Source organism: Lynx canadensis, chromosome B1, assembly GCF_007474595.2.
Source record: "Lynx canadensis isolate LIC74 chromosome B1, mLynCan4.pri.v2, whole genome shotgun sequence".
NCBI lineage: Eukaryota > Metazoa > Chordata > Mammalia > Carnivora > Felidae > Lynx > Lynx canadensis.
This window is the reverse complement of record NC_044306.2, coordinates 164,662,240-164,781,238: the sequence shown is the minus strand read 5'-3', so window position 1 is coordinate 164,781,238 and position 118,999 is coordinate 164,662,240. Positions and strand designations below refer to the sequence as shown.

Below are 118,999 nucleotides of genomic sequence, written 5' to 3'. Positions count from 1 at the left end.
CCAACCCATGATAATATTTGGGGTACTCTTCCTTAGTTCCTAGAACTGTTCATGTTGGATGTTACTTGTGCCTGAATGATATGCTTGAGGGCCATATATGGAGCATTGGTGTTATGTCAATGTGATGATAATTGTTTTGCATAATGTATGTTTATACTGTTGGACATAGGTAAATCCAGTCATGTGATAAGGAGTGAGGTCATGCCTAAAGGGTAAGATAATTCATTGTGTCATCAACTAGGCAAGAGACCTTGATCCCAGAATTGGGTGAGAGAAGTGTAAGGGGGTAACAGAATGGGGATCTTTCTTTCTTTTGTGTTTTTAATGTTTATTTATTTTTGAGAGAGAGAGAGAGAGAGAAGGGGCGGGGGGTGGGTAGAGGATCTGAAGCAGACTCTGTGCTGACAGCAGAGAGCCTGATGTGAGGCTCGAACCTGGAACCCAGGAACCCTGAGATCATGACCTGAGCCGAAGTCAGATGCTTAACTGACTGAGCCTTCCAGGTGCCCCAGGGTCTTTCTTTCTCTTGGACGTGATCACTGAGATGTCAAGATGATTATGGAGAGACTTTGAGAAGGATGTCTTTACATGACACCCTCCATGTGGCCACTTTCTGTCTGAGTCCCAGCCCTATCTTATTGTAATTGTCATCTGAGATAGCTATCCTCTGATTCCAAAGGACTGGGACCTCTTCTTTCTCCTGCTTCCTAACCTGTGACCAGGGATTCCCAACTTCATCACTACCGGGTTTTTGGACTGGATAATTCTTTGTTGCAGGGGGCTGTTGTGGGCATTGTAGGAGAGTTAGCAGAATCATACTTGTAGGTACTGAAAGCAGGAAGAAATCGAATGCTCTACTCACTGGATAGCAATAACACCTCCCTGGGTGTGACATAAAAAAAATGTCTCCAGACATTGTCAAATGTCCCCTGGGGAAGCCTGTTTGAGAACCACTGAGTTAGACTGTTTCTTATACTTTTGTACTTACTTCCCTTGTTTGACCTTTGGCATTTTGTAAGGTCTTCCTCAAAATACTGTCCTGTCTCGGCTGTGCTAAGGGGTAAGGAAATGTTCCTTGGATATGCACAAAACAGGTTCTTAAAGGTGGAGCAAGCAGACATTGGAAGCCATGGGGACTGGGGTGGCAGTAGAAATCAAAGCAAAAGAATTCTATGGGGAAATGAAACTCCCTGGTGTCCCACCTGGAGATTCAAAGATTCAATTTCAAGAGTTTATTCAATTTCAAGAGTTCAACGCCTTAAAAAGGGATGGTGGTTTTGCTTATATTGTTTTTCCCATGAATTTTTGGATTTCCTCCCCACCCCCCCCACTGTGAGGCAGGTGCACATTTAAGAAGTTCTGAATAAATGTCATGCCACGTTATTGAAGCCTCATTAGAGCTGAATTTTATAGTTTTTAACTGAGAAGGGAAAATACAAAGGGTAAAAGTTTAACATGGCTGAAAGCCCAAGAAATAAATTTGCAAAGCACTTTATGGCCTTTCCAGCTATATTAGAAATTAAGAGGGGATGACGGTGCTGTTTCCTGATGGCCAAGCATCTGGAAATGTTTTTTCCCTTGTTTTCATGGGCACCATGGCTGACTCACAAGGGACTCTCCCTCTTGGCATCTTTTACGGGGAGTGCTAGTTGCAACTTGTTGGCACAGGTAAGATTTATGGATCTTTCAATTCCCCACAGTTTCTTTTCCTTGCCTGTTGAAACATTCCACCCAGACCCCAAAGTGCAAGCCAATGGAACACAATGGAATAGCTTGCAAAGCAGGCCCAAAGTGTGGGAAAAATTTTAATACAGATATCTCTGGACATATGACAACTCAGTCCATATATGTGCTAGGGCTAATTTGTATTTTTAGACTTGACACACTATGGAATAGGTAGGGGACAGTTTGCATGTGAGATTGATTCCAAGAAACAGTATTTAATGATGCAAGGGATTGGACAAGACACTGGGGAGGGGAGGGGAGGGGAGGATCAGTCAGGCAAGATTGCTGTCAGGAATGTACGCATTTTGTAAGGGAGTGACGTCTAGCTTGAATGTAACTATGATGTATTTTAACACCCTGTGGATGGTCAAAGGCTGTGGGAAAGAAGAGGAGGGAGAGACTATTTGTGGTCCCGAAGGACATGGGGTGGCCTCATGAATGAGAGAGCATTTGAGTTGAGTCCCGAAGCTGTGTATTATTTTGATAGATGGAGATGGCTGGTGGTAGCAGCACTGGGGAGGGATGGAATAGTATGAGCAAAGGAACAAAGATGGGAAGGAGAAGGCCATGTTCTGGGGTTTAAGCGTGGCTGGGGTCTAAGATATGTTAAAGTAGCACTTTTTATCCACTAAAGACAGGAGTGGAAGATAAAGCTGGAAGGACACATTTATGTGTTTGGTAAATAAATACCCATTAGATGAGTACATTAAAGGCAGGCTGTGGTCACATCAGAGAGGCACTGAATGCCAGACTCAAAGAGCTAAGCAGTTTGGCCTTCCTGTTATAGGCAATATGGGGCAGTGGGCATTGAATATTTTTGAGCAGGAAAATAACATCAAATTTGTGTTTTAGGCAGATTAAATTAGCAAATGCATGAGCACGGGCAGCCGCAGAGTTTCCAAAATATGGTAAGTGCACTGTGTGGCTGTGCACAGGATGATTTTAGGTGGGCGGGGCAGGGCGGACACTCAGGTGGTAAGAATCGAAGGAGCTCTGCTGCTTGTTCGTGGCCCCCCTGCTGCTCTGCATTATTAAATGGTCCTTACATGACCCCCTAGGTACACGGACATGGAAAATGTTAATATTTATATTCAACCGTGATTTAAAACTAGCATCTAGGGGCGCCTGGCTGGCGCAGTCGGTTAAGCATCCGACTTTAGCCAGGTCACGATCTCGCGGTCCGTGAGTTCGAGCCCCGCGTCGGGCTCTGGGCTGATGGCTCGGAGCCTGGAGCCTGTTTCCGATTCTGTGTCTCCCTCTCTCTCTGCCCCTCGCCCATTCATGCTCTGTCTCTCTCTGTCCCAAAAATAAATAAACGTTGAAAAAAAAAATTAAAAAAAAAAAAACTAGCATCTAATATAAAATCTTCTCTTAAAATACACTTATTAAGAAGAAGCATGAGTTATTTTAAGAAAAAAAATTAGGGGCGCCTGGGGGGCTCAGTCGGTTAAGTGGCCGACTTCGGCTCAGGTCATGATCTCGCCGTCCGTGAGTTCGAGCCCCGCGTCGGGCTCTGGGCTGACGGCTCAGAGCCTGGAGTCTGTTTCGGATTCTGTGTCTCCCTCTCTCTGACCCTCCCCTGTTCATGCTCTGTCTCTCCCTGTCTCAAAAATAAATAAAACGTTTAAAAAAAAATTAAATAAGAGAACAGGTGGATAAGCCAGCATCCTGAAGATGACACGTGGGATTTGGGAAACACTGGATTAGGACCAGAGGTTAGAGGAAGATGATGGTTCATGGTCACTGAGCCACCTCCTGTGCCATCTGAGTGATGGTGGCTGGTCCATGACCTGTGGCATGATAAGTTTTCAGTATTGAGCTTTTTATCTTAATTGTGCGTGAAGAGCACGATTCCAGTTAAAGGGATTTTAGGCAGCAGGGAGCAACATGGGGAAAACTTGTGGGGCTGGAGGAATCCCAGATTATCAGGCTAGGCTTTTTTTTGTGGGGGAAGGCAAATGTTAAGATCCTTTTACAGAGAATTGTGGGGAGGGGAGGTAGCTAGAAGGAAGTGACCTAAGTCTTTTTTCTCCAGGGGTAATTGCTCACCCAGGGGATCAGCCCAGCCCAGCTAAGGCTGGAGGTCATGCCTCCTGTGCACACACACCAACTCTTTTTTTTTTTTTTTAATGTTTATTTATTTTTGAGAGAGAGAGAGAAAGTGTGAACAGGGGAGGGGCAGAGAGAGAGGGAGACACAGAATCCAAAGCAGGCTCCGGGCTCTGAGCCGTCAGCACAGAGCTCAACGCAGGGGCTCCAACTCACGGACCTCGAGATCATAACCTGAGCCGCAGTCAGATGCTTAACTGACTGAGCCACCCAGGTGCCCCACAAATTTTTGTATTCTTACAAAACAGATCAATAAATATCTCCGTTAAAAACGAACAGACTTGTGAATGAGTCTCTACAGACTTTAAGGATGGTTTCTCAAGGGGAAAGAAAAAAGTCTCCCTAATTTTAAAGTATTAGCATTACAACTGGCTAGATAATTCCTGCTGTTTAGGGTTTGATAAAGGGAAAGGTGGTGAAGGCCTTCGAGGGTGTGGGGGGTGGTGGAGAGAGTCCCTTTGCCTGGATATTAAAGTTCTTACTGTCAAAGATAGTTACTTAAAAAGCACAGTTGTATTGAGATATACTTTACATGCCAAAAAAATCCACCCTCTTAAAATGTACAGCTCAGTGACGTGTTTTTTGTTGTTGTTATTGTTTTTGGTATAGTCACAAAATAACACAACCAAGAATACTCATTCCAAAACGTTTTCACCATCCCCCAACCCCCCCATACCCCTTTAGCAGTTACTCCCCCCTTCCTCCCCTTCCCCCCCAACTGCTAATCTACTTCCTGTCTCTCTGGATTTGCCTATATTGGATATTTCATACCCATAGAATCATATAATGTGTGGCCTATTGTGACTGGCTTCTTTCACTTAGTATAATGTTTTCAAGTTTCATTCATGCTATAGCATACATTAAGAAAGCGTTTTTGAAGAACATTTATCTTTCTTATTAAAAAGAAAAAAAAAAAAAAACCTCTGGGTTCCTGGGTGGCTCATTCGGTTAAGAGGTTAAAAGGCCCTTGGTTTCTGCTCAGATCATGATCTCAGGGTCGCGAGATCTGTGCTGACAGTGGCGCCTGTTTGGGATCCTCTCTCTCTCCCTCTCTCTCTACTCCTCCCTTACTCTCTCTCAATAAATAAATGGACTTAAAAAATTATTTAAAAAACCCAAAACCTTCTCATTAGCTTCTGACGGGCATAACAACACATTCTTCCCAGAAAGGTGGCTCTTTTCCTCTCTTCCTTTCCTTTCCCTTCCTTCTCCTACCCTCTCCCTCCCATGCCCCCTCCTGCTTCCTCTTTCCCTCTCTCTCTCTATCTCTCTCTCTCTCTCTCTCTCTCTCTCTCTCTCCTCCCTTCCTTATTTCCCTCTTTTTTCTATGGAAAATAACCATCTGCCTGCTGGAAGGTCATCAGGTCTTCTTAGCACATCTTAACGATCACATCCTTCACCTCTTTCCCCTTTTCTGCTCCAGTCCCCATTCCTTCCAGGCTTATTTAAAAAAAAAAATAAAAAAAAAAAAAGGAACAATCCCTTTTTTTAGCACATGGCTTTCTCATCTGGGTCTGCTGACTGATCATAGGAAATCTTACCTTATTCTGGGAGTGATGGTGGGAACTTCCTGTCTGGACAATGTTGTATGAAAGGCAGGCAAGCCCTTTTTTGCAGAAAGCCAGAATTTTCTTAAATAACCTAGAAACAGGCATTTGCTCAGTGCACGACACCATACGAGGTGCTCTGTGGAATATAAAGTTGAGAAAACCAAAGACCTGCTTTAGGTAGCTTGTATTCTTCAAAGCTATCTAAAATATTCTTGATGATAATACTTCGTAGTTGTTCATTGGACTGCATTGCACTCCTAGATAGTAAACTCCTCACAGCCTGGAGCCATGTTCTGTTAACCTTCCCAACACCTGCAATGCTCTGCGCAAAGTAGGTCTTGCTTTTGTTAGGATGCCCTAAAGAAAAGGTACATAAAGTGCTGTGGAAAGTCAGATGAGGGGTGGGTTACTTCTAGATGGAGAGATCCCAGAAGGCTTCATGGAGAAAACGGTTTCTGAGGTAAGTAGTGAAGAATGAGCAGGATTCAGGCACATGGAGTGGGAAAGAGAATTCTAGGAAACAAGGAAGTGTACAGAGGTGAAACAGTGGGAGGCATGGAAAGCAGATCATAAGTCAAGTTGATGATGAGTTAACTTTGGAATAGAAAAGAAGGAAGTTGAGCAGATCACAACAGAGATGGCCTAAGCTTTCAAGTAAGGAAAGAAACAAGAGTGTATTCAAAGGAGGAAAGAAATGGCGTGGAATTTGACTCCAAAGGAGTGTGGAAAAGGTTTGGCTGTAGGATATGCGTTGGAAACTCAACTAGACATTAAGACATGAGATCTTCAGGTGTTAATAGGTCATACAAATGGAGAGATCTACAAATATTGGATCACTCTGGCTATAACTCAATGACTTTCTTAAATATGTTGGTGCACATATTTTACATTTTAATAATTTATATTCTATTAAAAATTAAAATAGAATATGCATTCATTATTCATCGTCTGGTCAACAAATATTATTAAGCACTGCTTTAGATTCTGGGGATACAGCAATGAACAAGATAGACATTTTTGAACATGTACATTCCAGTAGGAGAGACAGACAAAAAACAACAACCAAAAAACCTAAGTATCAGAAATGTGTCCAATACTAGCAGAAACAAGTATAGTTAAGCATCATTAATTCAAAACTATTTATTGAAAATAATACACATTAACAATGACCTATTTTCTAATTCATCACGAGCTGTTTTCTAATACAAAAAATAGAAAATCCAAACCCAGTTCAATCAAAGCCTATTTTCTCTAGTCCTTCATATGTCATATTAAGAAGGCTTTATTATATCAAGGCAGGAAGTTATTTGGCACAATATGAAAGGCAGTCTGAAGATGTTGGAGACACTTTAACACGAGTATACTGAGAGTTAATTTCCAGAGAATCATGCTAAGAGTCATAAAGTCTTGGTAGCACCAGGTAACACTGTAATTTTTTCCTCCTGAATATATTGACGTACATATTTAGATGCATCAGATGCAGATACATAGAGCATCCTTCCTGCTTTCAAAAAAGCTCCCAGTTGATAGGGAGAAAGAACCCACCAGAAAACCAACAAGACCCACTGTGTAACACTGGTTCCACGTATTCCCCCAGCCCTCAAGGCAAGGCTCAGCCCTCAGTGAATGTCCCAATGTCACAAACAACTATTGGACTGGCCTTGGAGGATGGTGGAGGGGGGTTCCTGCTCATGTAGAAAGTGCTGCGTTAACAAAAGTAAAGAGGAAGTAGGTATAGAGAGAACGAACTAATGTTTATTGCGTTCTGAATGTAACATTTGGTATGTAGGAGATACTCTAGAAATATTTGTTCAGTGAATAGCCATCCTTGTTAGAAAAGGATCATCACAGCCATTGTGTAGATGAAGAAACTGAGGCACAGAAAGATGAAATAATAGTTTGAAAGTCATGTAACTAGAAGTGATGGAGTTCTATATCGACCCCAGTTAGATATCGACCCACAGTTATATTCTTTGCCAGCTGTGTGGCTAAGTGCCCACGTGTGACTGACACAGAGGGTGCCCAAGTGAGGGAACAGAGCCGGCCCTGGAGCCAGAGCGGGAACCAGCCTGCAGCCGTCGCTAAATGACATACTGGGGAACATACACGGTCCTCAGTGAGAAGCCACCAAAGATCTTCGAGCAGGAGAGTGACTCTGCTGGCAGTGTCTATTTCAGGGAGACGGGGGTGGGGGGGTGGGAAGGGATAGGGTGGCCGGTGGGGGGGGTGGGAAGGGGCAGGATTTGAGGGAAAGGAAGGGAGGCAAGATGGGGCTGGGATCTCCAGCTTGAGTGAGGGACGAGGCCATTAGCTGAAACAGGGTATGAGAGAAGGAATGCAGTTGGTGGGCAGAAGATAATATTGGGGCCCTTGCAGGGGACACATCTAAAGAGACATGTAGGAGGGACCGCAGGAAATAAGAGACAGGAGCAAAGGAGAGCCGCTGGAACCAGGAAGGGCTAGACAGCTCCAGTCTGCATGCGGCAGTGAGGTTAGAAGGATGAGAGGGTCAGGGAGAGGGGTGGAGAGAAAAGTGAAGAGAAGAAAAGGCAGAGGAGGAATCAGCACACAGGGCTAAGGAGGGTAAGGCAGGGCGGTGGGAGGAGGCCCGGAGGGAGACAGGTTACACGAGCCGAGGGAAGAGGCAGGTCCCGGTTTGGGCTGATTGAAGGTTCTCGGGAACCTCAGGAATCTCAGCTTCCCAGGAGTGGATGGGGCGAAGCCGGGTCCAGGAGCAGGGGGTGAGTGGGTGATGAGGCGGCGGGCACGGTGGGACCCGCTTAGGCTATCAGAGGTGCGCAGCTAGGAAAGCAGAGACTCCGGATAACCGGAGGGGAGCACCCCGTGGGGAGAAATCCCAGGGAGATGCCGTGTGGAGTTGCAGACAGAGCTGGCAGCTGGCGGGGGCAGTCACTGCAGAAGAGACGTGAGGCAAGTAGAGTTCTCTCTCTCCCACTTCTGGGCGATGCAGGTTTCTGAGCATGGAGGGGGGGGGGTGGGGATGAGACTGAGCAGCAGCGTCCTCTGTAGCATTGGTAAGAGACGGGAATATGGCAATATTACTGTTTTAGGGGGATGTCCTGCTGACTATTTTACAATGACATTCTCTTTGGAAGGGATACGAATAGGACCGGATTTGTAGCAGAGGCAGTAGCAGGTGGCTGAAGTGCCTCAATTCGTGAAGCAGCCTGTCTAGGCTCAGAACCCAGCCCTACCCGGTACTTCCTGCGTGGCGTGTGGCAGAAGGCAACATATTTAACCTCACTGTGGCCCCGTTTCCTCATCTGAAAACAAGAGTAATAACAGGACCACCTGATAGGATTGTTGGAGCATTATTTAAACTGAATAAACACTGTGAATGACCTGGAACAATGCCTGGCACGGAGCCAGCCCCATGGAAGTATTCTCCTGCGACTGTTAATTGTTATGCTAAGGATCTGGGGTGTCAGCGCTGGAAAGAACCCTGGGGTTCAACTGACCACAGTCTTCCCACCTGCCGCCAGCCTATGCTGCTGCTATGGTCGCTTTGGCTGTTTTTCATCAACACGAAGTTCTCTGAGCTTTGCGTGTAACAGACGCTGTAAATTAGTATTTGCTTTTCCAGATTAGAAGAGGCCGTTCTTAAGTGGAAAAACAGCGGCTTCTCCTGCAGGGTAATGAGGAAGAAGACACCTTTTAGGAGAAACTAGTCGGGGTATAGTAAAACTCTGAAGCACGGTGCTCATCGTGGTATAACAAAATAATTATAACACGGCGGGGGGAGGGGGTCTACATGCTATTAAATATATTATTGTTTTGGTATATTTTAACTGGTTAGGGAGGCTATATTTATGCTTGGTATCTTTCTTAAAAATTCTTCCTCTAAAATACTCCGAAGCACCAAAGTGGAAACATCTGGTACCAGGCAGTATGCAAAAAATAACCTGTTACCTTTCAGCTATTTTTGATGGCAGCTGAGGTTATTTGGAATTGCTCTCCCTCACTGCCACCTGCTGGTCAAGGCCCAGTCCAACTTACGGTCCCAGGACTGCGGGGTTGGGCTTCTGAGGGCTCCCCAAAGGTTGCAAAAAGAGGCCCTCATTTCTTCCTATTAAGAAAATACATTGCCATTAAAATTTGTTTTATTAAAAAATTTTTTTAATGTTTTTATTTTGGGGACAGAGAGAGAGAGAGACAGAGCATGAGTGGGGAAGGGGCACAGAGAGAGAGGGAGACACAGAATCTGAAGCAGGCTCCAGGCTCTGAGCTGTCAGCGCAGAGCCGAATGCGGGGCTTGAACCCAAGAGATCATGACCTGAGCTGAACTAAGGCCCTTAACCGACTGAGCCACCCAGGTGCCCCTATTACCATTTAAATTTAAATCCAGGGCCAGGTCCTGGTTTTGTGAGACCTGTAGCTCATTCAATTTGAGGGACCCTCTTCAAGATGAAAGAATCCACAATTGCAAATACAAAATCAGATATGGAAGAGAGTATCTTAAAATGAGAAATGATCACAAGTTACAAATCTCAAAAAGTGGACAACTACTACAAACATCACACAATCCAGAAAAAGAAAGTATTTTTTTTATTAACTGTCTCACACACCTCTCTTAACACTTTTCCCCGACATGTAAACAATTATTTGTCTCTTCATAAAAAATGATTTTGTAATATTTTCTCTGTGAGAGTAGAAAGATAATTCACATTTTCTTCCATCATGGCTCAATGACATTTGTTTACTACTGACAGTTGAGAAGAATTTTCCTCAGCTTCACAATTCATTTGTAATGTCATGTATACATTGAGGTTTGTGGTCAAATCTGGGGAAGTCTGTCATTCATATATCTGTTATATGATTTCAGGAAATTTTCTAGCTTTCTTGTACAGTGTCTAATCTAAAAATTTAAAAATGGCTATTTATTTTTGAGAGAGAAAGAGAGAGACAGAGCACAAGCGAGGGAGGGGCAGAGAGAGAGGGAGACACAGAATCTGAAGCAGGCTCCAGGCTCCGAGCTGTCAGCACAGAGCCCGGCGTGGGGCATGAATTCACGAGTTCATGACCTGAGCCGAATTTGGATACTCAATCGACTGAGCCGCCCAGGCACCCCAGTGCAGTGTCTAATTTAAAATACTGTTGCGGGCGCCTGTATGGCTCAGTCAATTAAGCATCTGATTTCGGCTCGGGTCATGATTTCACAGTTCGTGAATTCGAGCCCGGTGTCCAATTCTTTGCTGTCAGCATAGAGCCCACCTCAGATCCTCTGCCTTTCCTTTTGGGAGTATACTGTGATTTCTGATCTTTTCAGATGCCACTCTTTCATGACAAGTTAGCAAGAAATTTAAATATCTTTCCAATTCACATATGGTTCTGTTCCTCTTCATTTGTGGGATTGTTAAACGATCTGAAAACCTATATATTACTTCTATTTGAAATTTACCTTTTTCTCTTGATGAATTACTGCTTTTGGTATGATCTGAAAAGAATTTTTTGTCACAAGTTTGCTTCTCAATGTCAGACTAATTTCCATTGATTTCATTCTTCATAGTAACCAGTTTTGTTTCATATTCTTCTAAATTTTTAATCTGAATTTTCTTTCAAAAGAAAAACTATGTGAGGTGAGGGATATGTTAAGTAACTTTATTTATTGGGGCAATCATTTCACAACATCTACATATATCAATCCATCACACTGTATACCTTAAATTTATGTAGCTTTATCTGTCAATTACACCTCAATAAAGCTAGACAGTTTTTTTCTTCTGGTTCTTTAATAAATAAGAAGTCCAATGATATCTGTTGTGTCTTACTCATTTTACTGAAACTTTCCAAAACACTTTCCAAATTGCAAGTGACACGACATATTCCCCACTCAATTCCTCCTTAGCGGGATCCCAAAATTTCTTGCAGATGCTCTAATACCCTTGCAGCAGGGAAATGTGACAGACAGGAAGTTGGAGTGGAAAGTGGGCTGTCTGCACCAACTGTGGTTAAAATAGTTTATCTTTGGGACGCCTGGGTGGCTCAGTCGGTTAAGTGTCCGACTTCAGCTCAGGTCACGATCTCGTGGTCCGTGAGTTCGAGCCCCGCATCGGGCTCTGGGCTGACGGCTCAGAGCCTGGAGCCTGCTTCCGATTCTGTGTCTCCCTCTCTCTCTGCCCCTCCCCTGTTCATGCTCTGTCTCTCTCTGTCTCAAAAATAAATAAACGTTAAAAAATAGTTTATTTTTGCAAATTGTATGTAAACGTATGCTCATGAGAGCACATTGCTGGGGCCCTTTGCAGGGGTCACTGGGTCCACTGGAAATCTCCACACCTTACTGTAATTACTTCTGTTCCCAGGAAGTGCCGCGGTGTGTGGACAGCTTTGTGTCACTTCCTGATTCTGTTCTGCGGTTCCTGTCTGTGCAGAAAACTGCTTTATAATTTAGATCAGGTAGATGGAAAGTCATGCTAAAGTAGAGAAAATTCAGAAATAGGAAATATTTTTAAATACACATTTTAAGGGGCGCCTGGGTGGCTCAGTCGGTTAAGCGGCCGACTTCGGCTCAGGTCATGATCTTGCAGTCAGTGAGTTCGAGCCCCGCGTCGGGCTCTGTGCTGACAGCTCAGAGCCTGGAGCCTGTTTCAGATTCTGTGTCTCCCTCTCTCTGACCCTCCCCCGTTCATGCTCTGTCTCTCTGTGTCTCAAAAAATAAATAAATGTTAAAAAAAAAATTAAAAAAAAATACACATTTTAAGGTATAGGCTAGAAAATAAGAGACTGGCCTGGTTTTGTCCCTGAAACAACTTGACCTTGATTCATCTGTAAAGTGACTTTACTCGTCTGTAAAGTGAGAGTACTTGGGTATCCGCTGAACTAAATAACTAGATGATTTCTAAGATCCTTTATAACTCAAAAACTCTGTGAACTTGATGTACATAAATACACATACACTGAGCTGTTTCTAAGAAGAGAACAAATCAGACCTTTTTCTCAAAAATGAACTTGCAGTAATTATTTATAATTAGGGGGATCATTTCTTATTTGTGTGCTACTAAGCTTGAACATTTTGTTTATAATAAGTGGTCTAAACATTTGCTTTAGTCACAATCTTAATATTATAGATTCTTCTGTTATAGTACACAATTTACTTATAGCCCAGTTCCATGGTGATTACTAGTGACTTATATTGTCCAATGAATGTTTTATATATATATATATATATATATATATATATATATATATATAAATAATAAATATATACATATATAGTATTAGCAGTACTAGCAAAACATCATTGTCTCATTAGACTTTCTTTTGTATTGTTGAAAAATAATGAGACTTCTAGGGGAAAATGCTGTTTTGAAAATAAATAAAAGATAAAAGTCTTTTGCTTTAATTGGCTTTGCATTCCCAAGTTGTATTGTCTCTTAGAAAGATTGATGCTGTTTCCACCTCACCCAGCCAGTTTGCAAATCTTCAGATTTCTTCTTTCTTTTTTTTAAATTTAAATTTTAGTTAGTTTACATATAGTGCAATATTGGTTTGAGGATGAGAATTCAGTGCTTCATCACTTACATACGACACCCAGTGCTCATCCCAACATGTGTCCTCCTTAATCCCCATCACCCATCTAGTCCATCTCCCACCCACCTCCCTCCATCAGCTCCGTTTGTTCTCTATTGTTAAGAATCTCATGTGGTTTGTTTCCCTCTCTTCTCCCCTCACCTTCCCATAATAATCATCTGTTTCGTTTCTTAAATTCCACATATGAGTAAAATCATATGGGATTTGTCTTCCTCTGATTGACTTATTTCGTTTAGCAAAGTACATTCTAGCTCCATCCGTGTCATTGCAAATGGCAATATTTCATTATTTTTGATGGATGAGTAATATTCCTTTTATATATATACTGCATCTTCTTTATCCATTCATCAGTCAATGGACGTTTGGGCTCTCTCCATAGTTTGGCTATTGTTGACAGTGCTACTATAAACATTGGGGTGGGTGTTCAACCCTTTGAATCTATGTCTTTGTATCCTTTGGGTAAATACCTAATAGTGCAATTATTGGATTATAGGGTAGTTCTGGTTTCAGTTTTTTTGAGGAATCTCCATACTGTTCTCCAGAGTGGCTGCACCAGTTTGCATTTCCACCAACAGTGCAAGAGGGTTCCCCTTTCTCTGCATCCTTGCCAACACCTGTTCTTTCTTGAGTTGTTAATTTAAGCCATACTGACAGGTGTGAGGTGGTATCTCATCATGGTTTTGGTTTGTATCTCCCTGATGATGAGTCATGTTAAGCATCTTTTCATGTGTCTGTTAGCCATCCGTATATCTTCTCTGGAGGAGTGTCTATTCATGTCTTCTGCCCATTTCTTAACTGGCTTGTTTGTTTTTTGGGTGTTGAGTTTGATAAGTTCTTTATAGATTTTGGATACAAAGGCTTTGGATTTCTGAAAGCAATGTTGGATTTCAGAATTTATTCTGAAATAGCCAAAATGTTGGATCCTTGATTTATTCTCTCCCAGAAGGTCCTGGGCTCATTGTGCAAATTCATTTCATCTCTCTCCAGCAACCTGCTTTGCACTCTAGAGATCTCTGGGAGTTGCAGTGCCGGGGTTCATTCTTTCTGATGCACCCTTTGCCCTCCTCCAATGCCACCTGGACAATGTATATCATATGATCAGATTACTTTCCTGAGGACAAGAAGGTGCACTGAAGCTTCCATCACCAGAGAGGATCAGCTAGAATAACTGAGCACCTCTGTTCAATGGACCTCTTATTTCAAGTTGACCTTGGTAAGTTCCCCATCACATAGGCAATCCAGTGCACACATGGTTCATAATGCCACATATTGGGGGAGGGACTTCTTGGCCCCTCAGGACACCTAATAGGCAACACATCTTGCTTCTCATGCATCCTGCTCAAATGTTTCCAAGGTGCTATTGATTTGGGAAGGAGTTCCTAGCATACAATACTCAGTCCTTCCTCCTCCCTTTCTCTCTGGAATCAATCTGCAGAAAGCAGGTGCTCTGTTCTGCAACTGGCCACCCAATGAAGGGTTTGCCCGGTGGGTAGAGACCTGTGGTTTCCTAGGGTGCTTTGTAGCTGTGTGGGTGAGTCTGCCTACTTCTTTCATTGTTATTAAGACATCTAGGGTTGTTGCCAATCTAAACCACATGCTCCCATTCAGCTTTTTACCTGTAATTAAGCCGTTAATTTTTAAATCTCCATCTGCTTGTTTCCTTTGTATTTCTCAGTTGGTTTAGGTATTGGGTGGGGAAAAATGGTGCTATTTATTGATTCCTTCAAACCTCCACACCATGTGCCAAGACACAGGGAACTACATTAATCAAGATAGAGTTCCTTCCCAAGGTGTGTGGACAATCTAGAAACTATGAAGATGTAAAAATGACAAATTTGCATGGGTAACATTCACCCCAAACTGAGCAAGCCCAACTCTTTCCCCCTTTATCCACCAGCACAAGCTATTCTTTCTCTGGATGAGCCATCAGGGCTACTCCTGGGCATAACTGTGTATGATGAAGCTAATGGTGTGGGCAGTGTTGCAAAATATTTTCTCTGTGTGTGTTAGAATGGGAGAAAATAGACAGGAGATGAGAGAAAAGGAGGAGGAAGCTAACTGGTGTGAGGAATAAGTTTAGGAATTCCCTGAGCCTGCAACCAATGGGTTACTAAGGCATAAAGAATTAGAAAGCCATAGGATGTTCACACCCAAGTTTGGGTAAACAAGATTAGGTAAATAAGATTAGGTAAGGCGGGGTAAAGGCCCCAGTAGGACAAGGTATATGTCCAGTAGGTATATGAGGTAAACAAGATTAGGTATTCAGGGTGGAAATGCCCCCCCCCCCCAACTTAGTACTATAGAAGAAAGCTGCTTTCCCAGGAAGGAATGACCAAATTAGGTAAACAGGTAAATAGGGCTATAGACAGTTGCCCAGAGTGGAGCTAATTAGCAAAAGATAGGTGCCCTGTTGACCCTGAGGTAGCATGCTCTCTTTCTTGTTCCCTAGGCCAGTTTAGGTAAACAGAGGTGGTGCCTCACATCTGCTCTAAACAACCTTCTGCCCTATTTTGTTTTGTATTGACCCAAACCCCTAACACCACTTATCTTCAAAACCCCCTTTCCCTGACGCCCATGACTTAATGTTCCCGATTTCATTGTCTCTTTGTGCACATCCATCACCATGTTTGTAAGCCTTCTGATCCTAATAAAAATGGAGCAAGAACCCTTACTCGGGGCTCTTGTCTTCCCCCGGACATTAGCCTCTCTAGCATTTTTAGTCCTGCGTCCCGCTTTCTTGCTGGACAAGAAAGAACTCCAGACCCAGAATCTACAACAAACTGGAACTATTTCAGGTTGATTCTGGTCCTGAACGTGTTTTAACTTGCCAGGGAGCAGTGGAGTACAGTATCACATCTGTCTAGTCCTTTTCACGCAAGTCAGCAAACTTCATTTGAGCCTGTGTTCAGTGGCAGGTACATTTCACATTCTTCATCTTTGGGTTCAAGGTTTCTTCGTTAGACTGTGCTGGCATGCTTGGTGAAACTTCTGTTTTAGATCTACTGATCACTCCCTGAATTCCATATACAACTTTGCTTTTCCTGACTTTGCCCCTTTTCTAGATGTCATTCTGCTTACCTGGAATGGGCTTCTCCCAATCCCTGCCTTTTGGAATCCCCTTCCTACCTGCAAGCCCATCTGCCTTGATCACCCTAGCAATGTGAGATTTTGCTCTATGTGAGGAGGACGCTTTGTTTTCTCTACTTAAATCTGTTTCCTTAATGAGCTACCTGTTTGAACTTCATTTTCTTCTTGAAGTTTCTCTAGTGGGGCCCCTGAATTGTTTTTTTCATAGTTCTGTTGTGTAGGAGTCTACTAATAAGTGATTTCACAGACACAGAAGCGATCTCTTACACTTCTCAAAAGACACACCTATGGATTTCTATTTGATTCATTTGTTCAAGTGTTTTGTTTCAGCTCAGGTTACATACTCTTGCAGGGATGTTATTTTGCATCTCCCGAGATGCTTATTTAACAACTGGTGTTCAGTTAATGGCAGAAAAGAATGGACAAACCTCCTTCCTCCCCCAGCAAATTCTGGAGCAAATTCTGGAGCGGATTCTCCTCCAGCAAAGACACACGACAAAGAAATCTACTATGAGCCTCAAGTGCTCTATCCTGAAACTTCATAAGCATTCTGCATCCTTCTCTGTAGTATATCCACATCTATTTTAACATAAAAATGTGATGAAATGCTTACATGTCATGAAAGACATGTGGTATTGAATTGCCGAGTCTCCATATTCTCTGATACACTGCTGCTCAGCCCTGTTGTTTATTCCAGTTTGAGAAGCACAGCTCAATAGATGTTCAACAAATATTTATTGGATGAATATATGATATCCAAATTGGACAATACTAATACTAGGTAACTCTTTCTGGAAATTTATTATTTTGGGTCACAGTCTTCCAAGGGAGCTCACCTTTGTAGGTGGGCAAATGGAGGCTCAGGCATGGAAATGAACATCACATTATGCTACAAGTAAATAGACTCTAACAGCCATGCCTCCAAGGGCCTGCAGGCCTACTCCGTTCTGTGAGGATTTGCAGCACTTTCCATCCTGGGCTGTTAGTACTTGAGCAATTCCTTGAGCAATTCCACTCGACCACTGGACCATGAGCTCCTCCCTTGCAGGACTATGTCTTGATGCCCTCTGTGCACTCGGGGATGACGACATCCCCTCCCACACAGAGGGCTTCCAGGAAATGCTAGAATGAATAAGTGAAAATGTATAAAATGGGGTGCCTGGGTGGCTCAGTCGGTTGAGTGTCTGACTTCGGCTCAGGTCATGATCTTGTGTTCCATGAGTTCAAGCCCCGCGTCAGGCTCTGTGCTGACAGCTCAGAGCCTGGATCCTGCTTCAGATTCTATGTCTCCTTCTCTCTCTGCCCCTCCCCCGCTCACACCCTGTCCCTCTCTCTCTCTCTCTCTCTCTCTCTCTCTCTCAAAACATAAATAAACATCAAAAAACATTTTTTTAATGTATAAAATGTATTCTTGACTTTCCAGGCCTGTCTCCTAAGTAAGTCTTCTTTGTGACCTGTGCTAAAATAGTGCTCTTGATGATAAGTTTCATTGAAAGAAAACCTAATGCTTATATTGCATTGTGAACTCATTATTTCTCAAGACTTTCTCATTGTATTTTTACTGTATTGAAAATGTTCACTCAGGCAGATCTTCTTTACTTTGGCCAACGTGACTGATTTCCTTTCAACTCTTCGAGAAACCCCCGTGTCCCAGGCCACAGTAATTGTTTCTGCTGGTCTCTGAGAAGGGGCACTTCCTGCTCTGCTGTTGCAGGAACACAACCTGCCTTGGGTCCTGTGGGGATGATCGTAATCTTACAGGTGTAAGAGTGAGTGAGTGTAAACTGGCTCCAGGTAGATATAACGAGCATCCATTGCTAACTATTTGATAGGCACAGAATGAAATTCTACAAGTTATACTGGTTTTTAAAAACAACTTTATTGAGATACAGTTCACATACCCTAAAATTCCCCTATTTAAAATATATGATTCCATGGCTTTCTGTGTATTCGTAGAGTTGTGCAACCATCACCCCCCCCCCCCCCCCCAGTTCTGGAACATTTTCATCACCCCGAAAAGAAACTTTGTATCCCCTATCCATCACTCCCTAACCTCTCCCCAGGAAACTAGCGTGCACAATGAGAAAGCTCTGTTGCAATTACAAGAAGGTATTTTGTTTGAATATGAGCTAGTCAAGATTATTATGTTTTCAGGTGACAGAAACCTGAATCATGCTGGCTTCGGCAAATGGGAGGATTTATTGTCTAACAGGTTCCATGGACGCATTGAACAAGCAAACTATGGGAAGGCCATACATGCAGCTGGATCTTAGAAACGTAGAATGAGGGACTTGAACACTTGCCAAGACTGTTCTTTCTTCTCTGCCCTTCTTTTCATGTGGTCATTTTTCCCAGTGCAAAGCACTTTCTTCTGCAAGGTGGGAGACATGCACCATTTCCCTGCCTTACATTGTGTGACATCCACCACCAATGAAGCTAACTAATTCCGAAGCCTAAAGCCACCAACACGGACAGAATTCCCATGGAAGACAACAGGCCAGCCTTCAAAAGTCATTAATCTGTGGGATGGGTTTTCATCTGTGGGTGGTGCTGATATTGTGCTTCAAATTGGGTATAACTTATCAAACAGAAGCGCTGGTTGGTGAGACCCAGCATCTGGGTTGCAAATTGAAGCTATAAACGTCATAAAAATTAAGATGCATGTTTACTTCACACCATGTCCTTAAAATACAATAACAATCATGATGCAGACATAAAGTATAACAAAATCTGTGTAAGAATAAAGTGAAAAACCAGGGTAAAATAAGCAAAGAATGTCAATGCAATCATATGATGGAGTTCTGGTCAATGAGATGTAAGCAGAAGCAGTGGGTGCAACTTTGAGGGAATGTCCTTCAAGGGCCATTGTTTCTCCTTCTCCTTCTCCTCTTTCCTTATTCTTGTTGGCTTGACTGAGCATATGAAGTCTGGAGCGGAAGCATTTATCCTGGGTCATGAAGTGGGATCTGCCCATTGAGGATGGTGAGCTACAAGATAGAGCCTAGGGTCCTGATGACTGTGGAGCCATCAAATGAACCCAGGGTTACTGATGCTGACATTCATGGAGACAGACAAAACCCCAACTTGTTGAAGTCACTGCTATTTTGGAATTTGTGCCATTTTTGGTCAAGCCTTGGGATGAATCATTGCAATGATATGTTTCCTATTGTGATAATTTCTCAATCTCAGGGGATTGTACTGGCAGGGTGGATAATAACATTTGCAGATAAAGCCTCAAAAAACCTACGTGCTTTCTATGTCCTCTTTCTCAGGAAGTCACTGGAGTAAACCAGTCAAGAGGAAGACATGGAATCCTGGGAACAGGGAGTCCAACACAGAAGAGAGGTAAAAGGAGTATCTCCCATGGCGCTGATGGGAAGCTCTGGGACAAGAGCCCCGGAGAAGCCTGGAAGGCAGCCTGCCATGACTGGAGCAGAAGAGTGGAGGGAACCAGGAGAGATGATTCCAGGGGAAGAAGGGAACTGGTAGGATATCTCATGGGTTTGACTATCAGGAAGTTTTACAACTCTGGGGATAGTTTGGGAATGTATCTGTGGTTGTCACAGGTAAGTAAATGAAAAAAAAATTAAATCAATTATAAACTAAAGAGGACACAACAACTATAGGAGAAATAAAATAGAATTGCAGTATTCTGCAAGGCTCATCAGTGACATGATCCTAATACAACAAACACACTGCTAACTTATGAAAAGTTTGTGAAATCACTGTAACAACTGTACTGGATAAAAGGTAAGAATTATGTGTGTGTGTGTGTGTGTGTGTGTGTGTGTGTGTATGTGTCTATGTGCATAGGGAGAAGAGATTTAAGCCCCCATGTTCTACAATAAAAAAATTAACAGTGTCCAATATTTTTCTAAAAAATCAAGAAATAGAAACAGGAAAGTAAATACCAAAAAAACTAGCTAAGGAGTTGAAACTGGTTGCTTCTGAGGGATGCGGATCAAGGGTGGGGAGGGGTGCACCAGGGGAAAGATCTTTTGTCCTTACTATGTGACTCTTAAAACCATATATGCTATTACTTTGATAAGAATAAAGATCAAATTAATGAAATAAAATGATTTGACTATATAATTCCTATGCTCTTTGGAGAGGTTGGATTGAATGTGAGAATGTTGGGAAAAAATAAGAAGGGAAGACATTATCAGAGAGGAATAATCTGCAAAATAAAATCCGAGTTTAAAATGATTTATGTAGCTTTGTCTTTGTTATCTATCCGTAAGAAAAAATAGTTTTATCCATTCATTCATCAACAAGTGTCTGTTGAGGGCCTGGCATATGCCGCGGTTCATACTGAGTGCCAGGCCTCCAAGGATGAACATGGCAGAGTGCCCACCCCCCCAGAGTGTATACTCTAATTTTGGTGCTCCTTTCTCTGTTCACTACAAAGTAACTGTAGCATTGCTCTTTTCTCAGAGCCTACTTGGGCCAATCATTTTCCATATAGTAACGCAAATCTTCCCAATGACTCTGCAAAGGACGCTTTACAGATGAGGAAACTGATGCTCCGGAAGGTTAACTCACTTGCCTAATTTCATTGGAAGGCTGGAGTCAAGACCTGAGCCGGGGAGAGACTGATTTAACAACGAATCCTCCCATCACCTTCCCTGACATCCTTGGTGTGGTTAGTGAGGAAATCAGCTTCCACCCATCCAGGGTCTGTTACACACCAGGCACTGGGCAAAGTGCTTTGCATATTTTACACTCATTTGTTTTGACCAATATCCAAGAAGACTCTTTCCTCCTTTGGTGCTGAAAATGCCAGTCACTTGCTCCCCTGGGCTTCCTTGCGGTAAGGGCACGTGGTCTAATCTCCATCAATCAGACTTTGACTTAGGAGCCAGTGATGCCAGAGGAAAAGATGGGAGCGCTTCTTTGGCAGCAGGGAAATGTGCCCCTCAGATCACCCTTCAAGAGAATCTTGCTGTGAGGAGTACAATTAGCAGACAGCCTCTGGCATCCACTGACGTATTGATTCCATGTCTCTAACCAAGCAACTCCATTCAACAGAGGGGAAAAGGGGTGTACAGGGGGGCTGGGCTATTCCTCTCCCATGCAGGATCCTGAAACAGGCTCCTATTCCATCCGGCTGAGACTTTCGCAGCGGTCACTGCAGTCTTAGGTTCTTCTCACCCCATCCTCCCTCCCACCCGCTCTCTTTTCCTGAGTGTCAGACCTGCATCACCCTCTGAAGGCTCTCTCTGCCTACCCCTGCTCCCTCCCCTGTTGTTTTTCATGAGTATTTCCCTCATAAATATCTATGGGGAAATAGGTTCTATTTATGTAAATGGGTTAGAAAAAAGCTTAGGTTGGAAAGCCACCACCACGGGGCAAAAGCGCCCGGGGTTAGCTAGCGAGATATTACAATGGAATCATGAGTAGCTTGTTATATCACCTGCAGGGAATTACTTTCCATCTGACACCAATGTACTATTGTATTTTGATCACAAACTCCGCTTGTCCCCTAGACCCTTTGCTTCTTACACACACAAGTTGATTACTATCTGATTGTTTTCTTCACGTTCACCGTGTGTGTAAGATCTTGAGCGCTCAATAAATATGGAGCTGAAACCCCTGTTTGGGGCTTTTGTCTCCTCGTAGACGTCAGCCTCTCTCATATTCAATTCTGTGTCTGCTCTCTTCCTGGACAAGCGAGCACCCCAGACGCGTAGTATGCGACAAGTATCTTTCACTTCCAATTCTGTCCTGGTGTGTGCTTCCTCCCTAGGGACATTAACGGACACACCCTCTCTGGAGGTGCTGGCAGATATGACAGCCAGAAAGGGATGATCTGGGGGCCATGGTGGCTCTGATGCCGGTAGCAGGAGCAATTGCAGGATAGTTGGGTTTCCGGCACGGACATGTCAGCGGAGCAACCTGTGGCATCACTGCCCAGGGCAGCAGAGGTTTTCTCCGCACATCAGTAATGCACTTTGGTTTCTGGCTATTGTTCCCGGAGGGTTAGCTGTGGGCTAGTCCATGAGTGAGCTGGGATTTGAATACGGGTCGGTTTAGCTCTGAAGCCCCATTTAAAAAAAATTTTTAAGTGTTTATTTGTGTTTAAGAGAGAAGGGGGGGGGGAGAGAGAGACAGAGAGAGGGAGGGAGGGAGGGAGAATGAGCAGGGGAGGGGCAGAGAGAGAAGGAGACACAGAATCCAAAGCAGGCTCCAGGCTCTGAGCTGTCAGCCCAACATGGAGCTCGAACCCACGGACTGGGAGATCATGACCTGAGCCGAAGTTGGACACTCAACCGACCAAGCCACCCAGGCGCCCCTAAAGCCCCACTCTTAATAACTGTATTATGGTTACCATTTTTCCAGTTCAAACGAATGTGATGATTTTATAGGTAACCTTAGTTGAAAATCTGATAGAAGACTCTGGTGATTGAGGAGACTGATTTCCCTAGAGAGTGTTTACTGACCAAATATTCATGAGGGGCAGCGTCACAATTCCTAGAGGACAAATTAGTACAAACATCACACTCACATTTTGTAACCTGATTATTCCTCGTTCTCTTTTTTGTGCCTAGAAGGGCACAGGATGAGTGCTCAATGGCATTCCCTTAAATTTTCATACCCACTTAACCAATATGTGGTCATATTGGTTGGGGCAATGCTAGTTCTCTAATGAATAAACCCCAGCATTTCAGTGGCTTAATCACATATACCAGTTCAAGGTTGGTGTTCCCAGTCAATGGACTAGTTTTCCACCTTGTAATGAGTCAAGGACCTAGGCCCCCCTCCTCTTGTGGCTCAGTCTTTCCCTGGGGCCTCATTATCACAAGCAGAAGAGGAGAGAAGGGGAGAGGGCAGCATGTTTCAACCTCCTTGTCTGGCAGTGACACATGTCACTTGGTCACATTCCACTGATGAGAACCAGTCACACAAGACCCCGTGGAGATGCCAGAGAGCTGAGAAGTGCAGCCTCTGGCTAGCAGCTCCTTTCCAGTAACAACACTATCCTACGGACAGCGGAGGACAGACAGGAATGTCTGGTAGATAGCCAACCTTCTCTGCCATGGAGAGCTTCCACTTTGCTTCCATTCAAGGAAAGAAACTTAGTCGTCCAAAGTGGAGAGAGGCAGGCAACGAGTACTCTGTTTCTTCATAGGGACAAGTTGAAGTCAGCTAATCTCAAGTAAAATCCAGTGCCTTGAAGACTTTGGCTAAAGCAAAGCCAAAGATCATCAGCTTCTTAGAGAAGTTCATTACTTTTCTCATTTTGTTAGAGACGTGTAAACTCTCTCTTCTCATGTTTTCTAGGTAGGGAATCTGTTTATTGAATACTATCATAAACAAAGCAACCTCAATATCCATCAAAAGGGGAATGGTTAAGTAAATGATATATAACCATCCTATGAAATAACATATGGCCATTTAAAGTCACATTGCAGAAGACTGTTTATGGACAGGAGAAAATATTCTCAATGTGTTAGGCAAAAAGAACCAAATAATCAAAGATAATTAAATAACTACTAATCAATTATTTTTTTAAAAATTTTTTTTAACGTTTATTTATTTTTGAGACAGAGAGAGACAGAGCATGAACGGGGAGGGTCAGAGAGAGAGGGAAACACAGAATCTGAAACAGGCTCCAGGCTCTGAGCCATCAGCACAGAGCCCAACGCGGGGCTGGAACTCATGGACCATGAGATCATGACCTGAGCCGAAGTCGGACGCTCAACCGACTGAGCCACCGAGGCGCCCCTAATCAATTATTAATTAAAATGTAAAGGACTAACAGAACTATAAATTTTCTGTATATGGCATACTCTATGTGTGTGTGTGTGTGTGTGTATATATATATATATTTATGTGTGTATATATATATTTATATGTATATATACATGTATGTGTGTATCCATGCTGTAATAGATTGCATTATTGTTCAAAACCCTTCCTGCCTCTTTTGTACAGACTTTGCCCCACTGAGGTCGGCTTGACCACTGTATTTGCTGAGTGTGGTTGGAAGAAATGTGGTTTTCCATGAGACCCACAGATAGACGCTGATCCTTCAGCCTGAGTCCCAGATTCCTGATGATGGGAAGCCGCCGCAGCCCACCCACCATGGACATGTGATGTGAGGGAGTAATAAACATTTGTCATTGTAAAACATGAACTTGGCTTATATGAAGCAGCACAGACCCTTTTCAAAAAATCATGAGCATAATTGAGAGCTTGAAGTGACATGAAGGACTTCCTTCTTATTTTGGCTCTTCAAAGAAAATCATTTCTGTTTTTTGTTAGACCAGAAGATCTTCATTATTCCGTAACAGTATTATCTTCTAGTAGAGATTCTTGTCTTCTGATAAAAATAGTCTCAATATGCTCACACTGACCTTGACGTGTTCATGCTCCAAGTAATAGGGAAAGAAGAAAGAAGCAGTGGGCAATGCCATAATGGGCTTCATTCACTTCCATGTAAAATTAGAATGCAAATGGCATTTGGAGGTCAAAGAAGAGATAATGACAAAAATGAAAAGACCATGGCCTTTGAAATTAAATTAAAGCCAGGCAGATTGTAAATACAAAATGTGAGGCAGCAGCAGCGAATTATATATAATAGATGCATTCACAGAGCAGGTCAAACTGAATGGTGCTGATATCAGCTATACAGTAACATATTCTGTATGTAATTAGTAAAAGTTATATAATCACAGTAGTTAACTACCAATGAAATTCAATGGAGAGCAAGCTAATTAAAAGTTCATATAAGCATTCTATTTGACTTATGATATTTGGGAATGAAACTAAAAGCAACTTCATAATTAACCTTCTAAGGGAACAATAATTCAAACTACACTTACAAGCTACATAGGAAAGGATCAGGAATCATGATACATTTTCCCACAATGCGCCACAGAGGGACAAAATGGTAAATCAGAAAAATTACTGCAAACACGACCGAAATATTATTATCCCTTTGTAGAGGGTAAGGGGAAAAAAACCTTTGATGAAATTTTCATTGGCATACTGACGCCATTCTTCTCTCTGCAGTTGGAAAAAATTCAGAATATATTGGAGAGTGCCTAGAAAAGGCAATTAACATGAGCTCAGGATGGAGAGGCTATTGATGTAATGGTCAAATGAGTACTTACCTACCATATGCTTAGCATGAGGTCAAATATTATGAAGGAATATACAAACAATAATGCAAGCTACCATTTGTTAAATACTGTAAATACCATAGGCGATGTGCTGAGTGCCTTAGTACGAGGTCTATTTAAACCCCAAGTCAACACTGTGTATAAAGTAGGTGTTTATAGCAAAGACAGACAACTGCTCACCATAACCTGGTTTCTTTCCTTTCTGGGCCCACAGCTAGACTGCATTTTTCCAGATTCTCTTGAAGTTAGCTGTGATCAAACAGTTAAAGAGGAAAAGAAAATACTAAGACTAAAAACTGAGCTCTGAGTGGAAGAGAAAACACAGTGTATCCTTAATAGAAGCAAAGTTTTCCCTAAAGCTTAGCTTTGAAACCTACATGGCACACAGAGCACTAGGTTAGATGCTTTTCATATGGGTGTATGAAAAATAAACCTATGTGGGCAAAAAGGGAGGAAAATGCAGTGTCTGCTGTTTATATTCACTGAAGTCCCTCACATGTTGAAGAATGGCTGATACCAAATGACTGAAACTCAGCCAAAACATTTTTACAAAATAAAATAGCCAGAATGAATTGCATTTTCAAAAACTGTCTCCTTTTTTAAAAAAAAAAACTATCTTCTTGAGATATAATTCACACACCCATAATTCACCCATTTAACAAGTATTATGCAATATTCTTAGTGTATTCATGGAATTGTGCAACCACTGCCCCAATCTAAGTTTAGAGCGTTTTATCCCCCCTTGAAAGAAACATATACCCACTAATTCCCTTTCCTTTGCCACTTGGCCCCCAGCCCTGAGCAACTATTAATTTACTCTTCGTCACCATAAATTTGCCAGTTTGGAAAGTTTCATTTAAATGGAATCATACAATATGTGGCTTACATTGTGATTGGCTTCTTCTACTTAGTGTAACGTTTCTAAGCTGTATTCATCGTGTAGCATATATCAGTACTTTATTCCATTATTGCTAAATATTATTCTATTGTTTGGCCATACCACATCTCGTTTATCCATTCAACGGTTGTCGCGCATTTGGGTTTTCCCACGTTTTGGCTATTCTGAATACTGTTTCTGTGAGCATCTGTGTACAAATTCTGCACTTCCATTTTTCTTAGGTATACATACTCAGGAGCAGTGATAGGTCATATGTTAACTCTATTTAGTCATTTGAGAAATTATCAGACTGTTTTCCAAAGTGGCTATGCCATCTTATATTCCCACAGACAACGTAGAAGGGTTCCACTTTCTTCAAATCTTTGCCGATACTTGTTATTGTCTGACTTTTTGATTACAGCCATATTAGTGAGTGTAAAGGGGCATCTCGTTGTGGTTTTGACTTGCCTTCCCCTAATGAAATGATTTGAATATTTTTTGCCTGTGTTTATTGGCTACTTGTATATGTTCTTTGGAGAAAGGTCTATCACATCTCTTCATCTTTAAATTGGGTTATTTGTCTTTTCACTGTTGGCTTGTATTTTTTTTTTAATACATATTCTAGATACCAGTTCCTTACCAGATGTATGATTTGACAACACTGTCTCCTAATATGTGCATTGCTTTTCCACTTTTTTGATAGTGTCCTTTAAAGCACAAAAGCTTTTGGGGTGCCTGGGTGGCTCAGTAGGTTGAGCATCTGACTTTGGGTCAGGTCACAATCTCATGGTTCATGGGTTCGAGCCCTTCATCCGGCTCTGTGCTGACAGCTCAGAGCCTGGAGCCGTCTTTGGATTCTGTCTGTCTCTCTCTCTCTCTCTCTCTCTCTCTCTCTGTCCCTCTTCGGCTTGTACATGTGCTCTCTCTCTCTAAAAAACAAATAAATAAACATTAAAAAATGGAAAGCCCAAAAGCTTTTAATTTTGATGAGGTCCAACTTACCTCTTATGTCTTTTGTTACTTAGGCTTTGGGTGTCATTCTTAAGGATCCACTGCCCAACCTAAGACCCTGAAGATTTACTCTTATGTGTTCTTCTCAGAATTATAGTTTTATGTCTTACTGTTAGGGCTTTGATCCATTTAGGGTTAGTGTTTGCATATTATGTGAGGTAAGGGTCCTACTTTATTCTTTTTCAGGTGGCTATCCAGTTGTCCTAGAACCATTTGTTGAAGACCATCTGTTTCCCCATGTAATTGTCTTGGCAAGCTTGTTGAAAAGCATCTGACCCCAATGGAGAGGATTCCTTTTGGGGCTCTCAGTTCTATTCCATTGATGTATATGTTATCCTTGTGACAGGAGTACTAGGAAGTAACTAAGTGATTTTGGAACTCTTTGCCTAAAACTCCTATGGACTTTTAGCAACAACTGCTCTTAAGGGATTCTGAGGCTTTTAGGCAACTCGTCATTGTTTCATTTCAGAGCAAACTTTCCAGCAGTGATAAATGATAAACTCTTCTAAAAAATTAAAGCGAATTAAAATAAATTGCTCTGAGAAGGTTCAAAAAAAATTTCAAGACATTCTGGGGTGTGGTAATATGTGAGCGAGAAACCACCGGCCTTCTTCACTGGCTCCGCTGTTGATTGGAACTCCTCTCCCTTTCCCCTTAGGGATGGGCACTCTCAGACATCATTATTCATGAAGTTGAGGAGGGCAGAGTTTCCGCTCACCTCACCTGTTTCCTCTCCCCTGAGCAAGTGTTGCAAGGTCTCTACAAGCCATAGAAAATCCTGGAGCCTCTGGGATTTTCGGACCACCTTCCAGAGCGCAATTTGTTTACCGCCCGGCTGAGGAGTAGCTCAGTCTCGGGAGGCTAATGCCGCCTCCCAAGCGTTAGCCCCGGCTTAAAGACCCACGGTCCTGTTGGCACCTGATGGCCCCGGGCGCCGGAGCCCGTCCTGCAGGCCCCCTCCCGTCCAGCCTGCGCCTCGCAGCGCACCACCGTGGGGCTCCTTTTAGACCCGGCACTAGCCGCCCGTCCTCCGGGGCTCCGGCAGCGCTCCATCCCCGCGCTGCTCTGCGGCCGAGCCGGGCAACCCCGCCTTCGCCCCGACAACGGGGTTCCAGGACCCCGCGAGTCTGCCTGGCGCCACGGCGCGGGGCGGGGGCGGCCGGCCGGGGGTGCGGCGGCGGAGCGAGCAGGTGGTGCGGGCCCGGGCAGGCTGGGCTGGGTGTGGTGGGCGGGGGCGGACGCGCGGCGGCCCCACCCTCTCCTGGGCCCGGCCCGGCGCGCGGGCCGCGGGGCTGGAGGGTGGCAGCAGGCTCGGCGAGGGGACGTGCGCGCGGACCCGGCTCCGGAGGACGCGGCGGCGGGCGCGGGGCGTGCGCGGCGGGGCAGGCGCTCGCTGCTCGCTCGGGAAGCGCCGCTGCGCGTCGCGGCCATGTCCTGGCTGTGGCGAGAAATCCTCCTGGAGAGCCTCCTGGGTAAGCTGAGGCCGCCCCCGGGCGCGCGTTCGCGGGGGCCTGCCCTCCACCCGGCCCGGAGCCGCGGCGCTCGGCCGGTTGGCTGGGCTCGGGAGGGAGCGCGCCGCGCGCCCAGGATGCAGAAGTCCTCTGGGAACTTTTGCTACCGCCGTCAAAAAAGACAAGACCTAGACTGAGGTTCGGAAGCCGAGGATTCCGTGGGGGAGACGGTGCCTCCGAGCTCCACTCCACCCTGGGATGGCGCTCTATTCTCCACGTGTCGACCTTGACCCCGCGCGGCTGGGACCGCTCCCGAACCGGCCCCCTCCGCGACCTTTTCGTTAGTAAGATTCAGTACTGGACCTTAACTTTCACAAGGAAAGGGGTCCCCGTGTCCGCCAGCGGCTTGAGGTGAGCACGCAGGGAGGCAGCTGCTGCCTGTGCTGGCCCCGCACGAGTGGCCTCGGTGGCGGCTGCTCGTTTGGGCATTGCGCGAAAAGCGTCGAACTGGGGTCCCGTGTGCGCACCTCGCAGCTTTGCAAAAAGCCCCAAGGACAATTATTGGGCAATTCTCTCGGAGTCGTGTGACTAAAGTCAGATTTCCCAAATGTTTGGGGCAGTGTTATAATCTCGCTGTTTATTATGAGACATTCTTTTCGCTTGGGAGGGGCACCTTCCTAAGAACTTGATTTTCTGGGAGCTGCTAATACTCGGGAGGGTACCCCCCCCCCCCACTTTTTTTTTTTCCCTAGCTTCAAATGTATTAAGTACAGCGGTGTAAAGTGAATTACGTTCAGTAAGTACCCAGGGTGCTAGGTATTCTGTGTACTTGATCTCATTTAATCTTAGCAACTCGGTGAGGTGGCTGAAAGGACTACTTTGCTGGTTCAGAAAGGGAGCCTGAGAAGTACCTCGGGAGAAAGTTACTACACGTGATGGTTAGATGGCTACGTTTGGAGCCAGTCTGCGTGGGTTTAAATTCACTCTGCCGTTTGCCACTTTTTCAACTTTAGACGATTACTTTCTGAATCTCAGAAGTTTTTTTGTTCTTGTTTGTTTTTACGCTTGTAAGAGGGGAGTAAAAAGTGTCCATTTCATAGGACGTGAGCTGTAGGAGGAATAAGATCTCTGTAAATACTTAGCACAGATGCTGCCGCATGGTAAGTGCCCATTAGGTAATTATTGTTGTAGAAGATTATACAGTCAGTAGTTGGCAGAGGTGAACCTGACTCCAGATCCTGGAATTTCACTACGCCATACTGTCTTATAAGGTTAGGTTTAAAAAAAAGTCTACTTACAAGTAAATGATTGTTGCCTGACTAACCTGCCTTTGGATGTAGTCTGGAGTGGGAGCAAAGGAGGGGCCACCTGCTGTTTGTTCCTCTTTTTTTTTTTTTTTTGGTAGTTATCTCTACACCCAGCCCAGAGATCAAGAGTGGCATAGTCCTCCTTTTGAGCCAGCTGGACACCCTTGTTAGTTCCTCTTTTTGATTTTCATGATCTTGCTCTTTATAGAATGGTTGACTTAGGTAAAGAAATTTTATCAATTTCAACCTAGATGGTTCAAATGAAGAGGTTTCAATAAAGGGACGACCTGTGTGGGTGTGAACAAGGTTAAAGGAATAAACAAGGGGTGTCAAGGGACTCACAACAGCAGGCAGCCATTTTCATCCTGGGACATTCTTTTCTTGTCCGAGGAAGGGGAGGAATTAATTCTGTACAGGAACCCAGTTAGGGTCAGAATCGTGAAGGAGGGCGGTCAGCCGGAGCCCTTACAGTGGAGGGGCAGGGCTAGTGTTTGAAACAAAGTCACATTTACACATTCTCCTTACTCATTTTTTTTTTTCCCTAGGGTATGTTTCTTGGTCTCTCTGCCATGGCCTGGGACCGATGATTTATTACTTTCCCCTGCAAACTCTAGAACTCACTGGGCTTGAAGGTTTTGGCATAGTGTTTCTTTCTCCAATATTCCTAACACTTACTCCTTTCTGGAAATTGGCTAACAAGAAGTGGATGCTAATCCTGTTGCGGATAATTACTATTGGTAAGATTTAAACGTGCTTCTTGGAGGTGTTGTGCGTGTGTGTTTGTTTTTTGTTTTTTGTTGTTTTTTTTTTTTTTCAAAATCAAGTGAAAATATGTACACTGTTCTTTGTATGCTAAATGATTAAATGAAAAACAAAGATCACTCTTTCTCTTACTACTGTCTTAAAGAGTTTTACTAGAACTGGAAGACTAGACCAAGAGCCAATGTCTTTAACATTTCTAACTTTTCTGTCAGATCGGAAAAGCCTAAAAAAATCACTGAAATCAAGAGGGAGAACAGGTCAACTCTTGAAAATTTTGTGTACTTTTTTTCCAACTATGACAGAAAACTCAGAAACCATTAAAAATTGTTGAATGATACTTCATGAAAGTAGGAAAATTATGCCCAATGAACACTATAGTAAACAGAGTCAAACAAATTAGGAAAGATATTTGTAACTCTTTTGTCAAAGGGCTAATATCACTAACATGGAGTTTTTACAAATCAATAATAAAAAGGAACAACAATTCGATAGATAACAGAGCAAAGGATATGATCAGTTTACTGGGAAAAAATGTAATTTTTTAAATATGTTTTTTAAAATTAAAATGTGTAGAATACAACTTACACACACACACACACACACACACACACACACACACACACACATATTTGTATGTAGCTTCATATGCTGGATTGCCAAAGAACAAAGTCGGGTAACACTGTATTGTAAGGATGGGAAAGCGGGCACTCAGACATTGCTGGTGGGGATGTAAATTGGCACAAGTTCTGCAGACGATAATTTATCAGCATTTATCAAAATTACAAATGCATATATACCCTTTTGCTCAGCAATTCCATTTCTAGAAATATACCCTACAGATATACTTACATATGGCTTAAAATGGTAAAACTAGGGGCACCTGGGTGGCTCAGTCAGTTAAGCGTCCTACTTCAGCTCAGGCCGTGATCTCGTGGTTGACGAGTTCAAGCCCTGCGTCGGGCTCTGGGCTGATGGCTCAGAGCCTGGAGCCTGCTTCCGATTCTGTGTCTCCCTCTCTCTCTGCCCCTCCCCCGTTCATGCTCTGTCTCTCCCTGTCTCAAAAATAAATAAACATTAAAAAAAATTTTTTTTTTAAAAATGGTAAAACTATAAGGTTGTTAATCATTATAGCAATATTTGTAATAGCAAGGTTGGAAATAACCTACATATCCTATATATGGGATTGGTTAAGTAAATTATGGCTTTGAAAATTGGAACACTGTAGAATACTGGGCAGCTATATAAAAGAACGAGAACATTATGTAAGGAATGGAATAGTCTTTAAATATATTATTAAGTGAAAAAAAGGAATCACTAAACAGTGTGTGCAGAATACTAACATATGTGTAAGAAGGTTTAGATGGAAATATATTTAGTTTTTAATGCATTAAATGGCCCTAGAAGGATTTAAAAAAAACAACACAAAATCCCGATAGCATTTTAGTTACTTGGAAATGGTATCTAGACACAGACATAAAAGGGAAGCTTTGCAATACATACCTTTGGTATCTTTTAGATTCTGAATTTGAGTATGTTATGTCGCCATTAGCAATTATCAATTAAAAATTTTGAATGTACACTTACTGTCCCAAGGAATTGAGATTATTAATATAAATAAATATTGAGAGACCTTGAAGAAGTACTGGGAGTAAAAAAGTAAGAGGGTGGGGTCATGGAGGAAAAGGTTTAGAAAACAAAAACACCAGACTGTGATCTGGTTGAATCTGTAGCTGAAAACTCCAGATGTCTTACTCTTCTGTTACAATGCAGTGCAGTTGGTTTCTCTGGAGTTTTCCAAGTGGCATATATTTCTTCTCTCTGGATACAGTCATTTGACTTTTTTTCAGAAACAGTGACAGGAATTACTATGAAATTGCCTTCTGCTTTTCTGTGGGCCAGTCCTCGAAGAAGGCAGAATGAGGTTAGGGCAGTGAGTTCTGTGGATACCCACAAGGGTGGAGGACTCGGCTTCTCAAGATCTTGGGCTCCGAAAGGATAGTGGTAAAGACCACTGAAAAATGCACCCTTTATGCAGACGACGTCCAGAGAAATGGAAAGACCAATCAAATGTGAAAATGTCAGCTCCAGAAATAATAGAAATGAGGCGTTCTACCCTGAGTTGAGGGTATAGTGGCCGAGCTACACTGCCTTCGGCTTACAGTACCCTCCTAGGAATTACTGTGGCCTGAGTGTTGCAGGTTTCATTTTCTCGTCACGCTCCTTGGTTGGCTTTATGGGAGTGGTCTCATCAGTGGCACTTCTTTGTTGCCTTTGCTCAATGCTGCCTGTGTCAAGCCTTATCTACAGAGCTATTGACTGAGAGTTACTGGGGTGGTTTTTTGATTGTTTAAATCCACTTCTGGCCCAGTAACTTCTGGTGGCTGTAAGGGATGTTGATATTAATAAGTTTGGGGTGTGTATGGTATTTGGGAAGCTTCCTGTTGTTCCCATTTCACCTCCTTCCTCTCTGCCGATCCATCACTTGAGTTGAGGTGGAGTTCAATTTGAGAAAATGGAGTAGGTAGGAAAGTGATGTCGAGTTTGAGGATGAAGAGACTGTTTTGGCCAGATCCTCTTCTGGGTAGTCACTGAGCTCTGCTGATGCTAGACAGAGGCTGCTGTAAGCCGTGGTTTACCTTAAAACTCCCTTCAGATGCTGCTAAGGAAATGAAACAACTTTGTCTTTAAAGACAAAGTCCTAAGGAATCCTTATATAACGACAGAGAAGATCTGGGTGTTACATGCTATCACCTCATCTGGCACCTCAGACGTTTTGGGTTAATTACTATGTACTTAACTACAAACTAGTTCATATTCCAATTGGTTTAGGTTTTTTTTGCCTGATAAATTTTGACCCACTAGGATGGCTCTAATCAAAAAGATAGGTAGTGATGAGTGTTGGCAAGAATATGGAGAACTTGAACCCTCACACATGACTGGTAGGAATATAAAATGGTGCAGCTGCTTTTGAAATCAGTTTGGCAGTTCCTTGAAACGTTAAGCAGAGTTCTCATATGACCTAACTATTCCACTTCTCAGTATATACCTGGGGAAAATGAAAACCTATGTTCATATAAGACCTTGTTTGTACACAAATGTTTATAGCAGTATTATTCTTTTTTCAAAAAAAAAATACAAATGTTTATTTATTTTTGAAAGAGAGAGAGAGAGAGTGTGTGAGCAGGGGAGGGGCAGAGAGAAGGAGACACAGAATCTGAAGCAGGCTCCAGGCTCTGAGCTGTCAGCACAGAGCCCGATGCAGGGCTCGAACTCATGAACTGCGAGATCATGAACTACGCTGAAGTTGCTTAACTGACTGAGCCACCCAGGTGCTTCCAGTGTATGATTTATATATTTATAAATGAATGATAAAATTAATAATTGTCAATGTTTTTTCTGCATCCTGATTTAAAAAAAATAGTGTTCATTTATTTTTGAGAGAGAGAGAGAGAGCACGCATGCATGCAAGCAGGGAAGGGGCAGAGAAAGAGGGAGACACGGAATCCAAAGCAGGCTCCAGGCTCTGAGCTGTCAGCACAGAGCCTGACGTGGGGCTTGAACTCACGAACTGTGAGACCACGACCTGAGCCGAAGTCGGACACTTAACCGACTGAGCCACCCAGGCACCCCTAGCAGCATTATCCTTAGTAGCCAAAGAATGGAAACAACCCAAATGCCCATCACTGATGAATGAATGAAATGCAGTATATCCATGCAGTGGATATGATTCAGCCATAAAAAGGAACGAAGTACTCATACATGCTATAATATGGATAAGCCTTGAAAATATTCTGATTAAGTGGAAGAAGCCAGTCACAGAAGGCTACCTATTATAGGAGTCCACTGATATGAGATGCCCAGAATGGGAAAAATCTATACGACAGGAAGTAGATTAGTGATTGCCAGGGGTTGGGGCAGTAGGGAGGAGGAAAAGGGAGTTTCTTTTTGGGGTGTGAAAATATTCTGGAATTAGTGGTAATAGTTGCACAACTTTGTGAATATATTAGAAACCATTGAATTGTACACTTGAACGTAGTGAACGTATTGTTAAGAATGACATCACAAAAAATTAAAAATTGTTTAATTTATACACACAAGTCCATATTTATCTGTCTGGGTGTAGAGATGGTGTCAGATGCAACAGTTATCGAATGCAGATCATTGTGTTCCAATGCATGATTGCCGGAAATGTTTAGCTCTCCTTAATTTGTTTGTAGGCAGCATCGCCTCCTTCCAGGCTCCAAATGCCAGAGTTCGGCTAGTGGTCCTTGCCCTTGGAGTGTCTTCCTCGTTGATAGTACAAGCCGTGACATGGTGGACAGGAAGTGGCTTACAAAGGTATGGTATCTTATATCCATTGACAAAGGTTCGTATCTTAAACAAGTGTGATCATTTACCAAAGGGACAGTTGGGACCAGGAATTTAAGTGGTAGTATTTACTTTGCATACAGCCTCTAGAAGTCTCACTTTTTCCCCCTTTTCACAAAATCGGAATGCGAATACTTGCCATCAGTCTCCACGATGTTTTGAGAATTAGGAAATTGCAACAAGTTGCCTATGTAATGGGCTTTATAAAGGCTGAAGATGAAGGCATGTTCATTACTGCAAATTACCAACAGGGCTACTTTATAGACTCATTCTATGAAACTATGAAATTCACTCTGACCATGGTACATTGAAAGCACATAAAAAGTTATTAAAAATACTTTTGTTCTTACAGGTACCTCAGAATCTGGGGATTCATCTTAGGACAGATTCTTCTTCTTGTTCTCCGCATATGGTACACTTCACTAAATCCAATCTGGAGTTATCAGATGTCCAACAGAGTGATACTGACATTAAGTACCATAGCCACACTTGATCGCATTTACACAGGTAAGCGTACGCCCAATTTATTTAGGGATCTGCGCTCTTGCATAGTTTACTTATCTGAATGGAACACATCTTGAAAAGATAAGAAGTCTTTCTGCATTTTGCCTCTGTTTCAATTTTTTGCTCCCTCTGAAAGAGTAACCAGCACAGCCAGTGGATTATTATCTAGGCAGAAGGCACCTTTTCCTTGCCAGAACCGAGGATGAAACTAATAAGCCATTTCTGGCTTGTATCAGTGTGGAGTGGGAGAGTAAACCAGGCTTGAGACTCCCAGCTGGCTTTCAGTTTGTCTTTCTCCCCTCTCCCTCTGGATGGGGCTGAGGGATGAGACCCTTCGTTTCTCTTCCTCCACACTGACCCCCGTATATCTCTAACACTGTGAGAAGTTATTCATGAGCAAGGGCTCTGGGAACTATCTGGATTTTTTGTTTTTTGTTTCTTTTTTTCTTTTCTGGGAGTCTGAAGATGTTTAAGCTCCAAGTCTGAAGGTTGAAAAAGAAAGGAAATCTTGCATATAATCTTGCATGATTATACCAAATCACCTGTCTCTCTTTGGAGCTGACTTTCTCAGAGACATACACATCCCCAGCTTGCATATTTATTCCATATGCTAACTTGAGATCCTTCTGAAAAGAAGGGAGAAGTGTTACTAGATTCTGGTTAACTTGCACCTGGCTTTTTGTGTGAGTCTCAGTGAGTCACTGTTCTTTTGTCAATACAAGGAGAAATCTCACAGATTAATGGAAGTTTAGAGGGTTTTGGCTCAGCATGAACAAAGTGCTTGTATAATCCGCCTCTCGCCCCAATTTTGGCATGAAACAGGGACAGTGAGAACAAGGGAACATCATTCAAGGATATTGGTCAAGTGACATTACTATTAGAACATTTAGAACTCAGTCTGGTGCCCTAATATATGCTTTATGTTTCATAAAACACTAACATTGAAAGGTGGAAACTCAGGCAGCAAATTTCACAGGTACAGGCTGATAAGGATCTGAACTTCAGGGTATCATTTACATTTCCTGACTTGAGTTTTCTTTTTTCTCGCCTCTGTTTTAATTTATGTGACCCAGTTGTTGGTCCCTTCCTGTTTTTGCCCCGTACCTCATTTACAAAACCCCAGACTCCTCATCAGTTTCCCCAGAATATCAGATCACACCAGGCAATTTTGTAGTTTTCGTGAAGATTTGCTGGGTCCTGGGAGAGGGGTCCCCGACCAGAGTCCACAGCAGCGGTGCTCCGCAAATTCAGTTTAGGTCTCCCTCTTCCCCACCCAAAGACTGCTCGGTCTCCAGGCCCTGGCCTCCTTTGTCTTCACCACCCTTCCCATCATCCCTGTGGCTCACAGCTCTGCTTCTCTCCCTCTGACTCCTTTATTGGCAGAATGGCTCTCCTCCTCCTCATGAAACAGACCCTAAGACTTTCTTCTGTCCTGCAGAGAGCTTCCCAGTAGCACGGGTCATCTGTCCAGCAGGCTGTCTGTTCTTACAAAGACATTCTCCTGCCAGCATTTTCTCCGGTTGTTAACTTTTTGTGTGTGAAGTCATTGATGCAGTGAAATGAGACCTCTTGGTGAAACAGCCCTGGGAAGTAGGGAATAGTTAGGGACACAGGTGGTGGAGTTGGTCTGCCTAAGCTCTCTTTACCAGCTGTATGATCTTGGACAAGTGACTTGTTCTTTCTGGGCCTCAGTTTTTGGATCTACTAAATGGGTCTAGTAACAGAGGTTACCTTGTAAAGTTGTTGCCAGGATTGAATGAGTTCCTATCAAAGGCTAGGAAGAGACCTGAAACTCAGGAACTGCTCAGTAAGTGTACGACATTACCCTGGGTGCACAGTGGGGTAGATGAGAGCCCTCTTTGGGGGTGGGGGGAAGGCGGGGACATGGCCTGGTGTCCTGAATATGTTCCACTCAAGTAGGACTGCATCTGTTCCCTGAACATACTAGTCACTTTTCCTGTATGTATGTATATATATATATATATATATATATATATATATATATATTTTAATTTTTTTTAACGTTTATTTATTTTTGAGACAGAGAGAGACAGAGCATGAACAGGGGAGGGTCAGAGAGAGGGAGACACAGAATCTGAAACAGGCTCCAGGCTCTGAGCTGTCAGCACAGAGCCCGACGCGGGGCTCGAACTCACGGACCGCAAGATCATGACCTGAGCTGACGTAGGCCGCTTAACCGACTGAGCCACCCAGGTGCCCCTTCCTGTATATGTTTTTGCTCATACTGTTAACTTCACATGAAGTAAAGAACTCGCTGCATTTTCCCTTGTGAAATCCCAAAATGCTTGGTTCTCCCCAAAGCATTCCTGATCTAGCCTGCCTGAAATCATCTCTCACACCAACTAGCTCTCAGCATGTTCCACTTTGTATTACAGTGCCACATCTTCCCTTCTAAAATAAGCTCCTTGAAGCCAGGTACCATTTCTTGCTTGCTACAAGTCTGTGAAATATAGAGGGTACATTTTCATGTAATTGACCATTTCCCATTTTTTATCCTAGATGGCGACTGCAGTAAGCCAGAGGGGAAAAATACTGGAGTGGCAGTCAAGGGCGTGGCCTCCAGACCTACCTGGTGCCTGGCAGGAGCTGCCTTTGGCAGTCTCGTGTTCCTCACCCACTGGATTTTTGGAGAGGTCTCGCTTGTTTCCAGATGGGCCGTGAGTGGGCACCCCCATCCAGGGCCAGATCCTAACCCATTTGGGTGAGTGTCAGTTTGGAAGCCATCAAGGAATTGGCTGTTAAAGTTGAAGGAAGAAATACTTCTTTTGTTGAGCAGCTAGATCTGCGCCAGCCAGGTATTTCATATTCCACTTTCCCTAGATAGCAACAATGTTGCATGACATTACTGCGTACTGTGGAGGGTGTTTGCCCTGTGCTGAAGAGTTGCTAGAAAGCAGATGATGGAGGGCTGAAGGTTGTGCCCGGTCAAGTAAGGTTTTGGAAGCTCCTGCTTGGGTGTGCTGAGGAAGTTTCCACATGGGGGAGCATTCTCAGGGGCAGAGAAGACATGCTGCTGCCATTTCCTTCAGACCCCTCCTTACAGTTATGGGCATTTGATGGGACGAGACCACGGTGCCCTGATGAGAGAAAACAGGTTGGCAGCCTGGGCATCGATCTCTATTCTCTGCGAAGGAGGGACGCCCAGAGAGATCTCTGCATCCTGTGATATTTTGGGACTTGCTCCAACCATGGGGCACCCAGGGAGTCAGCAGTCTTGAGATTAAGTATTGGAACCAGCATATGCCTGGTCCTCATTAACCCTGTCTCTAATCTTTGGGATACGTCTTTTCTCCTGTGTTCAGGCCCAGCCTTTCATGTACAAAGATTGGAGGAACCTTTAAAACATCTGCCTCAGATAACTGTTTGCTCTTACAGTGTGGAGGTTCCCACATTTGGCAAATGCCTGGTGGATCCTTCCCCAGCAGACATGAGAGCATACCCCCAGGTGTCCAGGTCTGGACTCAGAAGTTCCCAGTCCCCAAACACGTTTGTCTTCCTCCATGCCTTGCTTCACCCTTCTTAGCTATCACTCCGTCATCCGAGCCAGAATCCAGGAGTCCTCCTACAACTGTGTCTTTCTCATTTTCTGTGTCTATTTGGCATTAAGTCTAGTCAATTCTACTACTTCTCTCAGATCTATCCCTTCCCCTGCGATCCCCACCCTATCTGCCTCAGTGGAGCCCTCACCATCTTTCATCTAGGCTTCCTCTCTTGCCTCTTCATGGCCTCTCTTCAGTGTGGCCTTCTCTGCACTGCCCCCACTAGCCCCGCCCCCAGTGAACTCTCCAGAAATGCACATCTAACTCCATCACTCCCTGGCTTAGAACCTTTAAGTGGTGTTTCCATACGAGGTCATGTGAGACAGGATCTGTTCCCCCACCCCTCTTACTTTTACAGACACTTCCTACCTTATCCCCATGCTTCATCTGGGCTGAAATCACTTCCAGTTCCCTAGAAGTGCTGGACTGTTCCAGGCCTTTGTCTGCAAGTATGTGCTCTTCCCTCTGTCTGGCTGCCTTCTATGCCTTGGTGTCCTGGCAAGCTCTTACTCACCCCTCTAAACCCCCAGCTCAAGCATCTACTCTGTGAAGTCTTCTCTGATTATCCCAAGGGTTCCTTTATGCTACATACTACCTTAAATTCCACCCTTACCCTCTTCTGTCTTTTATTATTATTCTGTATTGCAATTTTAGAAAACATTACAGTTAGGGGTGCTTGGGTGGCTCAGCCAGTTAGTTAAGCGTCTGACTTCGGCTCAGGTCATAATCTCACAGTTCGTGGGCTCAAGCCCTACATCGGGCTCTGTGCTGACAGCTTAGAGCCTGGAGCCTGGAGCCTGCTTCAAATTCTGTGTCTCCCTCTCTCTGTTCCTCCCCCATTCATGCTCTGTCTCTCTCTCTCTCTCCTTCAAAAATAAATAAAAACATTAATAAAAAAAATTTTAAAAAGACCATTACAGTTATTTTAGATCTTCCTGCTAGACAGTAAGCAACTTGAGGGCAGGGAATGGGAAAAAGAACTACTATTTATGATTTAACTCTGTCAGGCATGGAGCTAGGAAGTTTCCATATGTTAGCTCATTCACAGTTTGTATCTTTTGATCCTGGATGCCTTCGCATATTTGGGAGGAAGGGAAAGAAGGAAGAAAGGCACAAAGGAAGAGAAGGGGAGGGGTTTCTTCCCATGCATCAAAGCTTTGTTTCGAAAATTCCCTTTAAAAATAGGCATCAGTTATATGGAACAGCAGAAGGAGAATTGGGCCAGGACCCCGAGGCCAGGCTTGAGGGCTGGAGTCCTGCTCAGCCAACAGTAACTCATCATTCGACTGTGGACGAGTCACGTCGTGTCCCTGGCTTTGTTTTTCTCACCTGTAAAATGAGGGGCTTTTTTGGTAGACGTGTTGTAATTCTGTCTGTTGGAGGGAGGCATTGAAGATGGAGATGTAGCTCATGGGACCAGCATTTCCCTAACTGTGTTCTGTGGGACACTGGTGTCTTGAGATGTTGATAGATACCCTGAGAGAAAAAGGCAACGTCTCCTAAATCTGCACTTCATATTCCTATCTTTGTGATTCACAATGCACATCCACAGACGAGAGACCTCCTGGGAGTTTCTCAAACTTATTTGAAAATAGAATTCCCGGGCGCCTGGTTGGCTCAGTTGGTTAAACATCCGACTCTCGATTTTGGCTCAGGTCATGAGTTTACCATCGTGAGGTGGGGCCCCACATAGGGCTCCTAAGCTCCGCTGAGCGTGGAGCCTGCTTGAGATTCTCTCTCCCTGTCTCTCTCCCTCTGCTCCCCCCCCCCCCCGCCAACTTGTGCATGCTCTCTTTCTCCCTCCAAAAAAAAAAAAAAAAGTAGAATTCCTCTTTTGGAACACCTGTTAACATCTCATAAAATTAGTGTTTCTCAGAACCCTGCTGGAGAAATGTTGCATTAGGCTTTCATGAGTCATGACCATCATAGTAGAAATCGCTTTCTAAAATCCATAAGAGATTGCATCCCAGGTAAGTGTTGATGCGGTAAAGAGGTGAGGGATGGGAAAAGGGTGAGGGAGGGGCCCAGAGTGTACCAACGGGACATTGGGAAGCCGAAGGATCAGTGCTGATGGTAGACCCTGAGAGAATGAGGAAGCTAGATAAACTGTGTCTTCCTCATGCTTCCAGTTTCCCATCAGCCCGCCCCAGTGCTCCCGGCCTTGGGACTCTTACCACTAGTGCTTTCCGCCTTCTGGTATCCTGAATTATTTATTAATTGTGTTTACTGTCTGTTCCTCCCTCACTGGAATGGGAGCCCTCGGGAGGAAAGGGATGTTTGTTCATGGATGTATCCCAAGCCCCTAGAACACAGCCTGCATGCACATAGTAGGTCCTCGTAAACATTTGTCGTTGAATTGGGGATACAAAAAAATCAACAGTGTCCTCCACGGCCTTTTTTCACATCTGGTCTTCTGTAGACCCAGGGTGATCCTTCACCTTGGAAGTGGGGGTGGGCAGGATAGTAGCCGAGAGCCTCACTCCAGGGCCTGATGACCTTTTTGGGTTTCTGAGTCCTAGCAGAGCTGCTGTGTATGACCTCCGACAGGTTATTTAAGTGCTCTTTCCCCCAGTGTCTGCCTCTGCAAAATGGGGATAATAAGAGCATTTACCTTAGAGACTTGGGAAGATTGAGAGCCTAATAAGATGCAAAAGTCTTTTTTTTTTTTTTTAACGTTTATTCTTGAGACAGAGCATGAACGGGGGAGGGGCAGAGAGAGAGGGAGACACAGAATCGGAAACAGGCTCCAGGCTCCGAGCCATCAGCCCAGAGCCTGACGCGGGGCTCGAACTCACGGACCGCGAGATCGTGACCTGAGTTGAAGTCGGACGCTTAACCGACTGAGCCACCCAGGCGCCCCAAGATGCAAAAGTCTTAAAACAGTGCATGGGAGGTAGTAAGTGCTGTGTTTTTTAGCTTAGTTTATGTTGTAGCTATTTAATTGAGTGCCACGTGGTAGCTATTATTGCTTCTGGATATTCCCCTAAAGTGGAGTTAAATTTTTTGATTCCTCCTCCTGCAAGTTTTTGCCCAAGTAGCAAAAGAATGAAGCAGTTTGTGGTTGTTTTAAAACTCACACAACTGTCGATTATTTATACAGTTGACAGCAGTCCCAGAAAGGCCCAGACTGTTTTGAGGCAGAGGAAGGAAAAAGAGGCAAACTAAATAGAAACGATTCCCAGTGAATTTTTCTCTTTGTCTTCGGCAGAGTTGTCACATGTCACATGTTACATGGCCAATATGGGCTATAATAGTCTGAGAATACTCAATCGCTGTGTTTTACGTTGACTGTGAAAGATCGAAGATATCATTTATTTCAAGTCTGAGTTGCTATTACTTCAGTGTTCTTTTTTCTTGATTTCTAATGTTTATTTATTTATTTAAAAAATTTTTAATGTTTATTTATTTTTGAGAGACAGAGAGAGACAGAGTGGGAGTGAGGGAGGAGCAGAGAGAGAGAGGGAGACACAGAATCTGAAGCAGACTCCAGGCCCTGAGCTGTCAGCACAGAGCCCCGATGTGGGGCTCAAACTCACAAGCAGTGAGACCATGACCTGAGCCGAAGTTGGATGAGCCACCCAGGTGCCCCAATGTTTTATTTATTTTTGAGAGAGAGAGGGAAAGAGAGAGAGCACGTGCCCACATGCGTGCACACCTGAGCTGGGGAGTGGCAGTAAAAGAGTGGGAGACACAGAATCCAAAGCAGGCTCCAGGCTCTGAGCTGTCAGCACAGAGTCCGGCTGGGGAATCGAACTCCGGAATGGTGAGGTCATGACCTGGGCTGAGGTTGGACACTTAACCGACTGAGCCACCCGGCTACCCCTCAGTGTTCTGACTGGATATAATATTGGTTTTCAATGAGCTCTCATTATCTCACTGGGTTTTTTCACACTCATATTATCTCTTGGATGTACCCAGAGGTAGGAGATGTATTTTCTATTTGGGACAATAAAATATTAATGATGGTAGATGTCCTACAGCACATTATTCTCTTACAGAGGTGCAGTTCTGCTGAGCTTGGCGAGCGGATTGATGCTCTCAGCTTGTTCATGGTTTCCTGGTACCAGTTTACTCTGGTGGGTCACAGGTACGTGGGTTTACCTGTACGTGTCTGTGCCCGGCATTCCACTCAGTTGACAATTTACTTCCTCCTCCTTCATTACCTCTCTCCTCCTATAGCGGCCATACTGCCACCTCACAGTGCTCACATACTCTCCCCCATCTCCCAAACAAGGCATGTGTGTCAGTAGCAGTTTTTTTTAAGTTTATTTATTTATTTTGAGAGAGAGGGAGAGACAGCGCGCGCGCCTGAGGGGGGAAGGGCAGAGAGAAAGAATCCCAAGCAGGCTCCGCGCTGTCAGCACAGAGCCCGTCTTAGGGCTCAAACTCAAGAACTGTGAGATCATGACCTGAGCCGAAATCAAGAGTCAGAGGCTTAGCCGACCCAGCCACCCAGGCGCCCCTGTTTCTACTGCAGGTCTGAGGCGATGGAAGTCAGACATTACCGCATTGCCAGACCTCTTGCCCTCTCCAAGATTCCCTGCTTCTCTGGTTTTCAGGAATGCCCTCCTGAGCTTCTCACCTCTCGACTTACCTTTGGGGTCCACGTTTGCTTATTCAAGGCTGGGACCCTCCACTCCCAGTCACACTGGTTAGGATTACAGGATATTGATGGAAGCCATCATATGTTAGGAGCAACTACTTATTTTTATGATTGACTATTTTATTACTATGCCTGAATTACATCACTCCTCTCCCTTCCCCTTAAAAGGCAGAAAATGGTTAGAGTTGGTTTTAGTGTTCAATAAAAAACTCCGCACTCTGTAACAGAGCAGTGAACTTGGTCTCTGTGAAGAGAGATGCCCTCTTACATGTTCATTAACCAGGTGATTCAGAGTGTGATTCATTAACCAGGTGATTCACTGGATGCCCTGTGTGTGTTCGAGACTGTGGATTGGTAATAGACGGTGTGGATCGACTAACGTAATAAGGAAATTTCTTTACATCCTAAGTGCTATTACTCTTGGATGGCGACATACGTGTAATTCTTTTTTTTAAAACTATATTTTAATGTTTATTTATTTTTGAGAGAGACAGAGACAGAGACAGAGTGTGAGCAGGGAAGGGGCAGAGAGAGAGGGAGACATAGAATCTGAAGCGGGCTCCAGGCTCTGAGTTACCAGCACAGAGCCTGACACAAGGCTCGAACCCGCAAACTATGAGATCTTGACCTGAGCCAAAGTGGGACGCTTAACCGACTAAGCCACCCAGGCGCCCTGACATATGTGTAATTTGAATAGATTGGCTCATTTAATGAAGTTAGCCAGGTCCTCGTCGTCCTGGAGCGGCATGAGCAAACTGTTGTAGTCCTGTTGAGCCCTTTTTACTTGCACATGTGTTTTGTGGTAGGCATTCTCAATGGCGTCTGTGGAAGTTAGTATGAATAGAATTTAAGAGTAACCTTTCTTCTCATCAGAGAGATGCCTCATGAGATTCCTCAAGAAAAGGGCCAGATACTTTTGTAAATGCTGAGTTTGCAATGAGCATATATAGCTTTTTAATCTCTATGCAGTTGGGGAAAGAACATGAAATACATTGGAGGTTTGTTCAGCCCTGATGTCATGCCTATTTTCATGGAATATAAGGAAAATGCTTAGTGGGTAGGTAATTGGCAGCTTAATTTTAAACATGGAAAACCGGGGGCCCCAGAAACATACATTGTCAGTTAAAAGACAGAAAAGCTGTGAACCTATAGTGTTATGCTTATACTTATTTCCCGAGATAAGTAGAGTCAAACCTAACGTAGTTTTGCTGTCTCTCTGAAGTGTTAAATAGGAGTTTAAAAGACCTCAGGGGCAAGCAGATTTGAAGCTTCTAATGGGCTTTAAATCTTGGTGGCAATTAAATTACTAAAATCAAAGTTCTATTAAAAGAAAAAACAGATGTGCTAAACGTATTGATAGGACCCCGGTGTATTTTACAGTGTTCCTATAATTTTATTGTATGAAAAATCTGATCTATTGAAAACTAACATGTTAGTTATTATAAATAGTACTGGAATATTCAGTTACTATTAATTCTGCTTGGTGTCGTGGCACCTGGGTGGCCCAGTCGGTTAGGCGTCCGACTCTTGATTTCGGCTCAGGTCATGATCTCATGGTTCGTGGCCTTGGGCCCTGCATCAGGCTCTGAGCTGGAAGTGCAGAACCTGCTTGAGATTCTCTCTCTCTTCTTCTCTCTCTCTGCCCCTCCCCTGATTGCTCTCTCTCTCTCTCTCTCTCTCTCTCTAAAGTAAATAAATAAACTTAAAAAAATAATTCTGCTTGGTGTCTTAGATGTTGTAAAGATTTGGAGGACGTTATTTGGAAGGACTCAGTCTCCAACACAAAACAGTTAAGGTATAGAGGTAAGTGAAGAAGGCAAAGTGACCAACAGTGTGGGTCATATGCCACCACTGGTATAGAGGTTCCTGGTGGCTCAGTCAGTTAAGCGTCCGACTTCAGCTCAGGTCATGATCTCGCGGTCTGTGAGTTCGAGCCCCGAGTCGGGCTCTGTGCTGACAGCTCAGAGCCTGGAGCCTGTTTCAGATTCTGTGTCTCCCTCTCTCTGACCCTCCCCCATTCATACTTTGTCTCTCTCTGTCTCAAAAATAAATAAACGTTAAAAAAATATATATAGCCTATTTAAAAATATAAATTAAAAATAAAAACAGTAATAGTCAAGGGAATTTGAGAAGATGTTTTCTTTCCTTCCAGACAATTCTTTGTTATAGAAACAACAAAGTCATTCTAATGTCTTTCATTTGGAATATCAACTCAGGAATCATTGTTTTTAAAAAATAGCCTTTGTGGGGCGCCTGGGTGGCGCAGTCGGTTAAGCGTCCGACTTCAGCCAGGTCACGATCTCGCGGTCCGTGAGTTCGAGCCCCGCATCGGGCTCTGGGCTGATGGCCCAGAGCCTGGAGCCTGTTTCCGATTCTGTGTCTCCCTCTCTCTCTGCCCCTCCCCCGTTCATGCTCTGTCTCTCTCTGTCCCAAAAATAAATAAACGTTGAAAAAAAAATTTTAAAAAATAGCCTTTGTAAGCTGGTAAACAGGAAAAAGTCACTCTCACTAATCATTAGAAAAGTGAAACTCAAAATGTGATACTGTTCTCATTAATTTGGTAAAGATTTTTAGAAAGGAATAATTCTGCAGGGTTCAAAAGGTGAGACTTCTGGCAAGTCTTTTTTTTTTTTTTTTACAGTTTATTTATTTATTATTTACTTGGGGAGGGGGGAGGGAGGAGTAGGGGATGGGCAGAGAGAGAGAAGGAGAGAGAGAAACCCAAGCAGGTTCCGTGCTGTTAGCACAAAGCCTGATGCAGGGCTCGAATTCACGAACTGTGAGATCGTGACCTAAGTTGAAACCAGGTGTCAGATGCTCAACTAACTGAGCATCCAGGTGCCCCAGCAAGGTTTCTTAACCTTTCACAAAAGCAGTTGCCCATAATTAATGATTCTTTAAAATGCTTTTACCTCCTGACACAGTACTTATACTTCAAAAAAAAATTTTTTTTAGTGTTTATTTTTGAGAGAGAGAGACAGAGGATGAGTGGGTGGGGGAGGGACAGAGAGAGAGAGAGCGCGCAAGAGAGACAGAATTCGAAGCAGGGTCCAGGCTCTGAGCTGTCAGCACAGAGCCTGATGCAGGGCTCGAACTTGTGAACCGTGAGATCATGACCTGAGGTGAAGTCGGACACTTAACCGACTGAGCCACCCAGGCACCCCAGTACTTGTACTTTTAAGACTCTTTTTTTTTAAAAAAATTTTTTTTTTCAACGTTTATTTATTTTTGGGACAGAGAGACAGAGCATGAACGGGGGAGGGGCAGAGAGAGAGGGAGACACAGAATCGGAAACAGGCTCCAGGCTCTGAGCCATCCGCCCAGAGCCTGACGCGGGGCTCGAACTCACGGACCACGAGATCATGACCTGGCTGAAGTCGGATGCTTAACCGACTGCGCCACCCAGGTGCCCCTTAAGACTCTTTTTAAAGGACTCTTTTAAGGAAATGAGTGGAGATGTAGTAAGAGATTATTAGCAAAAGAAAGATATTCCTCACAGCATTAGAAGCTTCATAAATGGCCAACAATAAGAAAATGGTTGCTTGTATTGTGGTGTGTTTATCTAGTGGTTGGTATATATACATAAAAACGATTTAGAAAAAAACACTAATAATGTGAGAAGATGTTCTCGGTATAATGTTACATAAAAAGAAGAATATAATCTTCAATAAGTGGTATGGTTCCGTTAGTATAAAAATATTTTCATATGTACATAAAACAAGACTTAAGGGAAAATACATAGGAGTACTGGCTGTGATCAGCTCAGTCTTAGACAATTATTATTATTATTTTTTTTTTTAGGCAATTCTTACTCGCTTCTTTACAGTTCTGTATTTTTAAAATTTCTACGGTAACTGGCCATTACATTTATTTATTTCAAAATGAAAAAAATTTTTGTTATGAAAATAGCCGTTATGAAATCTAAGTATTTTAAGGTCTCACTGTGAGGTTAAACTCTGTGGGTTGTAGAGGGCTCTGGAATCTGGTCCTCACGTTGATCTTAGCGATGATCTTGAAGCAGGGGTGGGGAGGATAGGCGGTTATGTGGCACTGCCCTGTCGTGGTACAAGTAGAACTTCCTGATGGATGGGCACCACGGGGCACCAAGAGGCTGGCTGGAACCACTTCCTGTTCCTTACTGCTTTTCTGCAGTTCTCACCCCAGCAGCGAGGAGCCTGCAGGAGACATCCTTGAAGGGTGGGTCACACTTCTAACAAAATTGACTGAATTGTCTATAAAAAGTCATATTCTGTAGAAAGGTGTTACACAGATGGCTTGAAAGTGGGGTGCCACGAGACCCTGATGTGCTGTTTCAGAACTGATTTCCCAGGAATTGGGACGAACGTTATACTCTCAGGTTTAGCTCAGCAAACTAGCAAACATTTACTAAGTGCCTGCTGTGGACTGGGCAGATGGCATAGACTTCAACACCTACCAGGCTATTGGGTAACGAATGAACTGACTGCAGCATTGCTAAAGCAGCAAGCCCACCAATCCTCCCTCAGTCACATCTTTTGGGGATGTGAGCTTGGGAAAGCCAACTTACATATTGTAGGACAAGGGGCAGCGTTTAAGTGGATGGAAAGTCCTCAAGAAAATTCCTTAACAAAAATGTTCTAGAAGCTGCGCTGACTTTATGTGTTTTCCAATGTCCTGGATCCGGCTGGTTAAATTAAATGGACACAATTTTGGTATTACAGAAAATTTCACTTCTTTAGAAGTTTGTTTTGTTTTGTTTTGTTTTGCTATTAGGGTCTTAACACAAGTAAGCTAAAAATGCCATTTCATTCCCCCTGTCTTTCCGGAAGAAATAGCACTGAGATTTACTAGATTCACACTCTGCCTCCACCTGTGCAAGTAACTAGCCGCATGACCTTGAGCAAATCACGTTAACCTCGCTAGACCTCAGTTTCTCATCAGTCTGGAAATTGGACCAGGATGCCCTCGAGGTCCCTTCTGGCTCTGAATAGCTAGCTATAAATTGGTCACCCTATAAGCCCATTATTCCTTTTTTTTTTTTTTAAGAAAATGGGAGAGACTCTTCTGCTTTTCCTGTCTGATTCTTTTCTTTCTCTGTCACAAACAGGAGCAGCTTCAGCTGCGGGCCTTCTTTACCTCCCCACGTGGGCAGCTGCCGTTTCTGGCTGTGTGCTTGCTGTCTTCACAGCGTCCATGTGGCCTCAAGTGCTTGGACATCTTATTAGCTCAGGGTCGGGCCCTGGGAAAGCCATGACCATTGCCATGGTATTTTATCTCCTGGAGATACTTTTCTGTGCATGGTGCACGGCTTTTAAGTTTGTTCCAGGAGGTGTCTACGCTAGAGAAAGATCTGATTTGCTTTTGGGTGAGTATATTTGAAAGGTCTGGATTAAAGTAACTGCTTGAAAATACCCGTCAGGCTGACTAGGATTTAGCACTTTACGTGACCTACTTTAAATAGGATAATTGTGTCTTTTTTTAATTATTATTAAAATAGACTCTCTTGATAAAAATTAAACAACTGGAGGAATGTCTAAATTACTACTTAAAAGATTTCTTAATTCATCAGTGAGTTTCAGTAATACTCATTACTATAAAGGCCTTTTAGGTAAATTAGTTGTAAAAAAACAAACAAACCCAAGTTTAATCCTTAGTAAAGTATAAAGAGGTACTATGTAACAGTTGTATTACATGATAGGCTATGAAAAGTATGATCATGACGCTCATGTTGCTACTTGAGTGCTGCTCATAAATATATAAAGAAATTGGGATTTTTCTGGTTCTCCCAAGTCTTACTGGTGATTTTTATTTACCATATTTTTAACCAATAAAATATATTTTATATATATGAATCTTAGTCTAAATGATAAATTCCCAAATCATAGGATAAATATTTTCCATGCACCCAATTAAAATTTCGTAGACTTAGCTCAGTTGAGTATTTCAAAAATTGCCTTCTGGCAGTGATGAAATTACTGATGTATACAGGCATCCACAAATCAAATGTTGCCTATCATTTTAGTTTAAGTAAAACATGTCAAATGCTTCCAGGATAAAAATTGTGAAAAATTCAGGAGACAAAACATGTCAGTTAGGGATTCGGTTCTTTTGTGTTCACAAATGCAGTTTTCGCTCTGTTCGTTCATTCATTCAAAAAAAATCTTGGGTGCCTGTATGTTCCAGACACAGTGCCATTTGCTGGAGATTTAAGAGACATAGGGTCCTTTCCCATCTGGCACTTGTATTAGGGGAAACACCATACATAAAATTAGACAAATCCTTACAGAATTATGGTTGGGGGTGAGGGCTGCACAGAGGTCTAGGCTTCTACCTGTCCATCCCCCTGTGCCCTTGGTATTTTTCCAGTAACTGTACGTTTTCGCATAAACTTTTCTACTCCCTGAGCTAGACATCTAGCAAGACAGGCTGATTTGGAAGATATATTTTTTTTAATTATATGAAATATTTTAAAACAGCTGAGAATTTGCTATTTCGGGTAAACACCCATGCACTCATCCAGCTGGAGGCATAAATTGCTGCATTTCCTTTGCAAGAACCTTGGCTTTGCAAACTTTGTGTTTCTTCTGGTTTCTTTCAGGTGTGTGTACTCTGTCCTGCTCTATCTCCTTGTCCAATGCCCTGCTTTTTCCTTACTCCAGCTTGCTTAGGGGTCTGCCATGTGGAGAAAAGGAACAACAGTAAGAGCCCTTCTAAGCATATGTTTATTTCTTCAGAATGTTACGAAGTTGTGCTTTTTGAGTGCTTGCTGCCCCTGAAACTGCAGAGAGTGTTTTTTTTTAAAGCTGCATACAACTAAACATTTTTTTAAGTAAGACTGCCATACTGATAGGGCCACAAAAACTAAGGAGAGTTGGTAATGCTCAGTGTAGCTTTTAATACAATTGAAAAGAATCTGTATTGAATCAGAAATAGCAATAAACTTATTGTGAAGTTAACTCCAGCTATTTCCTGAAAATTGCATATAATGTTTTTTTGCTAGCCTTCTGCCTAAGCTTAACTTCTGCTTGACATTTTCTAACTTACATACCGTTCAGTCATTCTGTTTCCATTCTCTTTGTATACAACTTCAGAAGTATGTAAACTGAATGGAGCTCGTCTTGATTGGCCTTATTGGCACGTGTGGTTGGTTCTAGCGTGCATCCACTGTGAGGACCCACATCCCAAGCCAGAATTATTGTCCCAGACACGGCTGTAGTTAAGAGTCCACCTATCTTCCTTTCGAGTTCCTCAACCTGGTGCATTTGAGGTCTTTTCAACGGAGAAAACTCAGTCCCTAGGGCAGTTCAAAAGGCGCCTTTCTCTTGGGCTCCACCCTCCTCTGCAAAATCGACAGTGATACCCATTACCAACCTAACAACGAAGAAACAGGAAATTAAAAGACATTCCTCATCAAGAAAACGCTGGAGTCTTCTCATTTGAAGCAGGGTTCCTAGAACCTCCCGTCCCCCCAATTTCTTATGATCAGTTCCAATTATCAAAAACACTGCTGGAGTAATTGCTTAGGCACTGAGATAAATTAACACAATCACTGAATTTTCTGGGTATGTCCACTGAAATGAAATCTAGGAACCTGAAATTTACCATTGGGAGGATTTTTGGATTAGAATGTAATACATTCTTGCTTTCTCTTTTAACAGGGACAGTGATGCTAATTATTGGACTAAATATGCTATTTAGTCCTAAGAAAAGCCTTGACTTTCTTCAAACAAAAAACAGTCCTAAAGTGCTTTTCAGAAAGAGTGAAAAATATATGAAACTTTGTAAGTTTTGCTTTCTTTTTTTAAATCACTTAATTGTAATAACATTTCAAACATGTATGAAATTAAAGAGTATAGTGCACCCGCATATGCCCCCTTCACCCAGTTTCAAGAATCATTAACATTTTGCCAGTATCCTTAACAGCTGTCTTCCTTACTTGTTTTGGTGAAATACTTTGAAGCAAATCTCTGGTAGCCTCTCATGTCAAGCACAAATACTCTGTTGTTAGTTTTGCTTCACTTCTCATGTAGATAAGATTAGTTAACAGGTAGAATTTCCGAGATGCTTTGTTCTCATTAGAACTATTTTCTATTTCAAACTATTTATTTCATTTCTTGTTCTTTTTTGGGAGCTTAAATATGTTAACATTGGGAATATTGATGAACTGGAAACTCAAACATGAAGTTAGTTTACTATTCAATCTGACTGATTTCAAATGAACTAGATTAAATAGAAATGTTTATTGAAAGGATTGCATTTGCAGGTAGTGTATTAGGATACAATACACTACTGAACTACGTAGCATTATGTCGGATGTAAAGGCATGTAAAAACAGGTCTCCACCCTGAGTGACTTGATACTTGTATAAAGAAGACAAAATATTAGTGTGAAGAGATAGAAAACAAGCTAAATAAAGTTTTAATGTATTTCTGAAAGAAATGCCACAAAGCAGCACCACCATTATGTAAACACCTTCATACTGTTCCATCATAATTTGAAAAGATTGTACTAAACTTTAGGGGATGTTTTCAAAATTTAGAGTTTTGTTTTATTGCTCTTACGTTTTAGGTAGGTCTCTTAAACTAAGATCGGCAGGTTTTGTTTGCTTATTTTTAATACTTTTTTTAAATGTTTATTTTTGTGTGAGAGAGAGAGCACAAACGGGGTAGGGCAGAGAGAGAGAGAGGGAGGGACAGAATCTGAATCAGGCTCCAGGCTCTGAATTGTCTGCGCAGAGCTCGGTGCAGGGCTCAAACTCAGGAACCGGGAGATCATGACCTGAGCCGAAGTCAGACGCTTATTTAACCAGCTGAGCCATCCAGGCACCCCTTGTTTGTTTATTTTTAATCCTGACAATCTTTGTCTCTATTGTTGCTGTTGTTGTTAGTAGTAGTAGTAAGAGTATTAAGAACCAGAATTCTTTAGTTCATTCATCAAATTGAGGCATTTGGAACAGTTTATTTACAAAGTTATTTAGACAGTTTTGTGTAATTTTTAAAAGTGGACTTTATTTTTTAGATTCGTTTTTGGTTTGAGCAGAAAGTATAGAGGTTCCCCATATACCCTCTGGCCCCACAGACACACAGCCTCCCCCACTACCAGTAACCACCAGAGTTTATTATTACATTTATTATAACTGAGGAATGTATACTGACACGTCACTGTCACCCGAAGTCCCTAGTTTACTTTAGGGCTCACTCTCGGTATTGTATGTTCTGTGGGTTTTGATGAATGTATAATGAAATGTATTCACCATCATGGCATCGTACAGAGTAATTTACCGCCTTAAAATCCTGTGCTCTGCCTGTTCATCGTTCCCTGCCTCTACCAATGGCAACTACTATCTTTGTCTTTAAAAAAAAGAAAAGAATAGACTTTATTTTTTAGAACAGTTTTAGATTTACAGATATATTGGGCAGGAAGTATAGAGTTCCTTCTCATACACCCCCTCACACCCCCACCTCCACAGTTTCCACCATTATTAACATCTTGCATTAGTGTGGTGTATTTGTTACGACTGACGAGCCGATACTGAGTCCATAGTTTACATTAGAGTTCACTCTCTGTTGTATGTTCTGTGGGTTTTAACATAGGTATAATGACATCTAGCCACCATCACAGTATCCTGCAGAATAGGTTCGCTTCCTTAAACCTCCCCTGTGCTGCACCTGTTTATCCTTCCCTCCTTCCTCCAAACCCTGGCAACTACCCATCTTTTTACAGCCTCCATTGTGCCTGTTCTAGACTGTCAGTATCGTCTTTTAACTTGAAAATGTAATTTATTTTTGTTGTGATTGCTCATGCATTATGATTTATTTCTGTCATCTTACTTTGCTTTGTCTACTTTAAGTAGATTTCCCCCTATTTTTCTTCTTGCTTTCTTTTGCATTGATTGGGTTTTCCTTTTCTCTTTTTCTTATCCTCTGCCTTCCTACTCCTCTTTCTAGTTTGGAAATTATATCTTCACTTTCTGCTCTTTTAGTACTTGGTTGTTATTTTTTTTCTCTGCACATTAAAGATACTAATCTGTTATCTGGCTTCAGGTTTTGCTATTGGGAAGTCAGCTGTCGGTGTAATCTTTGCTCCTTTGGAAATAATCTGTCTTTTTTGCCTGGCAGCGCTTAACGATTTCTCTTTGTTTTGGTGTTCCAGAGTTTCCCTGTGATATGTTGCATGTGGCTTCTGTACTCCCCCTCCCCTTCTTCCCTCCACCTTGCTTGTTAGTGTTTGGGCTTTCTGAATCTGAAGAGTCATGTCTTATATCACCTGTGGAAAATTCTCAGTTTTATTTCTGCAAATATTGCTGTTTTTCCATTCTTTCTCTTTTTCCTTTTTGAATCCAGTTGGATTGTGTTGGATCTTCTTATTATCTCTCCATGTCCCTTAACCTCTTCCATATTATCTACCTTTGTTTTTAAGCCGTCCCTTGCACTAATTCTCTATTCAGCTTTGTCTGCTGCCACTTATCTTGTCCACTGAGTTTGTAGTTTTATTTCTAGAAGTCTATTTTATTTCTTCACACATGTTCCTGGTCATCCTATTGAATAACCTCTTTTATTTTTCTAAACCTGTTAAGCATGCCTATTTTATATTCTGATTCTAGAAGTTTCAACATCTGAAGTATTTGTGGGTTTGATTCTACAGGATTATTTTTTTTCCCTGTTGGTGTCTGCCCATGGAGACTTGTTTTCTTGTGTATTATTTCTTGTACATACTTGTGATTTATTTTTACCTTAAGCTCATGGTCCTTGGAACATTTTCAGGGAAGATTCCTTGAAGCCTGAGTTTCAAGTATGGGTTGTACATGCATGTCACATATGAAAATTAACCTAGGAATTAGACATTTCTCCTTTGCACAAAATCCTTGCCTAATAGATTTAATAATTTCATAAAATTATTTTTTATTCAAGTATAATTAACGTACTGTGCCATATTAGTTCTAGGTGTACAATATAATGATTTAGCAATTCTTTTTTTTTTTTTTAACGTTTATTTATTTTTGAGACAGAGAGAGACAGAGCATGAACGGGGGAGGGGCAGAGAGAGAGGGAGACACAGAACCGGAAGCAGGCTCCAGGCTCTGAGCCATCAGCCCAGAGCCTGACGCGGGTCTCGAACTCACGGACCGCGAGATCGTGACCTGGGCTGAAGTCGGATGCTTAACCGACTGAGCCACCCAGGCGCCCCAGCAATTCTTTATATTACACAGTGCTCATCACAAGAGTATGCTTAATCCCTTCACCTATTTCATCCATCCCCCACCCACCTCTCCTCTGGTAACTATCAGTGTGTTCTCTATAGTTGAGAGTCTGTTTTTTGGTTTGTCTCTTTTTTCTTGATTTGTTCTTGTTAAATTCCACATGTGAGTGAAATCGTATGGTATTTGTCTTTTTCTGACTGACTCATTTCACTTAGCATCAAACCCTCTACATCCATCCATGTTGTTGCAAATGGCAAGATTTCATTTTTTTTTTATGGCTGAGTAATATTCCATGGTGTATATATACCACATCTTCTTTATCCATTCATCTATGCAAGTTGGTACAGCTACTGTGGAAAACGGTATGGAGGTTCTTCAAAAAATTAAAAATAGAATGACCATATATATGGTCCAGTAATTCCTTTTCTGGATATTTACCCAAATAGAATGAAAACATGAATTTGGAAAGATCTATGCACCCCTCTGTTTATTGCAGCATTATTTATTTATTTTTAAATTATTTTTTAAATGTTTATTTTTGAGAGAGACAGAGTGTGAGTGGGGGAGGGGCAGAGAGAGAGGGAGACACAGAATCCAAAGCAGGCTCCAGGTCCCGAGCTGTCAGCATAGAGCCTGACACGGGGCTCGAACTCAAACCGTGAGATTGTGACCTGAGCGGAAGTCGGACCCTTAGCCGACTGAGCCACTCAGGCGCCCCTATTGCAGCATTATTTAAAAAATTATTTATAAAAAGACAAACTTAGTTTCTTTTAAAAAGTATTTCTTTTTGTTTAGTTTTGTGGCTGCTTGTTGGTGTGGGGCTACTGGGATTAGGACTACGGCATAAAACCTATGAGAGGAAATTGGGCAAAGGGGTAAGTAATGAAAAATTTGGATATAGAATGTTATGTGTTATGTACGTATATGCATACATTTGTACACTTTATCATTGTGTTTGAACTGTAGATCTGGATCTCATGACTTCAGGGCCCTGAACCCCATTTCTTTAACCCTTAGGTCATAGGCTAATAATATAATGGAGTTATTTCATGAAGTTGGGTTCTTGGGACAGGATAGACCCATTTATTAAAGGCAAGCTGCTCAAAATTTGTTGTATGACGTTATCTTTGCCATTCTATCATTAAATATATCTAAACTATGAAGTAAAGAACTACTTTATAATGGGCTTTTTTTATGGGCAGATATTGCTGAAGGCAACAATATGAGAGCCTTTGATTTAAAAACAATCTTCTAGATAATTCTTGATTTTGAAGATTATGGGTAGTTTGTGTATTGATGAGTCATGGAAGTTTTCCTGTTCTTCCTTTCCCTGCTTGCGGTCGACAGGTTTAAATGTTTTATTGTCCCCTTCTCTTCTAGATAGGTGGGTAGAAGAAAAAGTAAGTTATTGCCGTGTTGTGTTTGCTTTCTACGCCGATGAAGTGTGATGTGTTTCATAATGCAGTTAGAATTATAGTTTTGGCTAAAACAGAATTTGAGGGTCAGCTCTGAATTTTAGTAATCTGCATCAACCAGGCAAATTTTTCATGAAAATAAAAAGCTATACTGAGCACGGAGAGCATGCTTCTCCTGTTTACCTTTGCACGTCCAGCACCTGACAAAGGGCTTGCCACACACTCAGAACTCAGTAATGGTTTCTTAGTAAGTGAATAATTCATTACGTGGTCCCTTTCTTTTGTCCTTTGTTACTTGTTATCATTGCAGCATGTCGGTCAAATGAAGATACCTAATCTTCCTCTTTTCAAAAGGAGTCATTTCAGTTAGATTTAATACCTGTTCTTTTCATTCCTTCCTTCCTTCCTTCCTTCATTCATCTGATAAATGCATATTGAATGTCTCCTGTGTGCCTGGTTCCCGGGGTACAGACATAAACAATTTGGACAAGACCCCTGCCCTCATGGAGTTTACATTCTAGTAGGGAAGAAAGACGGTATTCAGAGGAGGAAATAGACTGTCACTTTAGATTAGGCTGCTAGGAAGCAAAGAGGATTAGGGAGTAGAGAGTAACGGGACTGGGTGGTTAGAGAAGGCTGCTCTGAGGAGGTGATATTTGAGTGGAGACTTGAAAGCTGAGATGAAGCCAGTTAATCACAGAGCTAGGGGTAAAGGATTCAGGCAGAGGGCACGTGTGTAAAGGGCTGAGGGGAAACGGATGGGGCATGTTTGAGACCCACCAAGGTGGCTGGTGCAGCTGAAGCTTGGTGAGTAAGGGGAAGAGTCATAGAAGATGAGGATGGGGAGGCCGGGAAGGGTCACATCATACAGGGCCTTACAGAGCACAGTGAGGTGTCCTGATTTTAGTTTTCTTTCAGTGGAAGCCATAGGGTATTTCAAGCAGGAACATGAAGAAATGTGAGAGCAGGTTGGCTGCTCTGTGAAGAATGGATTGTAGAGTAGAAGCAGGGAGATAAGTGACAAGGCATTTTCAGCCATCCAAGAGAGAGACTAGGGAGGTTTGGATGGGTGCGGTGGCAGTGCCATTGGAGACAAGCGGGCAGACTTAGAGGATAGACTTGATCCTCGAACAGTGTGGATTTGAACTGCACTGATCCACTTACGTGCAGATCTTTTTTCAATCAGTATACTGGAGGGGCGCCTGGGTGGCTTAGTCGGTTCAGTGTCCGACTTCGGCTCAGGCCATGATCTCACGGCTCGTGGGTTTGAGCCCCGCAGCGGGCTCTGTGCTGACAGCTCGGAGCCTGGAGCCTGCTTTGGGTTCTGTGTCTCCCTCTCTCTCTGCCCCTCCCCCACTCACATTCTGTCTCTCTCTCAAAAATAAATAAACATAAAAAAAAAAAAGTATACTGGAGGTTTGTGACAATTTGCAAATACTTGCAGGCCACCCACACAATGTAGAAATAGTGAAAAAATTAAGAAAAAGGTGTGTTGTGAATGCGGAATATATATGTAGAGACTAGTCTGTTTTGTCATTTACTACCAGAAAGTGTCGGTAGATTTATTATCAAAAGTTACAATGTACCAAAACTTACCCACACACACACACACACACACACACAGACTGTACCTGGCTCATTTGCAGTGGAGAGAAATGTAAACATAAAGATGCAATATTAAATCATAACTGCATCAAATTACCCGTAGTCCATACTGTACTACCGCACCTCCTGCGGCTATCGCGGTGAGCTCAAGCGTCTTATCAGTTTAAAACTCGGTGTGATGCTAAATAAACGTTGAAAAAAAAAAATTAAAAAAAAAAAAAATTTAGGGGCGCCTGGGTGGCGCAGTCGGTTAAGCGTCCGACTTCAGCCAGGTCACGATCTCGCGGTCCGTGAGTTCGAGCCCCGCGTCGGGCTCTGGGCTGATGGCTCGGAGCCTGGAGCCTGTTTCCGATTCTGTGTCTCCCTCTCTCTCTGCCCCTCCCCCGTTCATGCTCTGTCTCTCTCTGTCCCAAAATAAAATAAATAAACGTTGAAAAAAAAAAATTAAAAAAAAAAAAAAAAAACTCGGTGTGATGCTGATCTCCAGGTGAGCAGTTTGTCCCTAGTAAATTTCATATTACTGTAAAAAGTGATCTCTCGTGGTTCCCAGGTGGTTTTGATTGTAAACAATACTGTAGACCTTGAACATCAACATGGGACTCATATGAAGTGCCTCTAGTGATGCTAGAAGTGCTCCCAAGAAGCAGAGAAAAGTCATGACCAGAAAGCGTTGAATTGCTTGATATCCTGTAGATTGGGGTCTGCAGCTACATTCACCAGCCGTCTTGAAATAAAAGATCCAGTGTAAAAAGAAAAAGGAAAAAAGAAAAGGAGATTCATGAAGCTGTCGCTGCGGCCACACCAGCAGGCATGAAAACCTCACACTTTTTTTGCGAAATACCTTTCTATGTCATACTGAAAATGCAGCTTTTAGGTAGGTGCGGGATTGCTGTAAGAGAGGCATACCTATAGACTCCATTATGACTTGAGAAAAAGCGAGATCATTATGTAACAACTTAGCGCAAAAGGCAGGGGAAGGATCTAAAGCTGGGGAATTTAACTTTAGAAAGGTTTTGGCTTAAAAACTGTCAAGATAACAGGAGAAGCAGCTTCTGCCCACCAAGGGGCAGCAGAGAGTTCCCAGACCCCATTAAGGAAATCATTGAGGAGAAAGGATATTAGCCGGAACAGGTTTTTCTTGCAGAGGAAAGGGTCCTATTGTGGAAAAAAATGCCACAAAAGACACCTGTTTGTATGGAAAAGAAGCGAGCACTAGGATCTAAGGTAGAAGGGATGTGTTAACTCCACTGTTCTGTGCAAATGCAGTGGATTTATTATCAGGGCTGTCTTTATCTATAAAGCTGCTAACCCTGAGCCTTGAAGGGAAAAGATAAACACCAGCTACCAGTCTTTTGATTGTATAACAAGGAGGCCTGGACAATGAGAACCCTTTTTCTGGATTAGTTCCATTAATGCTTTGTCCCTGAAGTCAGGAAGTACCTTGCCAGCAAGGACTGCCTTTTGTAGTTCTTTTGATATGAGACAATGCCCCTGACCACCCAGGATCCCATGAGTTCAACACCAAAGGCATCAAAGTGCTCTACTTGCCCTCAGGCACAACTTTGCTGAATCCGCCTCTAGATCAGGGAGTTCTCTGGCCCTTTAAGGCTCATTACACACAATATTCTATGAAAGAATTGTCAGTGCTGTGGAGGAGAGCCCTGACAGAACATCATGAAAGTCTGGAAGAATTACATCACTGAAGATGCCGTTGTTTAGAAGAAGTCACGAAAGCCATCAAGCTCGAGACAATAAATCCCTGCTGGAGAAAACTGTGCCCAGATGTTGTGCATGACTTCACAGGATTTATGACAGAGCCAATCAAGGGAATCACGAAAGGGACTGTGGATAATGGCAAAAAAAAGTGGAGGCTGAAGCGTTTCAAGATACGGATCTTAGAGAACTTCAAGAGGTAACAGACACCACACCAGAGGAATGAACAGATGACCCACTGGAGATGAGTGCTTCCAAACCAGTGCCCGATGATGAGGAAGATGTAGAGGATGCAGTGTCAGAAGACAAACTGACATTAGACAGTCTAGCAGAAGGGGTCCAGTGAGTCAAGACTGCTTTTGACTTCTTTTGCGACACGGACCCTTCTACGATAAGGGCACCGAACCTAAAGCAGAAGGTGGAAGAAGGACTGGTACCATGTAGAAACATTTTTAGAGACATGAAAACGCAAAAGAAGTCAGACAGAAATTACAGTGCATTTCCAGAAAGGTATACCAAGCGTGCCTGCTTCTCCTGCCTCTCCCCTTCCTCTTCCTCCACCTCTTCTCCTCTGGCACCCCTGAGACAACAAGACCACCCGCCCGCCCCTTCCTCTTCCTCCTCAGTCTACTCAACATGAACACAATGAGGATGAAGACCTTGATGATGATCCACTTGCACTTTATAAATTGTAAGTAATCATCACGCTGTACACCTAATAAACCTGTCTGTTGTGTGTGTGTGTCTTTGTGAAAATCTACTACCTGTACAGCAAGAACTGTTTAGACATTTGGTGTCCCTGTCATCAAAGTATTCACCATGCAGAACACTCTGTGCAAGACTCCCATGGAGGTGGACAGCCTATCCTTACGTAGGCATAAGGTGAGTGTATGTAATGTAAAATTAATCACGTCTTAGTTTTCCCACTGTTTTTATAACTCTGCTTTCAAAGAATTATATTAGCATGCAGTATGCCTCTTTCTTATAATTGGAGAAACTGTGTATCAGCCTATCATTACAGACAAGTGGTTAAAAAAAATGAAACAGTGTTTCCAAAATTGCATTATAACGATGACTATAATACTGTATGCCATACAATTTTTTTAATGATTCATTCATTAATTGTATAGGCTAGGCTAGCATGAAGCTGTCATATCGATTATACTAGGTTACCATAAAGCAAACATATTGCTGCTTCCTCATTATCAATGCATGAATTGTTATAGCTGGAAGTAAATATGAATTTCTTTTTCACATCATCTTTCTTTTTTTTTATTTAAAAAAAATTAAAAAAAATTTTTTTTAATGTTTATTTATTTTTGAGACAGAGAGAGACAGAGCATGAATGGGGGAGGGGCAGAGAGAGAGGAAGACACAGAATCCGAAACTGGCTCCGCGCTCTGAGCTGTCAGCACAGAGCCCGACGCGGGGCTCGAACTCACAGACTGTGAGATCGTGACCTGAGCCAAAGTCGGTTGCTCAACCAACTGAGCCACCCAGGCGCCCCTCACCTCATCTTTTCATTTTTGATGTCTGCTGTTAGTAATATGTATAATACCTATAGTGTTTTGTATCATATAAGACCATGTTGATATAGACACTGACACAAGATTCATCTTGTAAACAGATGATACAAACTTACAGCATCGATAACTACGGTACACTACTGTAAATATGTCTTGTCTTCCCTATGATTTTCTAAATAACATTTTCTTTTCTCTAGGTTATATTTATTATAAGAATACCTTACATAATACATGTATACAATGTATAAAATGTGTGTCTGTCGACTGTTATGTTATTGGTAAGGCTTCCAGTCAGCCATAGGCTATTAGTAGTTAAGGTTTTGGGGAGTCAAAAGTTATACATGGATTTTCAATTGTGCAGGGAGACAGAGCCCCTAACTCTCGTGTTGTTCCAGAGTCAAAGGTGTTCTGAAAGAGTTGACAGGATTTATTGATGGATTAGATGTTGCTCGATAAAGAGAAGGAAGAAATCAAGAATGACTTTGATGTCTTTGGCTTGAGCAACTGGATGGAGGGTGGTGGCGTTTACTGACATGGGAAGAATGAGAGAATAATAGGTTTTGGAGTGGTGAAATCCAGAGTTAATTATAGTTACATAGTTACATGAAAAGGGATAGTGTAATGAATATAATCATGCCTCTTGAAATCCCTGATGATGTCTCCTTTCTCTTTATCTGACATTCATTAAACTGAATAATTTTCCTTGTATGAAGATGAAAAGCCCAGCTTACTGCTGGTAGCATACCGAGTCACCAGTGTTTACATGGTGGCATTCCATTGCAAGAGGTTGCTACTTATCATCCTCCCAACTTCAACCTGTATGGTTCACTCAAAGTTGCTTTTCCAGTTGCGGTGATAGATTTGTTCTAATGCAGCCATACTATTCCTCAGGATCCCTGTTATAGATCAGTGAGGTATTTGCTTAAGATGGATGGTGAGGGTTGGGCAGTGATTCTCTGACTGAGCCCATGAGCCCAAAAGATGAATTCTCAAAGGCGGCTGTGCTCCTGAATATTGGCTTTGTCAGTGCCATAGAGGAGTAACAATGTGTATAACTCAGAATCAGCAGGCTGCTTTACAAATACGTGGAAGGACTCTGTATATCCCTCTGTGATCTCATTCTTCTCCTGTGCAAGGGTTACCTCCATCTGGAATATGGTGTTTATCATTTTTCATACATTTCTTTATATTGTGCTTACCTATGAGATAACCCCCGACAGTATCGTTTGTTCCGTGTTTTCAACTTCACCTATATGACATTTGACATATACATTCTGCAACTTATTACTTAAAATCACTTTTATGAGATTCATCCCTGACTCATTTATTAGGGCTGGGTAGTATTCCATTGTAGGTCTGTGACACCATTTATTTATCCATTTTCCTATTTTTCCTATTGAAACAACAGCCAGGTTGCTTCTAATTTTTTGCTATTATAAATGATGCTTATTATAAATGCTCACTTTCCAAATATTCCTCCTCACTTCCAAGCTTAAGCTGGAAGCTCATAGAAGATTTATTATTAGAATATCACCTAGCAAATAGCTCCCTGTTTTATGAATTAAATGTGGGAAAATTCACCAAGAAAATTCCTTTGCTGAAATATGAATTTTGGTAGAGAGAGGTGGAGAAAGCTGGGTGATTGGAACCGCCATTGTTCCTAGTCATTGTAAATTACCATTAAAATTACTCCTCAGGGACCAGCCACAGAGGTCTCTGCTGCCATCTGGCCTTTTCGGTTTGGCTATGACAATGAAGGATGGTCCAATCTAGAAGGATCGGCTCAGCTGCTCAGTCAAACAGGTAAGCCTTTTACCGGAATTAGTTCCAGGTTTTGAGAAACCGCTGTTATTTTTATTTTGAACGAGATCATAAGGAACAGGAGGAGGCTTTGCTGGATCATAAACTAATCTCATAAAAAGGCTTCATTTTGGTAGGCAGCTGCAGAAGGATTAAGCTACCATAACCACATCTGTCTTTGAGAGCAGTCAATTCAGTTGATCCTGAAGAAAGCCTCACACTGAGTATCTGCAGGGAATTCTTGTCAGGCCCTTGTTCCAAGAGATACTCTTCCTGGTGCTCTCTGTTGCTTGGGGACCCACCATGGGGGACCCAAAAGCAGTCGGATCAAAAGGCAGAATGGGTCAGAGTGAGGGCTCATTTGTGAAGCACATTGCTTTCAAGAGCCTAAGGGCCAGTTTTTAAGTTTCTGTGCCCTGGGGTGTGCCTCTTTGTATGAAGCATCCTTTAAAAGGTGCGGGTATTTGGTTCTTAGATCAACTTTGTGGAACGTGGAGCAAGGTTTGTGAAGGTCTAAACTGTTCTGGTTGCTCCTAATGATAAGCATGTCCCCTGAGACATACTTACGCTGAGAGTCTATATGATTCTAATGCCACTAAGGAATTTCCGTGGCCTTTCTTCTTGACTATAGGCCCTGCGGGACAGCTGGTCCGAGTCAGAGAAAACCAGTAAACTTACTTCTGTGCCAATACCATGGAAGTGTTTTCCCAGGAATAAAATGCCGTTACATACCACTTTGTATTTCTGAACATAAGTTGCATATTTGAAACAAACATTATGCTCATTTGAAATCTTGGGAAAGATGTTAAAAATATTTGAAAATGTAAAAGATACATTTTCATCCTTTTCTGTGTTTTCTCCAGGTGTCCCATGTTTTAATTACATTCTAAACATGGGAAAACTCCTCTTATGGCTCAGGTCTGACCCATTTCACTTTAGTGACTCATTAGAAATTACTTTGTTTTTTGATTTATGAGGAAAGGCAAAGGGTTGAAGAAGAAAGTTTTACTAACTGTTTTTGCATAGCTGTGGTTAATCGCTACATGCTTTTTTTTTTTTTTCTGAATAGGTGCAGATTTCATAACAATTTTGGAGAGTGATGCTTCTAAGCCCTATATTGGGAACAATGACTTAACCATGTGGCTAGGGGAGAAGTTGGGTTTCTATACTGACTTTGGCCCAAGCACAAGGGATCACACGTGGGGGTGAGTGTACTTTGGCAACACAGCCCTGAAGACCAGGAAGCTTGGGCTTAGAGCGGAAGGTTGATGTTCTCATTCCTTTGTCCTATGAATATGCCTTAGGGGTGCTTCCTGGGAGGGATGAGAAGGTGCTGAAGATAGCATATTCCGTGATTGTTTTTCATGGTGGCCCAGCTGCTGGATATTTTCAGTTCTTCAGCATTATAAACCATTTGGTGTAGGAGCTGAGGTTTACAGCGCTAAGCATGTCTGACCTGGATGCTGTCCTCACAGGGCTTACATTCTGGTGTGAAGAAACAGAAAATCAATATGTACACATGGAAATAAATAGGAATTTGAAATCATGATAAGTGCTATGTAGAAAAGGAACATGACTGGGTAGGAGGGGCAGGGGATGCTGAGGGATGGTCAGGAAGGTCTCTTTGCAGACCTCACCATGAGGAGGACCCAGGACCTAGCCGTGGGCAGTGCTGAGGGAACTGCCAGTGCAAAGACTTGAGGCAGGGTTAGGCTTGGTGGGCCTGAATGTGGGGACTGAGGGGGAACCAGTAAGAGATGAGGTCAAGGGCAGGCCCCTGATCTTAGAAAGTCACATAATCCATGCTGGGGACTGAGGAATTCAATTTTGACGGGAAGCCATTGGCTGCATTTTAAATGGGAGCCATCTGATCTGATTTACATTTCAAAAAGATCCTTCTAGCTGTTCCTAGAACAGCTTGTTGGGGGCAAGGATGGGAGCGAGCAGGGAGACAGGTGATGAGGTAGGTGCACTAGCACAGGTGAGAGATGACAGTAAGAGCCGTGGTCATGGGGAGAAGGGGGGTGGGCAAATTTAAGACCTACTTTGGAACAGAGCTGACAGGACTTACTGATGGTTTAGATGTCAGGGGCCAGGAAGTGATAAAAGACAACATCTATGTTTGTTACCCAAATACCTGATAGGACATGTTGTTGTTTAATGGGATGGGGACAACTAGGCAGAGCAGACAGATTGTGCTAAATTTGAGGTGCCTCTGGACAGTCAAGTGACATCTAGTAGGATGTTCTGTGCAGCGTGGAGGGCCAAGTGGGACAGGATAAGCTGGACACGTGCACAGATTCAGGTGACATCACTGGAGAGGTCATCCTGTTGGAGGGGCTCCATGAGGGGCCAGAGAGAGTGCATGCAGCCAGGGACCAGGGAAGAGACCTGGCTGAGATCTGAGCTCTGCTCATCCTTTTTATATATAGTTCTTTGACTTAGAGTGAGGTAGAACATGTTTTCATATCTTTATTGGACAGTTTATAATTCCTAATTTTGTAAATTGTTACTTTGTGTCCTTGCTGGCAAGATTAATGTGTTGATTAATATTAGAACTATTTATGCAAATATGTTGCCAGAGTAACAATTTAAGGAAAATAGATTTTGTGTATTGCTAACTCTGCCCTTTTTGTGTCTCCATAGTATTTAATAAAACAGAGTTGATGGCATTGTGCTTAGCGACATAAAGAGACATGCTAAATAGCAGAGATGCAAGGTATTGTCTCAGACAGCCATATTAGTGCTTTGAGCACATCCCTTTTTAACACATGTGCTTAGTCCTGTCTCCATGATATGGTGGGACCAATAATGATGCACATGTTTCTTTTCATTCCAATGCAGGATTATGGTTTTGTCCCGATACCCAATTGTGAAGTCAGAGCACCACCTTCTTCCATCACCAGAGGGCGAGATCGCACCAGCTATAACAATGACTGTTAACATCTCGGACAAACTGGTGGATTTTGTCGTGACACACTTTGGGAATCATGAGTGGGTTTCTTTGGTCTTTCTAATAGTACACAAATGCCAAGAAATATTATTAGTACATTACTTTGATTTCAACGCAGTGACTTTTCTTTTTTTTTTCCTCCCAAAGTATTTTTCCTTATGTAGCTGGTTTTAAAAAATGAAGCATAAAACATTTGTGGGTGGTCCTTAGAGATGGTACGGGGCAGCAATGATGGCTGTGTTAGCCAGCAATGGCCGAGCAGGTGCTGTGCTAAGTACATTATTGCATTTAGTCTTTACTCTGTATAATGTTAGTACCATTATAGCCCCATTTTACAGATAAAGACTGTGGACTGAGAGAGATTAGATGACTAGTCTGAGAGTGTCACCCAATGAGGCATTAGGTAGACCTAACTCAGAGCCTGCATGTACTTGGGACCATGTGGTAAACCGGACTACAGAAAAATGAAATATTCTTTTCCTACAGGATTATTACAGTTGGAAGTACTGTTAGGATTTGAGGGTACTAAATGATACTCTGTTTTCCTCATGTTTTCAGAGTCCACTGATGGGTAGGTAGAGGAATTTGGCAGGGACATCAAAGTATCTCTTAATTCTGATAAACTTATGTGGATGGCATGGCTTAGTTGTGTCTGTGTGGACCTGCTAATTCATCCGCCAATAATACATGAAACTGCCCCAAAGCAGCCGACCCACCAGCAGGTGCAATGTCTGCCTTGTCAAACTCTCCCCTTGGTAGAGAAAATATCCCAGAAATACCCTGTCTGCAAACTGGCAGGCTCCAAGGAGAAGAGAGAGGAAGGACTTGAGACAAGCATGCCCAATTAATTCTGCCAAACTCAACCAGTTAGGAAAGTTTTCCCCAAGTGTAAAAGGTGGGAGATAGAGGCCAGACATGGTTTTCTAAGCAAGTCCTTCTATAAGGAGACATGAGGAATGGGGAATGAATTTTATCCCCAAAGGATAACATTTACAACCAGTGACTTAGTACTGAATAAATCATGAATGATGCTAACAATGTAATATAAAAGCAAAGATAAAAGTATATAATTTGTGCTCTGCCATACTAAACATTCTGTAATAATAATTGAAAACGGTAACATAAAGTGCTATAATACAGGGCATATAGGTCCTATCCACGTTCATGACAAGAGGCCACTGAGCTTTGAAGTGACATACAGTACATTAGAACAACATGGTTGTACTATAAGTTTCACCTAAACAAAACTAATGTGTCTGCTACCTTTATTTTCCTGTTACCTCGCTTTTTTCTCACAGCATCATGTGGCTCTGTGAAGGTATACTTGAATATTTTCTGAACGAAATCAGACTTAGCAATATAAACAAACCATCCAAATGTAATTATGTGAACCATTCACTCACCAGACTCTTGCTTGTCTTAGAAATAAAAAGGGTGTTCAGAGGACAGATGATATAGATGATGGTCCATGTCTCTTTAGAAAGCTATTTGAAGAAATGCCTCTGTTTCTCTCAATAATTTTCATGTAGCAAGCACAGGCATTCCAAAATCATTCCACTGACCTTAAATTGCCCTGGGTTTAGCTTTTAAAAAATAGCACTTTTATGAATAAAGTTGCAAGGTCTTAACCTGAGAAACAGTTGAATAAAGTCCTTCCCATTTTTCCTTTGCTTTTCCCCCTTGCCCTCTTCAACCCCCTCCAACCTCCAACATGTAAAGAATAGACTTGAAAGAGAAGACTAAAGATAGCCCTCAGAATGTGTTTGGAAAAGAGGAGGAAAGGATTACCTTTTCTAACTTTCTATTAACTACATATTTAAAAAAATTTTTTTTTAAACTTCGAGAGAGAGCAAGCCCTAGCAGGGGAGAGGGGCAGAGAGAGAGAGAGAGAGAGAGAGAGAGAGAGAGTAGTTGTGTAAGTGGGGGGGGGGGGGGGAGAGAGGGAGAGAGAGGGAGAATCCCATGCAGGTTCTGCACTGTCAGCACAGAGCCAAACTTGGGGTTTGAACCCACGAACTGTGAGATCATGACCTGAGCCAAAACCAAGAGTTAGATGTTTAACCGCTTAACCAACTGAGCCTTCCAGGCGCCCTGTATTAAGTGCATTTTTAAAGCTCTCTAATCAAAACCACACTTTTCACATGTTCTCACTTATTCACTTGATTTAATAATACACACACACACACACACACACACACACACACACACACATATACAATGACAATGACAGCAGTGACAAAGCTAGCTAACATTTACTGAGGACATGTAGCACCAGGGAGGGAGGCGGTGTGTTTGAGTGGTTAAAAGCATGAAATTCCAGAGCTTGGAATCAGACAATCTGGTTTGAGTACTAATTGAAGGTGTATCCTTCACCAGGTTATTTAATCACCTTGGGCATCAGTTTTCTCATTTGTAAATCAGGGGCAATAATCCATTATAGGGTTCTTGTGAGAATTAAATATTATCTCATGCAAACTACATGAATACAGCAAGTGCTCCATTAATACTGGCCATTGTTATTAAACCAAATCAGATAACCCTAAATGTAAGGTCTGTTGGGCAGCTAAAAAAAGAATTCATTCATCAAATGCAGATCAAGCATCTGCCGTGTCCCAGGCACAGTGCTAGTTGCAGTCTTTCCCCTTAGAGCCACAGTTCTGTGTCACTCCTTAGAAGCCCTGTCCATGAACCCTGTAGCCTTCCAACAGGTGACACGAAGACGCTCATGCATTGAAGGATTTGTGAAGCCATCATTCCATATTTTCATTTGCCTTTGTTTTCTACAATACTAGATACAAAATTCTTACTGTGAATAAATATTTAGAGATTTCGTTCTCTACTGATTATGGCATATAAACACGAAGTCATATTAGGAATGAATTATGGAATGCTTATGCATGTTGTTAGCTGATTCAACAGGATTTTTAAAATTATTGACTACACAAATACCTCTTTACAACCAATAAATAGGAAATAGCAGCATTCCTTAGAAGCATTTAGGTATACACCATAACTAAAATCAATGTTATTTTATGTAATTAACTGAGCCACCAGTTCATCACCACTTTGTTTTCTGTAACATCATAAATGTACAAAGAAGAAAGAGTGCAGAACCGGTAGTCTGTAGTTATACTTTTGGTCCTGCTGTAACATAACCTCAGTGAGTTCCAGTCCTTTTATTTCTGAATTGGATGAAATTATTTTTTCCAGCCCACATTATAGGGTTTTGGGGCTGATCACATATTAACTGGTAAGGAAATATAAAATGTGTTCTCTCTCTTGCTCTCTCCCTCTCTCTCCCTCATCTCCTTTCCTCTCCTTTCTTTGTACTCATACATATACTATTTATTTTTATTATCATCACTGGATAAAATTTATCGACTGAGAAAATATGAAACCAAATTCATAGATTATTTTCCAATATATTGCTAATATATTTGTATGAAAACACTATCTATGGTACAGTGACCTTGGAATTCTCTAATGGTACAGTGACCTTGGAATTCTCTAGACCAGATTTGAATCCCAGTTGTGTGTATCAGAAGGAACAGAATTCACTGCAGACCTAAATAAGGGACTATTTACCAAGAGGCTGGAAGGATCAAAACAAGAGATAAGAGATACTATAGTATTCAGGAAGAGGGGCCACAGGCAAAAAGAATGCAGCTAATGGGGAAGAAATACCACAACTTCTCTCTCCTTTTTATCTCCTACTCGTGCCTGTAGTTGACCAAACCTAACTGGAAATCAGCAGAAAAGGGAGCCCAGGACATGAAATCTGCCTGGGTTAGCTTCTCAGGGCACAGAGAAGGACTGAGAACAGATCCAGACCGGGCAGTTGGAAAATAACCATAAGCGTGTTACTTAATCTCATTTAAAAATAGAGCTAATGATGAGCACTAGGTGTTGTATGGACACCAATTTGAAAATAAATTATATTTAATATATAAAAAAAGAAAAAAATAGAGCTAATGCCTGCCTCTCAGTTATTGTGAATATTCAGTATCAAAGATATTTAATAAATGGTCATTCTTTTCACTCTTCTATTTCTTAAGGTATCTTTGAATGGTACTCAGCTGTCTATACATTCTTACCTAAGCTTAGTTCTGCCTTCAGATCCTACCTTCCTACATCAATGAGGTTTCTCCAATATTCTCAGTACTTGGTGATGTCTATCTGCCTTTGTCACTGTTTTTTGTCTGTTTTTTTTACCTAACAGTCATTTATTAGCTACTTTTCTCTATAAATGCCTGTGTTGGTTCTGCTGCCTATTTGCTCTTGGATCCATTCCTGGCTCATGTCCCTCTTGGCTACACATCACAGGGAACCACATTTCCCAGAGTCTGTTGCCTTCTGGCTGCTGGGTAGGTTTAGCTAATGGAAGACATTAGTGCAAGGCTGGAGAGCAGGAGGAGGAGAGAAGAAGAGGTGTTTCTCATTCTCTCTCTCTGCTTTCTCTATTGTTTCTGGCTGCAGCTGAGTCTCTCCTGTGACTCTAACTCCTCCTTAGATAGCCCCAGCAACCTCTGGGCTGCCTCCTCCATGGTTGGCTGGCAGACACTGGGAATATCATCTCCTATTGTTGTCCCTCTAGCCCAACAAGTGGTACTGGTTGCTAAACTCTGGTTGCCTCACTGATTCCTGTTTTGCTTCCTATCAGCTAGGTAACCAGTTTCCTATATTAAATTCACCCTGTTTGAAACACCTAGAGTGGTTTCAGGTTTCCTGGCTGGATCATGTCAAATATGATATCCCTATTTTTCCCCAAACAGACCAACTGTAAAACCCTCAAAAGCATGATGTACCTACCTAATTATCTCAGCTACACATCAGCGGTGCTTAGACTAATAGAAGCCTCATGTTTAGCCAGGATTTGACCAGGAGAAACTCGGGAGGCTTTTAGTAAGTGTTCAGTTGATGGAGCTGAGTAGGTTACATAAGCCTGGTGTGCTCTGTGAGTGTTAGGATTCTCTGTCTTACCAGTACTTCTTGCTCTTTTTAAATTCTATTTTATTATTATTATTATTATTATTATTATCATTATTATTACCTCCTAGTCTTTAGCTGTAATACTGGTGATCAGGTCTCAGATTACTGACATAACTTCTTCTGACGAAAAGTTGAGCAAACGCTATTTTAGAATAGGTATTTAAATCAACTTGACTCCAACTAGTTTGTGGGGAGAGATCATGATCTTAGTCCAAAGTCTTTCAGCCTACCCAGCTGAAGCACTGGGTCTCTGTCTTGTTCATTGGCATAACATTCAGTCATTTGCCCAAGTAGGAATCACTCGGGTTGTGTACTGTTTGAAGATCCTCTTTGGGAACTTAGATACCTAGTACTTTTAAAAAATGGTCTTGCAAGTGCAATGACGAAGTACATTTTTTTAAGAAGTACATTTTTTTTTTTGCATTTTAGAGATGACCTTGACAGGAAACTTCAGGCTATTGCTGTTTCAAAACTACTGAAAAGCAGCTCTAATCAAGTGATATTTCTGGGATATATCACTTCAGCACCTGGTTCCAGGGATTATACACAGCTCATTGAACACGGCAATGTGAAGGTAACATAATCTTAATAGGATTTCTGATTTCCTAACTAAAATGTTTCTTCTTCACGTTAAAAAAAAACCCAGTGCAACAATTTAATATGTATTCTGATTATATACTGCTGCATAGAAAACCAAGAAACATAGGGGCTTGAAACAGCAGCAGTCCTCGGTTGCTCACAGATCTGCAGTTTGGACAGGGCTGGGAGGGCATAGCCTATCTGTGCTTCATACAGAGATGTGGCTCAACTGAGGACTGGAGGATCCACTTTGCAGATGACTCACAGGGGGCAAGCTGCTGTTGGCTGTTGACCAGGAGCCCAGTTCAGGCTTTGGGTGCGGGGTCCTGGGTTCTCTCCATGGGCTAACTTGGGCTTCCTCCCTGCAGATGGCTGGGTTCTCAGAGTGTGTTTCAAAGAGAACCAGGAAGAAGTTGTATTGCCTTGTATGACCTAGCCTTGAGTTACATAGTGTGACCTCTGCCATCATCAGAAGCCTGCTCACATTCAAGGAGGAGAAACAGAAATCCCATCATCTCCATGGGAGGAGAATCAAAGTCACATTATAAGAATACCATATGGAAAGTGGGTTATCGTAGCCATGTTTAGGAACTATAATCTGACACATTATGCAAGTTAATTATGATGTTGAGTGTAAAAGATAGAATGAAATATATAGAGAGGCTGGCTGATCAGCCATATAGGGCCTCGCTAACTGAATTTAGTCCTTACCTGTTTGGGTCCAAAACCTGAATTTGTCAGTGTACCCAGATATAATCATGCTCTGGGGAACTGACACACAAATCAAATCCTTGAGACATACATACACTAGAATGCTAATAAATGCAGTGACTTATAATGAGAAATAGAATTGTTATATTCCATTAAGTCCTGTGTAGATTTCTTGGTCCTTTACCTTTTGTTTTCAACTTCATCTTCTTGAGATATTTGCAGAGAAAAAAGCTTACCTATTTTACCAAGTGCTTGGAAAGACATGAGAAAGAGCATAGTATGAATAGGGTTTCTACTGTGGCTTTAATGGCAGAGAACTGTGTTTCTTTTTTTTAATTTTTATTTGTCTAAACATGTTTAAAAATTTTTTTTGATGTTTATTTTTGAGAGAGAGAGAGAGAGAGAGAGAGAGAGAGAGATAAAAACGTGCACAAGCAGGGGAGGGGCAGAGAGAGAGGGAGACCCAGAATCCAAAGCAGGCTCCAGGCTCCCTGCTGTCAGCATAGAGACTGATGTGGGGCTCAAACTCACGAACTGTGAGATCATGACCTGAGCCGAAGTCAGATGCTTAACCAACTGAGCCACTCAGGCACCCCTTATTTATTTATTTTTTTAATATTTAAATTTATTTTTGAGAGAGAGAGACAAAGCCTGAGCAAGGGAGGGACAGAGAGAGAGGGAGACGCAGAATCTGAAGCAGGCTCCAGGCTCTGAGCTGTCAGCACAGAGCCTGATGCGAGGCTTGTACTCAACAACCGCGAGATCATGACCTGAGCTAAGGTCGGATGCTTAACTGACTGAGCCACCCAGGTGCCCCTTAAATTTTTTAAAAATATTTTTTACTACTGTATTTCTTTATGTAAAATTCTGGGCAGGTGATCCAGTCCTGGTGCACTCCATGGTTTCAGGAATGTGTTCCTTCTATCCTGTGGCATCACTTTACAAGGTTTCTATTCCCAAATTTGCCTCATGGTCCACGATGGCAGCAGCCATGTTCTAGCTAGCAAGATAGAGGAAGGGATTAAGAAGGGGCTAAGAGTGCAAATTCCAGGAAACTGACTTCCAACACCGTACTTACATTTCATTGATTGGATGTATAAGAAGTCAGGAGGTACACTCTTAAATCTTGATGATACACCCAGCAGGTACAAATACTACAAGCTGGGGAAAAAGACAGTCAGATATCGGGGAGATGAGTGAATCTCTGTGACAATGGATAAAGCAGGAAGTGGAGTCAAGATGGACCCACGATTTTGGCTTTGGTCAGAGGGTTTATGATGGTGACATTATTAAAGAGAATACTGAAGGAAGAAGAGCTTTGCAAAGATGATAATAAATTTAGCTCTAGGCTAACTCAAGGCATCTGTGGGATATTCATGGAGATGTCCAACAGGCAGCTGGATATATGGATCTGGAATTGAGGAGAACAGTCAGGACTAGAAAATAGATTAAGGAACTGCCACCATCTAGGTAATCGTGGAAGCCTTGGAAGTGGATGATACGGCTACTAAGTTAGAGAAGTGTAAAAGGAAGGCCAAAGAGAACCTCTGATAAAGTTGCATTTAATGTGGCTATCAGGGTGCCTGGGTGGCTCAGTCGGTTAGGTGTCTGACTTCAGCTCAGGTCATGATCTTGCAGTCCCTGAGTTTGAGCCCCTTGTTGGGCTCTGTGCTGATAGCTCAGAACCTGGAGCCTGCTTCCGATTCTGTGTCTCCCTCTCTCTCTGCCCTTCCCCTGCTTGCATTCTGTCTCTCTCTCTCTCTCTCTTTCTCTAAAATAAATAAACACTGATGTAGCTATCATGGGGATGATGGTGAGAGAAGAGAAGGGAGATTATCAAAGATGTATTTATTTTGGGGAACGCGCAAGTGGGGGAAGGGCAGAGAGAGGGGGACAGAGGATCTGAAGAGGGCTCTGCACTGACAAGCCCACAGCAGCAAGCCCGATGTGGGGCTTGAACTCACAAACTGCAAGATCATGACCCCAGCTCAACCGACTGAGCCACCCGGGTGCCCCAGGGAGATTATTTCAGAAGAGAGATTAAAGAGAGGTCAGAAGAAAAAAAGGAAATCCTGATACGTGTGGAGTCAGAGGCCTTATCGGTTACTTAACACTGTGTAACAAACCACTTCAAACCTTCGTGGCTTAAAACAACAGTAGTTTAAGACTCTTTTGATTCTGTGGGTTTTCTGTTCTTGCCTGGGTTCACTCGTGTAGTCAGCTGGGGGCTGTGGCCGGGGTTCGAAGATGGTCCCATTCACATGCCTGGGGCTTTGGTGCTGGTCAATGGCTGGGCCTCTCTCTCCATGTGGTCTCACTAGCCCAACAGGTGCTGCATTTACCAGCTGTGTGACCTGGGGGCAAGCTATTTAAAATTTCCAGGCCTCAGTGGCCACATCTGTAAAGTGGTGAGAGTAATATCTGTTGTATCACAGGGTGGATATGAGGATGAAATATAAGATAATGTCTGCAGGGCCCTCAACCTTGTATGTAGGGGGCACTTAGGAAGTGGGAACTCTGTATATGTATATGTACTATGTGCATCTGGCTGTACGCATAAAATCAGATAAGATAAACGTGTGAGTACATAGTCTATAAAGTATAAAAGAATGTTAGATGACCATATTGGGCAAGTCTAAGAAACAATTGCGTCCTAATAAGAGAAGGAATTTGTATAGTGTGTGTGTGTGTGTGTGTGTGTGTGTGTGTGTGTGTGTGTATAAGGGGTATGGATGGTGTTAAGGAAGAGGCATTTTATTTGATTTTTATTTAATCCTCTGTTGGTTACCACTATCATGGTCAAAAGCTGTGTAAAGACTGGCAGTGAATTCTCATATAGCTTTTTCTATTAGGAAGTTTATTAATGCGGAGAGGAGTTTTAATCATAAATGCTTGGATGAACAGATTTTTCTCTTTAAGAAATGAGTATTTGAATTCTGCAGTCTTAAAATTTGACAGCATCTTTTTAAAAATCTAATAAAAAACATGACAGTTAAACATATTCATAGTTTATGGTTCCCAGTATATACAGCTGAATGACTAAATTTTTATTTCTTTCCAAGGCAAACCAAACAGTAGTCTTTCAATTTTAGTTGCTTTTTTAATCATTAACATTTTAAAGTTTAACTTTTAAAATGTAGTATAATTTTTTCCATGTATGCAAAGGCATGTAAATGGGTTGAGTGTGGCATATAAATAATAGTAAAGATTAACAAGCATCTATGTGTTCACCACTAAGCTTATGAAAAAAATGAAGAAATAGGTAATAAATGTGTTTTCTTTTAGTGATTTAAAAACATATTTTAAGTTAAATTTTAATAGTAAAATTGAGAAATGATCAAAAGTGATGTATATTTTTTATTGGTAGGATTTTTAAAAAGAAGGAGATGGAAATTTGTTCAGTATAAAAGCTCCATATTTAGTTTCCCACCACATTGCAGAAAAAGAATATGTTTATGTTCTGCTTCTCTGATGAAAAATAACACCGGTCTTAAGCTTTCAACATCTAAAAGACTCATGGTTACTCCCTAAATGTGTTTATTTCCAATGATTCAATTTAACAAACACAGATTGAGCTCCTGCCGAATGCCAGGCTTCGTGCTAAGTACCAGGGCGGCAACGTGATGAAGGGTCCCTCCGCTCAGGAAGGGGAGGGTGGAGACCTAGAAACAAATAACTGTCCAGAATGGTGTGGCTGGTGTGTATAAAGTACTGCAGGGCATGAACGATGAGGATGCGGTAAATTCTGCTTGGGATGAAGGACGTGGAAAGCCACAGGAAGCCAGTGTCTGTATTGCTGATTCACCTGCCTAACCCTCTCTGTAGACCACCTTCACCTTTGTGCCCCCAGCACCCAGTATAGGGCCTAGATGGGCACCCAGTAGGCGCTCCAGGAATGTCTGTAGGGTGAATAAATAATTTGGACCTTGACAGATCATTAGGAGTGAGGCAGAGAAAACAGCGTGCACAAAAGCATATTTATTACTGTCCTTCACACATTTCCTTGGCAATTCAGAATAGAGCACTGTTTTTTATGCTTTAAACATTCTCTTCTCTGTTCTTTATGTAGGATATTGACAGCACAGATCGAGACAGATGGTGTGAATATATTATGTATCGAGGGCTGATCAGGTGAGCATAGGTTTTTGACTGTTGTTGTTTTATTATCTCTTATGACTGCGATCTTTTGGGTCTATCCTGGAAGGAAAAAACTTTACAGACGTCATTTTGTGACTTTTTATACACATTGATTTGGCTAGTTACACGGTTTAACCATTTTTTCAAGGCATGGTCTAATGATATAAGAAAGAATAAATGACAGAGTAAATTAAGCTTGATTGTATAAAAAGGATACTGTGTAAGTTATTAAGCATGAGAAACACATATTAACACATGTTAGGAATGCTCCCAGTTTTGACTATATGCATGGTGGGAACATCATGGACCATGGAATAAGTTGAATTCCAGCTTTGCCAAGTTCTAATCATGTAATTTGGGATAGGTTGACTCACTTGTTGGAATCACTACTATATTGTGGTGAGATCTCTAGGTAAGTTATATTTTTTAAAAAATCACCCCATATCAAAAAGTGAATACTATCCACATATGCATGTATTAGGGTATGTATATTCCAAAATAATATACCTGAAGGATCTTAAAATTCAAATATGGAACTTTGTAAATCCGTTTTGAAAGTAGTATTTCCTTTAAAGAAGCTGAAGCAGTTTTAATACCAAAAAAGGGACTAGTCCTTTATTCTTGGATTCACTCATTTATTCAACAAGTATTTATTAAATGCCTGTTATGTGCCAGGCATTGTTCTAAGCAGTGAGGCTGTCACAGGAACCAAACAGAACCCTTGACTACCATACAGCTTACATTCCAGTGGAAGGAGACAGAAGGTAAGCACCTAAGAAAGAGAAGGGCAGGTGGTGGTAAATGTGACGAAAAGATGAGTGAGGCCAGGTAAGAAGGATGGGGATGGAGCATGCAGGCTGAGGGGTGGCTGTGGTGTGATCTTTAGGGTGGGCAGCAGCCTGGAAGACATGAGGAAGGTCACCTGCGTATATCCTGTGACGAGCACTGCCAGCAAAGGGAAGAGCAGGTACAAAAGTTTGAGTGGCGCATGCCTGGTGTTGGTTGCCAACAGTGAGGGGGCCAGCGTGGCTAGAATAGAGAGAGATGGGAGGTGACATGAGAGAGGTAAATGGGGACAGATCCTGTGGACAGCGGATCGATTCACAGGTCCCTCCACTTACAGGGTTCTTCAGTGGAGGGAACATGCTGGAGACAGTCCCCGAAGCTCACAGCTCTCTCCTGCTAGTACACAATCTGTTTGGAGATATTTGGCCCGAGGTCCCTAACTACCCTCCTTGGGAAAGTGCTGGGAACTCTGGTGTGGGCTTCTATGAATGGGCCTCCCTGGGCCTTTGACCCTCCTCCGCACAGAGCACTTCATCACCCAGAGGTGTCCTGGCATTGGCTACCTGGTGAAGTTAGGGGCGATGTTGAACTGATCACCCCTAAGTAACATTCTAAGATCTGTGGTCCACATTTATGGAAGAAAACAGTTGCCTTCTAGGGATGATACAGAATCACAGGGTCAGCTTCTCTCCCGTTGGAGACATGGCTTGTTCAGTGATGAGTCATAGTCTGGTGAAAGCAAACCATTATGTCCAACTGTTCTTTACCTTATTTGTCATTCAACAAGTATTGGTGGAACATAATGTATGCGGAACACCAGGGGTATAAGTAGTAAATAAGACAGAGAAAGATCTGTCCCCTGGCAGGAGAAAGAAACACAATAATTCCATGAGGTTGTATTTTAGGAAGTGATGAGTGTGGTGGGGAAACATTGAGCAGGGTAAAGAGTATCCAGAGTATGGAGGTGGGGTGCCATTATAAGTAGGGGATTGGGTAGGTCTGACTGAGAAGGTGACATTGGAGCTAAGATTTAAAGCAGTGGACCATGTGGCTATCTGAGAGAAGACCCCTCCAGGGACTAGCTAGTGTAAAAGCCCAAAGACAGAGTGCCAGATGTATCTAAAGAAAAGTGAGGCTAGGGGGGCTGGAGTGTGTGTAGCTAAATGGAGGTGGGAGAAGAGGTAAGGGGAGTATATGGGCAGGGAGGAAGGCAGCAGGTCACAAGTTCTGTGGACTCTAATTAAGAACTTTGGCCATGACTTAATATAATGGTGACCTTTATTAGGTCCTGAACAATTCTACGGGTTCATATGCTTACTGGGGTGAGACAAGGAGTTGCTTGAGATGTCAGGATCATTCTGGTTACACTAATAACTCAGAAACTCCAAGAGGCCCAGAACATGCCCACATGGCTGCAGGACAGACAGGTTGACTATTATTTTGGGGTTTCCAAAGGGTTAAGGTGGGGGAGGGAGATGCTAAAGTATTAGTTTTGTAACATGTATATCAGATTGAAAACATTGTTTCTGTTTACATTCATATCAAAGTGGTCGTTTTCATGGGAATTTCTAGAAAACAGTTTATGATATAGACCGAAATAGGTATAAATTGAAGTTGTAATATTGTTAGTTGCCAAGGAAAAGTGCTGTTTATAATACCAGTGCCCATAATAGCTAATCATTTGGCTATGTATACTTGTGGCCCAAGACCTTTATCACCTTTCCTTGGAAGAGTTAGGGAGCAGATTTTTATATATAAATATTTACACATATATGCTAAATATAGCTGGGTGGCTTAAACAACAGAAATGTATTTTCTCACTGTTCTGGAGACAGAGAGAGTGGGCACACGTGCTGTGTGGTGTCTCTTCTTAAAAGAATGAGAGTCCTATTGGATCAGGGTCCCACCCCCTGTGACCTCATTTAACTTAACTACTTCCTTTGAAACCCCATCTCCATATAGGGCTATATTGGGGATTACAGTTTGACATATGAATTCAGGGGATGATACAAACATTTAGTCTACAACAGATGGAAATGTAACAGAACTAAAACCAAAAAAGTCCTAAAATGTATATGAAACCACAAAAGACCCTAAATAGCCGAAGCAGTTTTGAAAAAGAAACACAGAGCTGGAGGCGTCACAGTTCCAGACTTCAAGTTATATTACAAAGCTGTAGTGATCAAAACAGTGTGGTCCTGGCACAAAAACAGACACATAGATCGATGGAACACAACAGGAAATCCAGAAACGAACCCGCAACTCTATATGGTCAATTGATCTTCAACAAAACAGGAAAGAATATCCATTGAGAAACAGACAGCCTCTTCAACAAATGGTGTTGAGACAACTGGACAGTGACATGCACAAGAATGAAACTGGGCCACTTTCTTATACCATACACAAAAATAAATTCAAAATGGATGAAAGACCTAAATATGAAACCTGAAACAATAAAAATCCTAGAAGAGAGCACAGGCAGGAACTTATCTGACTTTGGCCATAGCAACATTTTTCTAGATATGTGTCCTGAGGCAAGGGAAATAAAAGCAAAATAAAAAGCTTCTGCACAGCAAAGGAAACAATCAACAAAACTAAAAGCAACCTGCTGAATGGGAGAAGATATAGAACATACTTGCAAATGACTTATCTGATAAAGGGTTAGTATCCAAAACATTATATAAAGAACTTATAAAACTCAATACCCCAAAGACAAATAATCCAACTAAAAATGGGCAGAAGAAATGAACAGACATTTCTCCAAAGAAGACATCCAGATGGCCAACAGACACATGAAAAGACACTCAGTATCACTCATGAACAGGGAAATGCAAATCAAAACTACAATGATCACCTCACACCTGTCAGAATGGCTAAAAGAAAAAACACAAGAAATAACAAGTGTTGGCAAGAATATAGACAAAAAGGAGCCCTTTTGCACTGTTGGTGGGAATGCAGACTGGTTTCCAGCCACTCTGAAAACAGTATGGAGACTCCTCAAAAAGTTAAAAGTGTAAGTACCCTACGATCCAGTAATCATATTTACCTAAAAAATACAAAACACTAATTCAAAGGGATACATGCATCCCTATATTTACGGCAGCATTATTTATAATAGCCAAATTATGAAAGCAGCCCAAGTGTCCATTGATAGATGAATGGATAAAGAAGTGGTGTATATGCACAACGGAATAATATTCGTCCATAAAAAGAATGCAATTTGCCATTTGCAATGATGTGGATGGAGCTAGAGGGCCGAGAAAGACAAATACCATATGATTTCACTCATATGTGGAATTTAAGAAACAAATAAAAAACAAGCAAAGAAAAAAGAGAGAAAGGCAGTCCCAGAAACAGACTCTTAATTATCGAGAACAAACTGATGGTCACCAGAGGGCAAGTGGCTGGGGGAGGGGGGATGGGCTAGACAGGTGATGGCGATTAAGGAGGGCACTTGTCATGATGAGCCTTGGCTGATGTATGTAAGTGTTGAACCCCTAGATCGTACACCTGAAACTAATATTACACTGTATGTTAACCATCCTGGATTTTAAAATTTAAAAATACCCAAGTTAATGAAGTTAGGGATTACTGTTTTTCAGTTTCTGTCCATAAGACCAATTCTGTAAACGTTATCTCAATCATCTGCACTCAGTCAAGCACTTAATAAAAACTTATGGACAATGAGAAATCCCTTGTTTTAGTAGATGATTTGGATTGTCAGGTTCCTTATCTTCAAGGACTTTTAGAAGGACCTTGAAGGCAGTGTCCATGAAAGGAGTTAGAACGTTGATCTTAGATATTTGAGCAATAAAAAACCCTAGATTCACTGGACAGAGTGACCTAGAATTACAGGGTACCGCACGGATTTGGGACCTGAGCTTAGTAAACACGTCAGCCTGTCAGACAGCTTCCACCCCATTCCGATGCTGCCGTGGCTCTCCTTTTACCCTTCGTGGTGTGCAGACTTGCTGCCTCTACTTGTCTCAGCTCTGGGTTCCTGTCTCTATTTTGTACGTAGGTACGGGTTTTGTTTTAAATGTTTCTCCTATTACTAGTCTGGCTCAAGCCCCCACCAGCATTCACCGAAATTATTGCAGTGGCCTCCTACCTGGTCTCCCTTCTTCCCCCCTTTCCCTGGAGTCTATTCTCTACACAGTAGCCACTGCATTTCTGCACAGAATGCCTTGGATTGCCATCTCACTGTCGGAAAAATATCTGAAGTCTTTCCAGTGGTCTGCAAGGAAAGTTGTATCGTCTACTATCCCCAGCACCCATCCAAACTCACCCCCAAGGTGTTTGCCCGTAGGCCCTCCACTCTGGTCATTGTGGAACTGGCCCTCAAAAAAGCCAGGCACATTCTCCTTCGGGATGTTTGCATTTGCTATGCCTTTTCCCTAGAGCGCCCATCCTCCAGTATCTGTACGGGGTTGCTCCTTTGCTTCATTCAAACTTTTGCTCAAATGGCACTCGGTCAGAGCAGTATGCTGTGAGCATTTACTCTAAGATAGCAGCCTCTGCCACTGAGCATTCCCTGTCCTCTTTACTCTGCTTAGTCCCCTAGGGGACTTCGGCCTTTTCACCACCTGATAGAGTGTACACATACATATTTAATCTGTCCTCCTCAGCTAGAACGAAAGCTCTATGAAGGCAAGGGCCTTGTTTTGTTCACTGTTTATCCCCAATACCTGGAACAATGCCTGTATGTAGTAGGGACTCGATACATATTTGTTCATTGAATAAGTGAATAACTGAAGCTGATAGGTATTTTTTAGAGAGACCAGATATAAATAAAATAAAATAAAATAAAATAAAATAAAATAAAATAAAATAAAATAAAAATACAATACAATAAAATACAATAAAATAAAATAAAAATGAATTCTTGGTTGCTTATGGTTTCCATCTGGGCTTCTCTGTAACTATTTGGATAATACCTATAAAATGCTTTGATTTCCTGAAGAACTGACAGCTCTAAGCAAAAACAGGATGTGCAGTTTTTTTCAGACATACAAAATCTTTTCTATTAGACTTGTAAATGTGGATGAAAATATGCATGTGATATTTGAATTTTAAAGGTAAGAAAGAATTTAGGCATATGCTGCTGTCATTGTGGAGAACTTTTCTCGATGCAAAATATAATCGTGTGATAGGCAATTTGTAGAGACAGAATATTCATTAGTGTATGTTTAGTTAATTAAGCCTGGGTGCATGTTCCTTATTCATTTATATAGTAAAAGCAATGTTTTGATAAATATTTGGAGTAATAAATCAAGCTAATTGTAGTGATGTACAGAGTAGAGTTATAAATGGGAAACTGGCTTAATAATGCAGGTGTTATCTATTAGATCTCATCAGATTTCTATTTGGTGATAAAACCTTTACAAACCATTTCTATTTCTGCCACAGATTGGGCTATGCAAGAATCTCCCGTGCTGAACTGAGTGATTCTGAAATTCAGATGGCCAAATTTAGGATCCCTGATGACCCCATTAATTATAGAGACAACCAGAAAGTAGTCACAGACCAGAGGGCAGTTCCTAAGGAAATTCATTTCAATCCTAGGTGAGTGAATTCTTTCATGTTGTTGACTACAGTTGAGGCACCACATCCCCTCTACAGACCTAAATACTATCTCACAATGAGCTCTGAATTATGTATGGTTCTAGAGGTTCATTCAGGTAAGGGATCTCATGGTAAAAAAGATACTATCCCACTTGGGTTGAAGTTATGGTCCCTGCTTTCTGGGATAGAGAAACATGTTATGGTCTCAGGCTCAGGTGAAAAAGATCACATTGGCATCCTCTTCATCACCATCACCATCAACACCATCACAACAGCGAATCTGTGAGTGTTCTGTGTCCCAGGCCCTGTTCTAGGTGCTTTGGGTATTACCTCAACTAATCGTCATTGGGTTGGTACTCTTGTTGTCCTCATTTTATAGGTAAGTTCAGGCTGAGGAACATGAAGTAACTTCATTAGGGTACATAGCTAGTGAGTGACAGAGCTAACAACTGGGGAGGAAGCCTGTTAGCATCGTTAGGTTGCTGAGATTCTCAGCTCTGGCTGCATGTGCCACTCACGTGGAGAGCCCCACCCAGACCGACTCAGCAGGACCTCTTCTTGGTGGTGTCGGCTTTGAGTTTTACAAAATCGTTCCCCGTTATTCAGACGTACAATTAAGACTGAGCCTGCGGAGAGTGGATAATTCGTTTTCACCACAGAGATTCTAGCATGCGAAATATATTGGATTCTGTTTAGTTCTGAATAGAGGTTATCTGAGAAATCTATTTGCAGCAAACTATGTGCTTTGGAGTATGTGCTCTTTTTTCTTCCTATGACTAGATAATGAGAAGAAATGTTTGCATAAAACCAAAGCCAGAACATATCTATATATGTTATTATTATTTGATATATATACTACTTTTACCAGCTAGTCATTATGGAAACTTCTCAGACTTCATTTTTTTTGCCTGGGTCGGGGGGGGGGGGTGTGGTGTTGGTGATGGAATTTATCCATTTTCTTTTTCTTTGTTGTCTCTCCTTACAACAAGAAAAAACTGTACCGAAGTATAGGGAACACATGTAAGAAGAGCTACAGTCAAGTCTTTTTTATTTTTTATTTATTTATTTTTTTTTAAGAGAGAGAGTGAGGGGCAAGGATAGAGGGAGAGAGAGAGAGAATCCCAAGCAGGCTCCACACCCAGTGCAAAGCCCAACGTGGGGCTCGATCTCACGACCATGAGATCATGACTCGAGCGGAAATCAAAAGTTGTATTCTCAACTGACTGAGCCACCTGGGCGCTCCATACAACCAAGTCTTGATTGCTTGCATTACTGTTTGATCTCATCCCTAGTGTGTGAAATGTGCTCATGAACAGCATGGGCTCTGGGGTCAAGCTACCCGGTTCCAATCCTCACTTTTGTCAGAAACAGCTGGGTAACTGCAGGCAAGTTGGCTAATCCGTCTAAGCCTCAAGTTTCTCACCTGCAAAACGGGAAAAATCGTAGCACCTACCTCCTAAGGTTATTTGAGGTCTGACCGACACCTAGAGCTCTTAGAATAGTGCATGGTGATACATGTGGGTTTTTTCCTGTTCATACATTTGCGCTGACCGTGTGCTCTTGGCACATTTCGATAAAATTGTTTAGAAAAAAAAATAGTGCATGGTGAGTGCTTATTAGGCAGTAGATACAATAGCAACAGTAATATTTATAGTAGTTGCGGTAGAAGTGAAATAGAAAGTTTCCTTCCTTTTGTCAACTGAGGTGGCTTCTTATATGGAAGCTAGAAAATCTAGGAAGGAAAAAGGTCTCCCTGTTTCCTTATTCTCATATACCAGGAGTATGGAGAAGTCCAAATAAAATATTTTTAGCTAATCACAACTGCAGACTGATCCAAACCACCTGTGAAGGGAGCTAGATCTGTTTTCGCACTCAGTTTAATCATGAAAATAACAGAAGCATAAGTAGAAAGCGTGTCTTAATTTAAAAATTCCATATATATATATATATATATATATATATATATATATGAAGATGTATTAAATAAAGTCAACGAATACTGAGTTCACCAAAAATCCCATTCTTTAAGTCAACAAGTACTCATTGCCAGGCCTGAGGCCAGGCCTGGTGCTAGATACTGAGGACAAAATGGTGAATAAGACCAAATTTTTGTCCTATGGAGCTTATGTTCTACTGGGGAGACGAGCAATTCAGAGGTTATCACTGGTAATAGTTTTGGTGCATCTCTGCTTTTTATGTGCATATATATCTATATATCACACAATTATCCCAACTTTATAAATGTATGAATCATATATGTATATGTGCATATGTCTGTATAGTCATTTTATGTATTAACCTGATTTTTTTCATCCAAACACTATATGATGAGCTTCCTTCCATAACAATATATTCTTCTGAAAATATTTGTAAATGCTTCCATAATATTCCATTATATGGATGTACCAAATATAGCTAACCAAATGAGTTGTTTTTGCTCATTTATTCTTTTCATTATTATAAGAAGTCTTCTGGGGACTCCTAATTATAACTTTGGGTGCATCCTTGATTACTTCCTTAGGACTCAGTTCTAGTCATCGCAGATCAGAGGTGCTATTTTAATATTCCTTATTATTGTTTTGAGATGACAAATTAAACAGACCTCCTATCTCCTGTATTATGGAGGTTATTTGGATGCTGTGATTGCTGATGAAGAAAAGGAAGTCAGTGGCTTCATTTGCTCATGTCTTAGGTTCCTTTCTAGTGCCTTTTATATTTCATCATACCAACAAGAGCTATAGAATTAATTATTCATCAGTAAAGTAAGCTGTTCTTCTGTAGCATCTGTAGAAGACTAAGAAGTTGAAATTGCAAGTAGATTGCACGTGCATTAATGTAACATGAATAACATTTCAGGTTTCATGATCCCCTCATCCATAAAATGGATATTTTGCAAACTGAACACTAGAGAGAAAATCCAGGCTTATTTTCCGCCAATGTTATCAGCTAATAATTCTTAAACGGTTGTGCTTTTGGAATGATTCATATACATGGAAAGAGGACTTCAAAGGTTAAAATTTTAGTCTGCCTTTCCCATATGCATGAATCCTTTTTTATGTCTTCATTTACTGATTTGTAAATTGATCACATCTCTCTTGGTTTTATGATAGGTAAGTAAAACCAAAGTAGATTATGGTTAAAATTTTATATAAGAATGTACCTTCGTGAATGGTTTTTACATGTCAGTTACATGTCTTTTTGTTTGTTTGTTTTGTTTGTTTTTGTTTTTTAGATTTGGATCCTATAAAGAAGGACACCATTATGAGAACGATCACCATTTTCATATGAGTACTCCCAAATACTTTTTATGACCTATTTAAAACAGGATTCATTGACTGAGCAAGTCTGTGGAAAACAAAAGTATATAAGAAGAGAGGTGCATGAAAATGGGAAACTACACACAAAGAACCTCAGTTTTGAAAAAATATGGTATTTATGCAGTGGGAAATTCTATCAATTTATTTAAATATCTTACTAAATAAAAGCATTTCTCCAAATTGCTTTTCTTAAATTTCTGATAAAATATAGAATGTGGGGTAATAGAAAGTTTTACTACTAGAGACAAAAGAATAAAAAATGCCTTACCTTTTTAATGCTTAAAATAGAAAAATTGATTTACTGATGAGCTAGAAGGACTACTTACAAACATTAAATCCAGACTTATTTTCCTCCTGGGACAAAACAAGGAAAAAAATGTTTAACGATTAAGTCTAATTGTTAGAAGAATAATGTGTCCATATAACTGTTGTTGACTCATCAGGAGAAGCATGCCCATCACCATTCTTCCTGGAGCTATGATAGAATCATCTGTCTTTTCTCTCATGGCTGTACATAACTGTGGTGTTATCTCCAGTCAGGCCCCGGCTGTCAAGGAGCACACCTCAGCACACAGGTCCCACAGAATGCATTTTCTCCCCTAGAACCAAGCAGGTAGGTGATGGAGAGAATCCAGTCCAACAGCACCATCTCTGTGGGGAATAGTAATTGAAATGTTCATGGGGGCACATTTCATCTTAGAACTGGAAAGGGCCCTAAATCTTGTTTTATCTTTTGGGATACAGATCAAAAAATATGAGAGAGAAATTCAGAGGTTTTATGTCACAACCTAAGGGGCTTCCTTACATCTATTTAGTAAACATGTACTGAGCACACTGCCATATTCAAAATATTATGTCCCTCGGGTTTTAAAATGTATCTACATGATACTTTCAGGGATCACGTCAATAGTTCATTACTAGAGCAGTTTTTCTGAATGTGTAGAATACCCAAGAATTTTTTTTTTTTTTTAAGGATGCATTTGAACTTAAATGACCATCAACTTAATTTAGACTGCTATATACTTAGGATGCTATATATGAACCTCATGGTAACACAAACCCAAAACCAATGACATAGACACAAAAAATAAAGAGAAAGAAAACCAAACATAACACTACAGAAACTCATCAATCACAAAGAAGGAGAGCAAAAGAGGAGGAAAGGAATAGAGAAGAACTACAAAAACAATCAGAAAACAATAAGATGGCAATAAGTTCACACCTGTCTGCTAGAACTTCACATACAAGTGGCCTAAATGCTCCATGCTCCGATCAAAAGACATAGGGTGGCAAAATATATTTTGAAAAACCCAACTCATCTGTATGCTTCCTACAAGAGACTCACTTCAGATGTAAAGACACATACCAACTGAAAGTAAAGGGATGTAAACACATTTACCACGAAAATGAAAGCAGAAAAAAATATATAGTATCAAACAAAATAGACAAAATCAGAGAAAACAAAAACTGGAGCAAGAGACAAGAAGGGCATTACATAATTATAAAGTGATCAATCCAACAACAGAGAATAACAGTTACAAAAATATATGCACCCAACATTGGAGCACCTAAATACATAAAGCAAATATTAACAGACATAAAGAGAGAACTTGATGGTAATACAAAAATGGTAGGGGACTTTAACACCCCACTTACATCAATGGGTAGATTATCCAGGCAGAAAATCAATAAGGAAACAGTGTCTCTGAATGACACACTAGACCAGATGGATATAACAGATATATATAGAACATTCTATCCCAAACCAACAGAATACACATTCTTTTCAAGTGTACATGGAACATTCTCCAGAAGAGATCACACAAGTTAAGCCACACAACAAGCTTCAGTAAATTCAAGAAAATTGAAATCATACCTGCATCTTTTTTTACCACAATGGTATGAAACTAGAAATCAACCATAAGAAAAAACCTGGAAAAAGCACAAACACAAACATGGAGTCGAAACATAATACTAAACAACCAATGGATCAATGAAGGAATCAAAGAAGAAATTAAAAGCACATGGAGACAAATGAAAATGAAAACACAATGGTCCAAAATCTTTGGGATGCAGCAAAAGCACTTCTAAGAGGGAAATATATAGTGATACAAGCCTACCTCAGAAAACAAGAATAAGTTCAAATAAACAATCTAACCTTCACATCTAAAGGAACTAGAAAAAGAAGAACAAAGAAATCCCAAAGTGAGTACAAGGAAGGAAATCATAAAAATCAGAGCAGAAAAAAATGACATAGAAATGAAAAAAAAAAACATAGAAAAAAATCAATAAACCAAGACCTCGTTCTTCAAAAAGATAAAGAAAATTGATAAACCCTTAGCCAGACTCATCAAGAAAAAAACAGAAAGGACCCAAATAAATAAAATCAGAAATTAAAGAGAAGTAACTATGACACTACAGAAATGCAAAGGATTATAAGAGAATAGTATAAGAAATTATATGCCAACAAATTGGACAACCTAGAGGAAATGGATAAATTCTCAGAAACATACAATCTTACAAAACTGAATCAGTAGGAAAATCTGAACAGACCAAATACTAGTAATGAAATTGAGTTGGTAATCAAAAAAACTACCAAAAAATAAAAATCCAGGACCACACGGTTTTACAGGTGAATTCTACCAAACACTTAAAAAAGAATTAACACCTCTTCTCCTCAAACTATTCCCAAAAATAGAAGAGGAAGGAAACCTTCCAAATAAATTCTATGAGGTAAGCATTACCCTGATGCCAAAACCAAACAAAGACACCACAAACCGCGCCCCCCCCCCAAAAAAAAACTATAGGCCAATATCCCTGATGAAATAGATGCAAAAATCATCAGCAAAATATTAGCAAATTGCATTCAACAATACATTAAGAGGATCATCAGGATCGAGTGGGATTTATTCCAGGGATGCAAGGATGATTCAATATGTTGAAATCAATCAGCGTGATATAACACCTCAACAAAATGAAAGATAAAAATCATATGATCATCTCAATAGATGCAGAAAATGCGTTTGATAAAATTCAACACTGATTCATGTCAAAAACTCTCAACAAAGTGGGTTCAGAGGGAACATACCTCAACATAATAAAGGCCATGTATGAAAAATCCACAGCTAATAACTCAATAGTGAAAAACTGAGAACTTTCCCTTTTAGATCAGGAACAAGACAAGGATGTCCACTACTCTTGCTACTTTTATTCAACATAGTACTAGAAGTCCTAGCCACAGTAATCAGACAAGAAAAAGAAATAAGAGGCATCTATATGGTAAAGAAGTTAAACTGTTACTATTTGCAGATGACATAATAATATACATAGGAAATCCTAAAAACTCTACCTAAAACTACTAGAAGTAACAAATGAATTAAGTTGTTGGATTCAAAGTTAACACCCAGAAATTGACAGCATTTCTATACACTGTTAACTGAGTAGCAGAAAGAGAAAAAAATAATTCCATTTATAATTACACCAAAAAGAATAAAATATCTAGGAATAAACTTAGCCTAGAAGGTGAAAGACCTGTACTCCAAAACTGTAAAACATGAATAAGAGAAATTGAAGATGACACAAACAAATGGAAAGATATTCCATGCTCATAGATTGGAAGAATTAATATTGCTAAAATGTCTATATTACTCAAAGCAATCTACAGATTCAATGCAATCCCTATCAAAATTCCAAGAACTAGAACAAATAATCCTAAGATTTGCATAGAATCACAAAAGACCCCAAACAGCCAAAGCAATCTTGAGAAAGAAGAACAGATCTAGAAGTATCACACTCCCAGATTTTAAGATATACTACAAAGTTGTAGTAATAAAAACAATATGGTACTGGCGGAAAAAGAGATTTATAAATCAATGGAATAGAATAGAGAGCCCAGAAATAAACCCACACTTACATGGCCAATTAATTTACAATAAATGAGACAAGAATATACAATGGAGAAAAGACCATCTCTTCAATAAGTGGCATTCAGAATGCTGGACACTTACATGCAAAAGAATGAACGTGGACCACTTTCTTACACCAGACACAAAAATAAACTCAAAATGGGTTAAAAACCTAAATATGAAACCTGAAACTGTAAAAGTCCTTAGAAGAGAACCCAGGCAGTAATTTCTCAGACATTAGATGTAGCAATGTTTTTCTAGATATGTCTCCTAAGGCAAGAGTAAAATCAAATTATTGGGAATTACATCGAAATAAAAAGGTTTTACACAGTAAAGGAAATCATCAACAAAACAAAAAGACAACCTACTAAATGGGAGAAGGTCTTTGCAAATGGTATATCCAAGTAAGGGGCCAACGTCCAAAATATACAAATAACTTGTACAACTCAATACCAAGAAAATGATCTGATTAAAAAATGGGCAGAAGACCTGAATGTTTCTAAAGAAGACATCCAGATGTCCAATGGACACAGAAAAGATGCTCAACATCATTAGTCATCAGGGAAACGCAAATCAAAACTGCAATGAAGTATCACCGTATACCTGTCAGAATGGCTAAAATAAAAAAGATAAGAAATGATAGTGTTGGCAAAGATGTGGAGAAAAGGAACCTTAGTGCACTGTTGATGGAAATGTAAATTGGTGCAGCCAATGTGGAAAACAGTATGGAGGTTCCTCAAAAATTAAAAATAGAGGTATCATATGATCCAATAATTCTACTACTGGGTATTTTCTTAAAGAAAATGAAAACTGTATGAAAACCAATTTGACAATAAATTTCATACTAAAAAAAAGTTATAACATACAACTAAAATAGCTACAATATTTAAATACAACAAATCATTTCTATACTTCCTATATAATTTATCAATAAAAACTTTCTGATGAAAAAAAATGAAAACACTGATTTGAAATTTGCAGCATTGTTTACAACAGCCAAGATATGGAAGCAACCTAAGTGTCCATTGATAGACAAATGGGTAAGGAAGATGTGATATGTACACACACACACACACACACACACACACACACACAGGAATATTATGCGGCCATAAAAAAGAGTGAGATCATGCCATTTGGGACAACACAGTTGGACCTAGAGGGTGTGCTAAGTGAAATCAGTCAGACTGAGAAAGACAAATATATGACTTCAGTCATGTGGAATCTAAAAAAGCAAACAAATGAATAAACAACAACAAAGCAGAATCAGACCTAGGAGTATAGAGAACAAACTGATGGTTGCCAGAGGAGAGGGGGTAGGGGGTTGGACAAAATGGGTGAAGGGGAGTGGGAGATATGGGCTTCCGGTTGTAGGATGAATAAATCATGGGAATAAAAGGCACAGCACAGGGAATACAGTTGATGATGTAATAGCATTGTATAGTGACAGATGGTAGCTACAGTTGTGGTGAGCACAGCATAACCTATACTTGTCAAATCACTATGTTGTACGCCTGAAACTAATGTCACGTGCATCAACTATACTCAGATAAAAAAATTTTTAATTAAGTAAAAAGCAAAATTTCTAGAAATGATTTGGCATTTCCTTCAAAAAGCAGAGCCCATGGGGTGCCTGGGTGACTCAGTTGGTTAAGTGTCCAACTCTTGATTTTGGCTCAGGTCATGATCTCACAGTTCAAGGGATCAAGGCCTCCATCAGACTCTGGGCTGACACTGCAGAGTCTGCTTGAGATTCTCTCTCTCCTTTCCCCTCTGCCCTTCCCCTGCTTGTTCGTTCTCTCTCTCTCTCTCTCTCTCTCTCTCTCTCTGTCTCTCTCAAAATAAATCAATTAGCATCAAAAGGTAGAGCCTAATTCTCTTTTTTGAGTTTGGGACAGACTTAATGGCTGACTCCTGATGAGGAGAGTAAAGCGAAAGGGAGGGCCTGTGACTTCCAAGCTTAGGTTGTAAGGGATATTGCAGCTCCTGCCTTAGTCTCACTGTCCTGGATCTGAGAAGAGCCAGCTTCCATGTCATGAGCAGCCCTGAGGAAAAGTGGTGAGGAACGAAGGCCCCTTGCCAATGGCCATGTCAGTGAACCACCTGAGATGTGGCCCCTGCAGCCTCAGTCAAGCTCCAAACTCTACCTCAGCCCCAGTTGACATCTTGACTGTAACTCATGAGAGACCTAGGCCCGACCATCTAGCTTGGCTGCTCCTAAATTCTTAACAGACAATAACTATTGTTTTAAGCCACGTATGTACTGCAATATTTTGTTATGCATCAATAGATAACAAATATAGCCCTTGAACCTATTCATGTTGGGGGAACTTTGAGAACCCAACAACAGCAAATGTATTAGTGTCAGGGCCATAGTTCTCTGCTAGCATGAGGTGGTGGTAGGAGGTGTCACTTAACTGCAAAAGACATTGCCCTTTTCTCTGGATCCTAACTGCCAATTTGGAGAGACAGAAAGATACAAAGACATCTTGAAGAGTAACTACTGTCTATTGACCGTCTTTTGAGCCAAGTGCTTTATCAACACTATCTCCTGACAACAATACTGCAAAGTCATGTAACCTAGATGCCAAGTGAGGTCTCCTTCCCTTCCAGCCCTGGATAAGATGGCCAGAATCCACATTCCACTCCCTCCTGAAGAGAGCGTCCTCCCCAAGACTTCTGTGAATTGTAGGAGGTTGAAAGGCAAAGTTCATATTTTTATGGTCTCTCTCATTTGTCTTCCACTGTCACGTTTCCGTTCATAGATGGTCTTGCTCTTGCATTTCTGACACTTGGGTTATGCTACAAAGCAAGGTAAATGCAAGGAGAGGGTGCATTTAATGCACCTCGTCAGTGCCTGGCACTCAGCAGGTGCTCCGTACTTCCCAAAGTTCTGAGCAAATAGATCTACACTGACAGCAAGTGCCACCTATGGACTGTGACAAGTAAACATAGAACTCGATTCTTCCCTTGACTTCCTCAAAACAAAGTAAAATAGTCTCACCATGTGCTTCAGTGGATAGTGTATTTTACTGAAGATTTGGAAAGACAGAGAGGAGTTTACATTATAGAAACCCTAAACATCTTCAAATGGAATAGATATTCTCCTGTTTCACAAATCTTTTGTTTCCTCCACATCATGTAGGTTAGGAATCTCCCGCTTACCTTCTTTGATTTCCACATTCACCCAAGATATCTGTTAATTTCTACTGCAGATCAGATTATCTCTTTTTCTTTGTCTCCTTCTTTCTCATTAAGCTCTCAGGACCTACCTTACATCTTTTTTTTTTTTTTTAATATTTATTTTTGAGGGAGAGAGGGAGAGAGGGATTGAGAGCAGGGGAGGGGCAGAGAGAGAGAGAGGGAGGCACAGAATCTGAAGCAGGATCCAGGCTCTGGGCTGTCAGCACAGAGCCCGATGCGGGGCTCAAACCCACGAGACATGAGATCATGACCTGAGCCGAAGTTGGACGCTTAACTGACTGAGCCACCCAGGCACCCCAGGACCTACCTTACATCTTAAATGGCTTTTCCATGGTGGAGATTTCAATACACCTCTCTCAGTAAATGACAGAACAAGCAGAAAATTTGAACAACACTATAAAACTTAACCTAATAGACATGTACAGAGCAGTGCCACAAGCAGCTTCAAATTATTCATTCTTTACACATGGAATATTTACTAAACTGATCCTATGCTGTCCCCAAAACCAAAACTCAACAAATGTCGAAATACTGAATTAATAGAGTATATTCTCTAATGACAATGAAACCAAGTTAGAAACAAATAACAAAAAGATAATGAGAAATCTATAAATGTTGGAAATTGAATAATAAATTTCTAAGTAATCCATAGGTCAAAGAAGAGCTCATAATGGAAATTAGAAAATATTTTGAACTAAATAGTAGTGAAAATATGGCATATCAAGAGATACAGAAACAATGGAAGATACAGATTTAGATACAAGTAACTTAAACAGACTATTGACCCTCTATTGAGCCAAGTGCTTTGCCAAAATCCAATCCATACAGATATACCTGTATCTGTATCTATTTGTATGTATGCTGCATATAGGCTATTCTATCTATCTATCTATCTATCTATCTATCTATCTATCTATCTCTCTTATCTATCATCTCTCTCTCTTGTCTATCTACCATCTTCATCTCCTATTGTTCTGTTCTCTGGAGAACCCAGACTAGTACAATATAAAACTGAAAAGAACGTTAAATGAAGGTAAAATTAAAGGGCAGTCTCTATCATGGCCACAGATGCAAAATTCCTAAGCAAAATATCGGCAAACCAAATCCAGCATTGTATAAAAAAATGTGTTAATGACTAAGTTAGGTTTATTCTAAGGATGCAAGGTAGGTTTAACACTTGAAAGTCAACCAATATAATTCTCCATCTCAACAATATATGTGAAAATATATGTAAGAAAGCATTGGATAGAACTTAATACCCATTCATTATTTTTGAGACAAAAAAAAACTTAGCAATTTGGGAATAAAAATAAAACTTTCTTAACTTAATAAAGTATACATATAAAATCTTATAGTGAACATGACAACAGTGAATTATTGAATTTTTTTTTAAATTGAGATCAGGCATGGTTTTTTTGATGAGATCAATGGATGCCTGCTACGACTACTTCGATTGTACCAGAGGCCCTAGGCAGTGCAATAGGGCTAGAAAAGCAAATAAAAGCTGTAAGAATTGGAAAAGAAAAAATAAAATTGTCATTATTTCAGAACATATGATTGTTTTTGTAAGAAAACTCATCAGAATCGGCAGATAAACTTTTAGAATTACAGGAAGCAGGGACGCCTGGGCGGCTCAGTCGATTAAGCGTCCAACTTCGGCTCAGGTCATGATCTCACGGTTGGTGGGTTTGAGCCCCACATCAGGCTCTGTGCTGACAGCTCGGAGACTGGAACCTGTTTCAGATTCTGTGTCTCCCCCCTCTCTCTGCCCCTCCCCCACTCACGCTGTCTCCCTCTGTCTCAAAAATAAATAAACATTAAAAAAAAATTTAGAATTACAGGAAGCGGAAATCAGATGGAAAACACCCATGTTAGGAAAAACTGGAAATAAGCTCTCAAAAGAACTTCAAGCCTGCTTCAAGTCATTCTAAATCCTTCTTTCTTAAAGTACAGAACCATGGACCATCAGCACTAGACTATTAGGATTCTTCAGAGAGACAGAACCAATAAGATGGAGATCGATCTATCTATCTACCTCTATGGATTTATTAGATGAAATTGGCTTATCCAATTACAGAGGCTGAGAAATCCTATAATTTACCATCTGCAAGCTGGAAATCCAGAAAAGCTGGTGGTGTAATTCAGTTTGGGTGTGAGGGCCTGCAGCAGAAAAGCCAATGGTTTAGATTCCAGTCTGGGTTTGAAGGCCTGAGAACCAGGAATGCTGAGGGCAGGAGAAGACCTACATCCTAATTCAAGCAATTGGGTAGGAAGAAAGAAAGGGCGAATTCTCCCTTCCTCCACCTTTTATTCTATTCAAGCCCTGAACAGATTGAATGATGCCCATCTATGCTGAAGAAGGAAATATACTGAGTCTACAGATCTAAATGCTAATATCATCCAGAAAGCCCTTAATTGTGTTTAATCTGGGTATCCTGTAGCCAGTCAAGATGACACATAAAATTAACCATCACAAGAACTGACATCACCCGGGAGGCTTGTTAAAAATATGGAGTCTCAAGACTTGCCCCAGTTCTACTAAATCAAAATTTGCATTTTAACAAGCTCCACAAAGTATGTCAGTTTGAGAGGCCCTGATCCTGGTGGACCAAAAAATCTGAAGCCCTGAACCAAGATTAAGGTGATTCTGGATGGCTCATGCCCCTAGACACCTGGCAAAATAAGCAAATAAAATATGATGAAACAAAATACAATTAACAATCCTCTTAGGGGGAAGATAATATATCTCAAATTATTTCTACAAATAATTTTCATACACAATGTCCACCTCACAATCAGAGATGATTGAGCACAGTAGAAGATAAGACACCATAAACCATGTTCAGCAGAAACAGCAGAAACAGACATACTGAGACTTCAGGAATAGGATTTATCAGAGACAGACTATAGAAAGTATGGCTTACTGTGTTCAGGGACATAAAAGCCATGCTTGAACATTCTGACAGGAAACTAAGACCATAAAAAGTGACATGGCAGGTTTGAAAAAAAAGAAAAATTCTAGAATTCTCAAAAATACCATAGCTGAAATCAAGAATTCAGTAAAATGTCTTAATATCAGAATAGAGAAATAGCTGAAAAACTGGAAGATCGGTGAGAAGAAACTCAGATCTAGAGATGGAAGTCTCCCAAGAAATAAGAGATAAGGGGAAAAGACAAACACATACATTTTATTTTTGCAAAGACACTATCTTTTGTCTACATTTAAATAAACTCAGGGCTGCCTGGGTGGCTTAGTGGGTTATGCGCTGACTCTTGATACCGGCTCATGGTTTGTGAATTTGAGTCTTGCTGCCAGCACGGAGCCTGCTTGGGGTTTGCTCTCTTCCTCTCTCTCTGCTTGTGTGCAAACACGCGCGCTCTCTCTCTCTCTCTCTCTCTCTCAAAAAGAAATAAACCTAAAAATAATTCGAGAGAGAGAGGCAGAGCATGAGTGGGGGAGGGGCAGAGAAAGAGGGAGACACAGAATCCAAAGCAGGCTCCAGGCTCTGAGCTGTCAGCACAGAGCCCTACTCGGGGCTTGAACTCATGACCCATGAGATCATGACCTGAGCCAAAGTAGGACACTCAACCCATTGAGCCACCCAGGTGCCCCAAGAAATAAACTCTAAAAATAAATAGGCTCATATATCGTAATCTCTTTATACCTTTACAGTAGTGTGCTTCAAAGTCATGTGCTTTGTGCAAGTCAAAGTCTACACCTTCCATTAGTTTTAGCAGAAAGTACGAGGAGCACTGTTATCATGTAATCCCCTTTAACCCGATGATTACTATTCCAATGCAAGTTTAGTAACTCAGAGTGCCTCTAACCATCTGGCCTGGCCCTCGCTTGCTATTGCTGAGTGTTGAGGTAAAACCAAGGTCCTGATGTGTTGGGTGGGGTGAGGGTGTGGCCGACCACAATTTCTCTGATTGCCGGGCCCTCCTAGCAGACCCGAGGGACTGCCTTGGAGTAGGAGACTAAGGCCTGTGGTAGTTTGAGGGAAGGGAAGGTTGCCATCCTGGGAGCTCACGGGGACTTCTTTGGAGACTCTGAGAAGGTGGCTGACCTTGAGATGATTAATACATTGGTGTAATTGGTCAACCCAGCAAAACACAACATGTTCTTAGCTCTCTTTGCTTTCAGGGTTTCTGAGGAAATCTGTGGGTTAGAAATTAAATCAATTCTATGGGAATTTGGGGTTCTTGTTAATGAGAACACCACACTTCATATTCTATAATTGGATACAGGATGATTAGGGGTTCTGGAGACCTAATTCCTCTTCAGTTGTAGCTTACTTTGTAGAGAAGGAAAGTGTACAGATTCTTCATGTTTGCACTGCTTCCTGGCAGAGTAAAACACTATATAAACATTTTTTTTTTTTGTCATAACAGAAACTTTCTAACAATATCCCTGTAAACATTTTCTAACATTTCTGGTGGTTTTCCATTCAGGTTTTTTTCCCCCTTAAAAATTTTAGCTAGCTAGCAATATGTTAAATATGGCTTTTGCTTTCTTTCTCTTCTTTCTTTTCCTTTCTTTTCTTTCTTTCTTTCTTTCTTTCTTTCTTTCTTTCTTTCTTTCTTCTTCCTTTCTTTCTTCCTTCCTTTCTTTCTTTCTTTCTTTCTTTCTTTCTTTCTTTCTTTCTTTCTTTCTTCTTTCCTCAGATTCCTTTTAAATTTAAGATGAGAATTCACTTATTTCTTGAGTATGCCTTTAGGGGGACAGGTATTATGGACTGAATGTTTGTGTTCCCTTGAAATTCATACGTTGAAATCCTGCCCCCTAATGTGATGGTATCAGGAGAAGAGCCTTTGAGGGGAAATGAGGTCACAAGGGTGGAGCTGTCATGCTTAGGATTAGTGCCCTTGCAAGGAAGAGACTCAAGAGTTTTCTCTCTCTTCCTCAGCATGGAGGATACAAGGAGACGTTCATCTACAGACCAGGAAGAGACCTGGCCTCTTAATTCTGTGCTTCCTAGTCTCCAGAGTGGTGAGAAATATTTGTTGTTTAAGACACCCAGTCCGCAGGAATTTGTTACAGCAACCCAAACTGACTGGGAGGACAGATCTGATAACCTGATGATTCTCACCCTAGGGTGGGGGTGGTCGGTAGAGAGAGGAGAGCAGAGTCCCATGGGGAAAAATGGACACATCCAAATCCCTGTCCCTGCTTGACAATGGACACCCTTGTGAGAACTGTCTCCTCCATTCTGGAGACCGGGCTCTCCGTTCTTCTCTGCTTGCTCTCCAAACCAATTTTCTACTTAGTGGAATCTGGCAATTCAAGAGTTGTGTCCTCTTGCCTCATTTGTTTTTGAATTCCAGGACACTTTTTAGATGATCAGATGGATTCTGGGAACAATGGAAAAGACAAGGGAAAAAAAAAAAGGGAAAACTGCTTATCTGCTGTGGAGTGGTGAATTTATCTTACTTTATACAATTGGGTCAGTAGCTATTTTCATTCCTGTGCTTTTGGGAAGCATCTGATTATTTTAGTTACAGCTTCCTATGAGCTAATATTTCAATTTCTTATTCTCTCTTTCTCACTCTTAGACTACCTTCATCTGTATTGCGGAGTTCTGGAAGAGTTAATGCTGCAAGCTGCCCTCATTCTGTGTGCAGCAAACCGGAGCAGTAATATAGCTGTTATTTTAGAGAAAAGACATTAAAGAAGACTCTAGAATGAGAGCCACTAAATCAAACATTGAAAACACAAATAATCAGATACCCTTAGTAAACTGTAATTTTTCTCTGCACTCAGCTTTTAGGCACAAGAGGCAAATCGTAAGAGAATATGCCCATTTCAGAATCCTGGAATTCATAATCCCAGGGCTGGAGGAGAATCCAGAGACTGGGTAAATCAACTCTGGTTGTGCAGGTGAGAAAATGGAACTCAGAGGCTCTGGGTAGTCGACTCATGGAAGGATACAGCTAAATAATAGAAGCTGGAACAGGAATACAGTTTTCTTGACTCCCTGGCCCAGAATTCCACCTTCTTCGCGATCCTGCCTCTTATAAAATTTGTTTGGAAATGAAAACATTTCCAGGGAGTCTCAGGAAGATCTGATAGGTTGCCCAAACCTCTGCACCATAAAAACAGGTGTTCCAAACTGAATTATGTCTGCCTGTCTTGCACATGTCTCAAATACACAGACGGTGCCCCGGTTCTGGATTCACCACCCTACTAGGACAGAGCTGATTTTCCACCTACCGCTTGCCCCCCCACCCAGGAACTAGCACAGGACCCGAATCTCCGATGCAGATTTCTTTCCCAGCCACCCCTCTGACCTCATTTCTCCCCTTCACTTGGTCAGACCCATTGTCAGCAGCCCTGTGGAAATTTGACTTCCTCCATCTCGTGAAGTCCCTTGACCAGAGGGAACCCAAGCCCACTCGCTGGCTAACTTTGTCACCGAAGGATTGCCTGGCTGGCTGGCTGTTTAGAGTTCATCCCACTTTCGCTTACTCTCCTTCTCTGTTCTCTCCTCCAGCATCCCTCCTGCCTCAAGGAGGCAGGACTATGCCTCTCCTGGAGGCTGCAGGGACAGAGACTCAAGATCCCTCTTGTGGCTAAGGACTTTTAGCTCCCTCTACCCACAGCTGGGCTCCTTTGAGGCCAGTGTCTACCACTGCCCTTGCTTCAGTTCCAGTGACTTATTTGAAGGATCAGGCCAATGCTCCTCAAACATTTTGATGTGCGGCCATATGATTTAAAATTTTAAAATTGAGCAATGGAGTGTATACTCTCAATATATTTATTTATAACTTACAAATACATACTACTATAAATCCAGGTATCAAATAGAAGTAAAGCTTAGTTCATCTCCAATATTTTTGGATAAAAAGAAATACAGAGAAGTTGTAATTGTTTCTCCTTGCTCTTCCTGCCCTGGCCACTCCCCGGAACTGCTGAATTAGGCAGTGAATGGACCCACAAATGGGATATGTCTGAGTTCAGTAACGGTAATAATAATTGCTGCCACTTTTGGACCAAGCTTTTGTTAAAATGTTCCATTGAACTTTTGCAGGAGCACTGTGTGGTTGGCATTACTGATTCCCATTTTATTGTTGAAGAAAGCAAGGCTTGCAGACGCTGAGCTCTGTTCACAGTCGCCACAAGCAAGAAGCAGGGCAGAATCCAAGCTAGGTTTCTCTGACTTGAACCGTGTTTTAGTCGCCGTTTCAGGGCTCAACAGTAGACATCTGCCGAGTGCCTCCCTGGGCTAGGCACTGTGTTAAGCCCTGGACAGACACTGGCAACAGCATGCAAACTCTACCTTCTAAAGCTGCCTTCTAACTGGGCTCTGACATCCTGCAAACCCCCTAGGTCTGACTGAAAAGGACTTGATAAGGACGAGTATATTTTATGAGACTTAAAGAAATCACTGCATGGAATTGGTTGGGGAATTTTTTTTAAACCTTAAAATATATAATTATGCAGCATTATAAAGCATTTGGAATTCTATTGGCTTTGTGTCTGTGAATTTTATTATCATTTATAGTGCTCTTTCAGTGGGAAATGCATTTTAAGTTTCAAACACTCAACTTATAAAGTAACTTTTCACAATCTTTTCAAGAGGCAAGAAAGTTATTATGGCATTTTGGAAAGATTTTCAACAAGAAGCATTGATGGAATTTTCACATACAGTACCGTGCTTTTGAATATTCTGGCTAACTGATTTTATTATATCAAAATACTCTAAGGTGAATGAATATAACCCTAGGAAAAGAAATCATTGTTCCAAATTTCCTTTATGAAATAAATAACTTAGAGCCCAATGGTATTCTTTGCTTTGCTGGAGTTTGCATTAGTATCCCTTGCTTACAAAGCCTTGGCCCTCCTCAAAATGAATATTTAGATGCTGAATGTATTTCTCTTAATCTCCACTATTATCACCTGATGGCAACTGACTTTGCATCCCTAAGTAGTAATGGCAAATGTCACCAAAGTTAATACTGAGTAAATGCCCGTGTTCGGAGACTGTATTTGTTCTTTTATACACTATTGACAAAACATGTTGCTTTGCAGTCTACAAGTCCTTTTCCATCTACAGTCTCTTTTTGAGTCTCACAATCATATTTGTAACTAATGTGGATTACCTATTATTATATAGTAAACTATGTCTCATGATTCTGTGGCTTAGAACTTGGCTGCATGGGGGCGCCTGGGTGGCTCAGTCGGTTAAGCGTCCGACTTCGGCTCAGGTCATGATCTCTCGGTTCGTGAGTTCAAGCCCCGCGTCGGGCTCTGTGCTGACAGCTCAGAGCCTGGAGCCTGCTTCAGATTCTGTGTCTCCCTCTCTCTGACCCTCCCCTGTTCATGCTCTGTCTCTCTCTGTCTCAAAAATAAATAAACATTAAAAAAAAAATTAAAAAAAAAAAAAGGAACTTGGCTGGGTAACATTGACTGGGGTCACTTGCTGGCATGTCCAAGCTAGTTTTACTTATGTGACTGTGCCTTGATGAGGACAGCTGGAAGGCTAGATTTAGCTGAACCCCTTAGCTGTTTTCTGTCTGTTGCCGGGTAGTTGGACTTTCTATATGGTGGCTCAGGGCTTCCAAAGTGAGTATTCCAGAAGATAGAAAACAGAAGCTTCCAGAAGAGTAAGGCCTAGGCTCAGAAATTGGAACAGTGTCACTTCTGCCGTATCCTATTCACCAAAGTAGTGGATAAATTCAAAGATAGTGAACTGGACTCCACCTCTCAATAGGAGAGGTGTCAAAAAGTGTGCGGCCATCTTTAACCTGCCACACCTAGGTTTCAGGAGGTGTTGTTTGCATTCTCTAGCTGAGGAAACTAATACTCAGGCTAATGGAGTTGACTTGCCCAGAACAGCACACTTAGTAACGTGATTCTAAGACCGACATACATACATTGCTGGACACCGTACTGGACTCAAATAAATACTTTCTGAAGAACACCATGTGTTAACATTGCTTCATTTTTGCTCCTCTTCTTTCATTATTTTATTCTATTTTATTCTATTTTATTTTATTTAAGAGAGGCACAGACAGGGCAAGTAGGAGAGGGGCAGAGAGAGGGAGAGAGAATCCCAAGCAGGCTCCGTGCTGCCAGTGCAGAGCCCGACGGGGGGCTTGAACCCACAAAACTGTGATATCATGACCTGGGCCAAAACCAAGAGTTGGACGCTTAACTGATTGAGCCACCCAGGCGCCCCTGCTCATCCTCTTTTAAAAGTCATTGGAGAAGTCCAGGGTATCTAAGGGCCCAGATGGGCCTTATGTGTCTGTTTCTGATGCTACATGGTCCCAGTGCCTCTGTTTTCCCATTTGACCTATTTCCTTTCTGAGGCAGGAATGAGGTGAGAGGCAAGAGGTAAAAGGTGGAAGGCTGTTTGTAAGAACTGGATAATTGTAGCAGTGCCAGATGATTCTCTTAATGCATGCTGCTGAGTTAACATCACTTTAAGTTCGGAGCAAGTAAAGGCTTAACCCGTGGAAGAAACACCATATATTTGAGGCGAATGGGGGTGGAAAACTAGTGAAAAAATAAATAGCTGTGGGGCAAAGAAATGCGCATGAGCAGTTTCATGGGCCAATATGCATCAGTCCTTTGGAATCTGGTTTTAAATTGAGACTGTATTCAACAAAAGCCAGAGCGTGTCACAGCAGTCTTCCTGTATGGTACAAATGGCTTTTTGAAAAGGACCTTCTAGTACATGACATTTTCTCTATTGCTCAGATTTGGTCACAAGAAATTCTGGGGTTATCTCTGGCAGAAGGCACTTTGTCTTTACTAATAACTATGCTTCCACTTTCCTCTATGTCAAAATTTCACAAGAGGCTTCTTTTCTCTTCCAGTGAAGCAATGGCCAACTAACCTTGTTTTTTTATTATTATAGTATAGCCTATTGCTATAATTTAGAGTATTTATAATATTATATCTTAATTATATCATCTATTATTTATAATTATATTGCTGTAATAGCCTATTGCTATTGCTATTATAGCCTATTGCTATAATACCTTTTAGATATTATCTGTATTAGATATTACATTATATTAGACATATAGATTGTATATAATATAGGTATTAAATTTATGCACCAAGTTTTTGCAAATACTTGTGTCTCTTCTCTTTCAAGGTGCTGGGACTGGTTTTATTCACTGCATGTAAACCTGCCTCATTTTTCACCAAACAGCAAAAGCATGGAAGAAATCCACAAGAGCACTTTGGAAATCTACATCATATGTGAGTAGGGAAAAATTCCTTTCCAAGTTCTTCTGAAGGTACCCATGCCTAACATCGCTTGTGCAGAGCCAGAACTTCAAAGTAACAGCAAAATTAAAGTTCAATCAAAACGTTGTTCACTCAGAACATTTTTGCTTTGTGGATATCAAGTACCGCATGTACTTGCAGTGGCTAGAATTTCCATAAAAGGAACAACAGGGGTGCTAGATTGCATTACCTAAAAGTGATGGTAGCTGTTATCACAAAGGGAAAAAAATTAAGGCAGAAGAAAGATGATATGAGTAGAGTTAGCTGCAAATGAAAAGCAGAGTGCTTGAGCCCTGTGGGGGGGGATTAGTGGGACCGAGAGCTGTGCCCATCTGATGTGTCCTTTTATTATCTCCTTTGTTCTCAATGTTTGAGGTTTGGGAAATTTCTGTGATTTCTGAAGTGCCGCCTAGTCTGCCTCTCTGGCAAAGGACAGAGTGGCTCAGCTTAATGCACTGGTTTCCAAAATGGGATCTTTCACTCCTGGAGCTTTATAAGACAATTATCTGGGTGAAGGAAAAATATTAATTAGAATTACTATTTTATTCCATAATATTTTAGTGCTTTACATTTCTACCTTGGGGGATGCCTGAGTGGCTCAGTTGGTTGAGTGTCCGACTTCGGCTTAGGTCACGATCTCATTGTTTGTGGATTTGAGCCCCACATCTGGCTCTGTGTTGACAGCTCAGAGCCTGGAGCCTGCTTCCGATTCTGTGTCTCCCTCTCTCTCTGCCCCTTCCCCACTCACGCTCTCTTTTTCTCTCTCTCTCTCAAAAATAAATAAAACATTAAAAAAATTTAAATTTCTACCTTGGGGTCATGCTTATAGCAATGCTACTGAAAGGAAGGTCCATCAATCGCAGCATTGACACCACCTGGGAATGTGTTAGAAGTACAAGTTCTTGGGGCACCTGGGTGGCTCAGTTGATTAAGCATCCAGCTTCGGCTCAGGTCATGATCTCACAGTTTGTGGGTTTGAGCCCCATATCAGGCTCTCTGCTGTCAGAGCAGAACCCACTTCAGATCCTCTATCTCCCTCTCTTTCTACCCTTTGTCCACTCACTTGTGTGCTCTTTCTCTCTCAAAAATAAATAAACATTAAAAAATAAAGGCAAAAATTCTTGGGTCACGTCTCAAACCCACAGGATGTCTGATGCTCTGGGGATGGGCCCTGATGAGCTGTGCTTAAATAAGTTTTCCGGGTGATGCTGGTACTAACGTTGAAGAGCAAACTGTTTTCTAATGTATATACTTTTTTCTTTAATGTTCATTTTATTTTTTATTTTTGAGAGAGAGAGAGAGAGAGAGAGAGACAGAGCATGAGTGGGGCAGGGTCAGAGAAAGAGGAAGACAGAATCGAAGCAGGCTCTAAGCTCTGAGCTGTCAGCACAGAGCCTGACGTGGGGCTTGAACTCACAAACTTCGAGATCATGACCTGGGCCAAAGTCGGACCCTTAAGCGACTGAGCCACCCAGGCGCCCCTCTAATGTATATACTTACAAATAAATACATATGGGAGACCCACTCAGAAATTTTTCCCAATGGGATGTGCAAATACAGAAGTTTGAAGATGATGGTGTGGTAGAAATGCGTTGATTCAAGAATCACAAATCTTTTGCCTTTTTTTCCTACTTTGCCAATTGACCCTGAGGTGAGGAGGGTGAGTTAGCCTCTTTTACTTCCTGGGCGAGCTTAAGCAAGTTACTTGACCACCCTGGAAAATGAGGATAAAGTGAGATGTCGCTCTCTCACGGGACTGTCATGGGTGTTACGTGCACTTGTGTAGACTACAAACACGGAGTGAGCCCTGAGCATAAACCAGATGCTTGGTTTGTCTTTTCCCCGATAGCTGTGGACCCCACCACACGACAACCTACATTCTTCCGCCTGCTAGGGTACACCTATCAGTCCCCAAACCATCAGTATGTTATATGTATGGAAGCCCAAAAAAATCCTTTACCTCTACAGACTGTAACCTGATATATTACACTTGGTTTAGCCTTGACAACAAAGACAGGTGCAGAAGGCAGAGTCAGTTTATTCAACATATTCACCCCTTCCATGAGTGGCACCTGACTTTCCATTGAATTCCGAGCTGCAAAGAACAGCAGTGTCAGTGATGCGGTGGGAGACTGACGGTAGCAGTTTAACATCATGCTGTGGTGAGGGACACCTGGTAAAACCACGACATCGCTGATGATCCTGATAGAGCAAGTCGCCTCTGCCTCAAGCCGCGCATACAGCCCGGCAGCCAGACGCAGCTGAATCAGTCAGTGGGACAGAATGAAAGGTGGCCGGCCAAAGCTTTTCCCTAAAAGACCTGAAGTACTCCCAACCCTGTGTACATAGGAATCACCCCTCGGAGAGCTAGTGAAACTGGCACATTTCTGGGCCTCACCCCCAGAGATTTTTAGTCTGTTGGTATGAAGTGGGCCTAGGACTTGTATTGTTAACAAGCTTCCCCCTTGCAGGCTTCACATTACAAGTGGTTCATGAAGGAGAGAGTTTATATTCCCTGAATCGCAGGTGTTTTCAAGCTGATACGCACTTTTAGAGCTCATTTAAGATTTCTTAACCTTTTTCCCTTCATGAAAGCCAACACGATTGCCATCAAGATACACACATGGCACTCTCTTATTAATATTTTCACATTTGACAAAACCACAAATGTTGGTAAGGACTAACTATTAGCGACAGTAATTCACTGCAGACTGAGTCATTGAAAAGATTGTGTTTTACTTGATTCGCTGTGACTGAATTAAACACTGCCTCTCAAGAAAACTTATCAAAAGGATAAGGAAGAGAGCATAAGTGCTAACACAGGGATGACTTTGAATCCACTCACGTTTGTAAAACAATTCGTTAGTAATCTTGAGTAGTTCATGAGCAGTAGGTTTCCTGGTATACAAATCACAATGGAGACATTGTGGCAGAGCCTGTCATTGTCCCCTGATATTGGTTTTCCTGTGTCACATGGACACCCAGAAAAAAGGCTACATTTCCCAGCCTCTCTCACAGCTACAACGATCATGGCACAAGTTCTTGACGCCAGGATATAAAAGGAAGGAGTGTATGAGACTTCAGAAGGTGTCCTTAAAGGGGCCATGCCCTTTTCTCCTTTCTGTGCCTGAAACGTGGAGATGAAAGCTATGGCAGCCATCTTGGACCATGTGGTGGAAAGCGTGTGTTAAGGGTGCCAAAGGAGAGAACCAGGTAGAAGGAGCCTGGGTCCATGAAGATGCCGGAGCTGTCATGAGATCCTTGGGCTGTCTGTTTGTGTATAGACAATTATATTTCTATCTAACTTAAGCCACTGTTATTTCTGGATTTTTGTCACATGTTGCAACCCTCATGTTGAGGGCCTCTAATTTAGCCAACCCTCTTGGTTTTTGGATGAGAACACAGGAGCTTGGGGAAGTGAGTGGCTCAGCTGAAATCACACAGCTAGTGAGGCACAGACCTGGGAATGGAATCTAGGTCTCTTGGGTTCTGGGTCAGGGCCCTTTTTACCAACTCAGGCTTTCTCAAAGTCTCTGTTAGAAAGCAAGCTCTGGTATCTCTTTCTCTTCTGTAAGGACACTGATCCCATCATGGGGGCTCCATCCTCATGACCTCGTCTAAACCTAATTACCTTCCAAAAAAGCCCTACTTCCAAATGCATTGGGGGTTAGGGCCTCAACATATGGACTTTAGGGTGATATAAACATTCAGTCGGTAACAATTCCTCATGGCAGAACCTGATTCAGGGAGATTTGCGAAGATGTTTTATCCACAAAACAACCCTTTGCTAATGGGTTATTAAATAGCACACAGCTGACAAGTGAATTACTGTGTTGGGAGATCAACCCAAGGGGTGTGGCCAGAACTCAAAATGAAAATGGTTACGGGATTTCAAGCTATATTATAAAGCTGTTCTCATCAAGACAGTATGGTACTGGCACAAAAACAGACACGTAAATCAGTGGAACAGAATAGAAAGCCCAGAAATTGGACCCATAACTATATGGTCAACTCATCTTGAACAAAGCAGGAAAGAATATCCAATGGAAAGAAGACAGTCTCTTCAACAACAGAGCTGGGAAAACTGGATAGCAACATGCAGAAGAGTGAAAGTGGACCACTTTCTTATATGATACACAAAAATAAATTCAAAATGGATGAAAGACCTCAGTGTGAAAGGAAACCATCAAAATCCTAGAGGAGAACACAGGCAACAACCTCTTTGATCTAGGCAGGAGCAACTTCTTACTCGACATGTCACTGAAAGCAAACATGAACTGATGGTACTTCATCAAGATAAAAAGCTTCTGCACAGCAAAGGAAACAATCAAAGTAATTAAAAGGCGGCCTATGGAATGGGAGAAGACATTTGCAAACGATGTATCTGATAAAGGGTTAGTATTCAAAATACATAAAGTACTTATAAAACTCAACACCCAAAAAACAAATAGCTCATAGAAATGGGCAGAAGTAGAAATGGGCAGAAGACATGAATAGACACTTTTCCAAAGAAGACATCCAGTTGGCTACCAGACACATGAAAAGATGCTCAGCATGACTCATCATCAGGAAAATGCAAATCAAAACCACAATGAGATACCACCTCACACCTGTCCGAATGGCTAAAATTAACAACACAGGAAACAATAGGTGTTGGAAGGAGAAAAGGGAACCCATTTGCGCTGTTGGTGGAAATGCAGGCTGGCACAGCCACTCTGGAAAACAGTACGGAGGTTCCTCAAAAAACTGAAAACAGAACTACTGTATGCTCCAGGAATTGGACTATTAGGTATTTACCCAAAGGGTACAAAAATACAGATGTAAAGGGGTACATGCACCCCAATGTTTATAGTAGCACTATCAGCAGTAGCCAAACTATGGAGAGAGCCCAGATGTCCATCGACTAATGAATGCATAAAGAAGATGTGGCATATATATATATATATATATATATATATATATATGATGGAATATTACTCAGCTGTCAAAAGAATGATACCTTGTCATTTACAATGATGTGGATGGAGCTAGAGTATATTATGCTAAGTGAAATCAATTAGAGAAAGACAAATACAATATAATTTCATGCATATGTAGAATTTAAGAAACAAAACAGATGAACATATGAGAAGTAGGGGGAGAGAAGAGAGGGAAAAAATCACAAGAGACTCCTAACAATAGAGCACAAACTGAGGGTTGACAGAGGTAGGTGGGTGGAAGATGGGCTAGATGGGTGATGGGGAGTAAGGAGGACACTGTACGCCATCTTTCCGTGCTGCCATAATGGTGTGCATGAATGTCCTGGCAGATGCTCTCAAGGGCATAAACAATGATGAAAAGACAGGCAAATGCCAGGTTCTTATTAGGCCATTCTCCAAAGTCATCGTCTGATTTCTGACTGTGATGATGAAGCATGGCTACATTGGTGAATTTGAAATCATCGATGATCACAGAGCTGGGAAAATTGTGAACCTCACAGGCAGGTTAAACAAGTGTGGAGTGATCAGCCCCAGGTTTGATGTACAACTCAAAGATCTAGAAAAATGGCAGAATAATCTGCTCCCATCCCGCCAGTTTGGTTTCGTTGTACTGACAACCTCAGCTGGCATCATGGACCATGAAGAAGCAAGACGAAAACACACAGGAGGGAAAGTCCTGGGATTCTTTTTCTAGGGATGTAATACATTCATACTAATAAAATGCCTCACTGGAAAAAAAAAAAGAAAAAGGAGAGCACTTGTGATGAGCATTGGGTGTTGTATGTAAGTGATGAATCACTGAATGCTACTCCTGAAACCAATATTGCACTGTATGTTAACTAAAATTTAAATAAAAACAAAACAAAATGAAATGGTTAAAGACTCATGGTGGACAGGTCTAGAAGTTTATGCCTTTGTGTAGAGGTAAGTAATGAAGAGATTGGAGGGAAAGAAATAAAGAAATAGAAGAAAAATGTCCAGGGCTGAAAAAGAGGAATCTTGATTGAATGTATCCTCTAAATCCTGAATGGGATGAAGGAGACTAAATCCACATTGAGAGACACCCTGGCAACATTTCAGGAATCACAGCCCTCGTTTCCACAGGATCTAGACACATTTCAAATTGCTGAAGACTGTGGGATTGTTATTGCTTCAGTAACTTAACTCTTGAAATAATTCTCCTATACTCTGTTCTCGAGGTGTAGAGAGTAAGCAGCCAATGGATGTGTCTTGATCGATGTGCCTCCGGAGGAAAATGCACAGAAACACTAAATTTAGATTCTAGGAATAGTATCACATAAAATATAATGCAAAATAACAGTAAAGGAGATAAACAATAATTCATAGAAGAAAATAACAATTTCATATCTGTACCTGCTGTTGAAGCCCAACAAAAAGAACACCACGGACACCTGCTGCTTATACAAGCTGAGTTTACTGAAATTGTGAGCAAGGAAAAACATGAGCTGGATGGAATCTCAGTAGGGTCTCCGGAGAGGAAAATTAGGGAAGAGTACTTGCAGAGTTTGTAGGACTGGGGTTAGGTCAGGATTGACAGAATTTGTAAATCTGGCAGGTTGCTAGAACTGTCTGTGGTCTTTGGAACACAGAAATGAATCCATGTGAAGTGACTGTTACTATAGTCTTATCTTGGAATATATGGGTCTGAATGAGCTAGTGTTAAAATAATTTGCGTTTAGATAGTTTATATTGCATATTATGATTTGGTACAGTTGATCTATTTTGCAAATCAAAAATACAGGTTTCTTGTTTGTTTGTTTGTTTGTTTGTTTGTTTGTTTGTTTTTACCAATTGTGGTTTCCATTTCTTTTTTCACTGTAGTATTTAGGAAACTGCTTGGATGGGCACTCAATGAATGGTTGAATGAATTAGTAAATTAACCACTAAAGGCGAATCTGGAACAGAGGTAATGGTCTTAAATGTCTACACACAAAAGCATATGGCAGGGCTGCTTAATACAAATTCAGATTCTGGGGATGCCCCCCAGATAGTTTGACTCAGTAAGTCTGGATTTGGGGTGAGGTGATTCTGATGCAATTGGTCCAGTTTCCACTTTTGAGGAGCTAGCACAGTGGCAAGACAAAGTAGGCTTGAGATGTTAACAAGTGCAAGGAAATAAGACCTACAGGTATCTCTGAGATTGCTAAGATAGGATTGATAAGTGAACTAAGGTAATCAAGAGTAGGTCCCCTTCAAAAGAAGCCAGCTGCTAGAAAAGGGAGCAGAATCAACCTGTATGTCTATAAGAACACACCTACCTGACAATCCACGCATCTCTAGGTGATACACAGTGGCAAGCACTTAGCTGAGAATTAAAGGGAAATAGAAGTGAAATTGCTGGGGGGGCAGAGGGGGGGTAGGAAGCGATATTGCTACAGTAGAGCACTTTAGATTACGGTGTCTTGACAGGTATGTTACTAGGCTATTTCATATTCATAATAAAAGATCTGGGTACCCGAGTGGCTCAGTCGGTTAAGCGTCTAACTTCAGCTCAGGTCACGATCTCATGGTTTGTGAGCTCGAGGCCTGCATCGGGCTGCCTGCTGTCAGCACAGAGCCCACTTTGGATCCTCTGTCCCCCTCTCTCTCTCTGCCCCTCCCCTGCTCTCTCTCTCTCTCTCTCTCTCTCAAAAACAAGCAAACATTTAAAGACAATAATAAAAGGCCAAAATTTGAATGCTTTGTTGTTTTTTTTATTGAGGTATATAATAAAAGGCCTACATTTGAATGCATTATTATTTTTTTTAATTGAGGTAAATTAACAACAAATTAACCATTTTAGAATGAACAATTCAGGGGCAAGTTAGTGGCACAATGTTGTGCAACCACCACCACCTTCAAAACGTTTTCATCATCCCTCAATACAACTCTTTCCCATTAAGCAGTTACTCTCTCCTCTCTCCTACCCCCAGCTCCTGACAACTGCTGATCTAGTCTGTCTCTACAGACCGACCCATTCTGGATGTTTCACATAAAACGAAATCACACAACACGTGACCTTTTGTGTATGGCTTCTTTCATGTAGCACATGTTTCCAAGTTTCTAAGTTTCATCCACATTGTGGATGGATCAGTTCTTCAGTTTTATGGCTAATAATACCCCATTGTATGCATACACCACAAATTAATTTATTCACTCATCTATCCATGGATATTTGGGTTGTTCACACCTTTTTGTTATTATAAATAGTGCTGCCTGTTCATGTGCATGTATTTGTTTGAGTAGCTGTTTTCAATTGTTTGGGGTACACCTACCTACGAACAGAATTGCTGGGTCATATGGTGATTCTGTTTACCTTTTGGGGAACTGCCAAACTATTTTCCCCAGTGGCTGAAACATTTTACATCCCCTCCAGAAATGGAATGGTTGCAATTTCTCCACATCCTTGTCCACACTTGGTCTGTCTTTCTTTTTCTTTCTTTCTTTCTTTCTTTCTTTCTTTCTTTCTTTCTTTCTTTCTTTCTTTCTTTCTTTCATTTATTTTGAGAGAGAGAGAGAGAGTGCACAGCAGGGACAGAAAGGGAGAGAGAGAGAGAGTCCCAAGCAGGCTCTGAACTGACAGTTCTATGCAGGCCTTGAACTCACGAACCATGCATGAGATCATGACCTGAGCTGAAATAAAGAGTCAGACGCTCAACCAGCAGAGCCACCCAGGGGCCCCTAAAAAAAATAGAAAGAAAGAAAGTCTCCCCAGCCACACTGACCTTACTGTTCATCAATGTGATTGGGATACTCCTGCCTCAGGGCCTTTGCACTTACTGTTTCCTCTGCCTAGAGCACTCTTATCCCAGATCTCCCCAGGGCTTGTACCCTCATCTGCTGTAGGTCTCTTCGTGTGTAATCTTCTTTGCCTTCAATAATACTCTAGTTACAATTGCAGCCTCTGCCCACTCTCCAGACCTCCCTCTCCCCCATTCTGCTTTAGAATTCGCTTTAGCAACACTGAAAACATTATGTTTATTTGTATATAAACATCTCCCAATAGAGTGCAAGCTCAATGAGGGCATGGATTTTTTTTTTTTAACATTGAGATATAATTCACATGCCACACAATTTACCTACAAAGTATACAATTTGGGGGTGCCTGGGTGGCTCAGTCAGTTAGGCATCTGATTTCAGCTCAGGTCATGGTCTTGCAGTTCATGGGCTCTGTGTAGACAGTTCAGAGTATGGAGCCTGCTTCAGATTCTCTGTCTCCTTCTTTCTCTACACCTCCCCCCCGCTCACACTCTGTCTCTCTCTCTCTCAATAATAAATAAACATTAATAAAAGGTACACAAATGCATTTTAGTATAATCACAGATTTGTCTAACCATCATTCCAATTTTAGAATATTTTCATTCATTTCTCCTTGCAAAATACATGCCCATTAGCAGTAACTCTCTTTCTTGCCATCCGCCACTCCCTCCACCCGCCATAGGCAGTGACTAATTTACTTTTTGTCTCTATAAATTTGCCTATTCTGGACATTTCATAAAATTGGAGTTATGCAATACATGGTCTTTTGTGACTGGCTTCTTTTGCTTAGCATGTTTCCAAGGTCAATGCCATAGAGTATCTGTACTTCATTCCTTTTCATGGCTCACTAGTATTCCATTGTATAGATATTCACATTTTATTTATCCATTCATCAGTTAATGGATATGAATAATGCTGCCATGAACGTTTGTATATAAGTTTTTGTGTGTATATATGTTTTCATATTTCTTGGGTATATAGCTAGGAGAGGAATTATTGGGTTATAGAGTAATTCTCTGCTTAACCTTTAAAGAACTGCCAAACTATTTTCCAAACAGCTGTAAGTTTTACATTCTCACTAGCAATGTAATTTCTTCAACACTTGTTCTCTAGCCCTTTTGCCAAGACTTGTTATTATCTGTCTTTTTCATATAGTCATCCTAGTAAATGTTAAATGTCTTCATTGAGGTTTTGATCTGTATTTCCCTGATAGCTAAGATGCTGGGCACATTTTCATGTTCTTATTGGGTATTTGTGTATCTTCCTTGGAGAAATGTTTATTCAGATCTTTTGCTCTTTTTTGATTAGGTTACATATCTTTTTTTAAAGGTTTTTATTTAAATTCTAGTTGGTTAATATACAGTGTAATTAGCTTCAGGTGTAGAATATAGTGATTCAACACTTCCATATGTCACCCTGTGCTCATCATGACAAGTGCCCCCCTTAATCCCCACAACCTATTTCACCCACCCCACCCCACCTTCCCTCTGATAACCATCAGTTTGTGCTCTGTAATTAAGAGTCTGTTTCTTGGTTTGCCTCCCTCTCCCTCTCTCTCTTTCTTTTTTTTCTTTGTTCATTTATTTTGTTTCTTAAATTCCACATAGGAGTGAAATTGTATGGTATTTGTCTTTCTCTGACTTTTTTCACTTAGCACAATACACTCTAGCTCCATCTCTGTCATCACAAATGGCAAGATTTTATTCTTTTTTTATGGCTGAGTAATATTCCATTGTATATATATACCACATCTTCTTTATCCATTCTTCAGTCAATGGACACTTGGGCTGTTTCCATAATTTGGCTGTTGTAGATAATGCTGCTCTAAACATTGAGTCATGTATTCCTTTCAATTAGTATTTTTATATTCTTTGGGAAAATACCTAGTAGTGCAATTGCTGTGTTAGAGGGTAGTTCTATTCTTAACTTTTTGAGGAACCTCCATACTGTTTTCCAGAGCGGCTGCACCAGTTTGCATTCCCACCAGCGGTGCAAGAGGGTTCCCCTTTCTCTCTCTGTTCTTTCTTGTGTTGTTAATTTAAGCCGTTTGACAGGTGTGAGGTGGTATCTCATTGTGGTTTTGATTTGTATTTCCCTGACGATGAGTGATGTTGAGCATCTTTGCATATGTCAGTTGGCCATCTGGATGTCTTCTTTGGCAAAGTGCCTATTCATGTCTTCTGTCCGTTTCTTCACTGGATTATTTGTTTTTTGGGTGTTGAGTTTGATAAGTTCTTTATATATTTTGGGTATCAGATATGTCATTTGCAAATATATTCTCTCATTCTGTATGTTGCCTTTTATTTTTGTTGATTTGTTCCTTGGCTGTGCAGAAGTTTTTTAATTTGATGAAGTCCCAATAGTTTATTTTTACTTTTGTTTCCCTTGCTTTAGGATATTTATTTATTTATTATTTATTTTGAGAGAGAGAGAGAAAGTGTGAGTGGGGGAGGGACAGAGACAGAGGGGGAGAGAATCCTAAGCAGTCTCTGCATTGTCAGTACACAGCCTGATGTGGGGCTTGAACTCAAGAACCATAAGATCATGACCTGAGCCAACGTCGGACACTTAACCCACTGATCCACCCAAGTGCCCCCTTAGGACACGTATTTAGTAGGAATTTGCTATAGCCAATGTCAAAGAGGTTACTGCCTGTGTTCTCCTCTAGGGTTTTTACGGTCTCAGGTCTCACATTTAGGTCTTTAATCCATTTGAATTTATTTTTGTGTTTGGTGCGCGCAAGTGATCCTGTTTCATTTGCATTCTGCTGTCCAGTTTTCCCAATACCATTTGTTGAAGAGACTCTTTCCCCGTTGGGTATTCTCTCCTGCTTTGTTGAAGATCAATTGACCATATAGTTGTGGGTTCATTTCTGGGTTTTCTATTCTGTTCTATTGATATATGTATCTATTTTTGTGCTGGCACCATACTGTTTTGATCACTACAGCTTTGTAATATAAGCTGAAGTCTGGAATTGTGATGCCTTCAGCTTTGCTCTTCTTTTTCAAGGTTGCTTTGGCTCTTTGGGGTCTTTGGTGGTTCCATACACATTTTAGGATTGTTTGTTTCAGCTCTGTGAAAAATGCTATTGGAATTGCATTAATGCTGTAGGGATTGCATTAAATGTGTAGATTGCTTTGGATTGTACAGACATTTTAACAATATTTGTTCTCCCAGTCCATGAGCATGGAATGTTTCTCCATTTCTATGTGTCTTCTTCAATTTCTTTCATCAGTGTTTTATAGTTTTCAGAGTACAGATAATCTTTTTAAAGGTATGAGAGTTCTTTATGTTGGCTAGATACAAGTCCCTTACTAGATAAATAATTTGAAAATATTTTCTCCCATTCTGTGGATTGTCTTTTTATTTTCATGATGGTGTCCTTAGTAGCACAAAAGTTTTTGGCTTTGATGAAGTCCAATTTATCTGTATTTTTCTTTTGTTGCTTGTGCTATTGGTGTCTTATCTAAGAAAGCATTGTCTAATTCAAGTTCACAATGATTTATGCCTATGTTTTCTTATAAGAGTTCTATAGTTTTATCTCTTCCATTTAGGCCCATGATTCATTTTGAGTTCATTACTGTATATGGTATAAGGGAGCAGTCCAAGTTAATCCTTTTGCCTGTGGACACCCAGCACCACTGTTGAAAAGACTATCCTTTCTCCATTGAATTGTCTTGGCACCCTTATTGAAAATCACTTAAATATTAATGCTCAGAATTTTAATTTATGCACTCTCAATTCTATTCTATTGATCTATATGTCTATCACTATGTCCGTACCACATCGTCTTGACTACTGTAGCTTTGTAGTAAGTTTTGAAATTGGGAAGTGTGTATCATCCAACCTTATTCATATTTTTCAAGATTGCTTTGGCTATTTGAGGTCCCTTGAATAGCCGAACATGAATTTTTATGTTTTGTTAATCGCTGTATCCCCAGAGTTCAGCACAGTCCTGGCACATGGTAAATGCTAAACAAGTATTATTTAAATAAATACATAAATTCTCATAAAATTACAACAATAATAATTATGAAGTAGACATTTCTGGAAAAAAAAAACCCTGCTTAGCATTCCTTCCCTCTATTCTTCTGGAAAGAACACTCACACTATCTTAGAAAACTACCCCTTGCTAACTTCATGTTGTTCTTTTGGGGCTTCATATCATAGTATCCAATACCCCTGGCCTCAGAAGACAGTTTATGATTCAGGGCTGGCCAATTCCATTCCATTTCCTGTCATACTGATAGGCTTTGGTATGATCATGTGAGTCAGGCCCTGCCAATCAGAGTTCTGTCCTAAGATCACACGTTTTGAGAAGTGACCCCAACTGTAAAAGAATGCACCCTACCAAGTTGAGAACCATGGGAAGAGTGTCCTGTTGAGTTCTAGTTCCCGGATCCAGTGGCCCCTGAGGCTGGACTATCTCTGCTAAGCTTGGCAGGATTCTCAATTGTATACAATGCAACGACTCTGGTTAAATTACACAGATGAGGAATTCATGGGAAGGCTTTGGGAAGCTCACAGAATGCATGGGAAGTTTGAAAAACCTAGCTGAAGCGAGAGCCAAGGAGGGTAGAGCATGATTTAGATCCTGCCGTAGAGGTTTTGTGCTTTGGACTTCCGGCTTGTGTTAGACCCTGCTACTCTTGAATTCTCTGCCCCTGGACCCTCAACCTTCCTGCAGTCAAGAAACCATCTCTAATTCACTCTTGGACCTCTGCACCATTTTCTTAAGAGGTGAAGTCCTGGATAGGAGCCTCTACTTTTCATATGTGGCCCTAGGTCAGCCACCAGGGCCCTCCTCTCAGTGCCAGGACCAGCATTCAATAAATAAATTTGCTTCTATTATTACACTTGCTTTGCCTTTTTTTGATTACGTGAGCCAAAAAATTCCCCTCTCCACCCTTTTTTTTTGGTCTTGGCTACATTGATTGAATTTCTGTCATTTACAACAAAAGAAATCTGATTAAAGGAAATAAAAATAATAGTAACAGCCACGATTTATGGTATGTTAGCAGGTAAATACTTTACATACTGTTGTATTAGTTTCCTATGGCTGCTGTAACAAAATGCCATAAATGTAGTGGTTTAAAACACACATACTTATTATAGTTCTTGAATCAGAAGTACAAAATGAGTCTCATGGGGCTGTAAAGTCAGGGTGTTGTCAGGCTGTGTTCCTCCTGGAAGGAATTCACTTACTTGCCTTTTCTAGCTTCTAAAAGACACCAGGATTCCTTGGCCCTTCCCAGCAGCTGCTTCGCTCCGACCTCATCACATCTCCTTCTCTGACTCTGACCCTCCTGCCTCTCTCTTTCACTTGTAAGGATCCTTGTGATTACAGAGGGCCCACTGGGAGAATCCAGGATAATCTCCCCATCTCAGAATTCTTAATCATACGTACAAAGTCCCTTTTGCCATGTTAAGTAACATATTCACAGGTTTCCCGGATGAGGGTGTGGACACGTTTGGGGTGCCATTACTCTGTCTACCACACGTCTCATCTGTTTGAGTCCTCACAACAGTTCTGTCATGCTCATTTCGAAAATAAAGGAATATTGCACAGAGAGTTCAAATAATGTGTCCCATGTTGAGCCAAAGAGCCAATGTTCAAGCCTTGGCTGCCTTTCCGAAGTCTGGGTGCGTTATGTTTTCATAACCCTTCTACCTGGCTTCAATAGCCTTGTTGGCGTGGGAGTTGTAGTGAAGGAAGGATGGAAAGGATCTGACGGATGCATCATCTTTGTGTTTCCCTTCGTGTCTGATGAATTGAGAAAAGAATAGCAGAGTCTCTCGGATCTTGAGATACAGGGAAGAAAAGGAACCTAATTCTATGAATCTTATTTCCAAATGTTGGCTTATTCAGCAGCCTCCATAGGACAGCCTGCATCTCAAGCCAATAGAGCTTGGCTTATTAAAAGGGGACTCGAGTCTCACAAAACCTCAAATACCAGCTCCTTTAACAAAGCTAATAGCCACAGTGGCATGAGATATTGCATGCAGCTGAAATTCTTCAGGCCCTGGAATTAAAGGGGAAGGATATACCCAAAAGAAAGACTGTCCTTAATTTGGGAATAATACAAAGACCAATGGGAAAGTGGACTGTTATTGGCTGACAAAACGACAGAGGATTTCAAGTTGCCTGACACCCCTAAACAGGGCGTTAGGCATATTTAACATCCAGCTATGTCAGATCCAGAAAATGCTTCACCTGAAAGGCAGCCCACTAGCACTCAGCATGCAGAGACAGAATAAAAGCTGCTGAGTCTTGCTTATGAAATCAATCCCACCAGCCCTCCACAGCCAAATTCTAGACAAACCAGAGCCATCTATTAACATAAGCATAAGTTGGAGTCTGCATACACTCAGGCCCAGTAGAAATCACAGGCGAACTGGTGGCAACGAGAGACACACAGAAAAGCTACTCTGTACTCTAATACTCACTTCATCCAGTCCCAGTGGACAGAATGACCGCCAGTAAGAGTGACTCAAGTCTTGATGTTATACTGAGTTTCCATTACATGCTGGAGGCAATACTAGATCATCAAAGACAGAGTTCCTGCTCTGAAGATGAGGCAGTCTTAGAGAGTAGAGGTTTCTGACATGGAGGGATGGGGGCGTGGCCGAGGGAGGAGGCCCAACAGTCTTGGGAGGAGGGAGAGCTGGACCAGCTTTGCTCTATGAGCTGGGACTCTCCAGTTGCATGTGACAGAAACTAAATTTGAACTGTAAATAGAAAATGTGATGTTGTGAGAGCAAGGCCCTGGAAAGGCGAGGCATCAGCCAAGCCTCAGAAGTGACCGGAACTAGGAACTAGAAAGCCATCATGACAAAGTCACTGCAAGGGCTGTTCCCTGTGTCTGGAAAGCTCTTCCTTTCCACTTAGTTTATTTACTACCCATCATTCATGTGTCTCCAGTTGCCTCCTCGGGGCAACCTGCCCTCTTTCCACTCATTTCTCTTACTGAATCACACCCAGAGTCCTGGCTGGTCTCTTTGAGCCTCTGGGACAAACTAGAAAATGATGACCCTTTTGGGTGGACAGTG

At 41.5% G+C, this 118,999-nt stretch overlaps 1 protein-coding gene and 1 pseudogene across 1 annotated transcript; both read left to right on the top strand.

Annotated features, from left to right (window-relative positions):
* Positions 1–30,349: 30,349 nt before the first annotated feature.
* On the top strand, positions 30,350–86,000 carry CWH43 (cell wall biogenesis 43 C-terminal homolog). The gene is made up of 15 exons (XM_032592993.1): positions 30,350–30,527; positions 34,770–34,890; positions 35,273–35,427; positions 37,945–38,146; positions 42,983–43,071; positions 48,674–48,931; positions 51,225–51,347; positions 55,562–55,641; positions 62,723–62,828; positions 63,895–64,030; positions 65,670–65,819; positions 71,197–71,341; positions 76,127–76,188; positions 82,390–82,545; positions 85,778–86,000. Exons 1-15 carry the CDS (start codon positions 30,374–30,376, stop codon positions 85,854–85,856), a joined length of 2,016 nt encoding a protein of 671 aa, XP_032448884.1. The 5' UTR covers positions 30,350–30,373; the 3' UTR covers positions 85,857–86,000.
* Positions 86,001–108,491: 22,491 nt separating this feature from the next.
* On the top strand, positions 108,492–108,903 carry LOC115512650 (annotated as a pseudogene).
* The last annotated feature ends 10,096 nt before the right edge of the window (positions 108,904–118,999 follow it).

What these genes read in the sequence shown, in the direction of transcription:
- CWH43 (XM_032592993.1), top strand. Translation starts at nt 30,374, where the DNA reads ATGATTTATTACTTTCCCCTGCAAACTCTAGAACTCACTGGGCTTGAA. An exon ending in ACAGGAAGTGGCTTACAAAG is followed by an intron (nt 34,891 to 35,272) that starts GTATGGTATCTT and finishes TTGTTCTTACAG; the next exon opens with GTACCTCAGAATCTGGGGAT. An exon ending in TTTACTCTGGTGGGTCACAG is followed by an intron (nt 43,072 to 48,673) that starts GTACGTGGGTTT and finishes TGTCACAAACAG; the next exon opens with GAGCAGCTTCAGCTGCGGGC.